General features: G+C 44.2%; 4 protein-coding genes across 9 annotated transcripts; 2 read left to right on the top strand and 2 right to left on the bottom strand.

The window, feature by feature from the left end:
* Nucleotides 1–6,680: 6,680 nt before the first annotated feature.
* Nucleotides 6,681–29,819, bottom strand: PLEKHD1 (pleckstrin homology and coiled-coil domain containing D1). Its single transcript, XM_036281561.1, has 13 exons — nt 29,671–29,819; nt 22,095–22,188; nt 21,688–21,777; nt 21,386–21,462; nt 20,445–20,536; nt 19,191–19,243; nt 11,429–11,523; nt 10,667–10,760; nt 9,006–9,184; nt 8,052–8,184; nt 7,576–7,720; nt 7,157–7,303; nt 6,681–6,850 (listed from the first exon to the last, which is right to left on the bottom strand). The coding sequence occupies exons 1-13, from the start codon at nt 29,817–29,819 to the stop codon at nt 6,681–6,683; spliced, it is 1,518 nt and encodes a 505-aa protein (XP_036137454.1).
* Nucleotides 29,820–38,911: 9,092 nt separating this feature from the next.
* Nucleotides 38,912–96,717, bottom strand: SLC39A9 (solute carrier family 39 member 9). Of its 5 annotated transcripts, none has more exons than XR_004960418.1 (8): nt 95,947–96,717; nt 70,442–70,550; nt 54,086–54,280; nt 49,379–49,447; nt 47,412–47,497; nt 46,524–46,658; nt 42,485–42,847; nt 38,912–41,661 (listed from the first exon to the last, which is right to left on the bottom strand). XR_004960418.1 is itself a non-coding variant. In XM_036269774.1 (7 exons), the coding sequence occupies exons 3-7, from the start codon at nt 54,132–54,134 to the stop codon at nt 42,617–42,619; spliced, it is 570 nt and encodes a 189-aa protein (XP_036125667.1). In that variant the 5' UTR covers nt 54,135–54,280; nt 54,377–54,515; nt 70,442–70,551; the 3' UTR covers nt 38,912–42,616. The 5 variants fall into 5 exon arrangements, 3 of the variants coding, with proteins under 3 accessions (XP_036125667.1, XP_036125676.1, XP_036125650.1); XR_004960419.1 differs by having other exon boundaries at nt 38,912–39,571; XM_036269774.1 differs by lacking the exon at nt 95,947–96,717 and adding an exon at nt 54,377–54,515 and having other exon boundaries at nt 38,912–42,847; nt 70,442–70,551.
* On the top strand, nt 85,669–85,927 carry LOC118634947 (pancreatic progenitor cell differentiation and proliferation factor-like). The gene is made up of 2 exons (XM_036269795.1): nt 85,669–85,798; nt 85,836–85,927. Exons 1-2 carry the CDS (start codon nt 85,669–85,671, stop codon nt 85,925–85,927), a joined length of 222 nt encoding a protein of 73 aa, XP_036125688.1.
* A 115-nt stretch (nt 96,718–96,832) lies between the features above and the next one.
* On the top strand, nt 96,833–113,011 carry ERH (ERH mRNA splicing and mitosis factor). 2 transcript variants are annotated; one of them, XM_036272208.1, is made up of 4 exons: nt 96,833–96,938; nt 99,797–99,884; nt 106,085–106,205; nt 112,515–112,813. In XM_036272208.1, the coding sequence occupies exons 1-4, from the start codon at nt 96,849–96,851 to the stop codon at nt 112,615–112,617; spliced, it is 402 nt and encodes a 133-aa protein (XP_036128101.1). In that variant the 5' UTR covers nt 96,833–96,848; the 3' UTR covers nt 112,618–112,813. The 2 variants fall into 2 exon arrangements, with proteins under 2 accessions (XP_036128101.1, XP_036128110.1); XM_036272217.1 differs by lacking the exon at nt 96,833–96,938 and adding an exon at nt 97,110–97,197 and having other exon boundaries at nt 112,515–113,011.
* Nucleotides 113,012–113,332: the final 321 nt, after the last annotated feature.

Raw genomic sequence — 113,332 nt, 5'->3', positions numbered from 1 at the left:
TTTATTGGGGGGAGTCTGCTTCTATTTTGTTTATTTTGTTCATTATATTCCACATGTAAGTTAAATCATGATGGAAATTTTAACTTGGACATTTCTTCAGTTTGATTTCTTTTTATCCTCTGTAGAACTTTGGATCCCTCTTCTTTCTGGTCCTTATGGAGATACAATGATGTTTCAGAGTTTCACTTTAATTTGCCTGGCAGCTCCCTAATACCCCGTTTCTGGACATTTCTCCCAGGCTCCACGCTGTGTAGCCGCAGGCAAGATAAACCATATGTCTACATCTCTCACAGAACCCTGAAATGTTTCCTGATCAGCCTCTTCAGCCTGTGCCAGTAATGGACAGGGAGTTAAATAAAGGGGGAAAGAGAGAAGGAAGAGGAGGAGAGGAGGAGGAAGAAAACAGAGAGAACACATTGGTCTTGAACTCAAATACCTGAACCTCCACTTAGAAGCTGTGTGATATTGGGTAAATTCCTTAACCTCTGTGGGTTTCATTTATCTATAAGTCAAGGAGAGGAATGTTGTAAGAACAAAAAAATAAGTGTGAAAGTGCTGGTACACAACAGACTCTTAATAAATGACAGCTGAAGTGAAGACTTTTGTTTCATATCTTTAAGGAGAGAACAACTGGGAGATTCAACACCAATAATGCAGACCCTCTGCCATGTCACAAAGCCCTCCCTTTCTCCAGCAGCTTTAGTTCACCTTCCCACTGGAATTTGGGGCCCAGCTCAGAGCATGCTGCCATCTGCTGGAAGAAGGGAGAAATAACACCAAAGCATTCCTTAACACTAGGCCGCGGTGAGGAACAACCTGGAAAAGGGGAAGGAAGCATAGGGACCCAACTGGCCCTTGGCTATGATTCTCTCTCTCTCTCTTTTTTAAGATATTTATTTTAATTTTTTTCCTTTATTTATTTTAGAGAGAGAGGAAGTGAGAGGGGGAGAGAGAGATAGAAATATCAATGAGAGAAAACATCAATTGGCCGCCTCCTGCATGCCCCACACTGGGCATTTAGCCCACAACCTGGGCATGTGTTCTGACCGGGATCGGCGACCTCTTGGTGCATGGGTCGACACTCAACCACTGAGCCACACCAGCCGGACTTGGCTATGATTCTTATCCTTTAAGACAGGTAGTCTCCTTACCACTGGCCAACAGCTTGTCAGAAAAATAAGATTTCAATCACATTTTTTTTTTTAATCCTCACCTGAGGATATTTTTCTATTTATCTTTAGATAGAGTGGGAGGGAGAGAAAGGAAGAGAGAAACATCAACATGAGAGGGATACATCGACTGGTTGCCTCCCGCACAACCCTGACCAGGGCCAGGGATGAACTGCAACCAAGTTAGGTGCCCTTGGTCGGAAGCGAACCCTCGACTTATTGATCCACAGGCCAATGCTCTACCGCTGAGCCCAACAAGTGACAGGATATTATTTAGCCTTAAAAAGAAGGAAATTCCATCCTGGCCGGTGTAGCTCAGTTGGTTAGGTGTCATCCCATGCACCAAAAGATTGCAGGTTCGATTCCCAGTTATGGCTGGATCCCTGGTAGGGTTGTGTAGGAGGCAGCTGATTGATGTTTCTCTCTCTCTCTCAAAACCAATAAAAAAATATTTTTTTAAAAGGGAAGGAAAATCCAACACATGCTACAACATGGATCAACCTTGAGGACATTTTGTTAAGTGAAATATGCCAGTCACCAAAAAGACAAATACTGACAATTCTACTTTTTTTTGTTGTTGTTGTTATCTTCACCCAAGGACATTTTTCCATTTTTTTGTTCAGGTAGAGTGAAAGAGAAAGAGAGGAAGAGAGGGAGAAACATCGACGTGAAAGGGACACATCGAGTGGCTGCCACCCACACGACCCAACCAGGGCCGATGACAAACTGCAACTGAAGTACGTGCCCTTAGCGGGAACCGAACCCAGGTCTCTCTGGACCGCAGGCCAACACTCTAACCACTGAGCCAAACCGGCCAGGGCCTGGCAATTCTACTTTTATGCAGTATCCGAAGTAGTCAAATTCACAGAAACAGAAAGTAGCAAGGAGGCTTCCAGGGGCTGGGAGGAGAGGGAAACCGGGAGTTGTTTATTGGATGTGGAATATCAGTTTTGCAAGATGAGAAGTTCTGGAAATGTCTGCACAGGGATGTGAATATGCCTTACATTATGAAGCTGTACACTTAAAATGGTTAAACTGGTAACTTTTATATTAGGTATACTTTACCACAATAAAAACACATCAATAAGTGATAGAGATAAGTACGTGGTAGGTGCTTGACTTCATGAGAATCATGGTATTTGTTGAACGAAGATGGAAGAAGGTGACGCTGCCAGACAGCCTGACACCAGGGTTAACATGAGAATGAACATCCTCCCTTTCCCAGGAAAGCCTTCCAAGCAACCGCAGTTAGTCACAGTTACCTTGTGGCAATAAACTGGTTCTCTTTCCCATTCTCATCTCTAAACTAAAAGTTTTTCTTTTCATTTCACCTGACGACAGCCCGGCGCCGAGTCCAGCCCGAGCCAGGTGGTTCTCCCAGAGAAGCATGTTGCTGATCGGCATTAGCAGCAGCTGTCCCATTTCTGTGGCTTGCAGGGTTGCAAGTTCCCAGGTCATATAACTTCAGAACTGTGAGGGCTCTGAGCAGCCTGGTGAGACTTAAGAGGTGTATCTCCTACTTAATAAAAAATGTATAAATATATAAGACATTTTAAATAACGACTGCAAAAGCCACGGAGCTGGATCGTGGCAAAGCCAAGGCCTGACCTCCCACCATCGGAGCCCCTCACCCGTCCCATCCCTCCACTCCCACTTTCTGCCCACAGCAGCAGGCACAGTGCAGCAAGCTTCTAGTGGACACCTCAGCTTCTAGTGGACACGGTCACTGCCCTGCAGGAGAAAAGTTTCTTCTTGTAGCCAGTGACCCTGAGGCCCATCAGCCATGGGGTAGGAGGGTAGTTGAGTGTTCACAGCAGGGCTCAGCCTGAGGCAGGTGTCAGATCCTCCAGGGGAAGCGAGGCGGAGTGCAAAGAGGGCATGAGCCCCAAAGCACCGCCAGCTGGCTCTGCAACTGCCTGAGGTCGAGCCTTTGAAAAGCCCCATCTCCCCCCAATTTCCCCGCCTGATAATTTAGTCTCACCCAGAGGTAAAGCCGGAGGGACACAGAATGCCAGACTGTGCTGAAACATTCAGCGACAGTTGCAGGTAGAATTCACAAGGGGATTTAGTTATTGACCCACAACCCCTAGGATTCCTGGGCTTGGAGTGCTTCCTACACCTCCCCTAAACACCTCTAACCCAGCGGGATGGGGAGGGGAGCTCATTTCTGGATCACAGGAGTGGAAACCTAAGTCCAGGGACGGGAAGGGGAGATGGGATGTGCAGAGCCAGGAGCTGAATCTGGAACATTATATCGCACCATCCACACCTGCTAGGAAGTTTGAATAACCAGTTTCTCCCAGTTCCTTTGAATGTCTGGGAGCGGCTCTCTGTTTCCAAGTGTCAAAAACAACACTGTATCTTCTCCCAAAGCCTCACAAAGGACATATTGCTTCACCCTCAATCACCGGGGGTGGGGTGAGGTAAGAGAAGTCAGCAGCTCCCCCTACCCCATCAAAGCTGCAGGGCTTGTCACTGTGGGAGCCCTGAGGGACACCCTGCAGTGGCACAAGGGTCCCAGCAACATCACCTTGTTCATCACAGAAGCATAGAGTTCCCAGGGGCTGCTGGTCTTTACCTGAGGGCTCCAAAGCAGCTCCCTCATCTGGTGGGTTTAAATAACTACCTTCAAATTAGACCAAATCTGACACAGCTGAGACTTGAGCAAGCGTCTGTTCCACCGTCATCTTTTATTAGGCGCTCCAAATGTCACGTGGGTGGAATCTGCGCACCCACAAGCTACCTGGGTCCTGTGGAGCTGGGTGGCATAGGAGGTGGGGGTCAAGAATTACATCCTCCAGAGACGTAGAGATGGTGGATCCTTCCCAGGCACGGAACGCAGTGTTTTACAGATCTCATGCTTCACCCATTAACGCATCATTGGGGAAAGCAGATGACCACAGAGCTATCATCCAAACTGGGACACTTAGGATAGCAAACAGGGGAGCCATGCATCTTTCCTGAAAACAGCACAAACAAGACAGTCCCAGCAGGGCAATACAGCATCTCTTACATCCGGAAAGAAATCAAATAGGAGAAACCAGCCGTTACCATGTCTTGCTCTCCCTTATATGATTACGAAACCGAAGCATAAACCTCTCCTCATCAGAGCAGGTGAAAGTGTCAGTTTTGGGTGGGGATGCTGAAACTAGAAGGCCATAAAATTAGGTTTCCAGCTTTGCCTCCCTGAGGCTGTTCTCACCGGCGAGGAGTGTATCCTGCCCCTTTGGTCTGTGCTCAAATCAGAAGAAAATCCAGCTGTTAGCCCTTGTTACATGGGGACATCTAGGACTTCAGGGTGCGAACAGGCTTTTCAGTTAATTATTAAGAAGGCACTCCCAGGAGGTGCCGCAGTAGGGAGCACTTCCTCATGTGGAGAGAAACTTGTGCATGTTCCAGTACAAGCCAGTATTTCTGTAAATCCATATTTGGCCTGCAGGGGGCAACATCTCTTCAGCAATGACCAACCACAAGCAATATTGCAGGAAACATTTAATTGGCCAAGGAATAAGAGTTTTGTTTAAAAAAGAAAAAAAAAAATTAGATCAATACATTTCCAGTAAGCAATTTCCACCTTTACATATTTTTATATAGGGATTTTGCTTTTTTTTCTATCTACAGTGCTAGGTACATAGTAAGTTTTTTTAAACAAATAAATACTTATGAATTGACCGGTTGGTTGAAGATCACCCAGACTTGCCTGAGGCATGGTAAGTACAGGAGGAAAGAAACTAGGGATTGGTGAATGTGCGTGGAAAAACACTTTCCTTTCTGGTTAATAGCTTGCGGGGGGGGGGGGGGGGGGGGGCAGGGTTCATTTGAAAATTTCCAAAAGATCTTTCTTCAAGAGAAAACCATTATTAATCTAATTCTTTAAAAACAAAGAAACAAAAAGTAAAAGAATAATCTTGGTTCTATAAATCTTCCTCCTCATTCCAAAGTCCATTCTACATACATGTTAGATAAGTTATTTGCAGATTTATGCAGGTTTCTGCATGTTTAAAGGTTTTCCGTTTAGACTCCGATTTATTTAGATGCATTGATTCTAAAGCACCTCTCCCTCTGTCCCCACCTAGACTCTGAAGAGATTGGCTGAAGCCATCAAAGTCCACCCACCACGGAGGAGGGACCCTGAGATAGTTTCACTGGGCAGAGCAGTGAGTGCAGAGCAGTGGACGGGCATGAGTTGAGTCAGCCACACTCCTCTTCCCACAGAATAGGCCCACACAAGTCCCCAGGGACCTGCACCTCTGCGGGGACTTACCCTGCAGCCATCTGCTCATCTCTCACATTGGACTCCTCACTCAGTTTTTCAAGCAGCAGAGAACCAGCACCTTTAATACCACCAGTGCCCTGAGCACCCTGACCCCAGAGAGACCCCCTTTCTGGAGACACCAACAGACTCAGGAAGCTCTGGAGGGTGGGCCCAGAGGGAGAAGAGCTGGGTAGACTGCCCGCCCGTCCATGGGCCACACCCCACAGCCCTCAGCCTCATGGAGGGTGGTGGTTTTCCACAAAAGCTGCAGATAGATGTTTCAGCTTCACCCCTAAAGACACGGGGCCAACCACTGGCTACTGGCCATTTCACAGGCCCAGGTCCCCATGGTCCAGGGTTCATGGTCACACTGCTTCACGGGGTAAAGCCTCTGCAGGGAGAGGAGGGAGCAAAGCCACCAAAGCAGGAGCAGCGGGGAGGGAGACATCTGTGATTCCACAGACCAGCAGGGCCACTGTAGCTGCCTCCCTGTCCCACCAGGAGAAGATAATGCAGGAGCTAGGGCCACCCTGGCTTGCTATGCGTCCTCTGGGAGAGCTCTCAGTGTGGCTGCTGCCCCAGCTCCCAGCCAAGGCCCAGGGCCCGGGGTACATACGCAGGCGGGATTCAGGGTGGGGGAGGGAGGCAACATCACCCTCACAGGTGCTGAGGCTGTAGGTGGGGATGATCCCACAGCCAGGGCCGAGCCTCAGGAAAGGTGACACTATGGCAGTGTGGTGTGCCATGAACCCGGAGATGCTGAGCTAGGTCCCTGTCTTCCCAACCTCACAATGTGGTCGAAGTGAGGGCCCTTGACCAAAGGATGTCTGTGGGTCGCTGAAGCAAAGAGAGGTTAGGAAGTCCCCAGGGGAAGCAAGTGTCAAGGTGGGGAGGGGAGACCTTCACACAGCAGGACGGGCTGGTGGCAGAGTCACAGGAGGTAGAGTGGGCATGACAGAGAGCTGTGGGCCCTGCCCACCACACTCCCCAACCAAGAATAAGAGCCTCCACCTGCAACCATGCCTGCTCCTGGCCTCATCAGGACAGCCAGGCAGCACCCAGCTGGGGCCTGGTATAGACAGACGCACGGGTGGGGCTGGGGAGGGGGTGGTAAGGGAAGTAGCGTCCCTGTCCTTTGAGGGTGAGGATGCCCCTAGGTGCAGCTCTGGCCCAGAGGAGAGCTGGGCGAAGCCAGATAGTCAGCCTCTCCCTAGCCGACACCCAGGAAAGACTTGGGAGGCAGGGAGGAAAGCCCATCACTTTTCACCCCGGGGAAGCGCTGAGGGTGGTCCTGGCTGAGTCACCATGATGTGGTAGATGGATTCCCGGAAGCGCTGGTCTCGGCTCAGCCTCTTGGCCACCTCCTTCAGCTCCTCTATGTTGTTGGCTTCCAGCTGGGAGGTCATGAAGGACTGGGACGGCTTCACTGGGAAGAGGATGGCCCCACCCCGTGAGCAACCCTTCCTCCATCAAGGCCTGGTCCTGTCCCCAACCCCAGCCCACCTCCCTCCCTCACCATCCTATGTGCTGCTGAGCTTCTCCCAGCCCCTTCCCATCCATGGGCTCCCCTAATCCTTGGAGAAACCCAAGGCTGGTGGAGCAGGTTCAAGGCCACACTGTCCGGCCTCAGAGCTGGGCCAGCCCTTCCCACTCTGCACTCTGCCCTCCTGCCTTGTCGCTGGCGGCCTGTGACCACGCCCATCCCACCAGAGACACAGCCGTCTCCACTCACTGTCGTTCCAGGTGCTGGACCGGCGCCGGTGGAAACGGCAGCTCTTGATGCGGCGAGTGGCCGCCTTGTGGATGTACACGGAGTTCTTCATGATGACCGGCATCTTGGCCTCCAGCTCGGCGTTCCGGATGCACTCCTCGAAGAACCCTGCACCACAGTCCACTGCGTCCTCCGCCCCGCCCCGCCCCGCGGGACACCACAGCCACCCGCTGCAGGGGACACAACTGCAGCCTTTCTCCCCACACCCCCTCCCCGGGTCCAGCAGCCAAAAAGAAGCCGCACCAAGAAGATGCAGGAATCTGGAGAAACTCCATCAGTATCTAGAACACCTGGCGCACAGCAGGCCCTGGTGTGGCTCTGTGACCTGGCTGGGGCTGAGCTCCAGGGCTGGGGGACAGGCCCTGGAGGGCAGGGCTTACTTTTCAGGTGGCTCACGTCAGCCCGCATCCTCTCCTCCTTCTCCTTGTTCCGCACCTTGGAGTTGAGCCCTTGCTCCAGGCTCCTCAAAGCCGCCTCGGCCTCCCGCAGACGCCTCTCCAGGTCCATGCGGACCTTCACCTCAGCCTGAGGGAGCGGGAAGAACAGAGATGGGGGGCCTGGGAAGCAGCTGCCATCTCCCCTGGAAGCCTTCCCTGATCACCCCTGGCTCAGGTAGGCTTTCTCACCTTTCGACTTGATGGAAGTTACCCACTCCTGACTCCCGTCTTGCACCCTTGACCAGATGGCCTGGACTGGGCCCCACACCCAGCCATGATGTCCCACAGATGCGGCAGACCCCCTGCTTCCCCTCAGGGTGCTCCACTGCCTACACCTGGCCGGGCAGGCCGGCGGAGATCACTCAGGCAGCTGCCCGTAGAGCTCGGGGACTGAGGGAATCTCCAGGTGAGGGAGGCACCTTGAGCTCCTGCTCGGCTTGCTGCTTCTGCGCCGTCAGCTCCTGCAGCGAGTCCTGCAGCGCCCGGGACTGGCTGGAATAGAACTCGCGCTCCTCCTCCAGGGCCCGCGAGCGCTCCTCGTTCTCCTTCATCCTGCCCGGTGGAGGAGGCACTCAGCCAGGGCCCACTCACCAAAGGGGTTCCCAGTGGGAGGGCAGCCCTCGGAGCCCTCGCTAGAGAAACCCCGAGACCCAGGCTTCAGAAGCCCTGAACGTTCTGGGTCCTGTCACTAGGTGATGCGGGGAGTGGTGTGCTCAGCTGGGGGAGTCCCAGGCTTAGAGTTCTGGGTCAGGTCTTGCTGGTTCTGTGACCTCAGGAAAGTCCTATGCGCCCCCCTCCAAGGCTCAGTTTCTTCATCTGCAAAAAGGGGCCAAGAGGACCTTCCCAGCCTTGGCCGGTTTGGCTCAGCGGTTAGAGTGTCAGCCTGCGGTCCTGAGAGACCCGGGTTCGATTCCCGCTAGGGGCGCGTACCTCGGTTGTAGTTTGTCCCCGGCCCTGGTCGGTTGTGCGGGTGGCAGCCACTCGATGTGTCCCTTCACGTCGATGTCTCTCTCTCTCTCTCTGTTCCTCTCTCTCCCTCCCACTCTACCTGAACAAAAAAAAATGGAAAAATGTCCTCTGGTGAGGATAAAAAAAAAAAAAAAAGAGGACCTTCCCAGTAGGCCGCAAAGCATTGTTATACAGACCTAATGACCGTACAGCTCACACCATTGCAAGCGAGAATGATCCAGTCAGTTCTGAATAGTGAAGGTTCTCTTCCCATTTCCCTGGTGGGAAAACTGAGTCCTAGGCAAAAGGAGGGTGGTGACCTATCTAGGCAATGGCAACTAGACTCCAAAAGTCCAGGTGTCCAGTTTAAGGGAAATCGCCGATCCCAAAGCCAGCCGTGGACTCAGTGGCTCCAGGCTCCTCACCGCTTCTCTGCCAGGAGCTTCTCCTCCAAGAGCTGCTGCATCTTCTCCTCGATCTGCCTTAGGTTGCTATGGAGACTCCCATCGGGAAGGGGCTGCTCACTCTGATTGGCCAGTGTCTGCGGTTGGTTCTCATTCTCCTCCAGCATTTCCAGGGTTTTCTTCTTCTCTATGGAGAGTTCCTGGAACGGAGGGAGGGAGAGAAGGAAGAGAAAGAGCCTAGTTAGGTTCTCCTCCATGGCTGCCCTCACCTGCCTTCCAGTCCCAGGGAGTGAGGCCCTCCAGCCCAGTCCTCTGTGAGGGACACCTGAGATACCCTCATTCTTCCTTCCCGTACGGTCAAAGGCCAACCAGGATCTCCTTCCTCACAACAAGGCAAGGTTACCCCTCCATCGAGGGAATCAGAGAGGATCCCAAGGAGGCTTCCAGGGGAGGGGGCACCTACTACAACCAGGCCCAAGACCCAAGGGCACCATGACCGTCTGGGGTTCTTGTTCCTCCAGGGCAAGTGAGGGACTGTGTTGGGTTCATGTGAAAAACACCCAACAGGACCAGACAAGAGCTGGTTTACATTCTCCCCCTTTAAGAGACCGGGATCTTACACACCCCAGGAATTCTGGAGTTGAAACTACCCATGGGAACTACCTCCCATGGTGTGAAATGGAGAAACATAAACACATAAAGGCACCACTGACAAAGCCGGTCAGTGGAGGGAGAACAGAAAAGCTTGCAGTCTGCAGGCAGTTCAGGAATTCAGTAAACATTCCGAACCCCACACGCCAAGCTCCCTTTAAGTACTGGGCTTGCAAAGACCTAAGACACAGCCTAGTGAAGTTCACGGTGTGGAAAACGCAACGTGGTGCGTTCAGTGCCATCACAGATGTGCAAGGTGCCGCGGGAGCCCAGCGCTCAGAGCAAACCCCTGCTGCGAAGAGGCAGGGGAGCCTGACCAAGGGGATGTCCGAGCTGAGCCTTGGAAGGAGGAGAGCTCTCCGGGCAGAAAAGAGGTGAGAGGACGTTCTGTGAGGAAGGCACAGTATGGGCAAAGGTGTGGAGGGTGAGAGAGCTTGGCTTCCTCAGGGCATGTGAGCTCAGGAGTGTGGAGGAGGGGCCGGGGTGTCTGTTCCAGGTGTGGAGGGGCAGCAGAGGGCCAAAGGGGAGGCGAGGCTGGCGCCAGAGTTTGCACTTGTATGCCATGCTGGAGTGTTGGCACTTTGTCCTTGACACATGCCCCCCCTCCCCCTCCCAGTTTCTGTGGTATCAAATGGAGGTGACCTGGCAGCTGATTTCCCTTCGTGCTCAGTTTCACCCTGGAGCAGCTAAGTGAACGAGCCACAAGAAGGAAGTGGGGGTGGCCCTGCCACCATCCTAATCAATCTTCCATTTGGTATAAAAATATAAGCACTGAAGAAGGTGGATTTCCTGAGGTCACGGTCACAGTAAGGGCAAACTTGAATCTGCCCTCTGGGTCCTGCTTGGGGTCTCATAAGTCGGCTGGAGTTCCCGAAGAACCAGAGAAGAGACCCTTAGATCAGCGCCTCTTTGTGCCCTGTTACCTTTGCAGATGGCTCAGTAACTTGGGAAACACTGTTGGAAAAACTAGTACCGCGTGGCCCAACCAACCAGCCTGCCTCCCGGTCAGCCGCCCACCAGCGGCCCCTCACCTCCAGCGTCTGCTGCAAGGACTCTGTGAGGTGCCTCAGCTCCTTTTTCTCTTGCTCCACACCCTTAAGGCATCTTGCGGTCAGTTCTAGCTCCCTGTGGGGACAGAGGGTATAGGTATGGCAGTGCCCATCGCTCCTAGTCCCCTCTGTAGACAGAATAGCTTGACCAATAGTGATGGCGGTGGTGATGCTGACGATAACCACACCAGCACCACCAGTACCCAGAGCAGGAATCCACATTCCTGGCTAGGCTGCATCAGCACGACCTGGGGAGCTTTTTAACAATATAGATTTCTGGGCTCTACCTTTAGGAGATTCTAATTCTGTTGAATGACTATAATGTACAACTGGTTTACAAACCACACGCAGGACTAAAGATCCCAAGGAACATCACTAGGCAGAATGTGAAGGAATTGTGCAGGGAAGACAGGGAATGTTGGGGTCTTGGCTAATGGCACCTCCAGGTCAGCCTGGCCTTGCCCACCCTGTGTAAGGAAGGTCTGACAGAGGCGGGAGGCTTTGTTGCTGAGGGAGATGCCCATGTCTCCTGCCCCAGTGGGCAGAAGTGGCCCATTTGTGTGGGATGTACAGCTTTTTCTGGGCACACCCCAAGGCTGGGGGCACTGGGAAGATAGAAACCAAGTCCTCAAGTAGTGAGGCTCTCCTGGGCAGAGGCTTCTCCAGGGCTGGGCAGGACTGCGGTTTCGAGGTGCCCTAGCCCCGCTGCATCTTCCTCCCGCTCCCCTCCAGGGCACCCCCCACCTCCGGATCTGCTCCTGCTCCATTCTCAGCTCCTGCACCACCTCCTCGAACTGCTGCTTCTCAGCCTCCAGCACCTGGTTCAGGCGCTCGAGCTCCTGAAGAGAGCAGAGAGAAAGAAGAGTCACAGGCCGCACAGGGAACCCCCACTCTAACCTGGGGATCCTCTGAGATTCAGCAGTCTGGGGCACATGCCGGACCAAACTTGAAATAAGGTCCTGTGGAGCCTTGGCTCCCTCTGACACACAGTCTCAACAAAGCCGAAATCCGCGAAGACCTGGGCTCGCTTACAACACATTGAGCAAGCTGCAGGCAGGGTTTAGAGATGATCCCAACATTCCTTCCTGCAACTGGACACGATGATAATTCTAGATGTCACTCACGCCCTAAGGCACGCTGGCTGGCCCTCAAGCCCTGGAGGATAAAGCGGTGCGTACATATTTCCATTAAAGATCCTTGGAGTGGCATCTATTAGAAGTGGCAAAGAAAAGCCATTCCCAACCCAAAAGTCAGAGAAGAACTCTCTTTTTCACACGGCATCTGTGAAGCAACGAGCACAGGTGGCTGCAGCTTCCCTGTACTCAGTCCCAAGGGAACAGGACAGCCAAGCCCAGGACAGGTGGCCCAGGGCGGACAGTCCCTTCCGGAATGCCGGCAAGCATGTGCCCTCTGGGGCTCCCGTTTTCCTGGGTTTCCATGGCAGGTGGTTTGGGGGTACACTTCAAGTGAAGCTTGGCAATTGCTTTGCTCCACACTGTGGAAGGATATTATTTCTAGATCCACTTTCTTTCTCATCTTCTAGCTCCAAATTATACTCTCATTTTTTTTACCCAGGGCCTTTGTTCTCAAGCATCATGGAAACCCCGCCACGGAGCGAGGCTGCTGGAGGGAGAAGTTGTCACTGGATTTGAGGAGGCAGAGAAAGAATAAAATTGAAAGGAAAGGGAAGGGTCTGATTCCAAACCCCATGTCCTCATTTCCTAAGCTTCCTACCCAAAGAAATGGCTCCTTCTGTCCCTTCTGATCATTATTGGCACTCTTTTTAAAATATATATATATTTTTTTTCTTTATTGATTTTAGAGAGAGAGGAAAGGAGAGGGAGAGAGAGATGGAAACATTGATGAGAAAGAACATCAACTGGCCGCCTTCTGCCTGCCCCCGGCTGGGGATCAGACCACAACCTGGGCATGTGCCCCAACCAGGAATCGAACCAGTGAGCTCTTAGTGCATGGGTTGACGCTCAACCACTAAGCCACACCAGCCAGGCCCATTATTGACACTCTTGGCATGACTCACTTATGGTCATCATGAGGGCTGCTCACTGGCATTCGGATGCCCCTCTGGGCACACTGCACGGTCACAGTGCACCTGCAAAAGCTGGGCAAGCCCATGGGACTGCTAAGACCAATGGAACGTGAGCAGAAGTGTGTCACTTCCAGGCAGATGCCTTTAAGAGACAGGGCACGACACATTATGTTCCCTTTCCACTCTGTGGCAGGCAGTGTTGCTGCAAACGATGAAGGCGTGATTAGCCTGGATCCCCGCGAGGAGATGTGGGGCAGAACCTCCCGCTGACCCACGTAGCTGAGAGAGAAATCTACGTTCACTGCTTAAAGCCACTAGTATTTTGGAGTGAAGTGTTATTGCAGTAGACACAGCCATATAGAGACATAATATAAATATAATTAAAATTTATTCCTGTAGCCCCCCCCCCTTTAATAAAAGAAAAATTCAGAGTTTCAAAAAGTTTGAAAAAGCTCTATGTTGATGCATTCTCAGTAGCTGACACTTGGTATTGCTAGGGATGATAAACCTCTCTATGACCTCAAATTTTAAAAACCTGACTTATTTCCTCTCTCTGATGGCCTCTGCCTGCTGTGGGAGGGCTGTTCAGGGGGATGGGGAAGTTAGGCTACAAGCATCCCTGAGCTTAAACCTGAAATATCCCAAGGGCGGCTGCCTTGTATAGGCACCTGAGTTCTGCTGCTTCAGAACAGATCAGCCAGGCCCCAGCGAGAGGACGCCACACCACAGCCCCGGGTTCTCCTCCCTGGAGAGCCCTTTCTCCAACACTCCAACTTACCAATACTTCCCCGTACTTACCATGACACTGGGATAGCCTTTATAATTGAAAATGGGAGAAAGTAACTGATTAAAATGCCATGGAAATATCCGTACACTGCTAGTAAGAGTGTACATAGGTACAGATTTTCTGAAAAGCAATTTGGCAATAGGTATCAGGAGCCTTCAAGGTTCTTGCCCTTGGCATCAGTAATTCCACCCACAGGAATCTATCCTAAAGAAATCATTTGAGGCCCCGGCCGGGTAGCTCAGTTGGTTAGAGCAATGTCCCGTTACATCAAGGTTGCAGGTTCAATCCCCATTCAGGGCACATACAAGAATCAACCAGTGAATGCATAAATCAATAACTAAAAATAAAAATAATGAAAAAGAAATAACTAGAAAAGTAGGCCAGGATTGATGTACAAGGACATTCACTGTGGTGTAATTTATAATAGTGAAAACAGCCTAGATGTCAAAAAATAGAAGATCAGTTAAATGAAACATCACATATAATGACTCAGTACATGGTCACTAAAACTGGTGTTTTCAAAGAACGTTGAATGACATGAAAAATTGCTTGAGGTAAATGTTGATAAAGGTATAATGAAAAAGCAGGCCATAAAACGGAACATCTGATATGATCCTATTAAACTTAAGATATATATATATATATAAAATGAATAATGCTTTTAAAAAGACTAAAAAACACAGACAAGTTGACAGTAGCTTTCTGTCAACTGTGGAATTAAGGATAAGGATAAGGCTTTTTTCCAGGTTTTCCCCAAAGAGCAGGATGTCTAGGTTATGTATTAAAGAGGAAAAGGAAAGACAATACCCTTCCTGGTTGCTCGCTTCTTTTCACCTTTCCTTTCGCCCGTGTGGCTCGTGCATGAAGCAAATGTTCAGGTGCAGCCTGAGCCTGCTGATTAGAGTGAAACCTCCAGCCTACACACTTGGAGCAGCCAGAAGCTTCTGCATGTTTGTAGCAACCCTGCCACAGCCTGAGGCCAGCCAAGACCTGCTTCAGCTAAAGCCTTTCTCTACATACAGCGTTTGTGCTTCTGACTCCGGGCCCGACTTAAGTTGCAGGAGTAAAAGGTTGGGAAAAAAGTCACTAGAAGGCAAATTCCAGCTCAATGAAAGAAAGAATTTTCAAATAATGGAGCGATAATGCAAAGGTTACCTCTGAAGGTAGTGAGTTGCCCTTTGCAGGATCAGGGTCAACATCCGTCAGGAAGGTCAGCAAAGAGCCTCGCCTTGAAGTGGGAGGTACTTTCCCGCTCTGAGTCTGTGTTCTGACCAGAGCACCCCAGGTGGGAAGAACCCTGGTGGACTGCCCTGGGTACGTCTGATTTCCCACGTGCCCACCCGTGTGCAAGGCTGAGCACTCACAGTTCACCCAGAACAGAAAAAAATAGGCAGGCTGCCCTCCTCCTGGGAGTGAGAGAGACGAGGCCACAGGGAGTAAGGGGCACCAGAGGGACAGGGGACCAAGGAAGAACATGCTCTATGGCCCCAGGCATTTGTGCCCAGGATGGCTGCCATCCTGCATCGTTCCCCTCTCCACCCCAGGTCACCCTCTGCTCATGCCCCAGAGTCCCAGGCCCGTTCTGCCACAGGGCGCCACACAGTGCACATCTGCGTGGGCCTTGCCAGTCCACCAAGCACGCCCCTGCTTTCCATTCCATTGAGCCTCACAGCGACCCAGGAGCTAGGTCGCAAAGCCATTACTCCCATCAGAGCTCACAGAAGGTCAGAGAGGCCAACTTGTCCAAGGCCACACAGTCCGTGGTAGAGCTGAGACTAATCTGGGTCTCCTGATGCCAGACCCTGAGTCTTCCTTTGGGCCAAGCAGCCTCTGAGAGATCAGAGAATCCCCATCTCATCACTGGGCCATTGTCCCCAATGCCTTTCTAAGCGGCATGAGACACACCCAGATAGTCTGTGACCTGGAGTGGAGAGGGGAAAGCTGCAGGGGACAGGCAGGCTCCTCGTGTGGGTGATTACGTTAAGGAAGGAAAAACCTTGACAGAATGACTCGGAGTTCTGTCCCTGATCTGAAGCAAGCAGCTGACAGGGGACTGCGAGCCTGGCATGGTCCTCCCTCCTGCCTGCCCAGAGCCGACTTCTCCGCGGAACCCGCTGGGCCCGAGTGAGTCTCACTCACATTCTGTGCCACATAAACCGGAGTTCACGGCTGACAGGCTTCCCCCCTTCAGCGTGCTACGGCTTTAAGTGAGGCCTGTGTGCCGTGGGTCTCCACTGCCCTCATTTCCCGGCTAAAGACCTAGATAGAGTGTCTAAATTTTCCTCCGCCTGACTGCCCCAGATTTAGCCTCTCCGACGGATAAGTCTGCCTCTCTCCCTGCCCGTGGCTGTGTCTGTCACTCCAGCCCACCCCTGGGCTTCTTGGGTTACCTGTTTTCAAGTCACTAACAATCCACCAGAAGTCTCACTTCTGAAATGTGTAGAACTGTACGGAGTAAAAGCCAACACCCTATGCGGGGCCCAGAAGGAGGGCCCGGAGACGGCGGAGGCCCCAGCACTGCTGTCACCACGCCGGTCCTCAAACCCGAGCAGTCCTGACGCAGAGCCTCCACAGTCTGGGTTTGGGAGTTCTGTTGTTTGAGTCTGGATTTTATTATTGACAAAATGACTCTGAAGCCCAGTTGGAAGAATAAATGGGCAAGAACATCTGATAAAATTTTTGAAGAAGCCCTGGCCAGTTTGGCTCAGCAATTAGAACACTGAGTCCAGACAGAGAGTCCCAGGTTTGGTTCCCGCAAAGGGCATGTACCTCGGTTGCAGTTTGTCCGAGGCCCTGGCTGGGGTTGTGTGGGTGGCAGCCACTCGGTGTGTCTCTCTCACATCGATGTTTCTCTCTCTCTCTTCCCTCCTCTCTCCCTCCTGCTCTATCTGAAGACAAATGCAAAAAATATCCTCGGGTGAGGATTAAAAAAAAAAATTTTGGAAGAAGAAAAATGAGGGTGAATCATCCTACTGGATTACAGTCAAGATGTAAATTACAAGAATCAAAAATGTTAAGAATAAGAAAAAAGATTAAAAATATGAAAAATAAAATGGCAATAAATACATATCTATCAATAATTACTTTAAATGCAAATGGATTACATGCTCCAGTCAAAAGACGTATGGAGGCGAAATGAATAACAAATCAAGACCCTTACATATGCTGTCTATAAGAGACTCACTTCAGCCCTGGCCGGTTTGCTAAGTGGTTAGAGCGTTGGCCTGCGGTCCAAAGAGACCCAGGTTCGGTTCCTGCTAAGGGCATGTACCTCGGTTGCAGTTTGTCCCCGGCCCTGGTTGGGGTGTGTGGGTGGCAGCCACTCGATGTGTCCCTTTCACGTCGATGTTTCTCTTTCTCTCTCTCTCTTCCTCTCTCTCCCTCCTGCTCTGTCTGAACAAAAAATAAAAAAATGTCCTCCGATGAGGATAAAAAGAAAAAAGAGAGAGAGACTCACTTTATACTGAAAGATACACAGACTGAAAATAAAGGGATAAAGAAAGATAATTCATAAAAATGCAAACAAACAAACAAAAAATCTGGGGAACAATACTTCTAGCAGACAACATAGACTTTAAAACAAAGAGATAGAGGAAGACCCAGCAATTCCACTTCTAGGTATTTATCTGAAGAAACCCAAAGGACTAAGTCAAAAATATATATACATTCATATATTTACTGCAGCATTATTTACAACAGCCAAGATATGGAAGCAGCCTGGCAAGTGTGGCTCAGTGGTTAAACATCAACCCAGGCACCAAGAAGTTGCCGGTTCAATTCCCGGTCAGGGCACATGCCCAGGTTGTGGGCCCGATCCCCAGAGGGGGGCATGCAGGAGGCGTCCAATCCATGTTCTCTCTCATTGATGTTTTTATCTCTCTCCTCCTCTCCCTTTGTCTCACTCTAAAATCAATAAAGAAAAACTTTTTTAAATAAAAAATAAAAGATATGGAAGCAGCCTAAGTGTCCATCAATAAATGAATGGATAAAGAAGAAATTGTGTGTGTGTATACAATGGAATATGACTCAGCCATAAAAAAGAATGAAATTTTGCCACCTGCGACATGGATGGACCAAGAGGGCATTGTGCTGAGTGAGATAAGTCAGACAGAGAAAGACAAATGCCATATGATTTCACTTACATGTGAATTCTAAAAAACAAAATAAACAAACACACAGAACGGAAACAAATTCACAGATGCAGGGAACAGTTGCCAGATGGAAGGGGGTTGGGAGGAATGTGAAAAAGGTGAAGGGATTAAAAAGTGCAAATTGGTAGTTACAGAATAGTCACAGGGATATAAAGTGCAGCACAGGGAATATAGTTAATAATATTATAATAAGTATATATGGTGTGAGATGGGTATTAGATTTATTGGGGTGATCACTTACTAAGTCATACAATGTCTAATCATTGGATTGTATACCTGAAAGTAATATAATATTGTATGTCGAATTTAATTGAAAAATAAAAAATATTTAAAGTAAAAAAAGTTCATTCATTCATGAAGTCATTCCACAAACATTTATGAAGGATTCAACCTGGCCGGGTGCTGGGCCAGGCCCTGGGAACGTCTGGGTACTATAAGGACATGACTGCAGGGCCTGTTTCAGAGCCCACTAAGGGGTGGCTGGGAAGGGTGAGGAGTTAGCAAGTGAGGTCGAGAGATAGGCACTGACCCAAGGCTGATGGCCCCAGCCCTACGACTTGCCTGGGAGAGGACAAGGAAAAGCACTGGGCAAAGAGAAGTGGCCTCCCTCTGTGCGCTTCTCTGGGCAAGCCAGTCTGCAGCTTGGGGCCTCAGGCAACTCATGGGCAGGACAGGCCCATGATTAATAACAATATGACCATAATACTAACAAACAGAGATTCACTGAGCACGGATTATATGCCAAGCATTTTATATTTAACATCTCACTTAATCCTCACAACATCCCTACTAAGATCAGTTCAATTATTATCCCCATTGTTCATGTGAAAATATTGATGTTCAGAGAGGTTAGGTAACTTGCCCAAGGTCACACAGCTAGAAGTGGTGAAGGTCCAGTACACAGGCAGCCTGGTTCCAGAGTCCATGCTGCTAACCCCTACCCTACTCTGCCTTCCGGGGGAGGAAATGGAACAAGCAAGGCCCAATGCTGCGTGGAGATTCCAAATGAAGTGCACTTCAGTGGCTCCCCACCCTCTTATGAAGCCAGGGTCTCTTTCACTGCCTCGGGCCAACGCTTGGCCGCCTTGGGGCTTGTATTATCCACATTTAGAGAATGAAGGAACCCCTGAGATCATCCAACCTGATCATCCTTAGGTGCCAGAGCCCCCCTATGAATAACAGAGGCCATCCCAGCCTCCTGTGGGTATCACCAATGGCAAGCAGCTCATTACCTACCAGTGCAGCTAATAAAATTTGGGGATGGCTCCTTCTCTAGAAGGTGGTCACCTACCCCTTTAACTTTCCTCCCCAGGACTGCCAAGAAGCTAGCGCAGGTCCCAAGCACTGTCATCTCACCGGCCTCCAGTCTGATTTTCCAGCCAGTTCTCTGGGGCACAGCTCCCCCACATCATTCCCCAACGCCAGAAACATGAGCCAGGACACCTGGGCTGTTCGGGGGCCCCCAGAGCGGGCAGTGGCGGGGAAGGGCAGCAGTTCTGAGCGGCCTCGCTGGGCGCCTACCTCTCTCTGCTCCCTCTGCAGGCAGAGTTCTTCGGTCTCTTCCATCAGTTTGTCTGCCAAAGTGAGCACACAACACTCTCATGAAAAGCTCACTCCAGATCCGGTCCTGAGGGGCTGGTACCACAGTCACCTCTGCCACCCCCAGCATCTCCGGAGGAAGAGGTCAGCACTGCTGCACCAGGCCAGCCAAAGGGCGGGGCCAGCTCCTGGGGACGGAAGCTGCTGCCCTCCCTGCCTGTCACTGTCCCTGCATTGTGCATTCACAAGTCAAGGACAGCCTTGCCTTGGAAGCTCAAAGTGAGTCTCTGCACCCCCCCCCCCCCCGGGTGCTGTCAACCTCTGCGCCAGTGTCTGGCTAGTGGGGAAGGGCTGGTCCTGGAAGGAGAGGGGTGTCAGGAGGAGGCAGAAGGGAACCAGTGTTGGGGCCCCAAGTGTCTAAGGAGGCAGCAGGGAAAAGGGTCCCAGGTGAAGGACCAAACCCCAGACTCAACTTCTTTCCCAAACAGCAGGTTAACCAGCTAGTCAGGGGCACAAGGGCCTGGAATCTTATGATCAAGTTTTTTTTATCTTATTAATTTTTTTTTAATAACCCAAGGATATTTTTTTATTTATCTTCAGGTAGAGAGGAAAGGAGAGCGAGAGTAACATCGATGTGAGAGAGACACATCGACTCGTCGCCTCCCACACGACCCCGACCAGGGCCAGGTACGAAGGTATGTGCCCTTGGCTGGAATTGAACCCGGGACTCACGGGTCCGTGGGCCGATGCTCTGCTGCTGAGCCAAACCGGCCAGGGCATCTTATGGTCACGTTTAGAGTGGGCTGTGGTGTGACAGCTGGAGGCAAGCCCAGGACCCCGGGCCCAGGGCAAGAGAACATCGGCTCCATTTACAGAGCCTGACCGGGTGCCTGGCCGTGCTTACAGGCATTCTCTCATTTAAGCCAATCCCCATGCCACTTCCAACAGCTAGGGACTATTTCTGTGTTCATTTTCAGGATGAGGAAATTGAGGCTTGGAGAAGCTGTGCTGTCTAAAGACATACACATAGATCAGAGACAAAGCTGGGTCCAGAGCCCAGGCTCCTAACCACCAGGCTTTCCTGCCCCCTGTCATGCTGGCCAACAAGACGTTTATTATAAAGCTCTCCAGGCTCCCAGCTGGTGTCTGCTCCTGTAGCCTGCTAAGCCCCACCCAAGACACGCCCCTCGGTCCTCCATCAGGGAATGCCAGCTTCCAGCCGTCCCTCCAGCCAACCTAAATACTCCTGCTTCTCCTTGGCCAACTGCAGCCCCTGGGCCTCCAGGCTTTTGATCATGGCTTCTCCCAGCTGGGCATTCTTCCAAGTCCTGGGGAGGGAGGGCAGATGGGACAGAGGAGGGAAGAGGAAGAGACACAAAATTGTGAAAACAGAAGGGTACGGGAGAAAGAGAGTGTGCGTGATTTGTCCTCGCCCCTCCCTTCTCTCTAGAATCCCAGCTCACAGCCACTCTGGCACCCCTGGCTCTGGGCACGTCACCAGTATCGATCAGTCCCTGGACGCTGGCCCAGACTGAAGTGGGCCACCGTCAGCTGGGCCGAGAGCACTTTTGGAGCAAAGAAGAGATTGCTTCCTGGCTGCTTTCTATAGCACCAAATGCCCACCATCTGGCGCAAGGCCTGGCATGGGGCACATACTCAGTGCTATTTGTTAAACTAAAAGCATGACCCAGCTTAAATAGGCAGGCACCAGGACCAGGGTTTACGTGCAAATGAACGGTGTTGGGCTGGAGGTTTCTGAGAGATGGACCCTGATTTACAAAGCTCTGGTCTGTGCTAGGATTAATGGTGGGCCTGGGGAGCAGAGATGGGGGCCAGGAGGCAGCCAAGCCCTACTAGTGATGCTGGATTCACTCTGAGAGTTGGAGACAAAGGGAGTCCACCTGCGACTAGACAAGCTGAGCTCATTTTGCTCAGAGCTCACTTAGGAGACTCCTCACAGACGCTCTAAACCTGGTCTCCATCTCCTCTTGTCCACCCTAACCAACCCCCACAGCCCTGTCCTCAAGGAGGCTCAGGCCTTTTCTTCTCACCCTGCCCTCTCCTGGGGCCCTCTGCGCCCACCGGGATCCCAGCAGAGAGAGACAGATCGGGGTCCGTCCAGCCCACACCCCTTCCCCTTCTGGACCTCAGGCTGCCGTCCTGCTGGGGCCACTTACACCTTTCCGGACTCCTGCAGCATCTCCAGCCACTGGGTCTGCTCAAACTCGGACTCCGCCGCCAGCAAGATGTTTCCCTGCCAGGAAGAGGGGCCACGGTGTACCTGAGGGAAGGCCGCTCTGAGGACACAGAGGCCACCCCAGGCCTCTGCAGGCCCAGCTCTGCCCTCCCCGCCCACATCCGGCGGCACTGACACCCTCCCAGGCCAGGTCATGGGAGGGGTTGGCCCTGGGGACCTGCACGATCCCACAGAAGCTGCTCTGCCCTGCTGAGCCGGGGCCAAAATGGGAACTTGACTCACATGAAAGTCCTGGTGGGTGATTTTCATGGCGTAGGGCATGCTGGGCTCCTCTCTGGCCTCCACCAGGCAGCCCCCCAGAGGGACGACGCCCTGAGAAAGAACCAGAACAGGCGGCTTTCACCCACCCAGCCCAGGTCACTCAGGGCCTGTGGGAGCCCTCAGCTAAAGCCAGGTCCTGCTGAGGGCCCCAGGCTGGGAACCAGACCAGAACTCTTCCAGAAGGAGCACAGGCCCAGCAGGCTCCGGGCACAGGAGGGCGGGGGTTCTGTGCCCCAGGAAGAATTTGTTCTCCAGATTCTTGATTAGACCACGGCACGAAAAGAGAGCGTCCTCTGCCCTAACGGAATACCCTCGCCCACTGCCCCACTGGGCCCTCCCCCACTGTGGCCCTGGGAGAGGCCCCTCACCTTAGGATGTATATTGAAGTATTTATTGGTTTCAAAGCTCTTTTTTTCACTTTCAGAGTAGTAAAGAAGGAAGCTCTCTTTGATGATGAAAAACCTATAGCAGGTGAAGAAAGGACAACCAGGAGACAAGGGTGAGGTTTCTCAAGACAACAAGAGTGTCCTTGGGGGCCCAGCACTTACATGGGGAGCCCTTGGGGACACCAAGACTCATCCTCACCAACTCAGTTCCCCATCTGGGCAAAGGCCTGAGCTGACCAGCTGCCCACTGCCCTAGGCAGCCCAACCCGCACACCACTGGGCAGCTGACGTGGGAGCCCCCGCTGGCCCCAGGGCTGGCTCCTCTGTCCCTCTTGAGCCACCACCCTCAGCACAGGAGGGCATCTGTGGTACTTCCTCGTGGGTACCCTCAGCCCCTTGAGCCACTGTCTCCAGTCCCTTAAGTTAGGTTTGTCCCGGGGGGGGCAGATGAGGGGAAACAAGACACAGGATCCCAAGATGGGTCTTCTGACAGGTGAGCACAAAGGCTGGCGACCAGCTGAAAGGTGGGGACCCAGCTCACGCGGCCAGGCCTGCAGCCTGCATGTCACATCCACACATCCTTCGGTCCCAGACTGCTCCACTGCCTCTTTCTGAGACTCTGGTTCAGGGACACCCAGAGCGCCCGGCTCCTTCCTCCCAGGGCCCTTGCTAACGCCGCGGTTGTGGTGATGGGCCTGGAGAGCTGGGAGCAGTGGTGAGTGGGAGCCGGTCAGAGGGTCACACATTCAACAGTGTGCCTTTCCTCTGCTCAAAGTTCAGTGACACCGTGTTGGTAGCTTGATATCAGTCACACTGGGAGTATTTACACCATGAAAATCATCAGATGCTACAAAACACTGTTCCACTCCACGCCACCCCAAGCAGCCTGCTGTTAACCACCGAGCAGCTCACCTCTTGTGAGGGGCTTGAAAAGGTGCTGGTGGGCATGATGAAGTCTGCATCCCTGAAGGTTCCCCCAGCTATGTGATCTTTCCTGAAGCCACAGTGCTGGGGGTGGGGGGTCCTCAGGACTGCTGCCAGCTGTCAGCTCGCCTCCCCCATGAAAGTGAAGCACACTTTGTTCTTTGGTGGGTCTCACACCCACCCATGTTCTGTATTTGCACTGACCCTCTTGGCCCAGACACCAAATGGAGCTGTGGACCTCCGAGGTGACATCCTGCTAGTACCAACTCTTCCCTCAGGCCTTTCTACCCCCACTGGGGGAAAGCACATGACACCACCCTCTGCAGGAGGGTGAGAACGTGCTGGGCCCTCCAGCAGCTGGCCCTTGCCCGCCTTCTCAGCTTTCCCTCCACTTCTGCCCTTCAGCCTCTGCTCAGCTGAACACTGAGCTCGCCACTCCCACCTTACTATGTCCTGCGTGATCCTGCAAAGCCATGCAATTAGCCCTGGTGGGTTGCTCAGTGGTTAGAGCATCGGCCTGCGGACCGATGAGTCACAGGTTTGATTCTGGCCAAGGCACATACCTCGGTTGCGGTTCGTCCTGGCCCTCGTGGGGTGGTGCAGGAGGCAACCGGTCGATGTGTCTCTCTCACATCAATGTTTCTCTCTCTCCCTCCCTCCCACTCTATCTGAAGATGAATAGAAAAATATCCTTGGGTGAGGATAAAAAATAAAACAACCATGCAATTAATTTTCCCTGGAATGCCCTCCCTCTTGCTTTTCATCTGGCTGAACCCCTCACCTTGGTGCCCAGCCCCGCCCCGCCCACACTGCCGTCTGAGCCCCCTCTGCACTTGCTGAGCGGGCTGCACACTGGCACTCAGAGCCACTGCCACATCCCCTGTGCCCATCTTGTCCCGAGCACAGTGTTGGGCTCCTGGAGGGCAGGCCATGCCCCCTCAGCTCTGAGAGCCAAGGGGATAGAGCCCCTGCCTGTTTCAAGGGACTGTCACAGTCACTGAGAACACGGGCTTTGGCATCACACAGACCTGCATTTCCCAGCTGGAGGGCCCTGGGCAAGTGAGCTCATTCCCTGAGCTTCAGTAAATTTACCTGTAGAACAGGGGTGACAGCATCTACCTCATCTGATCATTGTGAGGATCAAATGAGATTGTGCTTATCACTCGGCCAACTTGCAGAGGCTCCAGGACAGGGTGGAGTGATGCTCCCCACAGTCTGAATACAGATCACCCACTGGAAAGTGTGGGCCCCGCAGCACAGGCTGGCCTCCTGGGGGCCTTTCTCCCCTCCTTTCAACAGCTTCTGAAATACTGTTATGGACCGAACTATGTCACCCCCTCCACCAAAACCATGTTGAAGCACTAACACTCAATGTGAGTGCATCTGGCGAGCACGTCTGTAGGAGGTGCAGTCGGTCCTCCCCGTCGTCCATAGGTTCTATGGTATAATCAACTATACCATAGGCTAATTGATATAAGCGAGTTAAGTTCTTATGGCACCTCATCAACATGATAAAGAAAGTGAACTTGAACAAAAAGACATTATTCAAGGACCTACTGTAACAAGATTAAAGAAAGTCGAAAGGGTGAGGCCAAAAACTGACAGAGCTATGGCGTTATAAGAAGAGGAAGGATTCTCTCCTTCTCTGTCACATGAAGACATAGTGAGCCCTCCTGGCCAGTGTGGCTCAGGTGGTCGAACATTGCCCTGTGCATCAAAAGGTCACAGGTTTGATTCCTGGTCAGAGGACATGGAAGATTGCAGGTTCAATCCCCAGTCGGGGCACCTACGGGAGGCAACCGATCGATGCTTCTCACATCACTGCTTCTCTCTCTCTCTCCCTTCCTCTCTCTCTCAAATCAATTTTTAAAAAATAAAATAAGGTAGACACAAGGACATAGTGAGAAGGTAGACATCTGCAAGCCAGGAAGAGGGACCTCACCAGAACCTCGGACTTCCAGCTTCTAGAACACTGAGGAAATGAATTTCTGTTGTTTAACTGAACGATTTAGCAGCTGGTGACCGTTTACGGCATTTAGTTATGGGAGCCTGAGCTGAGAAAGACAGATACTTCTTGCTTTCCTGACACTTCTCCCCACCCAGGGCAAAGCACTTAGCTAGGGACTTGGGGGTGCAGGCAGATGATACCAGACACATGGGCAGGGAGAGAACAGGGGCTCTGGAGTCCGGAGATCTCCCTCCCTCCACCACAGCCTCGGGCAAGCTCCCAGCCTGGCCGAGCCATTCCTCCCAAGCTCCTCTCCCCAATGGGGGTGCAAATATCTGTCTCTTGGGGCTGCTGTGAAGATTTATTCATTGATTTAGTGAATAATTACCACCTCCTTCTGGACCCTGCAGAGTTGGGCTGGCCGTGCCAGGGCTGGAGACAGTCACCGTTAATTTAGATGTTCTCCCGGGCAGGCTGCTGGGCTAAGTGCTCTACAGTATCAGAGAATTTGATCTATGCAACGCTCTTAGAAGGTTGGGTTCTTGGTTCCCATTTTACAGGTGAGAAAACTGAGGCTTAGAGGAGAAGAAAGGTGTGCAAGGTCACACAGCTAGGGCAGAGGTGAAGCTGGGATTGGAACCCATGACAACAGTCCCTGCTCCTACCCCCTCATCTCACTGCCTAGGGAGCTGCTTCTGCCCTCGTGCTGGCACCTGGGCAGGAAACAGACGGGCCAGAGGCAGTAGGTAGCAAAGGTGGGGGAGTCAAGGGTCAGAGCTGTGCCACTTGTCAGAAGTGTGACCAGAGCAGGTCAATTTGTCTCTCTAGGCCTCAGGTCCTTCAGTGTACTTGAGGATAATAATAGTACCTATAGCTCTTAGGACTGTCTAAATAATTAAATGAGCTTGTTCATATAAATACTTAGAACACTGTGTGGCACGTGGTGAATATTCGATACGTGTTTACTGTGCGACTGTTATTTTTGTTAGGTTCTGTCTGCTGCAGCCTCCCTTGCCCTTTCTCATTGTGCTCCCCCGGTTCCTACTGGCGGTTCCAGCTGGCCAGCTCCCTGTCCCCCAGACACATGGCACTTTCCCTGCCCAGCTCCAGTCCTGGGCGAAGCTGTCTTCACCCGAGCCCTTCGGACCCTCCCTGTCTGCCCCACTGGGCTGTGGTAAAGGCTGGAGAGTGTGTGAGGTAAGGGGTCCATCCACCTTGGCTGCCTCCTCTCTCTGGTCTTAAAAAAACAGTATTTTCACCTCTAGATTAAGGCACATTTACAAGGTGCCAACACACACAGTTTGCTAAGTGTTTTATTGACATTATCTTATGTAAATCTCTCAAAAGAACTCTAAAGATGGAGATATTTGTTTTTCTATTTTACTGGTGGAAAAAAACCCGAGAGAGGCACAGAGAGATTAAGCAACTAGTAAGCGGCAAACGGGGAACTCTGCTGACCAGGTCCATGTTCTCCGCTGCCGTGCTCTGTGAGGCCCGGCCCTCCTCGGCCCCTGGCATTGCTGTGACTGCAAGCTTCTGGGCAGCTCAGGTCAGAGCACTAATGCGACACAGGGCCCTGGGGCTTGATGAATCCCTGCCCTCAACGAGCTTACAGTCCAATGAGGGAGAGTAGAAATCTATAATTTAAAAAGTAACTAGTGTTTATTGAGCTCTTCCTTTGTGGTAGGCCCTGTTCTAGTAACATCATTATGTGTGTTAACTCATTCATTCCTCAGACGTGAGCTGGGCGAGGTGATGAGCAGAGGAGTGAAGTAATATGGCCCAGATTACACAGCTAGTAAGTGGGGAGCCGGAGCAATTATACATGTTTACCGCAACATTGTAAAAAACAAAAGCCAGGATACCCAGTGACACTATAAAGTACCAGGATACACTGTGACATTATAAAGCACCATGTTATACTGAGACACTGTAAAGCACCAAGGAACATTGTGACATTATAAAGCACAAAGACAGTGACACTGTAAAGCATCAGGATACCCGGAGACACTGTAAGTTTGTATGAGATACAGAAAGAGTGCAGACAGGAAGGAAGGAATGATTTAGGTGTCTGGCCAAGGGAATTCTCTGACAGGAGGGTTTTGAAGAATGAACAGGAGTATCTTAGGAATCTGGGAAGAAGGGGAAGATACACGCCAGACAGAAGGAACAGGAGTGCCTGGGGGGTGCAGCCACTGGCTCCATGGTTCCCTGGCACTTAGTGGATACTGTGAATCAGCTCCCTGAGGCAGGAACCCACCGATGTTCCGGAGGAGTGAACTGTCGCTAGGCTGGACGCAGGGCCCACTGGCCACCTCACACCTGGGGGAAGGAGGGACAAGAAGGAGTGTAGATGCCCCTGCTGCAGGAAGGACTTGGCTGGGCCCTCCTCATCAGGGACTTCAGCCTTGAAGTTGCTCAGAAGGGCTTTGGGAGAGGGACTAGAATTCTGGGGACAGCATTCTAAACCCTGGGGAAGAGTTCGCCTGTGTGCTGGACCCGCCCACCATGGGCCTGGCCCTGGCCGAGGCTGAGATCCTTTAGTCCTTTCTTCCTTGTCTCTGAGCTGCCCAGACTGTGCCAAGAGCTCCAGTGTCTCCACTACTCACAGGCTAAGGAGAGGACAGCCATCAGCCTTACCCTCTGAACACCTCTCCCTGAGTCTCTTAGCTCTGCGAAATAATGTTTTATATTCCTTTTTCCTTCTGTTGCCCATGGGAGAAAACTTGACCCTTTAGCTCAAGGGCATCTTCCCAACTCAGGAAGAGAAGGGCTGCTCAGGCAGTAGGGGTTGGAGACCCTGAGACAGACCCCAAGCCAAAGAAGTTTTATGAAACTCAGCTGGTCACAGCTGGTTTATCCTGCCCATCCCTTATTTATGCAGCACAGGAGGCTTTCCAGGCCCCCTCCCCTCAGCTGCCCAGCTAGGGCATCGATCGCTCTAATGGCACAGCTCTGCGGTTTGGGCCTGAGCTGCCCCCTCCCCAAGCCTTCCTGTGGCCGCTGCTAATTAGCTGAGGTCCAGAGACTCCATTTCACAAACGGAGAAGTGGGGCCCAGGGGGCTCTGCTGGGAAATGAGAGGGGTCTAAGCTTAGCATCATGCCTCTCCCACCCCTAGACTCTCTGGTTGGCTCTGTCGCTGACCCAAAGCTACTAAACTCTGTGTGTAGGGGCGAGGGGGGCATATTTCCACAACTGTGAACGTGGACAGAGGCCAGAGTGGGCAGATGGGATGTTAATTCTTTTCTGAACCCCAGAGGAAGGGGAGTCTTTGTACAGTGGCAGCTCTAGAATTCTTGGACTGGATGGCTGTTTTGAGTGGCTATAGGGATACTGAGGGACAGTCTTGGGGTGGGGGGTGCTACCGCTTTCCAAGCCCTCCCTGGCTTCACTACTGTGCTTTTAGCTGGGAGCTGTTGGCCCTGACACCTCCCAGCCCTGGAATCAACTCCGGGTGCAGGAGTCAGGTCCCCACAGGTGTTGGTGAAGAGGCGTCAGGAACATACCCTGGAGGGTCATAGACTCCTAGCATTTACTAGGGATGCAATCAGGTGAAAATGCCTGGTGGGAGAAGTCTTAGATGACAAGACCCAGAAGCATCACCAAGGACAACAGCCAGACCCAGTGGAGATGTTGGCTGTCTGGAGCAATGGAGGCAGAGAGAGAAAGGTAGGCGGCATGCTGCTAATGATATTTGAACCTACAAGCAGCTTCTCTGTCCAGAAGATGGTCCATTGCTCCTGAAACCAGCGTTGGGAGCTCGCTGCAAGTTCAGGGCTTTGAGCTCCCCCTTCCTTCAATACCTTTCAGGCCCATTTGTAAGTGGAAAGTGGCTGCTAACGTGTGGGGAGTTGCTTCTGAGTTAGGTGCAGAAAGACTAAGCTCTAGGCTACTCTGACCCTCCCCACCGCACCTCCAAGGGATCCATCCTTCTGAGAGGACCAATCCATCCCCTCCCCTCAGTCTCTGCTCCATCTCCACCTCAGCTTAGTCCCTGGCTTCTGTACCAGCTTCTCTGCCCGAAGCATTGGAATCTCTTTTCCCTTGGCCCAGGTTTAAAAAAACAAAAACAAAAAACATTTAAGAGCTAATCCGAGTGGTTGCCAACATCATCTCCTCCAGGGCTGGGCACGGACACTTCCTGACCCTTCCTCCCTCCCATGGCCTGAGTCTTTCAGAAGCTTCCATCGTGTGCCCCGTTTGGGACACATGGGTGGGACACCCGTGCCGCACCTCCAAGCAGGCTCCGTGGCCTGGGGGAGGGGTGCGGTGAAGGTCACGGAACTGGCAGTGGGGACCCCAGGGGTCTATCCTTGACTGGAGATGGGGCTTCTCCTTCCGCAGCAGAGTCCGGCCCAACCTTACCCAGCTGGGCTCCTAACACAGACACGATCTTGTCAGCCTACACCAGCCTCCCCACCCAGATTTAGATCCATTCCACAGAGAATTCCCCACCACGCCCAGGCCAGTGGTCCCACCCCAGCTCCACCAGCCCTCAGGCAGAGATGAATCCAGCCCAGTCTGGGATCCACAACTTCCAGGGGCAGCTCAGAGTGAGCCAGGGCGAGGCCAAGGTCACAAAGGAAGGCAGAGGCAGGATGGTAATACAGGGGATGGTAGGGGGTCCTTAGGCCCTGGGATCCCTCCCCGGGCGGTCCTCACGGGGCGCGGGAGGCGCACTCACCGCCGGGACCACTTGGCAGAAGGCCGCCCAAAGGGCCGCTTCCACAGCACACCATAGAGCTGCACTTTGGTGCTGATGTCCAGCGCGTCCGAATCAGCCTGTTCCAGGGACGGCGAGGGCGACACCGAGTTGGACTTGGACATGAACATCCTGCCTCAGTGGGGCTGCCCCCGGCCCGGCCCACCCACTCCCCGGGCCGGCAAGGACTCTGGGTTCCGGGCGGCGGGCGGCTGCGGGGAGGCGGTGCGGGCAGACTGCTCGGGGCGCCGTCGGGGCGCGTCCCAGACAGCGGAGACGGGGAGCGGCCGGGGGGAGCTGCTGCATTAACGCGCGCGGGCCCGGAGCGCGGCGCCGATGGGGCCCGGGGCAAGGGGCGCGGGGTGCGCAGCCTGCGGCTCAGGCTCGGGATTGGGGCGGGCCTGGAGGGAACTCGGCGGGGAGGGCGGCTCAGCCAACAGCCCGCAGTATTACCCCCACCTTCCCACGACAGCCCCAATTCTGGCGGCCCCGATTGGCTGGGCGGGGCAGGTGAGCTAGCTGGAGGCCGGCCGCGAGCGCCAATCAGTGCGGGCGCCGGCTGGAAGGCCGGGCTCCGTGCCTCGGAAGGTCCCGGCGGGTCGCTCGGCCTGGGAAGCGGCCACTGAACTGCCCCACCTCCATCTCGCGCGGATCCCTTCCCGGGTTCCTTCTCGCGTGCACCGCCTGCCTGGGAACCGGGAACGCGCTGCTTCGTGATGCGCTTGGAGACACAGATCCCTACTCCCCTCCGCTGGGGGGGAGCACGGCGCGAGGGTGTGGGGTCAGACCACCGGGCTTGGAATCCCAATTCAACCCTTCCGTGGGTCCGTGTGGCCGCGGTGAGCCTTGGTTTTCTCACCTGAAACGCGCAGATGCCTGCGCCTCCCCAGGTGGAGTGGCGGCCAAGTAAGACTAAGGGATTGTCCGCAGCGCCCGCGCGAGGGGAGGCTCCAGAGGTGCTGGCGGCCTTGTCCTGCCTCCCCGCCCCCCCAGGTGGGTTTCACTTTGCACCGCCGCCGCCTCGCCGGGCTCAGATTTCGTTTCCCGGAGCTTGGCTGTCTGCGGCGGCCTGTGGCACTCAGTGCCAAGCCCGAACTGTCAGTGCAGTTGGTGTCTGTGATTTATCTGCGCACCTGGCCGCTGCTCCCTGGGGCCCGGCGCTCCGTGCACTTCCGCGCCTCTCAGTCGCTCTAGGTGACCGTTTCACTTTCCGGCTGGGGCAGAGACGTCTGTCCTGACCGCTGGGTTAGCACCGCTGCCCGCCGACACCGCTCCGAAGGAAAAGCAGCAAGTTTGCGCTGGAAGAGGCCGCCGGCTTGGCCGCGCCGCAGTCACCCTTTCCAGGCTGAGCAGCCGCAGGCGGTCTCGGAGCAGATGCCCTGGGGAGAACCCCTCCCGCCCCAGGCTCTGTGATTCCTCGAATGTTAAAGAAATCCGAACAGAAGTTTGCAAATGAGTAGTCTGAGAGCCAAGTCAGTTGATAGATAGACTTAAACTTGCCCGACTTAAAAAATGAGGTATTAATATATGATAAAACGCACAGATCTTAAGTATTTATTTGATGTTTATCTTATGAATGTATACACCAAGTAACCACAACCCAAAGCAAGATGCAAAACATTTCCATCACCCTAGAAAGTTCCCTTATGCTGCTCCTGTCTAGTCAACTCCACTGTCCCCCACTCCCTCCCAGGCAACCACTTTCTGATTCTTAAGAATTTTTTTTAATGTCTAAAATGGCATTTTCTGCAGAGACACCATCCTTTGCTCTGCCTGCTTCCCTCATTATTGCCTGCCTGGTTCCTTGTAGGGATCCAAGTTTGTATCCTCACTAGATTCTTTCCCAGGTATAACATTGCATGAGTCTAGTTAGGAAGGGGTCTCCCCAAGGACTCCACACCTTGGCATCCTTCTCCTAACCAACTCTGGGGTTCCCAGGCCCAGACAGCATCTTCTAGTTGCTCACTGTCCCAAGGGGCCCTGCATCCTATAGAAAATTACAGGTCAAGCCTTAACACAGGGCCTAGGGTCTGGCTTCAATAGGATATGGGACTCGGAAGATGAGAGCCCATGGATTAAGTGCAAAGTAGACATTTCACACGTTTCTGGCTATTTTTGACATGTTCTGATGTTTGGGAAATATCCCACTCTGGTAGCCCTGCTTTTTCCACATGGAAGATGGAAAACTTGTGTTCGAAGCTTGTGGTGTGGAGTCCACTGATCAGGGGCATCAGGACAAGACTTTGAACTCAAAGTTCAAAGTTGTAGGTGACAAACATGAGAAAAAAACATGCCCAAGCATCAGTTTTCTCAGGGGAAGGCGGTACTAAAGGCATCCCTGCGTTTCTTTCCAACGCAGCAAGCAGCATTTGCACTGGCTCCTGGCTGCATACAAAGGACAGCACTGAGTGGTCTGTGATGGCAGCAGCATGGTTTTGGGTGGCATTCCTGGAAGCTTCACTTCTGGCCAGGCCTGATTCTCTAGTGCTTTTAATAAATTAATTCATTTTCTGCTTAATCAGGTCAGTACCAGCTTTGGCTGCTTGTGATGTAGGACTAGGGACGAGCTTGTGAGCCATACATGGGAGAAAGGCAGGATACATGAAAAAGCCACTTTTAAGGGAGTCCTTCCCAAGCAGAAGCGCTGGGTAAGCCCAGATGGTTCCTGGGAAAGAGTCAGTGTCTTCGATGGAAGAAATAGGGCACAAGTTTCTTCAGTAGCAAAGAAAAACCAACCTTGCTCATTCATCCCCTCCGCATACAGGACATCTGAACAGACCTTAAGTAACCGCAGGTAAGGTGGGCAGAAAGGCTGCTCTGAGGCAAACAGCATGAGTTTTAAGGACCCCTAGATACTTAAATGGCTTCTGCTTTGCTCAGCTAACCAGCCCTGATCATGCTGAGGCAGCCTTGGGAGAAGCTGTTTCTGCTTCCCTTGTGCTGTCTCAGCTGGTGGGAGTGGCGAATGCCTGGCAGATAGATCTGGAAAGACAAAACAAGCTGGTTGCCAATTCAGTGCCCCAAACCAAGTGTGGGCCAGGGCAGTGCAATTTTATCAGAAATTAAATGAGACCAGTTAGGGAGGGCAACTCGGGGTCTTGAGAGCCCTGCACACTCAGACACAGAGCTGATGTTGTAAATATATTATTTACATCTTATGTTTCATTTAATCTTTGAGACACCCCCAGTGAGGTATGTATTACTTGTAGTTTTCCAGATGAGAAAAATGAAGTTTAAAAAGGTTGTCTAGCCCTGGCCGGTTTGGCTCAGCGGTTAGAGCGTCGGCCTGCGGTCCCGAGAGACCCAGGTTCGGTTCCCGCTAAGGGCATGTACCTCGGTTGCAGTTTGTCCCCAGCCCTGGTTGGTCGTGCGGGTGGCAGCCACTCGATGTGTCCCTTTCACATCGATGTTTCTCTCTCTCTTCCTCTCTCCCCCTCCCACTCTACCTGAACAAAAAATAGAAAAATGTCCTCAGGTGAGGATAAAAAAAAAAAAAAAGGTTGTCTACCTAAGGTCACTCAGCTTAGTCATAGGCCCTCAAATATGTGAATGAGGGAAAGTAGCAGGATCAAGATACTGTTATGGAATTTGGTCTGAATCCTAAGCCCATACTATCATGCTAGTGCAGTGCCGTGTGCAGTGCAGTCTGGGAAAATGCCAGACCTTTCAGTCTTTCCCTTTTTCCCTAGTAATTTCTCTCAGTTGGCAACTCACCTAAGACTCAAAGTTCCTGCAGAATGAAGATGCAATTCTATTTGCACTATGAAATTCCAGCCTCTCAGCTGTGTTTATGGACACTCTTAATAATGAACACACATTTTTTTTTAATTCTAGTCTTTATTTTGCCCCCAGCTTTATCAAGGTATGATTAAAAATGAAAATTGTATAAATTTAGGTTGTACGACATGATTTTAAAGGTGTATAATATGATGATTTAATATATGTATACATTGGGAAACACCAGTCAACACATTCATCACCTCATATACTTAGTTGTTGTGTGTGTTGAGAACACTTAAGATCTACTCTTGTAGCAAATTTCAAGCATACACAGCATTAACTGTACATTAGATCTCCAAAACTTATAACTGAAAGTTTGTACCCTTTGACCAACATCTCCCCAGCCTCCCCACTCCCAGCCCCTGGTAACCACCACTCTACTCTCTGGTTCTGAGTTTGACGTTTTTAGATTCCACATGTAAGTGAGATCATGTCATATTTGTCTTTGTGTCTGGTGTATTTCACTTAGCTGTTCATGTCTCTTCCAGGCTGAGCTCCTTGAGCAGAGTCCAGGGCATGGAGTGCGCTCAACAAGTGCTTAACTAAATTGTCTTCACCTGGCTCCTGTTCAGGTGCTGTAGTTTCTTGTTTGTTTGCCAACCAAATGTGTCTGCCCACTCAGGCCCTCAGCTTTCCCTCCTCTGTAAAACAGAGTCTGTGAGGTGGCTGAATTTATGTGTGAACAATCTTTAGATGGCAGACTTGTCACCTACTTTATATGTTAAGGTGGTTTAAGTCTGGGCTCTGCCATTAACTGTGTGAACTGAGGACAATCACTGGACATCTCTGAGCCTTCCAACTTGCTTTCCACTTTTCAAATGACTCTCCCATCTGTCTATAGCAGGATCCCCCAAGGAATCCCCACTCCCCACCATCACTCATTTGTTCAAGGCCCAAAGATGATCCTGTGAGCTTCCTGTTTAAAACCCTTGACGGGGTCTCCATTCCTTGACTCGCTCCCAACCCAACCTTGACTGTAACACCCTCCTCAATCTGGTCCAACCTCTCGCGCGGCTCTCCCGGTTTTCCCCTTCCTGCCCCAGCCACACTGGGTCTAATATTCTGAGAAGCCACCATGCTCAAATGGCTGCATTTCCTAAAGCCAGGGGTAGGCCTTGGGCTCCTTCTCCTGTTGCAGAGCTTAGCTGTCCCAGGGGAACCTGCGAGGGGGGGAGGGGTAGAGGGCATCCCGAGCAGGTTAGAAGCCAGTAGGCCAAAGAACTAAGGGGCTGGGGAGTCAAAGGAGAGCATGTCCCCTTAAACAATGTAGACCAGAGGGTGCAGGAGTGTTGGGGAAGGAGAACCAAAGGACAGAAGGAAGACTGGGCATCCTTCTCAGGCCAGGTCCGGTCCTCTGTATACAACTGCAACACAGATGTTCAGAAGTAGAATGAGGAGAGTCATTAGACCCCAGCCAGGAAGTGGGGGAGACAAGCAGGGATATGGGAGAAAAGTCACCAATCTCCACCTCGAGGTGCCAGAGGAGCCACTTGAGGGCAAGGATCTGGAAACTGAACGTGGTGATAGGAACTCAAGAGGCCAGCCAAAACCACACCTGGGAAGGGGATCCAGTTCAGGTTGAGGCAGGAAGACCCTTACTAGGCCCAAATATCTGTAAAATTTTTTTTTAATCCTCACCGAGGAGATTATATATATATATATATGTATATATATATTTTGTTGTTGTTGTTGTTGTTGTTGTACGAGCCCCTAGCGGGAACCAAACCCGGGACTCTCTCTGGTCTGCAGGCTGACACTCCAACCACTGAGCCAAACCGGCCAGGACCTGAGGATATTTTATTTATCTTCAGATTGGGTGGGAGGAAGAGAGAGAGAGAGAAACATCGATGTGAGAGAGACACTTTGACTGGTTGGCTGGCACAGAACCCCAACCAGGGCCAGGGATGAACCACAACCGAGGCACGTGCCCTTGACCATAATTGAACCCGTGACTCTTTGGTCCACAGGCCGACGTTCCAACCACTGAACCAAGCTGGCCAGGGCTTATCTGTAGAATTTAAATCTGGGAGTTTAGACATCCCGGGAATCAGTGTCTCGCACACCCTCTCGCCTCCCCTCCTCCAGCCGGTGGCACTCCCATGCAGAGTCCACATTCTGTGTCCACCAGGCCTTGGCCACGTCGGTCCTCCAGCTCAGAGAGCCTTTCCCACCTTCTTCGCTAGCTCATTCTGCTCAGCCTTTGAATTCAGCTCTGCTCAGCCTTTGAATTCAGCTCTGGTCTCATCTCCCTCTGGCTGTTCTCACTGAAGACCCCACTCTGTGTTCCTTGCCCTGTTCTCTGAGCACCCTGTGCTTCCTGGCAATTTTCTTGTTTGAATCACTCACTGAACTGCAAGCTCTTTAGGGACCGGCACTGATCCTCACTCCCTGTTGTACACTCAGCACCTAGGAGTGCCTGGTCCATTGAAAGGGCTCAATGAACTGAATGAAGAGGTGAGTAATAATAAGTGGAGGAGAGAGGGGGCTAGCTTACCTCCCATTCTATGGAAGACATAGGATCTATGCTTTCCTATACTTGACAGCCTCTGAGTATCTGGTGATGGCTACGACATTCTGCCCCCTAGAGCCCTCCAGATACAGGTAAGCAGTCAGTTCCTTCCAGGCGGCCTCCAGCATCCTGGCTTCCCACCCCCTCTCCACTGGGTTCCCTCCTCTGGTGTCTCTTGAATTTGTCAGGTTCCTTTATAAATGAGGCAACCAGAGTGGACACATGCTCATATTCTTATCCAATATTTATAAAACTGCAACAGAAATCAGTAGATGAGCCCAAAGTGGGATCCAGATTTTCTGATCCCCAAATCAGTCACACAGCACCTTACTAAAGTTAGTTAGTGCTGGGTTAGTAACCTGAACCCAGTTAATTTTCCACCTGTACACTCAGTCCCATGTCTTTTCTGACTCCCAACCTCCTCACTAATACCCAAGCAGCCTTCACCCCGCATGAGACAAAGGCGGAGTTACCCACAAGGCCAGCAGCTGGTTCAACCAGGGATCAGGGCAGCAGCTGGGGGGTATGGGGAGTGGATGGGAGCATAGAGTAGAAAAAAAATGCTCCTCCTGAGCAGACCAATTCATTTAACAACACATATTTGTTGAGAACTAGCTTCCAAGAGCTCATATTTTATCGAGGAAGAGAGACAAAGTAAAGACATATTATAAGGACATCAGTGTATAGAAAAATAAAACCTGGTGAGGAGCACTGGGGTGGGGGTGGGGTGGATTACCATTTCAATAAGGCAGTCACAGGGGGCCTAGTGGAAGAAGACTTGGGATAGACCTAAAGGAGGGGAGGGAGCTGGGAGAAGGGCATGCTAGACATAGGGACAATAAGACATAAGGTTGCTGCTTATTACTTACAACATGAGGGAGGGAGAGAGAGAAACATCCACGTGAAAGGGACACATCGAGTGGCTGCCTCCAGCACAACCCCAACCAGGGCCAGGGATGAACTGCAACAGAGGTACGGCCCTCGAGGGAATCAAACCCGCGACTCATTGGTCGTGGGCTGACACTCTAACCACTGAGCAAAACCAGCCAGGGCATAAGTACATGTCCTTTTTGCCTATTCATGAGAGGATTTCAGAAAACATGTAACTGTGCACAATCTTTGTAACTTACTGTAGCGCAAGTGATATATAAAGAAAACAAAGTGGACCAGTAATAAATAATCTAATGACTAAACATACAAACTGTATATTTAACTGATACATTGCTGTATATAATGCTTATTTGTATATGAGTTTAAAAATGAGCCCAGCAGGTGTGGCTTAGTGGTTGAGTGTCTACCCATGCACCAAGAGGTCACCGGTTAGATTCCCAGTCGAGGTGTGCACAAGGTGGCTGATCAATGTTTTTCTCTCACTGATGTTTCTATCTCACTCCCTCTCTAAAAATTAATAAAACATATATGTATTTTTTAAATGAGTTCCAGTCCTGGCCAGTGTGGCCCAGTGGTTGGAGCATCGTCCGGTACACCCAAGGGTTGCTAGTTTAATTCCCGGTGAGGGCACATACCCAGGTTGCAGGTTCGCTCTCCAGTTGGGGCGCATAATGGAGTCAACTGATGGATGGTCCTCTCTCACACTGATGTCTCTTTCTCAAATAACGAAAAAACATATCCTCACCCAGACAGTGTTGCTCAGTGGTTGAGCATCGACCCATGCACCAAGAGGTCACCGGTTTGATTCCTGGTCAGGACACATGTCCAGGTTGTGGGCCTGATCCCCAGTGGGGGGCATGCAGAAGCTGGCCAGTCAATGTTCTCTCTCACCAGTGTTTCTATCTCTCTCTCCCTCTCCCTTCCTCTCTTTCTAAAATCAATAAATGAAAAAAATAAAATAAAAAATAAACATATCCTCAGGTGAGGATTGAAAATAATAATAATAAATAAATATAATAAAATAAATAAATAAAAGCAAAAATGAGCCCTGGCTGGTTTGGCTCAGCGGTTAGAGCATCCACCTGAGGTCCAGAGAGACCCAGGTTAGGTTCCCGCTAATGGCAGGTACCTCGGTTGCAGTTTGTCCCCGGCCCCAGTTGGGGTCATGCGGGTGGCAGCCACTTGATGTGTCTCTCTCACTTCAATGTTTCTTTCTCTCTCTTCTTCTCTCTCTCTGTCCCACTCTGAAGATGAATGCAAAAATGTCCTTGAGTGAGGATAAAAAAATAAATAAATAAATAAAAAAGCAAAAATGAGCTCCAATACTAAAGTTCACAGAGAAAGAAAACATCAGCCCTGGCCGGTTTGGCTCAGCGGTTAGAGCGTCGGCCTGCGGTCCGGAGAGACCCGGGTTCGGTTCCTGCTAAGGGCATGTACCTTGGTTGCAGTTTGTCCCCGGCCCTGGTTGGTCGTGCAGGTGGCAGCCACTCGATGTGTCCCTTCACGTCGATGTTTCTCTCTCTCTCTCCCTCCCACTCTATCTGTACAAAAAATGGAAAAATATCCTCGGGTGAGGATAAAAAAAAAAAAGAAAGAAAACATCAAATTTACAAATTGCACTTTTATAAAAATCTCTGTTCCCAGAGTCGATTGTCCACAGCTTCAATATACTCATATGAGTATATAGCAACTCTGCCCTTTGAAATGAATCCCGTGACTGGGATCTGTTGTCTGCTGCTCCTTTCTGGGAGTAGATAGCTAACTTCATAAATAATATTTGCTAACAACAGCAAAGCAAAAGAAAAACCATCAATGAACTGGTATCTTTTGGGGTACATGGTGTACGGAATCCTTAATGTCCCCTCCTTCCTTCCTCCCCTCCTTCTCTAAAGATGTGCACACAGCGGTACATCATTCCTCTGCTCTTCAAAGCTTTTCATTACCTTCTCTGCTGTTCAAATGTGGGTCAAGTCTGGTCATAAAACAGAAAAAATAAACTGCTGAGAGGATAATTAATGAGCTACTCACATAAGGTATGCACTAATAAAAATTTAATATCAGAAAACAGCAAAAAAAATTTTTTAACCATTCACAATTAAAGTGGAAAGAGACAAAATTATAAGGCAGCCATCCATGGAATGATTTCATGTTTACAAAGGACCCAGAAAATGGGACATTTAAAATCATTGTTCAGGCTACTGAACCAGGGGAACTGCAGTGTTATCTCAGGACACTCCCAACTTGCTAGAAGATGCTATTAGAAAAAAAGGTCAAAGCCAATCTCCTTATGTTAGGCTGAGCACATCTGAGCATATTCCTAATGGTTGTCTTGTCCTTTCCTACAAGTCACACACTTCCCTCAGGTTTCCTGAGGTGAATCTAGATGTCTCGGGTACAAAGGGGCCACATCACTGGTTTTAATGTCATAGCATCTCCAACAGTACTCTCTGGGTGATGAGAACCATTCTGTATTGAACAGTAATTCCCCTGTAGAACACCCACAGAGGCTGCTCACCTGGCATTGTGGCAGTTTTGGATGAATCTGGTCATTAATCTCAGTCTCCCAACGGTTCCCAGGGCCCCACAAAAACATTCTTTAGGGGCTTGTGCTGTTGACATACAGTTCCCGTGTTCAGTACCTAGCTACCATGTGTCTACGGGGCTTAGTACACTCAATGCTGGTGTGTTCTCCTAGTTCTGTTCCTTGAAAAAGAGAAACCAGGCAGTGACACTTAGTAGTAGGCCAACAAAAAAACACAATTACACTTTCTCCTTTCTGCAAAGAACTGACCATTCAAAATGGCCATCTCTCTTTTTTCTAAAGATGATTCAAAATATAGGAACAGGGCTAACTCAGCTGATTTGAATAGGGAAACATAAAGGTGATTTGGGGTGGGGTGGAAAGAGAGAACACAGCCTATGTAGATGGTACCATTTCTAAATCTACACTCCAGTGCAGAACCTTTGCCTAAAGAAAAGAAATCTGGCAACAGCATGCACAGGAAAGCCACCAGACCTGGAACATTGCTGCTTTGGAGAAATAGGATCTAATAAGCAATTCACTGGAGAACAAGTGAGGGGAATGGATCAGTAGTATTTTTCAACTTAATTTGCCATTTAAGAGGGTATGTGGAATTTGAAGAAAGTCTATCCCTACTACGGAAAGAGAGTCAAATTGCAATTAAGATTAACTTTGGTTATGAGGAAGGAAGGACTATGCTTTTCATCATCAACTGCATCTTTGGTAGCCAGTAATTCCACCTGTAATCATGGCAGCCATTTAAGTATCGCAATTGTTTTCAAATGTGTGAGAGCATTAAGGCATCCACATCTAAGGAGGCAGTCTTAAACAAGACAGAAACGGAACTGAAATGTGTCAATAAGTGATCATCGATGTGGCCTCTCCTGGGACACTGCCCACCAAGAGCAAGTCCCGTCACCAGGGAAAGGAGGCCTCTGCCACGCTGCTCGGTTCCCTGCTGCCTGAAGATGCATTTGAGCCCTATTAGGTTAGTATGGCTATTTCTGTTTGCTGACCAGGAGGGAAATGAGTAGTTCCTGAGGCAGCAGCTTTAAAATCTGGGGAAGCCCACAGCTTCGGAAAGCTGATAGGCCTTGAAAGGTCTGCCTGTTAATGTGAGGTCCAGAGAGGAAGGCAGATGGTTCAATCCTTGCCAGAGTTCAAGGCTTAACCAGCACGATACACTAGCCAAACTTTTAAGCATGATGGCAAGGCACTGCTGAAAGATGCTTTGGCCAGCAGAACAAATTTCTCATCATTGCACATAATATGATAGAAAGTGCTACTATCTAAACCAGAAACTAAAATATGCTGTTCATGTAACAAAGTAAATATCCAGGGAGAATCAAGGCAACCATGTCATTTTGAAGGACCAGGTGGAACCCCATGACTCTCATAAGTCAGTGTTGTTTTCAGGAAAGTCACTTAAACTTTCCATACTGTATCTTCTGTTGGTTTTAATAAGCAATGGTTGCCAGCCAATACACAAAATCTAATCCTATTTATGCTACTTTGGTCTACAGCCAGCAGAGGGCTCTCGAGTTCTATTTCCACAGCTGCTGACCCAGTGACAAATCTAGGAAGGAAATAAAGAAATCATAGGCATGCTGGCATATGCATCGTATAAAACATTTTACAAACTCCTAAATCCACTGCCCTGAAGAAAATAGTCTGGTTCCCTCTTTATGTAATGTTTTGAAATAGTACAGAAAATCAAAATAAATAATACACTATTATACACTTATTTGATAACATAAGGTTTACAGGGATATTGGCAAATATGAAAAAAAAAACCATCCTAGTTTGTTAAACACTTTTACTATCTCGTTTAAGTTATCAGAATATTTGTGATTGTATCATGTCACCTATGAGGAAGTGATATTTTAAGGGCTTAACAAAGCTGCATTTGACACAAAGGAACTTCATTGAAGGGAATAAGGAACAGAGACAATATTATCTTCATCATCACAGCTCGAGAAGTGGTTGTCCTAGTGCGAACTCAACTCACACAAATATTAACATCGCCACCATCAGTAAGCAGCAAATTGTAGAGGAGGGACTGGAGGGAAGAGTTAGGAGAAAAGCATAGAAAAGATGGAAGAGACAAAAGACATGATTTAAATAAGCTTTAAATGAACAGGCAAACGTTTCCCATTTGTGATGCATCTTGACTTTCTTCACTGCTACAGGTGCTTAGGTGACACTGACCGAGCATCCCACAAGAGACACCAAGTATTTTGCCAGAAGGACTGCTGGTCTGCTAAGATAAATACTTAAAAAGAAAAAAGAAAAAGGACAACATAGGTTTTGGTAATCTTACTTTTAAAAAGGTTATTACAAAGATGTCAGCAACTATCCAAATTCACTTAAAATTTAACACTTAATTTCCAAAGATACTTTGGGATCTGACTGTTCTTGAAGGAAAGCCTAAGCCTGAACCTACTAGAACTTGGCTCCTCATAAGAATGTGTTGGAAGCAGGTGTTCTGCAAAGGAGAACTTGAAAAGAAATGCTACTAAATACTAGCCACCTCTTCAGAAGCCAGTCCACCGCTGCTGCTCCATTTGGTGGAACGGCAGGCTCTCGGCAAAGAGGCCCTTGCAGAAGGAGGTGTTCAAGTCCTCCAGGCACCCTTACCAGGGGACATCGTTCGAGTATAAAATCAACTTTCAGTGTGTCTTGCCATCATCTTCCTGACTCTAGCCCCAAATTAAGTACAGTTATCTTTAGCATCTAAGACAGCAGACATAAGACCTTCTATCATGGCATGTGGCACAGATGCTAAAGCACCAGTTCTACACGGTGAGAACCATGTTAAAAATCAATGGACAAAGTGGCAGAGCCTCTAAACTAAGAGATTTAGCTTAATTACAGAACACTGTACTGTCATAATTACTATTTCATTCTGAGTATGAAGTTCTCCACTTTTACTTAAAATTGAATTCCATCTTCCCTGAGAATAGGGCTAAGAGAAAACATCAACACTCAAAATGCCCAGGGCCCTTTAAAAGACAACACAATGGAATGTCTATATCCAATTGAAATGTGTTGTTTCTACTCTAAAAGCTTTCCATTTCCCCAGGTTTTAATCTCACCTCCCTCCGGACTCTAGGAATACAGGTGGAGATGGGCAAGGTGAGACAAGAGACTGAGAAAGTGAGCAGCTGTCGTGCCGGCTGTTCTCACTGGACGGCAAACGGCCATGGACTGAGCTGGAACCTGAACATTTAATGCTGGTGTCCTACTGACAGGATGAGTGGGATGACGCAACCCAGAACCAGGGCTGCCACCTCCAGGCGGCTGAGGCCTCTCCCTCCAGTGGGGTCTGGTTTGTGACTGTGCCCCATTCCGCCCACCTCAGGGAGGACATGTACTGTGGCAACATAAAGAAATGTCCCGGCAGAGAAAAGCATGGCCACTCCAGTGGCATTGACCTCTGAAAGGGCTTCTTTACTGCTCTGTGAATTCAGAAAGAGAGAGAAGTAAAATTAAGTCAAGTATCATTCAGGGTCAGGAAGAAGTCTCAATAAAAAAACATTCAATATGCACAACAAGTTCTATCCGGACCACTGGGGACATCTTGAGATCACAGCAATTTTTATGTTATTTATGGGAAGCTTCCAAATAAGGATTTAAGACTATTGGTGATGTACACAACTGCTTTTTCAAGTAAACTTGAAGCCTGGTCAAACAGGTTTGGCCTGTATTACTCATAAGACAGAATCGACAGCACTATTCACGCAGATATTGAATTTCATACATTCATTCATTTAGGCTACCAACAGTTAACAAATACTGCCCATGTACCAGGCTGCAGGCCAGGGCCTTGAGATACAGTGGAAATCAGAATGTGTACCTGCCCTCACAGAGCCTAGAAACATCTCATACATTAATTTCAGCTTTTCTATTTAAAAAGTAAACCTACGGCCCTGGCCGGTTAGGCTCAGCAGTTAGAGCGTCGGCCTGCGGTCCAGAGAGACCCGGGTTCGGTTCCCGCTAAGGGCACGTCCCTCGGTTGCAGTTTGTCCCCGGCCCTGGTCGGTCGTGCGGGCGGCAGCCACTCGATGTGTCCCTTCACGTCGATGTTTTTCTCTCTCTCTCTCTGTTCCTCTCTCTCCCTCCCACTCTACCTGAACAAAAAATGGAAAAAAACAAAACAAAACAAAAAGTAAACCTATGGCCCTGGCCGGTTTGGCTCAGTGGTTAGAGCGTCGGCCTGCGGTCCAGAGAGACCCGGGTTCAGTTCCCGCTAAGGGCACGTACTTCGGTTGCAGTTTGTCCCCGACCCTGGTTGGTCGTGCGGTGGCAGCCACTCGATGTGTCCCTTTCACATCGATGTTTCTCTCTCTCTATCTCTTCCTCTCTCTCCCTCCCACTCTATCTGTACAAAAAATGGAAAAATGTCCTCGGGTGAGGATAAAAAAAAAAAAAAAAAAAGTAAACCTATGAACTCACACGATTAATTACAATTTGGAGAAAAGATCATACCATAATGTAAATCCATGACTCCAGAATCATCCTACATTCCTGTCAAAAGTTCTAGAAATTTACCCTGATCAATGAAGTGACAAATAGGTACTACTTTAAGAGGAATTACAGCCTGGGCCGGTTTTGCTCAGTAGTTAGAGCATCGGCCTGTGGACCAGAGTCATGGGTTCGATCCTGGTCAAGGGCATGCACCGCAGTTGCGGTTCGCTCCCCAGCCCTGGTCAGGATCACGTGGGAGGCAACTAATCAATGTGTCTCTCTCACATTGATGTTTCTCTCTCTCCCTCCCTCACACTCTATCTGAAGATAAATGGAAAAATATTCTTGGGTAAGGATTTTTTTTAAAAAGTTCAGAATCTGACACAAACCTTGACATATAATATAGGTGCTCAATAAATTTTTTAAAAAGTAAAAGGAGTTATATATTGTTCATTGACTGGAAAAAGATAAGGCCCTTTAGGTGAACAGAAAAAGATTTTATAGCACCTCATTTGATGGCAATCCAGATCAACAAACTCTTGACTACCAGGAGCTTAACCATGCTTGAACCATCCATTTCTCAAAGCTCCTTTTAATACAAGTTTTCCTATATCAAATATGAATCGAATGACACTGAGAAGAACCAATGACCTTCAGAGAGAATATGGGGGTGTGAACCAGCCCTGAGTCAGTTTGGTCCTAAAATTTTCCTTCTATTGCCTGTCTGTTGACATTTCAGTAAAATGAGGAGGTTGCTGCTAAGAACTACAGCCCTAGTAGACAGACTATAAGGCATGGGAAGGTCCATCTTCAACAGGGTCTGAGCTGACAAATGTGACTCATGCCACTTCAGGTCTGAAGCTACATTCAGTACAGAGATAAAGAACTGGATATTTATTTATTTACTATTTAGGTATTGTTGGTGTACAATATTATATCAGTGTCAGGTATACAATACAGTGGTTCAACATTTATATACCTTACAATGTGATCACCTCACTAAGTATGTCACCATGCAAACTTATCACATTATTATTGACCTTATATTCCCCCTCACCTTTTTTACCCATTCCCCCACCTGCCTCCCCTGTGGAAAACATCAGTTTGGGCTCTGTTTCTGAGTCTATTTTTGTTTTGTTTGTTTTGTTGTTTTAGATCCCAAGGAACTGGATATTTAATATTCAGTGATATGAGAGCTGGGATAGAAGAATCTGAGTCCCAGCTGAATGTAGGCATCTCTGTTCATCCCCTACTCCTCTCAAAGCTGCTACATTCTGGTCACTCACACTTCATGTGCCACTATATATTAATATGCACTGTGACTTATTATGTGTCTATCAAATAAAATTAGCATGTCTGGCCAGGTTTAAGTTATATTATTTATTTATTTTATCCTCACCTGAGGACATTTTTCCACTTTTCAGATAGAGTGGGAGGGAGAGAGAGGAAGAGAGAGAGAGAGAAACATCAACCTGAAAGGGACACATCGAGTGGCTGCCACCTGCACAACCAGCCAGGGCCAGGGACAACCTGCAACCGAGGTAGGTGCCCTTAGCGGGAACCGAACCCGGGACTCTCTGGACCACAGGCTGACACTCTAACCACTGAGCCAAACTGGCCAGGGCTAAGTTATATTATTTTAAAGAGCATATATTTGTGCAAATATTTTTGGAGCTATTGGGGGAAAAGTTTTTGAATTAACTGCATTAAGTAAATACTCTCAATTTATGAAGAGCATTGACTTGGAATTAAGACATTTACCTTGTACAGATTTTTACTCCTGATTTTATCTTTATTTATTTATTTTATTTATTTTAGAGAGAGGAAGGGAGAGAGAGAAAGAGAGAGAGAGAGAGAGAAACATTGATGTGAGAGAGAAACATTGATAGGTTGCCTGTCATATGCACCCCAACTGGGGATCGAACCCACCACCTGAGTATGTGCTCTGGCCAGGAATCAAACCCCCAACCTTTTGGTGTATGGGATAATGCTCCAACCAACTGAGCCACACTGGACAGAGCCTAATTTTATCTTTAGTTTGATGAAATAATTTCATTAAAAATTCAATGTAGCCCTGGCCGGTTTGGCTCAGCGGTTAGAGCATCGGCCTGCGGTCCTGAGAGACCCAGGTTCGGTTCCCGCTAAGGGCGCGTACCTTGGTTGCAGTTTGTCCCCGGCCCTGGTCAGTTGTGCGGGTGGCAGCCACTCGATGTGTTCCTTTCACATCGATGTTTCTCTCTCTCTCTCTGTTCCTCTCTCTCCCTCCCACTCTACCTGAACAAAAAATGGAAAAATGTCCTCGGGTGAGGATAAAAAAAAAAAAACAACTAAAATCAATAAAGAAAAAAAATTTAAAAATTCAATGTAATCCTGGCCCGTGTTGCTCGGTCAGTGATTAAGCGTAGATCCATGCACCAAGAGGTCGCTGGTTCAATTCCTGGTCAGGGCACATGCCCAGGTTGTGGGTCTGAGCCTCAGTGGGGGATATGCATGAGGTGGCCGATCAATGTTCTCTCTCATCGATGTTTCTCTCTCTCTCCCCCTCTCCTTTCCCCTCTCTTTAAAAATCAATAAAGGGGGAAAAAAAGTAAGCGTAAGAGACTATAAGTTCTAGATCACAAATAATCAGACACCTGTCTAGATAAGCTAGGAATGAGTTAGACTTACCTTACTTAGTCCTAAGAATGTCACCATGGACATAACTGGTGCTGCCAGTGCAAAGACCAGTAAGTGCTTCCTGATGCGATTCCTCTCTAGGCCAGCATGCATTAAGAACGAAACCAGCCCAAAAGCAGCTGGTGCCTGGAAAACAAAAACGATCCTTTATTACCCCAGAAGCAGAAGTGTGGACTGATTCTAAATTAAGAAGTATGTCATTTGACTGCATTTGTGTGTGCGCATGCAAGCGCGCGCGCACACACACACACACACACACACACACACACAGTACCAAGACCGACTCTGCCTTTTAAGAATTAATGTTCAGAGCTAAAAAAATATCCCATTAGTGTGTGTGTAGAAAGAGAAATAGTCAAGAAGAAAGTATAAGAAAAAATATTTATAGTCCGGCCGGTATGGCTCAGTGGTTGAGCGATGACCCATGTACCAAGAGGTTGCCGGTTTGATTCTCGGTCAGGGCACATGCCCAGGTTGTGGGCCAAATCCCCAGAGCGGGGCGTGCAGGAGGCAGCCAATCAATGTTCTCTCTCATTGATGTTTCTATCTCTCTCTCCTTCTCTTTTCCTCTCTCTCTAAAAATCAATAAAGGAAAAAAAATAAAAATATTTATAAACCAAAATTACTATAAAATGTAGAAATCTATGGAGAATTTCACAGTTTGTGTATGACCATACAAAATAAAACACTTTCAAGTAAAAGTTTAAGAAAATGATTGCAAAAAAAAAACCCCAGCCTCAACAGACTTATTTAACTCTCTAAAATAAATAGCAACATGAAAATAACTTTAAAAAACTTCCCATTCTGAAAAAACATTATGATAAAAGAGAAATTTTAATTCTGAATATATTCAATATTAAATACCCAAATTTTGCTTACCTTATGTAGCATTATTGCCACAAACACAATTAACTGGACACTAGTCTGTGAAGTAGAAGCTGCTGCACCCAATGCAACACCATCAGCTAAATTTGAAAAAAGCAAAACATAAAATACTATAAATAACAACAACTATCAGTGTAGTAGTTGACTGTGCAGGCTATAGAGTCAAGGAGAGCTGGATTTGACTCTGGGAAGGTTACTTAACCTTTCTGAACCTTAGCCTTCTCATCCCTAAAATGGGTTCAATTAACCATACATTCTTAGGGTTTTCATGAGGGTTAAGTGAGATAATGTATGTAAAGAGCTAATGGCCCAGAATATGTAATATATCATCTATTACTGTTGATATTACTAGAATCAAAAAATACACTGACGAGCCCTGGCCAGTCTGGCTGAGTAGTTGGCGCATAGTCTTGTGGACCAGAGAATCCCGGGTTCGGTTCCCACTAGGGGCACGTGCCTCGGTTGCAGTTTGTCCCAGGCCCTGGTTGGGGTCATGTGGGTGGCAGCCAATCAATGTGTCTCTTTCATGTCAATGTTTCTCTCTCTGTCCCCCCCCCCGCTCACTGATGAGCCCTGGCCAGGTAGCTCATTTGGTTAGAGCATCATCCCAATACACCAAGGTGGTGGGTTCAATCCCTGGTCAGAGCACATACAACAATCAACCAATGGAAGCATAAATGAGTGAAATAAAGCATTGTTTGTCCCTCTTTTCCTTCCTTTCTCTTTCTCTCAATCAGTTTTTAAAAATCCAATGATAATCAAATTGTAATAACAGAAATCACAGTAGATATATACATACTGTGTAAACATTGGCTAAATGGATGAATTTTGTTAGAAAAGCATGTGATACTAGAAAGGTCCAGATAATAGCATGGCCCTGGCCAGTTTGGCTCAGCGGTTGGAGTGTCAGCCCGCGGACCAGAGAGTCCCGGGTTCGGTTCCCACTAAGGGCACATACCTCAGTTGCAGTTTATTCCGGCCCCGGTTGGGGTTATGTGGGTGGCAACCACTCGATGTGTCTCTCTTACGTCGATGTTTCTCTCTCTCTTCCTCCCTCTCTCCCTCCCACTCTGAAGATAAATGAAAAATGTCCTCGGGTAAGGATAAGGAAAAAAATACAAAAAAAACAGATAATAGTGTGCCACCTCTCGTTCTTTGTCACTGATAGACTCCTACTATGGAATCAGTTTTGGGTTATGATTCTAAGGCATGTCCAGTCAGCAATGCTGAGACTTTGACTCTACAGCCCCCCTCTGCCTAAACTGACACTTTGGGTATATAGTAGGCAGCAGCGCAGCATGGCTCTTTTCAAGATGAGATTCTTGGGCAGAGGTCAGTAAACTTTTCGTAAAGGCCAGATAGGATATATTTTAGGCTTTGTGGGCCATTTGGTCTCTTGCCACTGCCCAACTCTGCCATTAGTGTACGAAAGCAGCCACAATAATATGTAAACAAGTGGGCATGGCTTTATTCCAATAAAATTTTATGTATGGCTACTGGAATTCAAATTTTATGTAATTTCCATGTACCATGAAATAATCCTTTTTTTAACCAATAGAAGATGTAAAAACCAGTCCGGGTGGTGTGGCTCAGTAGATGAGCATCTACCCATGCACCAAGAGGTCGCCAGTTCGATTCCTGGTCAGGATACATGCCCAGGTTGTGGGCCCAATCCCCAGTGGAGGGCATGCAGGAGGCGGCCAATCGATGTTCTCTCTCATTGATGTTTCTATCTCTCTCTCCCTCTCCCTCTAAAAATCAGTAAAGAAAAAAAATATATATAAAAATCATTCTTAACTTGTAGACCTGACACTGAGTACACCAGGCTTGTGCTTGTGATGGAGGACTTCATTAAGCAACCCTTTCCCTGAAGGCCAGCCCAAGAGTGGTTCATGTAGATGGTCCCTTTGATGTAAACACTGCGTCTCCCACTGTGCAACAGAAAAGAAAGGGTTCCCTACCTGCAGCATGGACGACCAGACCCAGCGTGGTGGTGATTTTGGAATTGCTAGGCCTTGTTGTTTCTGGATCTGAGGTAAAAATAAGCAAGGCAGCCATTAAGCAATGTGAAACAAAAACTGTTAGACCACTGACCTGGAGGTAGAAGAATCCTTTGAAAGCTCTTAAAGTAGATTATTTTTCTCACTATTGTCTTTTTTCTTCTGCTTCACACACTAGAAGATTCCCCTGTGTTGAAAGGTGGAGAGGAGGAAGCTCTTCACTTGATCCAGCTACTTCCTAGCTGCTGACTGCTAAAAGCAGTAAAATCAGGAGCTCACCCTGGAGGGGTTCAAATGTTGACTCCCCTCCAGAATTCACCTGCTTTAGGTCATTCTCCTGTGTCTTTAGATAGTTGCTTTTTACATTTTGCCCAGAGTTTAGAGTTCTCTGTAGGGAGGGTGGTCTGACAGGAACTTACTTGCCCACACCAAGAGTAGAACACCAATGCCATTAATTTTGATCATATATGTCTAATTTCTTCATTTAGTTACTTCTTTTTCCCTTGCACCTAATAAGAAAATCCAAATTTATCCCCTAGTCCAGACGGTGTGGCTCAGTGGTTGAGTGTCAACCCACGCACCAAGAGGTTCCCAGTTTGATTCCCAGTCAGGACACATGCCCAGGTTGTGGGCACGATCCCCAGTGGGGAGCCTGCAGGACGTGGCCAATCAATGGTCTCTCTCATTGATGTTTCTATTTCTCTCTCCCCCTCTCCCTTCCTCTCTCTAAAACCAATAAAGGAAGAAAAAAAGAAAAGAAAAAATGTATCCCCTAGATTTAACAGTCATTGATGATACTTGCCTGAGCCCATTTTTACTATGAACTTTGAAAATATTATGATTTTCCAACTCCAACATTCTTTCCACATTTACCAGATGGCATTCAGCATTCTACTGTGAGCAAGTACCCACCCTTCTTTTATTTTCTTGCTCCCTCCCTCCCTGCCATCTCCTACTTACCTACCCCTACCCTTAGATGGGCTCATCCATTCCCATGTTTTCAATGCTTTACACTTTATTACTATTCTTTTTTTTTTCCTTTACTGATTTTAGAGAGAAAGGAAGTGAGAAGGAGAGAGAGATAGAAACACTGATGAGAAAGAACATTAATTATCTGCCTCCTGCATGCCCCACACTGGGGATGGGGCCTATAACCTGAGCATGTGTCCTGACCGGGAATCGTACTGGCGACCTTCTGGTGCATGGGTCGACGCTCAACCACTGAGCCACACCAGCCAGACTTTATTACTATTCTTAATTATTTTGGTGTTCTAATTGTCTTATATCTGGCCAGTGGGAGTCCCTTCAAGCTGGTTCATACATCCTGTGATATGTTTCCAACTTCTTCCTGCTTTTTTTGAGCCCTAGATGTTCCAAGGTCATTTTGTATCTACTTGCCCCTGTCCTGAAATTAGCCATTTCCTAATATGCTCATTGCTAGTGGGGGTCTTTCCTTCTAGGCCCTCCAGGCAGACAGAGCTTGGAGATATATACATGTATACATAAACATATATAAAATGTATATAAGCACAAATATATGATTTTATTTTTGAATATGGAGAATATTAACATGTTTTCAAAAGTCAAAACTATATAAAAAAGGCATGTCCGGGAAGTGTTATACCCTCCTAAAACCCTTTGTCCTATGATGCCCCCCTAACTCCTTTCAGGTAACCAGCTATGTTTTCTAGCTGTTCCTTATGTTTCTTTTTTTAATGAACATATATATTCTTATTTTTCCTTCTTTCTTACACAAAATATAGCATATAGTAGAAGCAAATTTACATGTTTTTTATTCACTTAACAATATCTCCTAGAAATCTCTCCCTATCAGTTCACAGAGATGATTCCTTATTCCTTTTCATAGTTACATAGATACACAGAATTCCATTGTATGTACACACTTCAATCAACCACTCTCCATGACTAGACATCACATGCTTTTACAATGACAAATAGTGCTGCAGTGAATAACCTGTGCATAAGTATTTTCATATTGGAGCCATATTATTGGAATAAATTCCTAAAGTGGGATTTGGGGGTAAAGACATATGTAGTTTTGTTAGACGTTGCCAAATTCCCCCTCACAGGGACTATGCCATTTTGCATTCCCATCGCAACCTTTGAGAGCCTCTGTTTCACCATAGCTTTGCTAATAAAGTACTGTCAAGCTTTTGAATTTTTGCCTGACAGGTGAGAAGTAGCATCTCAGCAGAGTTTTGATTTGCATTCTTCTTATTTTAAGTGAAAGTGAATATCTCTTCATATGCTTAAAGGCCATTTTTATATCTTTTTATGAACTATCTGTTTGCCTGATTTTCTATAGTTCTTTTTAGGCCAAGGATTCTTAACCTGGGGTCCACAGAAGAGAATACAGGTAGAAGGCAGGGGTAACTGTACCTTGGGAAGAAATGCATTTTTATTTTTACTAACCTTTAACTAAAAATTAGCATTTCTTTTCACTATGAATGTAAACAAAAAACCATAAATAATATTTGTACTACCTATACTTTATTGCCAGAACCCAGATAACTTCATATTACTTTACAGTTGTTATAGATATCTTGATATTATTGCTTTCACTCATCACTACTTTAAATTAAGGGCTTATAGAACTGCCACCACACTGCTTCATTAGTCTGTTGATGCTCATGTGATAGAGCTGGGAACTATCAGGCATCTCTGCACCTAACAGTCATTCAGCCGCCAAACGGTAAGTCATGGGATCACTGCCCACTGCGAACCAAGATATTTATGCTGCTTTCCACTAGCTCCCATCTGCAAAATTCTGTCAGTGCATTTGAAAAGAGATATTTGTAAACCCCTATGTCTAGTATAACTCTTTCAAATTTATTTCTATTATGATGGCTTAAATGTTATATCACAGATCAAAGATGTTGACCTCACCAAAGATGAATTCAGTGATCTTAAAACAGAAAAGTTATTATAACTGGGGTTAAATTTAAAAAGTCTGTAGGGCTGGGGGTTTGGTGGATGAACAAAATGTAACCCTGAGGTATGCATTCTTGCGGCCTGGCCAGCCAAGGACCAAAGTAAGCATGAGAATAGATAAGGTATGCATTATGGGTTTGGAATGCCACCCTAAAAGTGTCAATCAAAGTATACATGATGGGTTGGAAGGCCACCCTGAAAGTGCCAATGGGTTTATGGCCCAAGCATGAACGTGTTTGTTATGTATCTCCCCTGAAAACAGCAGGGGCAACTGGAACAGGAAGAATGCTGAGCTTGGCTGAAAGGTCACCAGAGACTTGATCTCAAAGACTTAATTACCTAAAACACCATGTAACCTAGGGAACCACTTTGCAAATAAATTGTGCTGCATCCAGAGATCAAAAGCATTTGCTCCCTTGCAATGCTCCCCCTCACTCCAAGCCCCCTCTTCTTGTAGTTCATTGCGTTGCAACGACCCGACCCCGACCCCGGCAGGCTGAGAGTGGGCAAATGTCTTAGAGAATTCTAGTTGTCCTTTAAAGAAGCTTATTGTGCCCTGGCCGGTTTGGCTCAGCGGTTAGAGCATCGGCCTGCGGTCCTGAGAGACCCGGGTTTGGTTCCCGCTAAGGGCACATACCTCGGTTGCAGTTTGTCCCCGACCCTGGTCGGTTGTGCGGGTGGCAGCCACTTGATGTGTCCCTTTCACATCGATGTTTCTCTCTCTCTCTCTGTTCCTCTCTCCCCCCCCCCCCCACTCTACCTGAACAAAAAATGGAAAAATGTCCTCGGGTGAGGATTAAAAAAAAAATAAAAAAAATAAAGAAGCTTATTGTTCCTTGATAAGCAAGCTACAAATGTCAATGGGTTTGGAATGCCACCCTAAAAGTGTCAATCAAAGTATACAAAGTATACATATATCTGAAGGAAAATATTTTTGTGAATCAGGATTTTCTACACTAGTAACCATGAAAACAAACATCCAAATGAACTGGATGTTCAAATTGACACTCATGTTGCCTTGGTAAAGCCCATCTCACAATTTAATGTTCTTAGTCAAGCTAAGAAACAGTAGTAGCTGTCATACAGATATCCTAACATATAAAACTTAACCTTGCTTCTGATTAAATGTATTATCTCATAATTTAATGCATTAATAAAGATATACATTACCAGATCACAAAACTGTTTGAAAGTTTTCAATATAACTGGTTTTCTCTGTAACCTTATGTTGCATATTTAAAAGCATTATTCCAAAAAAGGTCCATAGGCTTTAGATTACCTAAGAGCTCCACGGCACAAAAAGGGGTTAAGAACTTCTGCCCCAGACTCTTAACTAAGCTTGACAGCTTTAAGATAACCAGGGTAGCCTGGCCAGAGTGGCTCTCAGGGCACATGCTTGGGTTGCAGACTTGATCCCCAGTAGGGGGCATGCAGGAGGCAACCGATCAATATTTCTCTCTCTCCCATCCTCTCACTCTAAAAATCAATAAAAACGTTTTAAAAAATAACAATAACCAGAGTAGTACTTAATAAACACTCTCTGGTGTCATGTCACAACTCACTAGCTCCGCAAACTGAGTAAAATGTTCATGGGAACCTGAAGAAGACAAGTTTTAGCACTAAATCAAGCCAGTGACACATTAAATTATTCAATCATTTGTGATTTTCTAAACCGCAAATTTATTGCACTGCCCAGAAAGCCTCGGAATCACTTACCATCAGTAGAATGCACATGGGAGCTGCCAATCTGGTCCACCAGCAACATGAAAACAAAGCCCAGTACGAGGGAAACACCAATGTAGGCATGCAGCCGTGTGTGGTCATGGCTATGCTCGTGTTCATGGGCAACTGGAATTTCTGCTTTATCTGATGCAATCACATTCTGCGTTTCAATCCCTTGGTGGTGTTTTCCTATAGCAGAATGAACCATAAAGAGAAAAAATGGTTTCCTCGTAAAACATTTTCATGTAGAAGCTTCCATTGTTTTGTATTTCAAGCTCTACTTACTTTACTGCAAAACCATCCATTTCCTATAGTGAATCCAGCCAATCATAAACTCCTTCAACTTAAAGTTCATGATGAAAAACTTCCCCAGTGTCTTCTGCTTTTGGCATGCAGACCTTTTAACTGCCTATTATCTCAAAACCTAGGAAATGGAAGCAAATCACCAAGCAAGAAAGCAATCATAATCCCAAGGGATATGATCCCCAAATCCTCCTTTTTGACTGAGAAATTCATGCCAATCACATCAGAAATCACAGTAAGTTTTATTTTGATGAAAACAGGTAAATGAAGAGCAATAACAAAAATAATTACAATAAAATTCATCCAGTTTTATACCTAGGTTGATATAAAAATTGCAAAAAAAAAAAAAAAAAGCAAATCAAATATAAAACTTTTAGCTTTAAAAAATATCAGGGGGCAGTCACTAACTAGAAACAAAAGGGGAGAGCAGTTTAAAATGGGTACATCCTGCCCTGGCCATTGTGGCTCAGAAGGTTGAGCTTCCTCCCATGCACCAAAAGGTCAAGGGTTGGATTGCTGGTCAGGGCACATGCTTAGGTTTCTGGCTCAATCCCCAGTAGGGGGCATGCAGGAGGCAGCCAAATGAAGTTTCTCTCTAACATGGATGTTTTTTCTCTCTCACTTCTTCTCTCTCTAAAATCAATAAAAACATTTAAAAAAAAATAGAGGCATAACCTTTAAATTCAGTTCTAGAATTACCATGATTGTTGGGAGATTCTGAATTATAGAAAATAACACCTGGCCAAGTAATACTACTAGTTTATATTCCCATATTTGACACTCAAAACATAAATGCTTCAAGATCGTATCTCTGCTGTGTTTCATGAATAGAGGCTAACATAATAGACATTTATCATTTATAATTAGATTAAGCATTTTTACCTTTAATTAAATAAATTGAAAAAGCCCACTGTAATATTTTAGACACTGCTTTAATTCTTTTATTTTATCCTCACCCGAGGACATTTTTCCTTTTTGTTGTTGTTGTTCAGATAGAGTGAGAGGCAGAGAGAGAGAGAAAGAAACATCGATGTGAAAGGGACACATCGAGTGGTTGCCATCTGCACGACCCAACCAGAGCCGGGGACAAACTGCAACCGAGGTACATGCCCTTAGTGGAAACCGAACCCGGGTCTCTCTGGACCGCAGGCCGAAGCTCTCACAGCTGAGCCAAACCGGCCAGGGCATTGCCTTAATTCTTTAAAAGTCATTTTTGAAGGTCACAAGGACATGTCATTTGAAGATAATTAAAAAAAAAAAAACTATATATTTTTCTAACTCCTGAAAGATATTTTTGATGTTTTCACAATTCTTTCGTTAAAACCTTCCTTTAATGTGGTAAATACACATGACAAATTTAGCATTTTAACCATTTTTAAGTGTACAGTTCTCCAGCATTATGTACATTCATACTGTGCTGCAACCATTGCCACCATCGACCCCATCAGTGTGGTATGTATGTGGTAAGAGCTCACTAAATGTTCAGGAACAGTTATATATTAAATGAAATTCATTTGGGAGAATCATTTGTACACATTTTATATGAAGTATTTCACCTAAATATCTGGTCCAATACAATCCGGAGCAATAACATAACGTTGGGGGAAAGGAAGACAAGTGGGCAAGGGAACAGAAGACACTAGAATTTTAGCAGACAAAATGAAAGGTTGAGGAGATAGATCTTACTAGCTCACGATCATCCATGTTTCAGAATCCTAAGAGGAGAGCAGCAATTTTCAACCACTGCGCCACAAGAATTTTTAAAATATCAATACCTGACTATTTAGTCAGGGGCACTGACCTCTTTTCCTTTAGATTATCAAGTTAAAAAATGACAACAGCCAACACAACAATAGCCGTCCTTGTGTGAATGAATCAAAATTATTCATATCTTTTTGTCAGATGGGCAATGTAAAATATTTTTTGGTGTGCCACAGAATTTTAATAATTAGTTTATGTGTGCCATGAGATGAAAAAGGTTGAAAATCACTGGATTAGCCCTGGCCAGATGGCTCAGTTGGTTGGAGCATCATTCTGTTCACCAAAAGGTTGCAGGTTTGATTCCCAGTCTGGTTGAGGGTTCAATCCCTGGTCGAGGCATGTACAGGAGGCACTGATCAATGTTTCTCACATCGATGTTTCTTTCTCCCTCCCACCCCAAATCAATGAAAACGTATCCTCCTCGGATTAGGATTGGAAAAAAAAGAAAATCGCTGAAGTAGAGTATAATAAGAGTTTTAAAGACCTTCATTTTCTTTAATGAATGGTAAGAGTTAATTAAATATAATTGCAGATGTAACCCAATCCTTTTAAGTGTAGAGCAAAATGACAGAAAAAAAGCCATAAGATGGTAAAGACTCTGATATGTGGCATTCTTGGAGATGTTAGTGGGAAATCTATACCGAACCATTACTGATGACAATAGTTTTGATGATTATCTATTAATGTATACATAACATTTATATTTAAGTGTCTGACCCAAATTGCCTGCTTTCCCAAACATGTTCCAAAGAATTATGGTGGTTTCAGATTTTAGCTCCACAGTAAATAAGCACTGAAGTACTCAAACTATGTTCATAACACTTGTTTCTAAAAAAAAAAAAAGTTTTCTCGAATGAATGCTCATAATCACCTAATTCCAGTGATTTTAGAGCTATAATTATAGAAGAACATGTGAGAGATTCCTTTTTACATTAATCAGTATTTAACAGTGTTTACTAAAGTGTCAGAGCACTTAGTTAATTAACATGGTATACTGAGCTCTGAAAAAAGATCTGTTAATTATCATAATTGCAAGGTCCACAGAAGAACTAAACTATAGGCTGCTGTAACATGTAAACAAACTCTTTTCTTGAAGCTTAGAGAAAAATTAGTTTTATCTACAAATGAAGAAGAGAGGGAAAAGGTGGGGGGAAAATAAAGATAAAGTAGCAGAAACTAAAATGATTGTGACTAAACTAACTCATCAGTATGAAGAGAGATGTGAAAATTTTTGAGACAGCTTAGTTTAAATAAGCTAATATCATGGTTGAGCTACCTCAAAAATTTTTTAGAGTGGAGTATTACTATTTACTTTTTATAAAGAATGATGGGATTTCTGGTGCTGGCCCAAATGGAGTAAATCCGCTATAGCCTCAATTATGTACTGACTAAGACAAAAACTGTTAAAAAAACATCTAACTACCTGAAGACTACAAAAAGCAAACAATATCAAGAAGAGAGAGGGCAGCAAAGCCTTCAAAAGAAACCCTGTTCTTCTGGCCAAAGGACCAGAAAAGGTGCTGCTGAGAGGTACTGGTGGGAAGAAAAATCCCTTTCCCTTTTTTCCTTTTGCCCGTCTTTTTTCTTTCCCAGCCCTGACCTGAAGGTAACCTCAGTTTCAGAACTGCTGGCAGTAATGCAGGTGGTTAAAACCTCTCTCTGGCCAGAGTAACTGGGAAAATGGCCTCAGAGGTCTGAAAAGTATGGAGGAAAATTCAGTTATTCTGTCCTTTTCTCCTGTCACTTTGTGTTGAGGGCAGCTCGAGTCACATGGGACTATGCAGTGACAGCAAGGGCAGTTAAAAATCCTACACAGACTTCTTTCTGGCCAGAGGACCGAGTGTGGGTCCCTGGGAACCAGAGAATATGGGAAAATACTGGAAAGAGCTGGGGCAGGGGTTCCCCCTAATCCTGTGTACAAATGATCCAAGTCCAAAAGTCACCCCTGAACTCTGCAGAGATGACAGATCCAAAGCAGCATTGCAAAGGCTTTGAAAACTGAACTAAAATTGGAACCATCACCCAAAAAGGGAACACAGAATTGGCAGTCTGAACCCAACCAGGTTAACTGCCTGCTAAAATAAAATAAACATTCTCCAGAGGACCCAGAATCTCAAATTATAATATTCAAAATGTCCAAGATACAACCCAAAATTACTTGATATACAAAGAAAAAGGAAAATATGACCAATGACTAAGGGAAAAATAACCAATCCAACCCCAATAGAATTCAGATACTAGAAAACTCAAAAGACTTTAAAGTAGCTAAAACTATGCTCTCTGAGGTAAACACACTTTGAATGAATGGATGTCCTCAGTAGAGAAATAGAAACTATAAAAAGGAATGTAGAAATTTTAGAATTGAAAACTATAATATCTGAAACAGTGAGTTCACTGGATAGGCTCAACAGCAGAATGGAGATGATAGAGGAAAGAATCAGTGAACTTAGCTCCAAGGGCAGAGTTGAATAGTACCAATAGAGATAAATGACTCACAAAGTCTAAAATATTTACTATATGACTCTTTACCAAAAAAGTTTGCCAACCTCTGGTCTAAACATACCAATTAGGCCCTGGCTGGGTAGCTCAGTTGGTTAGAGCACCATCTCAGTGTGCCTTGGCTGCAGGTTCAACCCTGTCAGGGCACATACAAGAATCAACAAACGAATGCATAACAAAGTGGAACAACAAAGCTTTCTCTCTCTCCCCCTCCTCCATTCCCCCTCTCTAAAGTCAATCAATAAAAAATTTAATAAAAATAAATAAACACACCAATTGGAAGACAGACTGTCAAATTAAAATTTAAAAACATAATCCAACTGTATGCTATTTATAAGAAATCTACTTTTTAAAAAATGTTTTTATTGATTTTTTTAGAGAGAGAAGAAGGGAGAGAGAGACAGAACATCGATATGAGAGAGAAACATGAATCAGCTGCCTCCTGCATGCCCCCTACTGGGGACTGAGCCCGCAACCTGGGCATGTGCCCTGACCAGAAATCAAACAGGGACCTCTTAGTCCATGGGAGGATGCTTAGTCTACTGAGTCACACTGGCTGGGCAAGAAATGCACTTTTTTTTTCCTTATGAATTTTAGAGAGAGGAAGGGAGAGGGAAAGACATAGAAACATCAATAAGCGAGAACATCGATTGGCCACCTCCTATATGCCCCCCACTGGGGATTTGACATGTGCCCTGACCAGGAATCGAACTAGCAACCTCTTGGTGCATGGGTCGATGCTCAACCACTGAGCCACACCGGCCGGGCAAAATCCACTTTAAATATAATGAATGACATAGACAGATTAACAGTGAAAGAATGAAAGGAGATATACCATGTAAACGCTGATCAAAAGAAAGCTGGAGTGGCTATATTAATAGCATATAAAGTAGACTTGAAAACAAGGAATATTACCAGGAATAAAGAGGGACATTACATAATGATGAAAAAGGTTAATTCATCAGTAAGACATAGCAATCCTAAATGTGTTGGTACCTAATCAAAGAACTTCAATATGAGTAAAGCAAAAACTAATAGAACTAAAAGGAAAAATAGACAAATTCACAATTGTACTTGGAGACTTCAATACTTCTATCTCAGTAATCAAAGAACAAGTAGAAAATCAGCAAGGATATAGAAGACCAATATTATCAAACAACTTTACCTAATTAACATTTATAGACCACTCCACAAAAGAAAAACAGAATATGTACTCTTTTCAAATATGCATGAAACATTCAGCAAGATAAACCATATTCTGGTCTGTTAAAAAAACATTTACAAATTTGTAAGTATTCAAATCATACTAATTATGTTCTTCGACCATAATGAAATTTAACTAGAAATCAGCAACAAAAAGAATCTGGGGAAAGAATTGGAAATTAAGAATACACTTCTAAATAACACATAGGTCAAAGAATAATTTGGAAAGGAAATTAGAAAATATTTTCAACTGTATAAAGATAAAAACATAACATATCAATATTCCTGGGATGCAATTAAAACAGTGCACAAAGGGGAATTAGACAACTGATTATACTACAAAAGAAGATCTCAAATTAATAGGCTTCTACCTAAAGAAATTCAAAAAAGAAGAACACATAGGTGGAAGAGGAGGGGGATAAATGGCAATAGAAAAAAACCTAAATTAAATTAAAATTTAAAAAAGAAAAGAACAAAAAAGCAAGTAAAGCCTAAAACAAGCAAAAGGAATAATAAAGATAAGAGTAGAAATCAAAAAAACGAAAAGGAGAAAAATCAACAGAAAAAAAAATCAATGAAATCAAAGGAAGGTTTTTGAAAAAAATAATAAAACTGACAAACCTCTAGCCAAAATGATCAAGTTAAAAGAGAGAAGACAGCCCTGGCCGGTTTGGTTCAGCGGTTAGAGTGCCGGCCTGCGGTCCTGAGAGACCCGGGTTCGGTTCCCGCTGAGGGCATGTACCTCGGTTGCAGTTTGTCCCCGGCCCTGGTCGGTTGTGCGGGTGGCAGCCACTCGATGTGTTCCTTTCACATCGATGTTTCTCTCTCTCTCTGTTCCTCTCTCTCCCTCCCACTCTACCTGAACAAAAAATGGAAAAATGTCCTCGGGTGAGGATAAAAAAAAAGAGAGAGAAGACAAATCATCACTATTAAGAATGAAAGAGATGAGATTACTACAAACATTAAGAGGATAAAAGATTACAGGCGTTCCTGCCATTTCGCGCTTCAACTTCTGTGTCTTCACTCTATCTCAGTTTTCTCAAATACATTCATTAAAAAGTTTATGGAGACAGTGAAAATGATACAGCGCACACCCTGAGTCAATTATACACCCCTGTATTACAATTAAAATTAAAATCACTGTACGTATGGACTGTAGGTCTATATATTTGAGCATCCCTGCATATCCTTCAATGCCAGGTGCAACCCAGGTGCAACCCCTCAACCACTCCTTGTGTGTGGGCAATAACTTTTTTCCAAAAATCAGGTGTGGTGAAATCAAGCCAATCAGAGCGTGCTGTTCACTGATTGGCTATCCTATCCTCTTCCTCTCCTTGCCACTGATAGACTCAGCCTCATGCAAGTTCGTTTCTGTCATACACGCTTCTACATTGCTACGCATCGGAAGCATCTTTGCTCTTGTAAGTGTTTGCAATTTCTTAGAACTTTTACCTATGCCCCACAATGGCTCCTAAACATGCTGCTTCTTCCAAGCCTTCTGATGATAAAACTAAGCGCCGGAGGAAGGTGATTACCATCCAGGAGAAGGTGAAACTCTTGGATATGATCAAAATTGGCAAGAAAACCGTGGAGGTTGCCCACCATTATGACTTGAATGAGTCTACCATTTGCTCCATCCATAAAGATGAAAAGAACATCCGTGCAACGGCTACTGTCTCTTTCAACAAGGAAGCAAACTGCATCGTGACAAGTAATAAGTTCATAGTGAAAAGAGAGTCTGCCCTAGCCATTTGGATCAGCAACAGCCGCAAGACAAACATTCCGTTGGATTCGCTGGTCATCCGGGAGAAGGCGAGGCAGCTCTATCAGCGCTTTACGGCGGACGAACCTCAACCAGGACCCTCTTCTGCAATGTTCATGGATTTCATGGCGAGCAAGGGTTGGTTTGAGAAGTTCCAGAAGAGGTATCATCTGAAGAGTGTCACTCTCCACAGAGAAGCTGCCTCTGCTGACCAGCCTGCAGCAGAGGACTACGTGAACAACATGTTCCAGAAGGATCTGGTGGAGATGACTAAGTCTGCGAGTGAGGAGGACAAAGAGCAGCCAGAGGTTCCTGGGGGTCAGGAGGAGGAAGTTGGCCTTACACTTGAGCATCTCTCGCAAGTCATGAGAACTATTAAGGTAGTACAGGACATGACTGGCGAATGGGACCCACAAATGATGCGTGCATTGCGGTTCCGGAATGCACTTGATGGAGCGATAGATCCCTACAAAAGCCTCTTCACACATATGAAAGACAGCACCAGCAACTGCCTATCATGATGTTCTTCAGTTGCGCACCCAGACACCCACTGCCTACTCCTAGTGCTCCTTCAGCAGGAGAAAACGACGCACCCGCTGAAGATTCTGCACCGCCTGAAGACTCTCCTACTGAGGTGGTGCCTTCAGAGGAGCAGAAACCTTGCTCTTCTTTGCTGTGCAGTACAGCTCTTCATCTTCATCGCTTCATCATCGAACAAGTTGCACTATTTTCATAAGTTAGTGGTTGTGTGTGAGAATTGTGTATGTGTAATTAAATGTACAATAATAATAATATATCTGTAACGTCTAATATGTCTTATTTTCTATTATTTTGTCTAATATATTGGGTAATATGAGTGTAATGGTGAATAAAGGGTGTTATTTCATGTCTAGAGGGCACTAATAATGTTAAAAACTTATTTAGAAGGTCGTAAACAGGTTTTCTATGCTCTAACTGCAAAAATATTCGATTTATAAATAACCCTACTTTGCGAAAATTCATTTATTGCGGTAAAGTCTGGAACTGATTAACCACGATAAATGAGGGCCGACTGTACTATGAACAACTTTATGCCCATAAAGTCTTCACCTTAGAAGAAATGAATCAATTCCTTGAAAGATGCAAACTTCCAAAGCACAGGAATAGAGAACTTGAATATCTCATTATCTATTAAAGAAATGGAATTTATAGCTAAAAACCATCCAATATAGAAAACCCAGGCCCAAATGATAAATTCTAGCAAACATTTAAAGAAGAAATATTTTTGATTCTACACAGTCTCTTCCAAAATATAGAAGAGGAGCGAATACTTCCCAATCCTAACGGGCCAACAATATTCTGATAACAAAAACCATACAAAGACATGGTAAGAAAGGAAAACCACAGGCCAATATTCCTCATGAACAGAGACACAAAAATCCTCAACAAGATATTAGCAAACAGAATCTGTCAATATATAAAAAGAATAATTCATAACAGATGGAGGTGGGGGTGGGGGTAGGGGTGGGAAGGGTGGTATGTTCAAGTCTAGTTCACCCATTAGTAGACTAGAAAAAGCATTTGACAACATCCATTTAAGATAAAAACTCTCAACAAACTGGGAATAGGAAAATATTTCTTTAACCTGAAAAGGGAATGTAGAAAAAACCTACACAGATAATGATGAAAGACTGGATGAGAACAAGGCAAGACTGTCCACTTTCATTCCTAATCAACCTCCTAATGGATGGTATAGTCTGTGCAATAATGAAAGAAATAAAAAGCATGTTGGAAAGAAAAACATTAAATTGTCTTTATTCACAGATGACATGATTCTTTATGTAGCAAATTCCAAAGACTCCACAAAAAATTTCTATAAGTAATAAGTGAGGTTAGCAAATTTCTAAATAGTAGAATATTGGAAATAAAGAAATATTTTAAAGTGTCATTTATAATTGTACCAAAAACATGAAATATTTAGGTATAAATCTAACAAAATATCTACAGATCTGTCTATTAAAAACTATAACACTGACTAAAGAAATCAAAGAAGACCTAAATAAATGGAGAGAGATACTGTGTTCATAGATTGGAAAACACAATATTCTTAAGATGTCAATTCTCCCCAAATTAATCTACAGATTCAATTCAATCTCAGTCAGAACCTCAGCATGATTTTTTGTAGATATTGACAAGTTCACTCCAAAATTTCTATAGAAAGGCAAAGGAGCTAATTTAACCAAAACAATTTTGAAAAATAAGAACAAAGTTTAGAAAACTCCACTGTCTGATTTCAAGATCTGCTATAATGCTACAGTCTTCACGACAATGTAGTATTGGCAAAGCACAGACAATATAAATCAATGGAACAAAGAGAGAGTCTAAAAATAAACCAACACAAATATGGTCAATTGATTTTTGACAAAGGAGCAAAGACAATTTAATAGAGGAAGGACAGTCTTTTCAACAAATGGTTTTGGAACTACTGGGTATCTACCCATATGTAAAAAAATTAACCGTTATTCTGTGTTCAAAATTAACTCAAAATGGATCATATGTAAGACCTAAAATTATAAAACTTCTAGAAAAAACAATATATAATCTTTGTGAACTTAGGTTCAGCAAAGGTTTTTATATGACACCAAAAGCACAATTCATGAAAGAAAGAACTGATAAATTGGATTTTATCAAAATTAAATCTACTCTGTGAAAGAGACTATTAAGAGAATGAAAAGATAAGCCACAGAGTAGGAAAAAATATTGGCAGGGCACATATCTAATAAAGAACTTGTATCCAGAATATATAAAGAACTTTCCATACTCAATAAAAAGAAGAGCAAAAGATTTGATATCACCAAAAAAAGATATAACACTGGCAATCAAGCACAGAAAAAGATGTGTTTAACATCACTGCCAATTAGGAAACTGAAAATTATAACCACATTGAGATACCACTACCCACTTATTAGAATGACCAGAATAAAAAACTAAAACAAAACAGATAATACCAAGTGTTGACAAGAAACTGAACCAAATGGAAGTCTCATACATTACTGATGGGGCTGCAAAATGGTACAGTTACTTTGGAAACAAATTTGGCAATTTCTTGTGATGTTAAACACACATGTATCATATGACCCTGCACTTTCACTTGTAAGTATTTACACAAGAGAAATAAAAACTCACGTTTACACAAAAGCCTGTACACAAATATTTATGGTGATTTTATTCATAATCACCCAAACTGAAAACAACCAGTATGTCTTTTGACTGGTGAAGGAATAAACTAAGGTTCATCCAAACAATGGGATACTACACAGAAATGAAAAGGTACAAACCATCAATACACAGAATAATATGATAACTCTCAAATGCATTATGCCAAGCGAAAGAAGCCAGACCCAAAGGCTACAAGATTCCATTTATATGATATTTGGAAAAGGCAAAATTATAGGGACAAAGAAGAAATCAGGTTTAACTACAAAAGGGTAGCATGAGAGAAGTTTTTGTGTGTGATGGAACTGTTCTGTTTTTTTTTTAACTTTCATCTTTTTTTAAAAAATTCTTTTTTCTTTATTGATTTTAGAGAGAGAGGAAGAGAGGGAGAGAAAGATAGAAACATTGACAAGAGAGAATATCAACTGCCGCCTCCTGCATGTCCCCCATTGGGGATTTGGCCCACAACCTGGGCATTTGCCTTGACCAGGAATTGAACCGGTGATCTCTTGGTGCATGGGTTGATGCTCAACCACGGAGCCACACAGAAATGTTCTGTTTTTTATTGCAGTGGCAATAACATGACTCTATGCCAAAAGTGTACAGCAAAAAGAGTGAATGTAAAAATATATAACTAAAAATAATAAAATGAATTTTAAATGATGGCTTAGGGTGAGAGACCAATCCACGATGAGAGGTTAAAGAGACAGGAATGCTTATTTTTGGAAAAGCAAGTTTATAAAATACACGGTACCTATTTTCAGAATCCATAAAAGTATTCTGAGCCCAAACCAGAAAAACTGAAAATAAAGGAATATAATCCAATGCATATTAAACCTTAAATCTATATCTGAAATATGGTTTGTAAATAATATCTCAATAAAACCATTATAAAAAAACAAACCCTTCTTTCCTTTACCTCAGAGTTTCCCAAACTTGGCAATAAGAATTATTCGGCAATTGGTTAAAAAATGATATTCCCAGACCTTTTCTTTGGAGGCCAGGAAACTATATTTTTTAAATAAACACCCTTCAAGAACTTTTATTATCAGACAAGTTTAGTAAACAGCAGCTACCCATAATTCTTTCTTAGCTATAAAGCCAAGAAAAACAATTTAATTGTCTATTTAGTCATGGTCTGAATGTTCCTAGTACACCAGTGGAATAATCACACCCAGAAAAATTCAAGCTAATTCATTGGGATATGAAAGAAAATACTTTAGGCAAAATGGACAAATTCCTAGAATCATATAGTCTTTCAACCAGGAAGAATCAGAAAACTTGAACAGATTGTTATTGAACCAATAACAATAAAAAAATTGAAGCAGTAATCAATAAACTTCCAACATACAAGAGCCCGGGTCTGGACAGCTTCACAGGGGAGTTTTACTGAACAGTCAAAGAAGAACTAACACCTGTTCTCCTCATACTATTCCAAAAAATCAAGAGGAAGAAAGACTTCCAAACTCTTTTTATGAGGTCAGCATAATCCTAATTCTAAAACAAGATAAAGACACTACAAAGAAAGAAAATTACAGGCCAATATCCATGATGAACATAGACACCAAAATCCTCAGTGAAATATTAGCAAATCAGATCCAGCAATATATTAAAAAAATTATTCACCACAACCAAGTGGGATTTATCCCAGGGATACAAGGCTAGTCCAATATTCGCAAATCAATAAATGTGATACACCACATAAACAAAATAAAAGATAAAAATCATATGAGCGTATCAATAGATTCTGAAAAGGCATTTAATAAAATACAGCACCCATTTCTGATAAAAATACTCAGCAAAGAGGGATCATATCTCAACATAATAAAGGCCATTTATGAAAAACCTACACCCAACATCATACTCAATGGGCAAAAACTAAAAGCATTTCTGTTAAGAACAGGAAGAAAACAGGAATGTCCACTTTTGCCACTCTTATTCAACACAGTACTGGATGTTTTAGCCAGTGATCAGACAAGAAGAAAAAATAAAAGGCATCCAAATTGGAAAGGAGGAAGGGAAACTGGCAATATTCACAGATGACAGGATATCGTACATAGAAAACCCTAAAAACTCCATAAGAAAACTACTAGATTTAATAAATGAATTCGGCAAAGTAGCAGGACACAAAATTAACATCCAGAAATCAATAGCATTCTTATACACCAATAATGAACACTCAGAAAGGGAAACTTTAAACAATCCCATTTACCACTGCAACAAAAAACATTAAGATACCTAGGAATAAACTTAACCAAGGAGGTAAAAGATCTGTTCTCAGAAAACTACAGAACATTGAGAAAAAGAAATAGAGGAAGATACAAAAAAAATGGAAGCATATACCATGTTCATGGATTAGAAGAATCAATATCATTAAAATGTCAATATTACCCAGAGCAATCTATAGATTCAATGCAATCCCTATTAAAGTACCAAGACATATTTTACAGATCTAGAACAAAAACTCCAAAAATTTATATGGAACCAAAAGAGACCCTGAATAGCCACAGCAATCTTGAAAAACAACAAAGCTGGAGGGATCACAGTACCAGATATCAAGTTATACTACAAAGCCATCGTAATCAAACAGCCTGGTACTGGCACAAGAACAGACATATTGATCAATGGAACAGAATAGAAACCCAGAAATCGACTCAAGATATATGTGCAATAAATATTCAACAAAGGAGGCAAGAGCATATAATGGAGAAAGGACAGTCTCTTCAATAAATGGTGCTGGGAAAATTGGACAGCTATATGCAAAAAAATGAAACTAGACCACCAACTTACACCATACACAAGAATAAACTCAAAATGGACAAAAGACTTAAATATAAGGCATGAAACCATAAAAGTCCTAGAAGAAAATGTAGGCAGCAAAACATCACACACAGCAGATTTTTCACTGATACATCGCCAAGGGCAAGAGAAACAAAGGAAAAATTTAATAAATGGGACTACATCAAGCTAAAAAGCTTCTGAATAGCAAAATAAATCAGCATCAGAATGAAAAGGGAACTCATTCTTTGGGAGAACATATTTGCCAATGATACAGCGAATAAGGGATTAATATCCAAAATATACAAACTATTCATATATCTCAACAAAAGGAAGACAAACAATCCAATTAAAAATGGGCAAAGGACCTGAATAGATACTTCTCAAAAGGACATACAAATGACCAAGAGACATGAAAAAATGCTCAACGGCACTAATCATCAGAGAGATACAAATTAAAATGACTATGAGGTATCACCTCACACCTACCAGAATGGCAGCCATCAACAAATCATCAAACAAGTGCTGATGAGGATGTGGAGGAAAGGGGACTCCAGAACAATGCTGGTGGGGAATGCAGACTGGTGCAGCCACTATGGAAAACAATATGATGTTTCCTCAAAAAATTAAAAATGGAACTTCCATTTGACCCAGTGATTCCACTTCTGGGAATATACCCTAAGAAGCCTGAAACACCAATCAGAAAGAATATATGTACCCCCGTGTTCATAGCAGCGCTATTCACAATAGCTAAGATCTGGAAACAGCCCAAGTGCCCATCAGTAGATGAGTGGATAAAAAAGCTGTGTTACATTTACACAATGGAATTCTATGTAACAGTAAGAAAGAAAGATCTCTTACCCTTTAAGAAGACATGAAGGGACCTGGAACGTATTATGCGAAGTAAAATAAGCCAGTCAGAAAAAGACAAGTACCACATGATCTCATTTATTTACGTAATATAATGAACAAAATAAGCTGATGATCAAAACAGATCCAGAGACATGGAAGTAGGGAACAGACTGACAAAGGTCAGAGGGAAGGAGGTAGGGGAGGACAGGTGGGAAGAGATAAATCAAAGAACTTACATGCATATATGCATAATCAATGGACACATACAATAGTGTGGGGAAGGCCCTGGCCAGTTTGGCTCAACGGTTGAGTGTTGGCCTGCGGACCAGAGTCCCGGGTTTGGTTCCCTCTAGGGGCACGTACCACCAAAAATAAAAAAATAAATAAATAAATAGTGTGGGGAAGGCAGGAAGGGAATGGAAGAAGGGGAGAAGGGGTCAGTGGGGGAAGAAAGGGGGTACATCTGTAATACTTTCAACAAAAAATAAAATAAAATACTGATCGATACATATTCACTTTAAATCTTGTAAGTTTAAATTCTTCTAAAATTTTAGCATGTGTTTTATAATGTACACAGTACATCAACAGCATAGTGCATGAATATCTTTTTTCCCAATAAGGATATATGATTTTAAAAAAAGAGTGGACACCACTGCTTTTAGGTTTCTGATTTATTATTTTTCTCTCTCTAAAGCTGACAAATCCTCAGCCTCAGTTTTATTTTGCAACAAGACCCCTTCATCCTTATTCTTTATCATTATGCCCATATTCATTCCCCAGGTATAAGAGCATCATCCATCTGAATAAAGGACACAGGTCTTTTTCTCAACTGAGATCTATCTAGTAAAAAATCTGGAAGGCATATACCTCTTTATACTATTCTTAAAGTCCAGTAGACTCTTGGTATTTAATGATTCAGCTCAACCTGACGGCAGTGGATCAATGGATTGAGCATAGTCCCATGGACGGAGAGAGAGGTCCTGGTTTGAATCCCGGTCAGGGTAGCCAATCAACATTTCTCTCTCACATCAATGTTTCTCTCTCTCTCTCTCTCTCCCTCACTGTCTCTCTAAAAAAAATCCATAAAAACATATTTTAAAGATTCAGCTCACCAAATTAACAGCTGTGGTTTCAATCCTTCACAGGTATCTATAAAGTTTCAGGACAAATAGTAATCTGATTTTGCTGAATCACAAATTTGAATCAGTATGATTCCAAGTAGGTGTGAAGAGCCAAGTTATTTAGCAGGTGAGTAAACCAAACTGAACACCCAGCATTTGCTCTCACACCTATACTGTTCTCCACTTGTTATTAGTGTCAGGAGAGCCCTCTTTAGATTTTTAGTTATCTTTTACTACAGGAGTCCTCACCAATTATCTACAAAGTTTACTATAACGAGTCCTTAAGCCCGGCCGGTGTGGCTCAGTGGTTGAGCGTTGACCCATATACCAAGAGGTTGCTGGTTCGATTTCTGGTCAGGGCACATGCCCAGGTTGTGGGCAAATCCCCGGTGGGGGGCATACAGGACGTGGCCAACTGATGTTCTCTCTCACTGATGTTTCTATTTCTCTCTCCCTCTCCCTTCCTCTCTCTCTCAAATCAATAAAGAAAAAAAAATTTTTTTAAGAGTCCTTAAATCCTAATACATATATATTGACATAGTTTTTCAATTAAAGAACACTAAAAATACCTATCATGTAGGATTTGGGAAGTTTTTGAGTGGGCATTAAAAAAGGTCAGTCATACTTTGAAAGACTGAAATTCATGCATTATTGCAAATACTAAATCTTAAGTGGTACTCATGAATTGGGACATTCAAATCACAAACTGTTTAGGATGTGTTCAATGTCAAAGATGCCAAAAGATATACTTTAAGAACTTGTCTCAGGATAGACTTCTACAGCAAACATCAATTGAGTTCAGAAAAAATATCCTTAAGCTCCTTTCAACATTCCATGTCAATAACATATCTCAAAGAAGACCTTCCTCTCTCTCACCCTCAAGAACATCTTCATAAAGTGCATGTACTCCTTCAGGCACGATGACCGCCAGTGCAGTTCCACAGAGAAGTCCGGCACCCAAAACAGTCACCAGCTTTAGTCTCTCCTGGAAAGAAAATATAAGAAATCGTTGAAAAGATTGATGAATGAATGGAAAATAGTTTCTGAAGTATCTAATCAAAACTGTGAGCGGCTCATTTGATGAAGCAAAACTTGTCTACTATTCATGATAGGGAGAAATGAGTATAATTATCTAATACTAAAGAAATGTGAATTTCTGCAACCTATCTGGACCACAGTTTGGCAATTTAGATTTAGTCTCAAAATGTGAATTCTGCCCTGGCCAGCTGGCCTCAGCGGTAGAGTATCGGCCCATGGACCAAGGAGTCTCGGGTTCGACTTCCGCCAAAGGCATGAACCTCAGTTGTGGTTCATCCCCGGGCCTGGTCTGGGTCGTGCAGGAGGCAACCAGTCGATGTGTCTCTCTCACGTCAATGTTTCTTTCTCTCTCCCTCTCTCTCCTTCCCACTCTGTCTGAAGATAAATAGAAAAATATCCTCAGGTGAGGATTAAAAAAAAAAATTGAATTCTTTGATCCAGCAATTTCACTTCTAGAAATTCACCCTAAGAAAGAAAGAACTATGCAAAGATGACCACTGCATTTATTAAGAGTGCAAACCCTAAAATAACCTCAATGTCCAAGAAAGGAGAGCAGCTAAATAAACTATGATATTTCACAGTACCACAACATTCAGCCATTAAAAATTATGATATAGGTCTATTTATGGCTATAAAAGTCATAATGTGCCCGGCCAATGTGGCTCATTGATTGAGTGTCAACCCATGTACCAAGAGGTTGTTGGTTCAATTCCCTATCAGGGCACATGCCCAGGCTGTGGGCCCAATCCCCGGTGGTGGGGCATGCAGGAGGCAGCCAATTGATGTTCTCTCTCATCGATGTTTCTATCCTCCCTCTCCCTTCCTCTCTCTCTAAAATCAATAAAGAAAAAAAAAGTCATAATGTAGTGCTATGAGGAAAAAGCTGGTGTAGACAACATGATTTTTGTTTTTCGATAATCTCTTCGTCTTAACAAAAAGTACACATATAAGTACATGTGTAAATTAAATGTTAACATTTCCTACTTTATAATTTGTAAACATGTAATGTATAATTTATAAAACATTTATAATTTATCTAAAATGAACATATATTACTCATACAACAAAGAACTGTATTTAGTTCAGTATTAAAATGTTCCATGGATGCCTGACCAGTGTGGCTCAGTGAATTGAGAGGTCCCAGTTCGATTCCTGGTCAGGGCACAAGCCCAGGTTGCAGGCTTCATCCCCAGTAGGGGGCGTGCAGGAGGCAGCCGATCGATGTCTCTATCTCTCTCCCTTCTTCTCTCTCTAAAAAAATCAATAAAAACATACATTTTAAAAAAATGTTCCATGGTTTGTTTTTTGTTTTGTTTTTAATCCTCACCCAAGGATATTTTTCCATTTATCTTCAGATAGAGTGGGAGGGAAAGAAAGGAAGAGAGAGAGAGAAACATCAATGTGAAAAGGACACAATGACTGGTTGCCTCCCTCACGACCCCGACCAGGGCCTGGGATGAACCGCAACCAAGGTACATGCCCTTGGCCAGAATCAAACCCGTAACTCATTGGTCTGTGGGCTGATGCTCTTTGGCTGAACCAAACTGGCCAGAGCCCATGGTTTTCTTAAAAAAATGATTTATTGAAGTATGATTGACAAACAAAAAGCTGTAGATATTTAATGAATACAACTTGATGTGTTTGGAAATAAGTATACATCTGAAAAATCATCATCATAATCAATGCCATAAATGATCTATGGTTTTAATCCAACTTAATCCCAATTTTTTCTTTTTACCCACATTTCTTTGAGAGCTGCCTCCTGACATACAAAAGGATTACATTTCAAAATTTCTTGAAGCAGTGGTGTTCCCTACATGGCTTCCTGGAATCTTAGCAATGTAAAAAATTATATTAAAAACTATACAAGGTATGCCCTGACCAATTTGGTTCAGTGGTTAGAGCATCGGCCCGCATACTTAAGGGTTGCAGGTTTGACTCCTGGTCAAAGGCACATACTTGGGTTGCAGGTTTGATCCCTTGATGGTGGCAACCAATCAACATGTCTCACTCTCTTTAAAAAAAAAAATCAATGGAAAAAATGTCCTCGGATGAGGATTAACCAAAAAAAGAAATTACATGAGGTAATTCTGTATGTTGCTTATAAAAACGTTCCAATAATTTAATAGTACATCATGTACTTCTTCACTTTTCTATTTTGGTTTCCTTTATTGAGGTTAGCAGAAATAATAGTGGCTGTATTACCTCTGATGTACTACTGAACTTGAGTCTGTGAGGCTGGGAAAATATATATGTAGTCTCTGGGAAAATGAGTTCTTAGCTGAAAGGCTGGTTGAAATACACCCCTTCTTTATTTGGGAAGAAGGAAGGGATCTATAGCTCACTGTGTCTCTATTGAAAACAAGGGAACTATTATAGTTGTTTGTCAGCACCAACTAATACTTGCCATATAGCAAGAGGGGAATTCCCACAATTCGAGCACACAGGCCAGGTCAGCCCTTCACACATTTAGTATGGCCATTATTACCTACTTATAAACTGAGAGTACTCTCAATGCATCCAGTGGCTGGGACACTGGCTTGGGAGATACAACCACTCTGTGTCCAACTTGGTTAACAACTCAGTACCTCAACTGTTCTCCTGTAAAATAAGAATATTTCTGCCTGGCCAGTATGGCTCAGTGGATTGAGCATCATCCCATGGACTAAGAGGTCTTGGTTCGATTCTGGGTTAGGGCACATGCCCAGGTAGCGAGCTTGATCCCCAGTACGAGGGTTGCAGGAGGCAGCTGATCGATGTTTCTCTCTCACATTGATATTTCTATCTCTCTCTCCTTCTTTTTCTCTCTAAAAAATTAATAAAACATATATATATTTTTTTATCTTCACCTGAGCACATTTTTCCATTTCTTGTTCAGACAGAGTGGGAGGGAGAGAGAGAGGAAGAGAGAGATAGAGTGAAACATCAACGTGAAAGGGACACATCAAGTGGCTGCCACCCGCACGACCAACCAGGGCCGGGGACAAACCGCAACCGAGGCACGCGCCCCTAGTGGGAACCGAACCCAGGTCTCTCTGGACTGCAGGCCGACATTCTAACCGCTGAGCCAAACCGGCCAGGGCTAAAAACATATTTTTAAAAAATTGTTTAAAAAAGATTATTTCTGTGTGTCCTGTGAAGATATAGTAGAAAACAGAAGAAAATGATTAAAGCATTTCTCAAAGGTAGAGGCATAATTAGATTTGACATTGTACTCTGCTGCCCTGCACATTCCAAGCCAATGTCCATCACATGGCACAACACGTACAATGGATCATATAAAATTTACCTCTGGCTCGGCCAGTGTGGCTCACGCTGAGCATCGACCCATGCACGCCGGTTCAAGTCTCGGTCAAGGCACATACCAAGGTTGTGGGCCCAATCCCCAGTGGGGGCATGCAGGAGGCGGCCAATTGATGTTCTCTCTCATCGATGTTTCTATCTCTCTCCCTCTTCCTCTCTCTAAAAAATCAATAAAGAAAAAAAAATTTACCTCTGGAAGAAAGATAACATTCAATCACACAACCTCTTTAAATAGTGTGAGTCAGCAGAATCCCTTAGCAACACCAAGAAAAAAAACAAAATTATAACTAGTTATAATTGTTCTCTATTGATAGTTTCTAAAGGTCCATGGCAAAATAAGAGAAATAAGGACAATGTAACTAATGTGTTCTTCATAACGTTTTGATTTGTTTATTCTTTATTGATTTCTAGAAAGAGAGGAAGGGAGAGGGAGAGAGAGATAAAAACATTGATGAGAGAGAATATAGATTGGCTGCCTCCTGCATGCCCCCACTGGGGATTGGGCCCACAACCTGGGCATGTGCCCTGATAGGGAATTGAACTGGCAACCTCCTGGTTCATGGGTCACTGCTCAATCACTGAGCCACACCAGCTGGGCACATTTTGGTTTTTCACTGTAGAGGATTACTCTTTATTCTAAAATTATATCCTATATACTTTTTCATATTAAAATGTTTTCTTTTTAAAAATGATGATGATGATGCCTGGCCAGTGTGGTCATGGACTGAGAGGTCCTGGTTCGATTCCTGGTCAGGGCACATGCCCAGATTGCAGGCTCAATCCCCATTGAGGGGAGTGCAGGAGGCAGCAGATTGATGTATCTCTCTTACCTTGATGTTTCTATCTCTCTCTAAAAAAAAAAAAAAAAATTAAAAAATATATGTATTTAAAAAAATTAAAATGATGAGAATAGTTTCTATTTTTAGCATTCTTATCTGGCAAAATTAAAAACCCTGTATCAATTCTTCCTAATTTCTAAGTTATTACTGGCCTGTGAAACACCCAAAAGCCTCTAAAACCCTGATCCACAGTGTAAGCACGAGCTCTGTTATAATACCATAACAAATTTCAGAAACAAAGAATATAAGAATTTGTAGTAAGAGATGTTCAAGGTAAACCGGAGTGAATCATCTAGCTTTGTAACATTTCCTTGGAGAAAAGGCAGTGTGAGCTAAAATTACTGTATTATGTTTTCAGTTCATTCTGAAATCAAGTAAAGCATATTTATTTACCAAATGAAGTTAAACATCCACTGAACACTATGTTTGGTATGTCCCTGCAACCATTTCCCAAAAATTTTAAGTTATGTGAGAGCAGAGATTTTGGTTCTGAATTTACTGCTGAGCCCTCAGTTTATAGGATAGTATTTGGCATACAACAAATTCTCCCTAAGTATTTACTGAAAGAATGAATGAAATGCTGAGCACCATGGAAGGGACCAGGGACTTGGTACCCACCACTTCACTGGCCCTAATATCAACAAATAAATGAATATAGTGGAATCTCTTTAGAATACTTGTGCTGGAAAATAGGCCTAAACATATTTCTTGTAACTGTAACCATGTCAAGAATTTTCAGTGGTTAGTTGAGTTGAAACTTACACTTTGGCTTAGCAGCGGTTCTCAACCTGTGGGTCGCGACCCCTTTGGGGACCCTTTCACAGGGGTCACCTAAGACCATTGGAAACCACATATTTCCGAAGGTGAGTCATAACAGTAGCCAAATTACAGTTATGAAGTAGCAATGAAAATAATTTTATGGTTGGGGGTCACCACAACATAAGGAACTGTATTAAAGGATCGCAGCATTAGGAAGGTTGAGAAGCACTAGCTTACGGGGTATTCAAGTACTTGTAATAAAGAACTATAGGGCCCTGGCCGGTTTGGCTCAGCGGTTAAAGCGTCAGCCTGCGGTCCAGAGAGACCCGGGTTCGGTTCCCGCTAAGGGCACGTACTTCGGTTGCAGTTTGTCCCCGGCCCTGGTTGGTCGGCCCTGGTTGGTAGTGCGGGTGGCAGCCACTCGATGTGTCCCTTCACGTCGATGTTTCTCTCTCTCTCTCCCTTCCTCTCTCTCCCTCCCACTCTATCTGTACAAAAAATGGAAAAATATCCTCGGGTGAGGATAAAAAAAAAAAAAAAAAAAAAGAACTATAGGAATCCATTATAGTAAATGTGAGGCAAGGTTGTCATTTGTCTCATTAATGCAAATATCTTAAATGACATCTACTTTTTGCCAAGGAGCTCAAAATGTGTTCAGCCACTGTTTCAATCTTCAGTAAAGTGATAAAAAAGATTTTTATCCTACATAACTTTTATTAGCTTGGTAAATGTCTACTAACCTGACAGTGACCAATACTATGGGGACAACACTTTTCCTGAGAAGGAGAATCAGTAGTCAAAACAGTAGGCATCATTACCATGGGTTGTTGTTTCAGTTTTAACTTTTAAAAAATTTTTTAACTACCTAAATAATTTCAGTTGCAATCAGACTTATTTTAAGCACTGCAGATGTGTCTCCATGTTATTTGTATAGCTGTTTTCTTTCACAAAACTTCGCAACTTGGGATTCCATCTCAAAACTATATGTCACAGTTAAAATGCTGACAGGGTCTTTCCTTTGCTTATGGTAAATCACTAAAAGGGTGTATTTGAAAGAAAAACTACAAATTCCAAGTACAGTTCAAGATGAAAAGTGAGCTCCCAAAGCGATAGTTTCTGTCAGAGAAATGAAATATTTGCTTGAGAGAGGCATGAACTGTGTAATGCACTGGTTTTACGCATCTCATTTTACAATTTCACAGTGGTAGCCTGACTGAGCAAAGGATTGAGCAGATGTACTGTTTAAAACAGCTTGGCCCTGGCCCTGGCCGGTTTGGCTCAGCGGTTAGAGCATCCGCCTGCGGACCAGAGAGTCCCTGGTTCGGTTCCCGCTAAAGGCATGTACCTCGATTGCAGTTTGTCCCTGGCCCCAGTTGGAGTCGTGTGGGTGGCAGCCACTCAATGTGGCCCTCTCACATCAATGTTTCTCTCTCTCTTCTCCCCTTTCTCCCTCCTGCTCTGATGTTTAAAAAAAAAATAGCTTGGCCCTGGCCAGTTTTGCTCAGCGGTTAGACCTTCAGCCCACGGACTGGAGAGTCCTGGGTTCAGTTTCCATTAGGGGCACGTACCTCGGTAGCAGTTTGTCCCCAGCCCGAGGTGGGGTCATGTGGTTGGCAACCACTCCATGTGTCTCTCTCACATCGATGTTTCTCTCTCTCTTCCTCCCTCTCTCCCTCCCACTCTATCTGAAGATAAATGTAAAAAAAAAAAAAAACAGCTTGCACTCATGGCCATTAATTATCAACACAAAGCTTTGAAGTCAGTTTAATTTCTTGGCAGACACCAAAATAGTTAGGTGGTTTTTCTTTCCTTGCTCATAGAAACAGTCAATAAATTGTTTGGTTACGCTAAATATAAACCAATAATTTTTATAGCTTTTAATATTGAAAATAGTTTATTTCAACCCCCTTTGTACCATGCTCATTTTAGAACTGAACTCATCAATTGTAGTTTTCTAAAAAAATTAAAGATGTATCTCTTGTTATAAAACTGATCCCTTCAAAGCTCTACACACTGAAGAGATGAAATATATAGATTATAGAGTAAGTTTTGTTCAAGCAACAGAGGCTTTCTCCATATTCTTATAAACAAACCTGATTCAAGGAGATACTTCCTAATGTTGATTTAACTACTACATTACCTGCTAATTGTCAGTAACAGGAAACTCAAATATGAACTTCAATCTTCAAGTCCTTACAACTGAGACAAGATGCCAAAAAGCTTCCTGCCTCTGGAACAGCTGTGTGATCCTGGGCAAGTTTAGTATCCTCTATAAGAAGAAGCTGAGCCTGGCCGGTGTGGCTCAGGGGATTAAGTGTCCTCCCATGGACTGAGCGGTCCCAGTTCAATTCCTGGTCAGGGCATATGCCTTTGGTTGCAGGCTCGATCCCCATTAGGGGGTGTGCAGGAGGCAGCCAATCGATGTATCTCTCTTACATTCATGTTTCTCTCTCTCCCTTCCTCTCTCTAAAAAAAAAAAAAAACCCAGCCCTGGCCAGTTTGGCTCAGCGGTTAGAGCGTCGGCCTGCGGTCCAGAGAGACCCGGGTTCGGTTCCCGCTAAGGGCACGTACCTCGGTTGCAGTTTGTCCCCGGCCCTGGTTGGTCGTGCGGGTGGCAGCCACTCGATGTGTCCCTTCACATCGATGTTTCTCTCTTTCTCCCTTCCTTTCTCTCCCTCCCACTCTATCTGTACAAAAAATGGAAAAATATCCTCGGGTGAGGATAAAAAAAAAAAAAAAAAAACAATCAATAAAAATAGCCCTGGCCAGTTTGGCTCAGCAGTTAGAGCATTGGCCTGCAGACCAGAGAGTCCTGGGTTCGGTTTCCGCTAAGGGCACGTACCTCGGTTGCCTTGCTTGGGTTCCTGTGGGTGGCAGCCAGTTGATGTGTTTCTCTCACATCGATGTTTCTCTCTCTCTTTTCCTCCCTCTCACTCTATCTGAAGATAAATGCAAACATGTCCTCAGGTGAGGATTTAAAAAAATCAATAAAAATATATATATAAAAAAAAAAAGGAGCGGAGATGATGACTACTATTACTACTATGATGTAGAAGTAGGGTATTAGCGCGCTTAACACAGAAAAACTGCTTATCTTTATTGCATGTCTTTAAGTTATTGCCTATCTTTTTTGTTGTTGTTGTTAGGTGTGGCCAGTGTTTCTTTTTTTCAATTTTTTTAATTAATTACTTTATTTTGGTTACAGACGTTTCTTTTTCCCCCACTGATTCCCCCCTCCCCCTCCCTCCCTACCCTGTCCCCACCTTTGTTGTCCATGTCCATTGTTAATACACACATGCATATAAGTTCTGTGGTTTATCTCTCCCCCCCTCACCCCCTCTTCAGGGGATTGTCAGTCTGTACCCCACTTCCACATCTCTGGGACTACCCCGTTCCTCAGACTGTTATGTTCATTATATTCCACAAATAAGTGAGATCATGTGATATTTGTCTTTCTCTGCTTGGCTTGTTTTGCTTAGGATAATACTTTCCAGGTCCCTCCATGTTGTCTCAAAGGATAAGAGATCTTTCTTTCTTACAGCTGCATAGTACTCCATTGTGTGTACATACCACAGCTTTTTTATCCATTCGTCTACTGATGGACATTTGGGCTGTTTCCAGATATTATCTATTGTAAACAGTGCTGTTACAAACATGGGGTACATATATTCTTTCTGATTGGTGTTTCAGGTTTCTTAGGGTATATTCCCAGAAGTGGGATCACTGGGTCAAATGGAAGTCCAGTTTTTAATTTTTTGAGGTAACATCATAGTGTTTTCCATAGTGGCTGCACCGGTCTGCATTCCCACTAGCAGTGTACTAGAGTCCCCTTTTCTCCACACCCTCGCCAACACTTGTTGTTTGATGATTTGTTGATGGCGGCCATTCTGACAGGTGTGAGGTGATACCTCGTTGTTTTAGTTATTGCTTATCTTTAACATCACTGGTAGCATGCAGAAGAAAGCTCCTAAGCCCCCTCCTCCACAAGAACAACAAAAAACAAAACTCAAATACTTGGCTAAAAGTTCACACGAATAATGCTATGATGATATTTGCCAGCATCATATAGGCTTCCCCTTTCCTAATTCATCTGACATAGAGGTAATAACAAGCAAACTTTATTAATGCCACGTCCTCCAATCTTGGAAAACAAGATAAATTCCTTTTTTTTTTTGTATAAAAGTCCTTTCTAAATATAAAAGAACGAAACAGAAATGGAAATCCCATAAGACTGATGTGACTACAAAAACAAAAACAAACAAAAGTCCATTAGGAAAGAACCTGGGTAAACACTGACAATAAATATTGTAGTATGTGTTATTAATATATAAGATGTTTAACTGAACTGAGACAATTAAAATAACAAAAATACATTTTTCTCTACCAAATTAGCAAAGTTTTAAAAATTAACAATGACAGTATACTCAATGTTTGTGAGACATCGGTGTCATTTGCATTTCTTGGACAAATGCATTTTAAAAATCTGGTAATAGAGATTGAGAACCTTCTTAAGAACATTTGTGCCCTTTGATCCTGTCATTCTACAGCTGCAGAAATAATCTAAAATATGGTCAGAATATCAGACAAAATATATTCAATACTGAAAACAAACTAAATGCATAGCAAGAATTTCTGTACGTAAAATAACTGAATGTAATGAAGGCATTAAAAATGCCTAGAACACCCGCCAGTGTGGTTCAGTAGTTGGGCATTGACCCATGCACCAAGAGGTTGCCAGTTCGATTCCTGGTCAGGGCACAGGCCCAGGTTGTGGCCCAAATCCCCAGTGGGGAGCATGAAGGAGGCAGCCAATCAATGTTCTTTCTCATCGATGTTTTTTTCTCTCTCTCTCTCCCTCTTCCTTCCTCGCTCTCTAAAAATAAAAATCAATAAAGAAAAAAATTTGTTTTAAAAAATGCCTAGAACACATTTATAATAAATAATAAAGGAAAATGCTTATGTTATACTACTAAATAAAAGAAGGGAGAATGTAAAATTATACATATACCATATAACCATATTAAAAGTGCAAACAAATAGCCCTGGCCAGTTTGGCTCAGTGATAAGAGCGTCGGCCCAAGGACCAGAGAATCCCAGGTTCAGTTCCTGCTAAGGGCACGTACTTTGGTTGCAGTTTGTCCCTGGCCCTGGTTGGGGTCATGTGAGTGGCAACCACTCGATGTTTCTCTCTCTTCCTCCCTCTCTATCTGAAAATAAATGCAAAAATGTCCTCGGGTGAGGATTTAAAAAAAAAGGGCTGTTTGGCCCACACAATAATATATTTGAATTAGTAGCCAAATGTAAAATTCAAAAGATTTCATGTAAAAATCTGTATTTCCAACTTCTGAAAAGTAGAGAAAGTTGGCAACACCAGGGCTAGTGTCATCAAATGGTACATGCTTTTCAGTTGACCAGTGTTCCCACTCCTCCCCAGTGACTCCCAGGCACTGACAATGATGGTCAGCTGCCACCTATCTTGTTCAACTTGAACTGTTTTATCTTACTCCAGGCTTGATTCACTATTCAGCCTCATTAGTTATTTGATTTTATAACCCATTACCTAGTTGTTATTAGGGTTCAACCAAGAAAGAGAAATCATAAAGTAATTTGAACAGGGAAAGTTTAATATGAAGAATAACCCTAACAGGGGAGTGAAGTAATAAGAAATTAGGTAATGAGAGAAAACTCCAAGGAATACAAGAGTAGCAGATAAAAGGACCAGTGACTATCCTAGGGTCCAGATAGAGTGCTCAAAGAAGAGGTCCCACCAGATCTGAGATACAAACCCTGCTGAAGAGGGCATGGCTAGGCTCAACGTGAGGGTTCTGAGACCAATCCTGACGTGTGTGAGGGGTGTGCTTCCCCATACAAAGCAACACTAGTGAGGCAGGCTAGTAAGAATTTAGGAAAATTCCTTGGCAAGTGGTACGGGGAAACTGAGACAGACAGCTGAACAAACTGGGGGAGCAATTTACAGCCAGATACAGAAGGTACCAGGGCAGAAAGACCCAGGTGCCTAGCAAGGGGCAAAACTGGTGCCAGACCTCACCCCTCAGGGTAGCCTTTCCTCCCTTGGCATATCACTGGTCTTGTGGTTTAGACTCCCTGCTCTGGTGCTGAGCAATCAGTGGAGACCTGAAAGGGCACACCTGCAAAAGCTGATGACTATTCTATTGAGATACTCCTCTAAACTCCCAGCCTTTAAAACCCTCAAGACCGAAGGACCCAGCAAAAGCTCTCCCTCCCAGGAGCAGGTCTGCACCTTTCCCTTCCCCTCTTATTCCCCAAGGCATGCATCTCCTAAACTCTAAGGGAACCCACAAGATTTGAAACCAGGGGAGTAATGGGCAGCAGCAGCTCGTCCTGGGCTAACCCCCTAAACCCATCCCCAAGGCCCCTTTTCTCCAACTCTCCAGTGAGCTGACCAGCTCTGCCGTGGCGCATTTCTTTCTCATACTGTTTCTAGAGAGCCAAAGCACCCCACCTAGGCTCTCTCCAGTTGCTTCTTCTATCCTAGGCCCTTCCTTGGTTCACTGTCCCCAGATTTAATAAATGTCCTCTCAAAATCACCTAGACTGGTACTGTGATCTCTTTCCTGCATGAAGTCAAGAACCCACATGCTACTGGCCAGCCTTAGTCAGACCTGTTCCAGGCGGCCAGTCCCCTTTCCAGTAACACTGGGACACCAACTGGTATCCTACAATCCAACTAAATTCTAACACTATCTACCTAGAGACAGTGTCATATCCCACAGGGTAAGAGCTCAGTCTTACAAGACTGCCCAAGTCTCCCCACTTCATATGCCAGTCAAAAGTCCAGGTTGTTGCCCTGGCCGATTTGGCTCAGCACAGCGGTTGGAACATCAGTCCGAGGACTGAAGGGTCTCGGGTTTGATTCCAGTCAAGGCACATGCCTGGGTTGCACGTTCGATCACCAGCCTAGTAGGGGTCATGCGGGAGGCAACCGATCAATGTGTGTCTCTCTTACATCAATGTTCCTCTCTTTCTCTCTCTCTCTCTCTCCCTCCCTCCCTCCCCTCCTCCCACTCTTTCTGAAAGAAATCAATGTAAAAATATCCTCGGGTGAGGATTAAGAAAAAAAAAGTCCAGGTTGTCACCTGTGCTTCTGACCAACTGGCTATATATATTGGAGGTTCCAAAGACCCCCTCTCCTTAGGTTCAATTAATCTGCTAGAATAGCTCACTGAACGCAGAGAAACATTTTACTTACTAGTTACCAGTTCATTATTAAAAGATATCTCAGGGACAGCCAGATGGAAGAAATTCATTGGCCAAGGTATGGGGAAAGAGTGCAGTTTCCTTGCACTCCCATGCACTCCCCAAGCATGAAACTCCCTCAGGACCTCCATGTGTTCACCAACCTAAAGCTCTTTGAACCCCCACCCCCTTTTTTCACAGGCAGAGAGAGTGGAAAGGGAGGAAGGGGGAGGGAGGAGACAGAGAGAGAGAGAGAGGAACAGAGACAGAGAGAGAGACAGAGAGAGAAAGACAGAGAGAGAGAGAAACATTGATGTGTGAGAGATTAATTGCTCCCAACACGTGCCCTGACCAGGGAATCAAACCTGCGACCTGCGACCTGCGACCTGCGACCCTTCAGTGCCCAGGCTGACACTCCAACCACTGAGCCACACTGGCCAGGGCAGAACCCCCTCCCTTTTTTAATGGACACATCGTAGCATAGGTGAAATTAATTTAATCATCAGCCACTAGCAATTGAGTCAACCTCTAGCCCCTCTTCCCTGCCCAATAGGACTAAAGTTTCCAATTCTCTTATCAGCCCCCATCCTTAGGTTATCTAGTGGCCTTAGAGAAGTCACCTCATTCACATAACTAAAGACACCTCCATGGCTCTCGTCACTTAGGAAATTCTAAGGGTTTTAGATGCTCCATGCCAAAATCAGGGATGAAGACGAAATACGTATTTCTTATTATAAATGACAGAATCACAGGCAGAGAAGTTTTTGTGGTCCACAGTGGTGGAACTTGCTACAAATCTGCACTCTAGGCTTTCAGGGAAAGCTGTTCATAGTAAAGTACCTTACTAGAGAGACTCCTATAATACCTCCCAAGGGAGGTACCAGTGGAAACTACTGTCAGCAGGAGTCAGAGGCTTGCAGAGCTGTCTGTGGTGCAGGAGCTGGGCACTGGAGAAGCCTAGCTGGAAGCTGGAGCTAGTGCTGCAGAAGCCTGCACTAGAGAAGCTGGACACGGGGGAGGCTGCCTATACAACAGAAACTGGTGCCAGAGAAGTTGTCTAGGAGCCTACTGAACAAGTGAGCCAGAACCAAGAAGAAAAACCTCTTCCTCTAACAAGTTCTCTCCAGTATCCTTTATTGACAAACCTCAACATTGTGCCAGCTGGCAAAGGAAAAATATTTAAAAGGCCCAGATCCATTTTTGCAGAGTAATCAATAGAGGGTAAATGTGGAGCTGAGAGTTAGTAAATTGATGGCATACTAGCCTATTATAACTACATAAAAAGGTACACAGGAGCCCAGTGAGTGCCAAGGACAATAGAGAGCAAATAAAATGCTTGCTCTTCAGGCTATTTAGCTAATCAGACTTTTCTGGTTATTTAGATTAATGAGGTTTCTGGATGAACAAGTTTTACACAAGAGAGGTGCTATCAATATTCTTCTCCTTCATCTCTATTATAACAACTAATATTTATTCAGTATTACAATGTCAAGCATGTTCTATTATAATCACTTTACATACATTAACTCAATCCTACAAAGTAGGTACTTCTATTATCGCCACTTTACAACAAAGCATACGAAGTTCAAGTAATTTGCCCAGATTCACACAGCCAGCAAATGGCAGAGCCACGGTCTGAGCCTGGGTAGTCTAGCTCTAGAATCTTTAATCTTAAGCACTATGATAAACTGCTTCTCTATAAAACCCATTTCACTGTTTCAGTTTTTGCTTTTACCACCTGCCTTCTTTCCCCAATTTGCTTTTGTCAATTGCATAAAGAATTAATGAAAGGATCATACATCAAGGTGCAGAAGCTACAGTAAATTTTTTTTGCTTAACAGAAACTGACCCCTAGGTAAATACAGGGTTTGCAACAGTTTGATGTAATTATCTAGTAGTGGACCCCAAGACCCTGTCACTTAAAAATCCGTGTAACTGGGGTAGAAGAATTTCAATTGCCAGACCAACTGACACTTATTTCTATTTTATTTCAATAAAGTTAGACATCGAATATTAGTATTCAAGGAGGACTGAGATTTCTTTAATTACATCATAGGTTTAAAAAATACCTATTTATGCCCTGGCCGGTTTGGCTCAGCGGTTAGAGCGTCTGCCTGCGGTCCCGAGAGACCCGGGTTCGGTTCCCGCTAAAGGCACGTACCTCGGTTGCAGTTTGTCCCCGGCCCTGGTTGGTCGTGCGGGTGGCAGCCACTCGATGTGTCCCTTTCACATCGATGTTTCCCTCTCTCTCTCTTCCTCTCTCTCCCTCCCACTCTGTCTGTACAAAAAATGGAAAAATGTCCTCGGATGAGGATTAAAAAAAAACAAAAAACCTATTTATACTTACACTTAGCATTAGAATTACTATTACCTAACATTCCAAAATGACCTATGGAGACCTTAAACCATATTCAAGTCTCACATCTAAATTCTTCAACTAGAGGTTTATAACTGTCACATACAGAAGCATTCTGAATCCATTTCAAGTCTTCTTCTCTCAAAAAAGTGTATCAATTCTTAAATAGCACAATTTAGAAATGACTAAACTATGAAAATAAATGCATGAAATTAATCTTTGATAGTTCAAAACAGAAACTGCTTCAGATTCCAGTTTGGCGGGTGTTAATTTAAAAGGCATCTAAGGTGTAGTCAGTTCTTACAGGTTTCAGCGGTAACTGAAGATTGTGTTACCTCTGTAGTTTCAATCCCGCTACACTGACTAAGTACAAAGCGTGAGAGGTACTGTGAAAGGTCAAATATTAGTGATGTCAAGAACATTCCTAAATTGGGACCCCTGTGCACCTGTCTCTGTCATGGAGCGGCCTTCCACGGTCTCCTCTGCAGATGGGCCCTGTGGCCTAGTGTCCTGGTTCCTGCCGCTTGTGATCTCAAACTGAGGCCCACAAGGAGTTGCTGCTGAGGTTCCCACCAGTCCAGAAGCAACAGTATGGCAGCCATCCCCTCCACTGTCTCACTCGCGGCCACCCACAACTACCTGTGCTGCCTGGGTTCCACTTCCAGTAACAGCTCCTGCGGAAGTGCCGAGTGCCCTGGAAAAGCCGTCTCCCACCGCCCTGGTCTCCCTAAGGTGGACCTGAGTCACCGGTGGGCAAGCTTCTTTTTTGGGAAGTCCACTCTCCCTTTCATGGCCACAGTGTTGGAGTCCCCAGAGCACTCGGAATCTCCCCAGGCCTCCAGCAGCGTGATCACCTGTGACCTGGCTCGGGAAGCCACGAGGAAGCAGCCTGGCGGCCAGCCCGGAAAAGCCAATGCTGCTCATCCTGAATGGCCACCACCAGCCAGCCACCAGTCTTCCACAGGCCCGAGGCTCCTTTGGACCCCTCCCTGAACCTCTCCTTCTCTACCCCTTCCCTCCTCCTCACCCCACCCCACAGACCAGTAGGCTGCAGCAAGCAGAAGCACTGGGTTCTTTTATATCAAAAGAGCAAAACAACAAAAAGGAAGTTGAAAGAGCCCTGCTCTTGACTACTCAAGCCACACACAAGCCTTCCTGACACCCCATAACCATGTATGTGCCTTGCACCAGATGGAAAACAAACTACAAGCAGCCAGCAAAATTTAAAAAATAATAATAAAAATAAAATAAAGTAAATATATATATGTATATAAAAATAAAAATCAGGGAGCTTAAGGGGTATAATATTACTGGCATTAAGAAGTTCCTAGACAGAGATCAGGGATGGGGAATACCAAGGTCGCCTTCCCCCTTTTCGTATTGCTTAAAAGCATGTTTGTGGAATGAAGCCAGACTGAAACAACATTCTACTCTAGTAAAAAACAGCTGGTTGCAGGCTAGAGAAGAGTGGGCCAGAGACCCAGTAAAGATTTGGGACATGGAAAAGTAGAGTAGTAGGGGTCCCAAAAAGTCATGTCTTTAAAAGGGCGTGAGGGCAAGGAAGAAAGAAAATAAATGATGCAGGTTAAAATAGAAAGTAAAAAAGGGTTGCCTATTATTCATATCAGTGGACTTTGATGGAAAGAGATAGGCCCCACCCTGGAATTAATCATTACTAGTGTCAAAGGGTTTGGAGAACATTGATTAAGGAAGCATTTTCCTGCCCTGGCCAGTTCGCTCAGCAGTTAGAGCATTGGCCCTTGGACCAATGAGTTGCAGATTCAATTCTGGTCAAGGGCATGTATCTCTGTTGCAATTCATCCCCGGCCCTGGTTGGGAGGCCCTGGTTGGGGTTGTATGGGAGGCAGCCACTCGATGAGTCCCTTTCACGTCACTGTTTCTCTTTCTCTTTCTCTTTCTCTCTCTCTCTCTCTGTCTCTCTCTCTGTCTCTCTGTCTCTCTCTCTCTCTCTCTCTCTCCCACTCTATCTGAACAAAAATGGAAAAATGTCCTCAAGTGAGGATAAAAAAAAAAGGGAAGCATTTTCCTGATTGATGAAAAATAACTCAGTTATGCTCATCTACCCCTGCTAGAAGGTTATGCAGTGTATTATGTAATGTATAATAAAAATTAAAAACTAAAAAAAAAAAACAACAGTCTGGCCAGTGTGGCTCAGTGGTTGAGCATCGACCCATGCACCAAGGGGTCGCTGGTCAGGACACATGCCCAGATGTGGGCCCAATCCCCAGTGGAGGGCATGCAGGAGGTGGCCAATCGATGTTCTCTCTCATCGATGTTTCTATCTCTCTCTCCCCCTCCCTTCCTCTCTCTCTAAAATCAATAAAGAAAAAAAATTCAAAGAACAAACACAAAACAGTTCCCAGACAGAAGAGCAAATGTTTGATAAAGTTTTCTGGGCCATCTTTAACAACGGGACACAGAGGACTTTGAGCAAATGGGTCTTGCTAGGTTTCTCCCTATGACACACTACTTTATATTAAACTATAATTATCTATGATATCTCCCTTTAGGAGCAGGTTCTCTATCTAAATTCTTTTTAAGTAGTTATGGGGAAGGTCAAAGGTTTTTCCTGAGTATTTCTTAAAAATATCTAGCTTAGCCCTAGCCAGTTTGCCCAATGGTTAGAGCATTGGCCCACAGGTTCAATTCCGGTCAAGGGCATGTACCTCAGTTGCAGTTCATCCCCAGCCCTGGTCGGGGTCGTGTGGGAGGCGACCGGTTAATGTGTCTCTCTCACATCGATGTTTCTCTCTCTCTCCCTCTCTCCCACTCTATCAGAGGGAAGATTAAAAAAATAAAAATAAAAATAAAATAACAAGCTTAGCCCTGGTCAGGTAGCTCAGTTGGTTGGAACACCATCCACGTACTGAAAGGTTGCAGTTTCAATCCCTGGTTAGGCTGTGTACTACCAGAGGCAACCAATCCATGTTTCTTTCTCTCTCTCTCTATTATTTTCTCTCAAAAACATATCCTCAGGTGAGGACTAAAAAATAAAAATAAAAATAACCAGCTTAAAATAATCAATATTTCCAAAGGCATATTTTGGGGTGCCAAACTTTGCTTCCCTCTCACCCACTCACAACAAGGCTACCAGCCTCAGGACTGTTTCTGGAGCCTCTTCTTAAGTTCAGTGAAAAGGCAAGGGCCAAGAAAAGTGGAAACGTGGCCCCCGGGGTCTCAGCTTGGAGACCTGGGTAAGTGGACAGGCAAACCAAAATTTCCTCATCATGACCTGGAAGACGACCAGTTGTTCTGTTTCAACTCCCAAATGTCAATGATTGTTTTCCTATTAGGCTTCAGGTGTATCACACCTGGACATTTCAGACTATTAACCTACATGAAATAAAGTTTTCAAAATTTTTTTTAAAGTTCCTAATGTGGGGAACTAAAGGTGCCAATTTAGATCCATTTCATTCCTTTTTTACACAGTAAAAAAGGAAAAGAAATACTATCTAATGGTCAAGTGATTTGGACTAGTAATCAAACTGACTTTGTTTCAAATCCCACCTCAATCAGTGTTGGTGACCTCTCCAAGCCTGAGTGTGCAAATTTGTAAAGTGAGGTTTAACAGTATCTATCTTGGTCTCATCCCGAGGTTTAAATATGATAATGCATATCATGCCTGGTGCACAGAAGGAGCTCAGTAAGCAATAACTATTAATAATATTAATGTGGACATAAGTTTCAATGATATTTATCCATATAATACCCTAGAGAAAAGAAAGTTTTTCAGGAAAATAATATTGAATCAGATGTACTGAGATATTATTCGATCCAAACTTGATTTTTTTTTTTTTAGAGAGTGAGAGGGAGGGAGAAAAGGTGGGAGAGGAAGAGAGAGCGGGGGAGAGAAACATCACCTAGTTGCCTCCCTCACAGGTGCCCCGACCAGACCATGACCGGGAATCAAACCTGCAACCCCGGTATGTGTCCCTAACCAAGAATCAAACCTGAGACCCTTCAGTTCATGAGGCAACACTCCAACCACTGAACCACACCGGCAAGGGCCCAAACTTAGTTTTACCAAACTAAGAAAATAATCTGAAAAAAGACAAAGTTACTGACTGCTTTCCAGACATGGGTAATTTACAGAGACTGCAAACTTTCAAGTGTTAGAATTTAGAAATGAAATTCCAAACAGATGTAAAATCTATTGCATGATCATGAAAATAAAAGGTTAATATACCAGATAATGCAAAAGTCTTTAAAAGTATAACTTTGTCAAATCTATTTTTAAAAAACCAATTGCCATAAAAAAGGATACTGAGCAAATCTGTTCTTTAGATGAAAACCTTTGATTTGGTGGTAACTCAAAGCCCCTAACAATATTTATTATGAATGAGTCAGTCATTATAATTAGACACAAAACAAAACTTTTACACAGCTTAAAATGAGAATAAGTATAATAAAGAAAAGAAGGTTAAATATTAAGAAAAGTACTGTAAGGCAGGAGAACTAGAGGAAAAGTCCTGGCCTCTGCAAATGGAATATTCATGAATAGGGAGGACAACCCCCAAACAAGGCCTCTCCCATTCCAAACAAATTGCTGAGGAGTTCCCCTGTTTTTTTTTGTTTTTGTTTTTGTTTTGTTAATCCTCACCCCAGGATATTTTTCCATTGGTTTTTTGTTTGTTTGTTTGTTTTTAGAGTGGAAGGGAAGGAGAGAAAGAGAGAAAGAAACATCTATGCAAGAGACACACATTGATTGGTTGCCTCCTGCAACGTCAGATATCAAATCTGCAACCCAGGTACATGCCCTCGACCGAGAATTAAACCTGCAACCTGTTGGTCCACAGGACAACGCTCTAACTGCTGAGCCAAACCGGCCATGTTTTAAAGGGAGGTTTCAGAAGTCTGTTCCAAAGTAAAAAGTTTAAAAATTACAATTTAGAACAAAGTTATAAAATGAAAACCTTAAAAAGTTTTCATAACCAGTACTGAGAATAATCCTCAACATTTTAAAAACTCCTTATTATGTTTTAAATGCAATGGCAAGGCCTGTGCTTATATTATTTCATTATATACTCACAAAAATCCTATAAGGTCATTTAACAGAACAGAGATGGATGTTAAATAGCTTGCTCAAGTAGTGACACTGATTTTGAACTATATTACCTGTCTCAGACAATTCCTTTTGAAATGAGTGCATTATTAATTATCTTAAATTCTTTACTGAAGTCAGAGTAGCACTACTTTCATCTGCATACCTATGGATTGATACTGTTTTAACACATGAAAAATGTGGCATTATAGTCCAAATTAGTCTGCAATAAGAACAAAACTGAGAGAAAGCCTTCAAAAAGTTTATAGTAATATGATCCTTACAATTAAATGAGTAATTGTTATGTCTCTTCAATATATTAACACTACATTTGGGCCTGTATTTTGTATTTTTTTCCACCACTTCATTTTCTTATTATTTCATTTTTACAAATAATATTGGGTCTTTAATGGAATGGAAATTAAACAAAAACTGGCCATTTACCAGATAGTCTGAGAAACACTGCCTCAGAGCTCTGATGAAAACACAGCTTGCTCTCTGTTAACAGCTCTGTGACAAAAAGACATGCTCAGGTAAATAACAATACTCAGATCATTGATCTAAAATCCCATTTAGGTCATTGTTAATATCTTAACTTCATTCATCAATCAGAGCACCTGCTAAACTGGTTTATACTAGGTAATGTTAAGTTGTAGTCTCTCAACCTACACATGTAGTAATTCCATTAAGAGACAAAGAAAACTGCCCATTAACAATTGAACCTTAAGCCCTGGTGGGTTTGGCTCAGTAGTTAGAGCATCTGCCTGCAGACCAGAGTCTCGGATTCAATTCTGGTCAAGGGCATGTACCTCGGTTTTGGTTGGATCCCCAGCCCTAGTCGGGGTAGTACAGGAGGCAACCAACTGATGTGTCTCTCTCACATCTATGTTTCTCTTTCTCCCTCTCTCTCTCTCCCTCCTTCCCACTCTATCTGAAAATCAATGGAAAAATATCTTCAGATGATTAATGTTTTTTAAAATGGAATCTTAAAAACATAAAATAGTGCTAAACTATTGTGTCCAACTCCTTTACCAGACAGGACCTCATCTGTGTAAAGCATGCATTGGCCTCCTCCCCACATACTGAGGAAGAAAGCATCTTGATCATCACAGTTACTTATAAATGCATTTGACAGCCGAGGTTTTTTCCTTTTGTTTTAGAATTATTTAGGCATGAAGGTACAGTCAACAGGTCAAAAGGCAAGATAGAGAAGTTACAAAAGCATCAAGAAAGTTGGTTTGGGGGCAAGCAATGTTAGAGAAAGTGACAGAGAAATCAATATCACATAAACCTCTTGATGGTCAGATATGGCAGGTAGACACCACTACTACAGAAATTTCAGTCTACTTGATTTTAACTCATTTCTAAATACCAATCCTGAACAATTAATGGTTTTATTGATCTTTTATTCCTGTTGAGCCATTCTGAAGAAAAAAGTATTGAATGACAAAGCAGCAGCTAGAATAAGAACATGAATAAAAAGCATAACTTTTGTGAACTGTAAAATAAATTAGGGTTTTTTTGTTCTCTTTTTATTTTTTAAATTTATTTATTTATTTTTGTTAGATGTTTCCCCCACTGATTCCCTCCCCACCCTGTCCCCACCTTTGTTGTCCATGTCCATTGTTCATACATACATGCATATAAGTTCTGTGGTTTATCTCTCCCTCTACCCTCTTTTCTGGGAATTGTCAGTCTGTACCCCACTTTCATGTCTCTGGGACTACTCTGTTCCTCAGATGGTTATGTTCATTATATTCCACAAATAAGTGAGATCATGTGATATTTGTCTTTCTCTGCTTGGCTTGTTTCACTTAGAATAATACTTTCCAGGTCTCTCCATGTTGTCTCAAAGGATAAGAGATCTTTCTTACAGATGCATAGTACTCCATTATGTATACGTACCACAGCTTTTTTATCCATTTGTCTACTGATGGACAATTGGGCTGTTTCCAGATCTTAGCTATTATAAATAGTGCTGCTACAAACATAGGGGTACATATATTCTGAGTGATGTTTCAAGCTTCTTAGGGTATATTCCTAGAAGTCAGATCACTGGGTCAAATGGAAGTTCAGTTTTTAATTTTTTGAGGTAACACCATATTGTTTTCCATAGTGGCTACACCAGTCTGCATTCCCACCAGCAGTACTAGAGTCCCCTTTTCTCCACACCCTCACCAACACTTGTTGTTTGATCATTTGTTGATGGCGGCCATTCTGACAGGTGTGAGGTGATACTTCATTGTTGTTTTAATAAATTAGGTTTACTGGTCTTTCTATTTATAATAACACTAGTCCCTAAGAAAAGCTGGAATCTGGGGAGCTTTTTCTTTTTTAATTTTTTTTTTATTGATTTTAGAGAGAGAGGAAGGGAGAGGGAGAGCTAGAAACACTGATGAGAGAGACCATCGATTGGTCACCTCCTGCATGCCCCCCAATGGGGATTTGGCCCACAACCTGGGTATGTGCCCTGACCGGGAATCGAACCAGTGACCTCTGAGTCACACTGGCCGGGCTGGGGAGCTATTTTCTAAGGGTAGAAATTGTGCTTCCCACACCCCATGAATGAAGTTTATTTTTACAAATTTATCATCTCATTAATTTCATAATACTTTGGTGGATAATAATAGTATAATTTACCTACATGCTTAATTCCTAGGAGATGAAAAACACCAGTTAAATTCTAAAATGTCTCCAACTTACATATAACTTTCATGTTCTATCAGCTCAAAATGCATTGTTCTTGCTGTAATAAAAAGATTATTATAAATGCTGATCTATAACATTTTTTTTTTTTTTTTTTTTTTATCCTCACCTGAGGATATTTTTCCATTTTTTGTACAGATAGAGTGGGAGGGAGAGAGAGAGAGAAACATCGACGTGAAGGGACACATCGAGTGGCTGCCACCCGCACGACCAACCAGGGCCGGGGACAAACTGCAACTGAAGTATGTGCCCTTAGCGGGAACCGAACCCGGGTCTCTCCGGACCGCAGGCTGACGCTTTAACCGCTGAGCCAAACTGGCCAGGGCTGATCTATAACATTTTAAGACCTACAGTTGGAAAAGACCACATGACCATCAATTTAGAATGACATAACATACTTATTATTTTTATTAATGGTCTGGTTAATTACACCACTCATGTACACAAAAATCACCCAAGAAAGTTCGAGAAAATATTGAAATTGGAAGTCCCAAGCATTTTGTAGAAAAAATTTTTTTTTATCAGTTTTGTATTTGAAGTATAATTCTTTTTTTTTGTATGTGCCCCTAGCGGGAACCGAACCCGGGACTCTCTGTTCCACAGGCCGATGCTCCAACCTCTGAGCCAAACCGGCCAGGGCTGAAGTATAATTCTTGATAAATGTCACTTCAATAAGTTTTTAAATATATGAACCAACTTAAGCTCACAAATGCCAGCCCTATTAATGTCAATTCAATTCTAATTGAATTGGTTATAAGAAAATATAGTTTATTTGAGAGGAAAGACAGCAGGCTCACAAAGTACTCGGCAGGCAGGTAGCCAAAATGAGTTCAGTAGGCCTCACTGTCAAGGTGTACTCTGACAATCTACTGATGCTCAGCTGTAGCCAACTGTTGCCTTGAGGGAATACAGACAAAAACCAACAATAATAATAATTAAACACTCTGCTAATCTAACAAAGTAAGTCTGCCAGCTAAATTTAGTATATGGGCTGCAGGTTTGATCTGATCCTCCACCCCCGCAGGGTTTGTGCAGGAGGCAACCAATCCAATCGATGTGTCTCTCTCACATTGATGTTTTTCTCTCTCCCTTCCACTTTGTCTAAAGATCACTGGAAAAATATCCTTGGGTGAGGATTAACAAAAAACAAAAGTAAAAAAAACAGCTCTAGAAGGAAACAGGATGGTGATGTATTATAGAATTGTAAACCTGAAACCTATGTGATTTTATTAACCAATGTCACCCCAATAAAGTCATTAAAAGTTAAAAAACAAAAAACCCAGCTCTGAATCTAACATACTTTATGAATTTATACAAATTACAGAATCTGAGTCTCAGTTTCCTCATCAGTATCTGATTGAGTTTTTGTTTTGTTTTGTTTTTTCAGACAGAGAGAAAGTGAGAGGGAGAGAAGAAAGCTAAAAACATCAATGAGAGAGAACATTGATCAGCCGCCTCCCACATGTCCCCCCACTGGGGATTGGGCCCACAACCTGACCAGGAATCGAACCAGTGACCTCCAGGTGCATGGGTCAATGCTCAACCACTGAGCCACACCAGCCAGGCCCTCATAGTTTTTTACATGAAGTTGGAGATGTGCTCAAAAAATGTTTGCTCAATGTTAGTATTAGATGCTCAGGGATACAGATACAAAAAGGAAACAAAAGAGTAGCAGCAGCAATTCAAGCCTCCCTTCCATCTGACTGTGGGCTTAACTATGTCTCAGACTCATAAGGCCCAGTTTCACCTTCTTTCCAATCCACAGGCTATCTTCAAGGCCTACCTCACAACTCATCTATATCTCTCCTCTCTACTTCAGGCCATTCTCAGTTCCCCTGCCCTGTGAAAGCACTGTCAGGACTTCCAGTAAAACCAGAGCCCATTCCACTGAACTCCAGGTCATACCCATGAAATCCTGTTCCCTCCAACGTAGCAGTTTTTCTAAATCTTTGAGCACTGTGCACGTTGCGCACTCTTTACACTGGCTCTCAACCTTCCTAATGCCGCGACCCTTCAATACAGTTCCTCATATTGTATGTGAGCATGTGGGCGGCCCCTCCTGGAGATGGATAGAGGAGGGGTGTCTCGGTTCCCAAGAGCATCAGAAATATGTGTTTTCCGATGGTATAAGGCAACCCCTGTGAAAGGGTCGTTCGACCCCCAAAGGGGTCGCGACCCACAGGTTGAGAACGGCTGCTTTAGGACAACCTGAAAACCTATCTCCGTCTTCATTGAACAATGCTTCCATCTCTCTCTTTCCCGTTAGTTAACGTTTGTTCAAGTAAAGACAATTAACCAAAATGTCATAACACATTAACAAAAATTTCATTTCTAAGCAAATAGATTTGAAAACAACTTCCAATATCCATTCCAATGCTCTTCTTTTAAAGGAAATGTGGGCCCAGCAAGAGCAGTGTCCCATGGGCTGAGAGGTCCCAGTTCTATTTCTGTCCAGGCGCATGTCTGGGTTGCAGGTTTGATCCCCAGTAGGGGGCGTGCAGGAGGCAGCCAATCCATGCTTTACTCTCACATAAATGTTTCTCTTCCTCTCTCTAAAACAATCAATAAAAACATATTTAAAAGGAAATGTGAACTGAGAACAACCTCATTTAAGTTTTTTTAAGTATTTTTTCTTACTTCATTCTTAAACAGGTATCCAAAAAAACTATTTTCTCCAAAAAACCATGTTTGATTTTTCTGAAAAAGATGTTACATTGATTTTAATTCATATGAACAAACAATATTCACCACGTATAATTCTCTATAGCAATCCAGAACCTTTATTCCTTGAAACTTCTGAGAATCAAAAGAATGTTATGGTGCCTCTCTCCAGGAAAATGCACAGAGCTCCAAATTTTTGTATGCAATTTCAGGGAGTTGGGAGTATTCCAGGGTCTGCAGTGGATCCACCCACCCAGAACTCTAATGCTGAATATGAGGTTTGTTTCCATTATTAAATGCTATGCATCTTTTAAAAAGATGGTTTTCCTTAATAAGTCTTTTAGCTCTGAGATTAACTAGGGAGGCAGCGTCCCTTTACAACTATCACTACTTTCTAGCAGCCATTCTGACAGCTGACCAAAAAATTGCCAATTTCTTACCTCCGAAAAATTAACAGCCAAGGGAATGATTCCAGCCACGTAACATCCCGCCAACATAGCCAGAGACAACAGACTAATGGAGATGAAATCATCCATTCTGCCCTTCTTGATTCACTCACCACCACCGGACTACAAATTTTCAGTGTCTTTAAAGGGTTCTTAAACGCGTGTAATGATTCCAAGAAAACAAGAGAGACTTTCCAGTTCTTTCGTCCTCCCCGCCAGCAGATGTGTTCACGAGGCACCTTTCTCTGGCACGTACCTGGAAACAGCCCCCCTTTTGCTGATATTAGCACCAGAGAGAACTTTCAGCAATCTTAGGTCCCCAGCCCCTGGGTTTTCAGAGTCCAGTCCGTGGATTCCGGTGGGTTAAGAGACGGGAAAAGTCAAAGGGGAAAAGACGTGAATGAGCGATTTCTTCAATGGTCGGAATGAGGGTGGCACAACGGGCCCAATCTTTCCACAGACAACGTTGCAGGTGACTGCAGGAAAAGGAGGTCAACCCAGGCGAACTTGTTTGTTCTCCCGGCACCCCCAGCTCTTTGGGGCACCCTGACGGTGGTACCCCCAGGCTGGGACCAGCCCCCCAGTCCCGGCAAACTCTCCTCCGAGTGTCGAATGAGGAAGGGAGTCCTGTAAGTCTGTAAGGGTTTAGGAGTTCAGCAGCGAATCCGATGCAATGCTGGCTCAGCCCTATGCCCGGCGCTCCCCATATTACTCCACTCCGCTGGGCTTTGACCCGCAGCTGCCGATACTACAGCAGCCATGGCCGCCAAGTGGCACCCCGTCATTACAACCACTTCCGGATTGCCTCACCGCCCCCTCCTTTAAAGGGTAGTTCCGGGTGATAACCGACCTATGGCCCGGGTTTCTTAGACGGCCTCCATGTTTGAGTAGGGCTAATGAAAGATGCCTGTGTCACTGTACACATCGCTGCCCGCATTAGCCGTATGTCTGACCACGAGAGTGCGGAAGGCAAGAGTTTTGAAAAGGTAAAGATTATTTTTCACGTTCCCAAAGATTCCCTGTGTATCTCCTCGCCCTTAACCAAGGTGGCTGAAGCCGAGCCGGAATCCGCTCTAGCTGCCGGAAATGTGTGAGACTCTATGGTCCAGAAGGCTCTTTCGCGGGGCGCTTCTGACGACTTCCGGCGGCTCCTCTCGCGGGGGTTGGCTGTTGGCGGCTTTGAGGCTAAGCTCGTGTTTGGCGGTGGTGTCGGCGGCGGCTGCAGCAAAAGAGTTTGGCGCGATGGTGAGAAATGCCTAAGCGGTTCCCGGAATCCCCAGCCTCCTGGCGACCCCAGCCCCGTACATCCTTTACCCAGCCCATCCTGCGGGAGCGTGCTGGTCCCCGGCCCTCCGGCTTGTGGGTCGATCCTTCCCTTTCCCGCCGCGGAGACGCTGGGCCTGGCACTAGGCCCCAGAGCCCGCGTCCACCCCGTGGTTGCGCGCACGCCTGCCGGCTCTGGCGGGGCGCGCGGTCCTAAGGATACGCTTTCTCCAGATGGCTGCTTGGTGGAGGCACGTGTAGGGAGGCTACTCTTTCCGTTCAGATGCTCTAGTCTGCTGTAGAAACAATGGCCCGGGGAATGTCTGAAAACCTGCTCCCAAAGCTAACCGTTTGAATTTATTGCACCCAGGTTCTGAGCCAGGAAAGGTCGTCTTTGCTTTGTAGTGTGCTTTTGCAACTATTCCCTATTTTTTTTTTCTGTGCTCTTCCTTTTTAAAAAGATAGAACTTTTCTCTTTTCCGAGACCCCTGGATGCCTTGGTTTAGCGTTACTCCCAGCACTCAAGCCTGTTCTTATCCGTATTACATTCTCTTGGAAATGGAGGCTGAAAAGATAGTCCCAGCTTGAGGGTCCAGGTTCGTTAGACTCTGACAAGGGTAGTAGTGGAGTGGGTGGGTGAGCGTTTGTTTGTTTGTTGTTTTAATCCACAAAAAGGGGTTAAGAGGTAACTTCCGTTTTCTGGTTACTGCAGTTACTGTTAAGTTATGCAGTTATTGATAAGGCGCTTTTTCGGGTTGTAATTTTCTGAATTAAGATATTTAAATATTTGACCCAACATAGCCTCCCAAAGAGGACTAGTAATTAGAACATTGGGTTTCCAGTTCCTGTTTTCTCTTAACTAGCTATATGACTTTGGGCAAGTCATTTTCTCTCTGGGTTTCCTTTTTACTCTGCCTTTTATGTCACTGTTTGGTATTGTGTTACAGTGCTTAGATTAAAATCTGAGAAAGTGACAGCAGTTAATATCAACCCATTCTTGTTGGATAAATATCAGTGATAATTCCTCATAGAATTAAAAATTAGAATTCACACTTATAACGAATCATTACTGGTTTAGAAGTCTTAAATACTTTTGCTTTACTGGAGATACAAGCTTTAGAAAAGCTAATGAGCAAATTGTACGTATTGCAATATTTCTTCCTCAGTAGAAAAATGATAATTTAGAGTTCATGTTTGTGAGACATGAAAAAAGGTAACACAGCCAGGTTAACATTCATTGGAGTGAATCGCGGTTGCTTGGTAATCAGATAATAAGGATTTTATTAAGGTAATTCTGTATAACTTCTTTTTTCCTGATTAGATTTCAAACTTATTTTTCTTCTTTATTTTTATTTTTTAATCCTCACCCAAGGACATTTTTTCTTTTTTTTTGTTCAGATAGAGTGGGAGGAAGAGAGAGAGAGAGAACATCAATGTGAAAGGGACACATCTAGTGGCTGCCACCCACACGACCCAACCAGGGCCGGGGACAAACTGCAACTGGGGTACGTGCCCTTAGCGGGAACCGAACCCAGGTCTCTCTGGACCGCAGGTCAGTGCTCTAACCGCTGAGCCAAACCGGCCAGGGCCACACTCTTATTTTTCTATTGTGGTAAGTATATTTATATAAATATGTATATATTTGCCCTGGCTCAGCGGTTAGAGCGTTGGACAAAGGCACGTACCTCGGTTGCAGTTTGTCCGTGGCCCTGGTTGGGCCGTGCGGGTGGCAGCCACTCCATGTGTCCCTTTCACGTTGATGTTCTCTCTCTCTCTCTTCCTCTCTTTCCCTCTCACTCCATCTGAACAAAAAAAAAGAAAAAATGTTCTCGGGTGAGGATTAAAAAATAAACATAAAGAAAAAAGAATGTATTTGCCTAAATGTACTTACATTCTGTGTATGTATTTATATTTTCTAAATATATGTTTTGTATTGTTCATTCTCCTGAGAAAGAGGACCATAAGGAAGCCAAGGACTAAATCTGTCAAGAATGGAAAAACTGTAAAACAGATGTTTGGATTTTTAATGAAACCAAAAGGTTCTGAAAATAGCTCCAGTGAGAGGAAAGTGACCAAAACTGGTTTGGAAAGTATTGTGATCTTAAACTATTAACAGAAAAGTACTCCCATTTAAAAGTAATCATTTCTACTACAGATTATAAATTTGGTTACTTGTTCTTAGTAATTTTTATTTTCATTATCATTATTATTATTATCATTCTTTTTCTGGGAACAGTGCAACAAGGAAGGCCCCGGAATAGAAGAAGCTACAGGAGAGCCCAGGCTGAGCTGCTGCTACCCATTGCTTGCTCCCCTGGTTGCAAGTCTCGTGGGGTCCTTTAGATTTTAGGAGATACATGCCTGTGGGGGAAGAAGTGGAGGAATGAGAGGGGGAAGGGAATGGCTCAGGCATGCTTCCCAGAGGGAGAACATAAGACTGTTCTTAGTAATTTTTACACCTTGTCTTTGAGAAGTAAGTATTTAAAATAGTGAAATTTGCCGTAAAAGATTTTATATCATACTGTGAATTTCTCAAATATGAATAGGAACCTTATATTGAAATCACATTTTTCCCTTGCAGTCTCACACCATTTTACTGGTACAGCCTACCAAGAGGCCAGAAGGCAGAACTTATGCTGACTATGAATCAGTGAATGAATGCATGGAAGGTGAGTTGAAACACTAATCAAGGGGTAGAAATCTTTTCCCCTTACTTTCACTATTAGAATATGTCTCTTTTAGGAACTGAATTTGTTTTGTCCTCCAAATTGCTTGGATTCTTCATTGAGCAGGGAAGTAGATATTTAGGAATGTTATTAGCTCAGAGAATAAAAGCAAATGGAACCAAATCGGTATAATTTGCTGTGCATTTGATAAGCCCTTAATGTTTCTTTACTCTGTGAACCATTTGATGAGAGTACATAGATTGCATTCATCCTTACATTTAATCATTACAACACATAAATTAGTTGTGCATGCCCTGCATCCTTTCTAGCAAATTGTTCATTCTTTTTCTATAAAGATTTTATAATTACTGTTTTTGCTGCTGTTAGGCATGTCCCTGAATTTGTTTCTATCCAGAGCTGACTGGATTCTACTTAAAATCTGTTCATTTAAAGCCAGCAATGGGTAGACCAATGGAAAAAAAACTATTGTAATAATTAGAGACAGCTTCTAGGTAGCTGGCACCATGCCTCCCTGGTTGCCATCACATTCTGCTCTGATTTTCAAGAACAGGGCTCTTGTCTTTTTTTTTTTTCCAGTTTTCTTTCTCTGCTGACATCCTTGTTTACCATTAAGGTAGACTTTCTTTACATGATGTCTCAGCGGATTGTTGCCTTGCCTATATTATGTTTGGTCTTTGATTTATAATGCTCTTTACTAACCTTCACTGATTTTAGTGAGGCCTAATGTTTTGGTTTTTTTTTTATCCTCACCCGAGGACATTTTTCCATTTTTTTGTTCAGATAGACTGGGAGGGAGGGAGAGGAACATCGACGTGAAAGGGGCACATCGAGTGGCTGCCACCCGCATGACCCAACCAGGGCCGGGGACAAACTGCAACCGAGATACATGCCTTTAGCGGGAACCAAACCTGGGTCTCTCTAGACCGCAGGCTGACGCTCCAACCACTGAGCCAAACCGGCCAGGGCAGGCAGGCCTAATGTATTTTTAATTAGTGCACTTTATTTCTAGAGCAGTTTTAGGTTAGCAGGAAAAATGCACAGAAAGTACAGAAAGTTCCCATTACTGCCCCCTCCCGTTTCTTCCCTGCTAATGTAACACCTTGCACTGGCGTGCTACTTTTTTTTATAGTTGAATCAGTGTTGATACATTATTATTATTATTATTACTAACTAAAGTCCATTGTTTACATTAGGATTCAGTCTTTGTATTGTACAGTTCTGTGGATTTTTGACAAATGCATAATGTAGTGTATCCACCATTACAGTATCAACAAAATACATAGTTTCACTGCCCTAAAAATGCCCTGTGCTCCACATATTCATCTTTTCCATCCCACCCCTGCTCCTGGCAGTCATTGGTCTTAGTGCCTCCATAGTTTTGCCTTTTCCAGAATGTCATAGAGTTGGGATTATTTCTATGTGCAGTCCTTTCAGCCTGGTTTCTTTCACTTAGTAATGTGCTTTTAAGGTTCTTCCATACCTTTTTGTGTTTTGATACCTCTTTTTTTCCTTCTTAAATTAGAAATGGTGATGTATTTTCCACTTAGAAACTTAAAATGGAATTACTGAATCAATTTTCACACAGTGGTTGCCAAATGTTTCTGTGTTTGTTTTGTTGTTAGTCCTCACCTGAGGATACTTTTCCATTGATTTTTAGATAGAGTGGGAAGGAGAGAGGGAGAGACAGACACACACATACACATTGGCTGCCTCCCTCACAACTCCAACCAGGGCTGGGGATGGAACCTGCAACCTAAGTAAATGCCCTTGACCAGGAATTGAACCCAAGACCCTTTGGTCCTAGGGCTGACATTCTAACCACTAAGCCAAACCGGCCAGGGCTATTTTTCCCTCCTCGCCCACCCCCTTTTTTAAATTGATAGATTTTATTTTTTTAGAGTAGCTTAGGTTTACAGAAAATTGGTTAGAAAGTACAGAGAATTCTGTCATATCCCGTCTTCCTTCCCTCCCCTTATTATTTGTATCCTGTGTTCATGTGATACATGTGTTACAATTGTAGAACCAATACATGTTATTACTAACTAAAGTCTGTTCACTCTTTGCTTTGAACAGTCTGTGGGTTTTGACATGTGTGTAATGACATATGTACCATTTACTGCCCTAAAATCCCATTATGCTCCACCTTCCTTAACCCCCAAAACCTCTGACAACCACTCATCTTTTTAATGTCTATAGTTTCACCTTTTCCAGAATATGGATTGGGATCATACAATAAGTGGCTTTTTCAGATTGGTTCTTTGACTTAACAATATGCTTTTAAGGTACCTTCGTGTCTTTTCGTGGCCTGGTAGCTCATTTCTTTTTGTCACTGAATAATATTCTACTGTATGGCTGTACCACAGTTTGGTTATCCATTCACCTATTGAGGGACATCTTGGTTGCTTTCAGGTTTTGGCAATTATGAATAAAGCTGCTACAAACAATTAGTGTGCAAGCTTTTGTGTAGATAGAAGTTTTCAACTCCTTTGGGTAAATAGCAAGGAGTATGATTATTGGATCATATGGTAAGGCTATGATTAGCTTTGTAAGAAACTGAAACTGCCCTGGCCGGTTTGGTGCAGCAGTTAGAGCATTGGCCCGCAGACCATTGCTTTGTGGGTTCACTTCCGATCAAGGGCATGTACTCGGTTGCAGTTCATCCCCTGCCCTGGTGGGGTTGTGGGAGAGGCAACCAGTAGATGTGGCTCTGTCACCTCGATGTTTCTCTCTGTCTCTCTCTCTCCCTCCCTCCCACTCTCAGATGAGGAGTTAAAAAAAAAGAAACTGAAACTATTTTCAGACATGGCTGTATCATCTTGCATTCCTACCAGCAATGAATGAGAGTTCCTATTGCTCCAAGTTCTTGGCAGCATTTGGTGTTGTCAGTGTTCTTTGCCATTCTAATAGGTGTGTAGAGATATCCCATTGTTTTAATTTGCAGTTTCCTGATGTTGAGCATCTTTTTCTAATGGTTATTTGCCATCTGTTCAGATCTTTTGACCATTTTTTGAGTTATTTTCTTACTGTTGAGTCTTCAGGGTCCTTTGTATATTTTGGATAACATTTCTTTATCAGATATATGTATTGCAAAGATTTTTCTTTCCGTTTGTAGCTTGTCTTTTTACTTACCGTGTCTTTGAAGCACAAAAGGTTTAAATTTTGATGAACTGCATTTTTTCTTGTTACTTGTGATTTTGGTGTCATATCTAAGAACCCATTGCCTTGTACAGAGTCATGAGGATTCTTCCAGGGGTTTTATAGTTTTGGCTCTTACATTTAGGTCTCTGAGCCATTTTAAGTGAATATATATGCTGTGAGGTATGAGTCCAACTTCATTTGTATATGAATGTACAGTTGTCCTAGCATCTTTTGTTGAAAAGACATTCTTTCTCCATTGAATTATCTTGGTATCCTCGTCAGAAAGCAATTGATCTTAAACATAAGGGTTTATTTCGGAATTCTTGTGTTCTTTCCATTGATCTGTATACCTGTTTTTAATGCATAAGCATTACCACACGGTCTTGATTACTGTAGTTTTGGGATCAGAAAATTTGAGGCTCAACTTTGCTCTTTTTCAAGATTGTTTTGGTTATCCTGAGTCCTTTGTATTTCCTATCAAATTTAGGGTCAGCTTGTCAATTTCTGCAAAAATAGCTTTTTTTTTTTTTTTAAGATATGTTTTTATTGATTTCAGGGAGAGGGAGAGAGAGAAAGAAACATCAATGAATATTAATAAGCTTTCTCCTGCATGCTCACCACCTGGGCATGTGCCCTGACGGGGAATCGAATTGGCGACCTCTTTGTGCATGGGACATCACTTGGCCAATTAAACCACAGCAGCTGGGCATAGCTCGGATATTGATAGAGTTTGCATTGAATCTATAGATCATTTGGGGATTGTTACCATCTTAATATGAAGTGCCCCTGACCCCCCTGGCTGATGTGACTCAGTGGATTGAGCAACCTCCCAAGAACTGGGAGGTCCCAGTTCGATTCCTGGTCAGGGCCCATACCTGGGTTGCAGGCTCCAACCCCAGTAGGGGACATGCAGGATGCAACCTATCCATATTTCTCTTTCCTGTCGATGTTTCTATCTCTCTCCCTTCCTCTCTCTCTAAAAAAATCAATTAAAAAAATATATTTTAGCCCTGGCCCAGTGGTTAGAGTATTGGCCCACGGATCAGAGAGTCCTAGGTTCGGTTCCCCCTAAGGGCATGTACCTCAGTAGCATTTTGTCCCTGGCCCCTGTTGGGGTCGTGTGGGTGGCAACTAGTAGATGTGTGTCTCTCTCTCTCTCCCCCCCTCCTTCTCTCCCTCCCACTCTATCTGAAGATAAATGCAAAAATGTCCTCAGATGAGAATAAAAGTTTTGTTCTTTTTTTGTGTACTATTCATGGAGTTTTGTGTTTTGTTTGTTTGTTTTTCTGTTTTTAGAAAGAGGGGACGTGGGGAGAGAGGAGAAACGTCCATTTGTTCTTCCACTTATTTGTGCTTTCATTGGTTGATTCTTATATGTGCCTGGACCAGGGATGGAACCTTGGCGTAAGGGGATGACACTAACCAACTGAGCTATCCAGCCAGAGCCTGAAGCTATTTCCTTTTCAGATAGTTTATTGTTGGAGTATAGAAATACAATTGAGCCCTGGCCGGTTTGGCTCAGCGGTTGGAGCGTCGGCCTGCGGTACAGAGAGACCCGGGTTCGATTCCCGCTAAGGGCACGTGCCTTGGTTGCAGTTTGTCCCCAGCCCTGGTTGGTTGTGCGGGTGGCAGCCACTCGATGTGTCCCTTCACATCGATGTTTCTCTCTGTCTCTCTTCCTCTCTCTCCCTCCTGCTCTATCTGAACAAAAAATGGAAAAATGTCCTCGGGTGAGGATTAAAAAAAAAAAAAAAGAAAGAAATACAATTGATTTTTGTATATTGGTCTTATATCCTGCAATCTTGCTGCATTAATTTATTAGTTCTATTGGGGAGGGGGTGTGTGTGTGTGTGTTTCCTTAGGATGTTCTGCATACATGATCATGTCATCTGTGAATAGAGATAGTTGCACTTCTTCCTTTTCAATCCGAATGAGTGTTACTTCTTTTTCTTGCCAAGTCACTCTTGCCAGCACCTCCAGTTCAGTGTTGAATACAAGTAACAAGAACAGGTAGATATTCTAGTGTTCTTCCTCCTAATCTGAGTGGGAAAGCATCTAGTCTTTCACCATTACGTACAATGGTAGCTGTGGGTCAGTGCAAGTATTTGAAGTGGGAATGGACTAAAAAGGTTATGCTTGCATTTTGTAGGAACAAGAGGAGTGTGTCACTGAATAAAAAGTTAATAATGTGCTCTTTAAATAATTATGTTAATGTAGGCTTGCTATAAGTGACTTTGTTCATTTTGTCTTTTTATTACTTGTATTTGAGTACTTATGTGTTTATTACACGTGCTAGTACTTTTTATGCATTATTTCATACACTCTTCACAACAGCCTTGTGAAGATACTGTTATCTCCCTTTGGCAGGGTTCAGGAGGTGGAATCAAGTCTCTGAATCCAGAGTCAAGGATGTTAGATAGTCTTTTATGATAATATCTTCCTCATTGCCAATTTCGTTTTGTTTTTTGTTTTGGGGTTTGTTTTTTGTTATTGTATGTGTGGGTTATGGTGGTGGTGCACTGTCAAATTTTGAAAGCAAAATAGAAAAGCATCCATTTGTCATCCATCATTCTCAAGTGTGGTGTTTTTCTTTGATGCTTTGGAATGTTTATTTAGTGAAAAACCTGATAAAAGCCATAATTTAGTCCTTACTTGTTTGAACCATCATATGACAAGTCTTTAAAGTCCCATTAAATCCAGTGGCTGGAAGTAATCATTTTATTACTAAGGCACAAAATAACCAACATTTTGGTGTGTGTATATATATTTTTCAAATGCATATAAGTATAATCAATGGACATATACAATGCTGGGGGGTGGGAACAGGAGGAGGGTATCAATGGGGGGAAAAGGAGAAACATCTATAACAAAAATAAATTAATTAAATATAAATAAATGTGGAATGCTTCACAAATTTAAATTTAAGTGACCAACTTACTTTCTTTTCCCAGCCCAAGTAAGTGTTGTGATGTCATTATATAACACTACTCATACCAAAAGTTTATGCAGTTGTAAGATCTTGATTTTCTCCCCAATTCTCTTAGGCGTTTGTAAAATGTATGAAGAACATCTGAAGAGAATGAATCCCAACAGTCCCTCTATTACATATGATATCAGCCAATTGTTTGATTTTATTGATGATCTGGCAGACCTCAGCTGTCTTGTGTAAGTATTTACTACCGTGTCGCTTACGTTGTATTTTTCTATTGTTTATTCATCTGTTTGTGGCAATTTATGGTATTAGGAGCTCAGTCTGGGCCTGACATCTTTGAATTTTGATTGCTAGGTAGTAATTAATATTTTATCTACAAATGGCTCATAAATTAAGTTGGCAACATAAAGACACAGGAAAATCTAAAGAACTTTGCTAATTGATGCAGTTAGTATGCAGGAGATGCTAACTAAGAAGTTCAAAGTTCTTTGTTCCTTAAACCAAACAATCTTTTTTCTTAGTTTTTCTTCCCTTTGTCTTTGTCCTTAAAACAATTGGCTTTGGATTAAAACTACAGTTATTTTGTCTTCACAACAATATTTTCTAAATGTAACTACATTCAAGACTAATATGGAATTCAATTTTAATCCTACCCAGTGTTAACTATGTATATTTTGTAATGTTAGAGTAAGATTTTTTAAACCCATGTGTTTTCTATTCTCAGAAATTTGTCCAATTAAAATTAATTTTCATGCCAGACACTGTGCTAGAAGTAAATGTTTTTCAGTGATAAAACAATATGTAGATCCTGCCTGGCCAGTGTGGCTCAGTGGTTGAGCGTTGATCTATGTACCAAGAGATCGCTGGTTTGATTCCTGGTCAGAGCACATGGCCAGGTTGTGGGCCTGATCCCTAGTGCGGGGCATGCAAGAGACAGCCAATCTGTACTCTCTCTCATTGATGTTGCTATCTCTCTCTCTCTCCTCTCTCTAAAGTCAATAAAATTTTTTTTTTTTAAATATGTAGGTCCTGATTTTAATATAGAAAGCTATGAGAGGCCAAGAAAGCTGTAATTATGCTAATGAGAAAAGAGGAATTGTAGGCAGCCGATGAGAAGGAGAGCAGAGAAATGATGGTATATGATCTAATGGAGAGAGCGAGATTGATGGCTTTAGTTAGGGTTATGGACAGTTCATTAATAGTAAAGTGGGGAATGCAGGCAGATGTGGAAGCTTGGGGAAATAGTTTTCTGATTGTTTTAGTTACCTCAGGAAAATAGGAAGCATGGACACCATTTAGAGTTAAGGGTGTGGGAGGAGATGTGGAAGGTTTGTGAAAAGAGGTAGCAAATAACCTAGGAAGGTGAAGGGATTAGGAAAACGTGTAATGCATGAAGTATCTAATAATGAATTTAAAATGAAGTAAGTCATTGTGATAATATAGTCACTCTTAACCTGATGGTTACAGGTAGAGAATTAGTAAACATATTATTAAAAGTTGAAGGTAGCCCTGGCTGATTTGGCTCAGTGGTTAGGGCGCCGGCCTGCGGTCCAGAGACACCCCTGGTTTGTTCCCCGCTAAGGGCATGTACCTTGGTTGCAGTTTGTCCCTGGCCCTGCTTGGGTCGTGTGGGTGGCAACCATTCGATGTGTCCCTTTCATCTCTCTCTCTCTCTCTCTCTCTCTCTCTCTCTCTCTCTTCCTCTCTTCCCCTCCCACTCTATCTGAACAAAAAAATGAAAAAATGTCCTCGGGTGAGGATAAAAAAAAAAGTTGAAGGTATATGCAAGGGATTGAATGACCACGAAATAAATGTAAGTGGGGAGTGGGGTAAGTAAAAACAGGGGTAGAATTGATTAATTATAGGTCCCAGTGGGGTCAGAGGGTTGTTCAAATTGGGCAGTTGGGAAGTAGTAGTGATCAAAGAACGAGATGCTTGAAATTGGGATATTGAAGTTGATAGTAATGACGAGGTATAGGGCTCTGGCCAAGGAAGGGAAAGAGACAAGATCATTGGAAAAGAGTTCAAGAGTGAGGCCCAAATGTTGGCAGACTCATATACTGGATATGAAATCACCGATAACATATATTTACTTTCTAGAATTTAATCTGAGAACAGGGAGTGGAATGGGGAGGTACTTAAAGCTAAGGATCATGTTTTAGTCAACTCGAGAGGTTTTGGTTAAGAGCTAGCTGGAGTTTCAGAATTAGCCATAGCTGACTTTGAATGCTGGCTGCCTGGGACAAGTTAGCTTAATATTGCTAATCTTAAATTTGCTCATTTGGAAAATTTAAATAAATTTAACTCACAGTAGGACATGTGAGGATCCAGTGCTTGCTTAGAACAACAGTATTGGGTAGATAACAGGAACTCCATTTTTAAATAGATTAACAAAATCAGGGCAGGGTTTTGAATTATGATTCAGTTGTTTCTTTCAAATTTGCCCACTAGAATCTTCAAATGCCACAAGTGAGTTAGATTGTACTGTTAACTACGCCCTGGCCGGTTTGGCTTAGTGGTTAGAGTGTCAGCCCGCGGACCAATGAGTCACGGGTTCGATTCCGGTCAAGGGTATATGCCTCGATTCGTCCCTGGCCCCAACCCGATGTGTTGCTTTCACCTCAGTGTTCTTTCTCTCTTTCTCTTTCATCCCTCCCTCCCACTCTGAACAAAAATGGGGGGGGTGTCCTTGAGTGATGATTTTTTTAAAAATTGTACAGTTAACTAATAAAGAGGTATTGGCGGGGTTTCGATAGTGGAAATGACACAAAAATGGTTTTAAGTGACACACTGCAAGTATGTCATTAAGAACAGAACATTTCTAACTTTGTGTCATTAAATGTAAATCAGAAACTATATCTAACGTGCTAAAATTATTTCTAGTGTTTGTATTATTAGTCTGTCTGAAAAACCATAAATTGTAGCTTATGTTTCTGTCTCTAATGTTAAAACTTTTTTTGGCCTCTGAAAATTTTCAGAGTCAAATTTAGGATTTGGAACCATTTTGCCCATAGGATTTTATGTTCCTTTTGTTATTTGTATATTCCAGAGAAAACAGGTATTGTTTCCAAAGAATACACCTATTATCATGGCACTTATGGCAGTTAACACATCCTGCCCCTCCCCCTTTTCAGGGATTGTGACTTGGGCTGTTTATTCCTTAGATACTGATTTTTAGAGAGGGGGTGAGGGAGCGGGAGCGGGGAAAGAGAAACACCCATGTGAAAGCAAAACATCTGTCAGCTGCCTCCAGCATGCCTCCTACCAGAGAATCGAGCCTGCAACCCAGGGATGTGCCCTGACCAGGCAACCTTTTGGTGCACTGGAACACACCCAGCCAACTAAGCCGCACTAGCACTGGCCAGGGCGAGACCAATTTTGTTTTGTAAATTATTGTGTACTCATGGCTTCTGAAGTTTATTTGGCAGTGACATTGGACTTTTTATAAGATGAAAATAACAGCCTTTTGAATATATAGGCTGTTTTTGTTTGTTTAAAGACAAAAGAAACTATTTATTCTTAGTTATTGTAATTAGAAGGTACTCCTAATCAGGAAGACAACCTGATAGCAGTGAAGACACTGACTTCACTGCTCAGCCCCACAGTTTCTGTTCTATAAACCTGTGGTCATTGAACATAGCACTAGGCTAAAAGATTAATCTGTGCCAACAGCTTGGGGTTTTATAAATTACTTAACATTTAATTGTCTCATTTTCAAGCACCAGTTAACAGCCTTGATCAACACATAGCTTTCCATAAAGAAAGCATTATTACTTTTTTTTAATTCTCACCTGAGGATTTTTGCATTCATCTTCAGATAGAGCGAGAGGGAGAGAGGAGAAAGAGAGAGAGAGAGAGAAACATAGATGTGAGAGAGACATATCAAGTAGTTGCCAACCATACGACCTCAAATGGGGCCAGGGACAAACTGCAACCGAGGCATGTGCCCTTAGCGGGAACCGAACCCAGGTCTCTCTGGTCCGTGGGCCGACACTCTAACCACTGAGCCAAACCGGCCAGGGTGCATTATTACTTTTTTATTGAGTTGGAAAATAGCCTGTGAGTTGATGGATTCCTAAATATTCACTACTAAAGTGATCTTGTTTGGTGGTGTCTAAATAAGGCTGTATCACCCAGATACATAGTTCTGAAATTTGCTATTCCTTTTTCAGTTCTTTTCTAGTGTTAATATAAATATTGTAGTCTATTCTGCCATAGCTGAGAGTAGGCTAGATTAATACTTATTTAATTAGAACGCATGAAAAAAAGGGTATTCAAAGAAAATTGTTTTATTTTTTTAGAAAGTTCTCATTGTAACCAAAGGACATTAATAAAAAGCCAAATGTTTCTTTTTATTTGATTTAAGTATTTTGTGTAAGTAGAAAGCTTGTTCATTTTTAATAAACTGTTCTGGGAAGAATATGACAATGCCTTTGGAGTTTGTTTCTCTTGCCAAAAATTGGAACTCAGTGGTTAACAGTGACCACTCTGCTTGGGAGTGTTTAAACATGTACTACTCTCCCAAAATCAGTTAGCTAGTAAGTTGCTGTACTTCTTTGAGCCTTGGTTTCCTCCTTTATAAAAGGATAATAATTGGTCTGGCCGGTGTGGCTCAGTGGTTGAGCATCAACCCATGCACCAAGAGGTCCCCAGTTCAATTCCCAGTCGGGGCACCTGCCCAGGTTATGGACCCAATCCCCAGTGAGGGGGCGGGGGGTGGAGCATGCAGGAGGTGGTCAATCAATGTTTCTCTCTCCCTCTTCTTTCCTCTCTAAAAATTAATAAAGAAAAAAATTTTTTAATAAAAGGATAATAATTGTATCTACTCACACAGGGTTGTAAAAAGGATTGAGTTGATTCAGATAAGCACTTAAGCTATTCCCATCATGCCCGGACCATTTGCTCGGTGGTCAGAGCTTCATCTCTTGCACCGAAGTGTCTCCGGTTGGATTCCCAGTCAGGAGCATGTACCTGGTCGCAGATTTGATCCCCACCCCCCCCCAGGGCTCCTGGCAGAGGCAGCCAGTTGATGTTTCTCCCTTTCTCTCCCCTCCCCCTTCTCCCTCCCTTCCCTCTCTCAAAATCAAGAGAAAAATCTCCTGGGGGCAGGATTAACAAAACAAAGCTATACCAGTTGGCAACTCCTTAATAGGTATTTATGTAATTTTTTGCTAAGAAGGTAAAAAATGAAACTTCTGGCTAAAATGAAACAATCATTGATAAGTTAGGTAATTTTGTTTTCCTATGTCAGTGATTTTCAACCTTTCTCATCTCATGGCACACAAAACTAATTACAAAAATTCTACAGCATGCCAAAATATATATATATTTTGCTGATCTGACAAAAAAATAATAAGGGAAAAGAGGTCAGTGCTCCTGACTAAAATAGTCAGGCATTGCATGTTCTAAAAAGTCTTGCAGCACACTGGTTAAAAATCGCTCTCCTAGGGTATCCCTAAGGTTGTTGGTTTTTTTTAGGCAAACTACACTCTCTCCTCTCTTGGATGCCATGCAGTTTTTCTACCAGTTGATACCCATGGTTTTGAAACACTGGGATATGCTTTGTATTTGCGCAATCTTTTTTTCTTTATTTTTTTTACCTCAAAAATGAATTAATTGCTTACCTAGCTAGATTTCAGTTGTAGGTCAGATGAATGTTTCTATTTTTTGAGTCCTTTAAAGATACCTTGAGTGATTGGCTATAACGTGAAACTTTAGCCCTGGCTGGTATCGCTCAGTGGTAAGAGCGTTGCCCATGGACTGCCCAAGGACATAATCATTTTTTGTTCAGATAGAGTGGGGGGAGGGGGGGAGAGAAAAACATCGACGTGAAAGGAACACATCGAGTGGCTGCCACCCGCATGACCAACCAGGGCCAGGGACAAACTGCAACCAAGGTACGTGCCCTTAGCAGAAACTGAACCCGGGTCTCTCTGGACTGCAGGCCGATGCTCTAACCGCTGAGCAAAACTGGCCAGGGCTTATCATATTTTATTTTATTTATTTTTTTTTTTTATCCTCACCCGAGGATATTTTTCCATTTTTTGTACAGATAGAGTGGGAGGGAGAGAGAGGAAGGGAGAGAGAGAGAGAGAAACATCGACGTGAAGGGACACATCGAGTGGCTGCCACCCGCACGACCAACCAAGGCCGGGGACAAACTGCAACCGAAGTACGTGCCCTTAGCGGGAACCGAACCCGGGTCTCTCAGGAACGCAGGCCGACGCTCTAACCGCTGAGCCAAACTGGCCAGGGCGGGCTTATCATATTTTAAGTAGATGGATAAACACATGAGCATTTAAGGTCTCCCAGGTCTTGGTTTCTTTTTCTGCTATAAGATTGTACTAAGTGATCTATAGTTCATGTTGCTTAAAAATTCAACATCTTATGTAATCAGCTCTTTTACATTTTCATTAAGTTCTTGTATGAACATGTGCTTATCTATGTCATCATTGGGCAGCTGTAATTTGCGGGGTCTTTTTTGTTTGTTTTTTACATGACAATAATTTACCATTTTAACTTACTACTTTTCTGTTCCTCAGTTACCGAGCTGATACCCAGACATACCAGCCTTATAACAAAGATTGGATTAAAGAGAAGATCTACGTGCTCCTTCGTCGGCAGGCCCAACAGGCTGGGAAATAGTTGTGTTGGAAGCACTGGGGGTTGGGGGTGGGCTTGGAACACAGGTGTGTACAGCGATCTGTAGTGGAAGTTTTGTATTATAGTAATCCTGTTTCCATTTTGGTACATTCTAGCCAGGATTGAATGTGTTAGATGAAATGTGAGGATCTTGTTCAATCTGAACTTCCATCACCCCCTTTTTTTTCTTTTTTTTTTTACTTAAACATTATGATTTAGAAGGAAGTTTTTCTTTGTCAAGTTAATGTTGGTTCCAATCGTTTAAAAACTGTTCATATCTACTTTATAACATTCACTGTACTAACCCTTCTTCAAGTTTGGGTGGGGGGTGGTAATACAGTTTAATTATGTCCTAAGATAAAGTCTTAGTGAAAAACAAATAAATGATCTTTAGTTATATTTTTCCCCTGTGTGATTTTTTTTATTTTTTTGTCTTTGAACATTAAATTTTCTTGGAAAGCATTATCAGTGTCGAAACCAATGGACTTCTACAGAATTTTAATTTTAATTTTGATGTGATTATATGAAGCTATCAAGCTTTCACCTTATTTTTCTAGTTTTGTGCGTGAATCTGATTTGTAGATCCAAAGTTAGTGCTTACTGTGGACGCAAACATTATGAAAGACTTTCTGGTGACATGGCTTGTCTGTAGCAGCTCAGTTAGTTCCTTCACTTCAGTCGTGGACTCGCCGCAGGAAGTGCTTTGCCCTTCTCGTGG

This window comes from Molossus molossus, unplaced genomic scaffold (genome assembly GCF_014108415.1).
Source record: "Molossus molossus isolate mMolMol1 unplaced genomic scaffold, mMolMol1.p scaffold_m16_p_1, whole genome shotgun sequence".
Taxonomy (NCBI): domain Eukaryota; kingdom Metazoa; phylum Chordata; class Mammalia; order Chiroptera; family Molossidae; genus Molossus; species Molossus molossus.
The sequence above is the reverse complement of the archived record's forward strand: the minus strand, read 5'-3'. Positions and strand labels throughout refer to the sequence as shown.

What these genes read in the sequence shown, in the direction of transcription:
- PLEKHD1 (XM_036281561.1), bottom strand. Translation starts at nt 29,819, where the DNA reads ATGTTCATGTCCAAGTCCAACTCGGTGTCGCCCTCGCCGTCCCTGGAA. An exon ending in TCACCCACCAGGACTTTCAT is followed by an intron (nt 21,463 to 21,687) that starts GTGAGTCAAGTT and finishes TCTTCCTGGCAG; the next exon opens with GGAAACATCTTGCTGGCGGC. An exon ending in CTGCAGGAGTCCGGAAAGGT is followed by an intron (nt 20,537 to 21,385) that starts GTAAGTGGCCCC and finishes CTCCCTCCCCAG; the next exon opens with GACTTGGAAGAATGCCCAGC.
- LOC118634947 (XM_036269795.1), top strand. Translation starts at nt 85,669, where the DNA reads ATGGCAGCCATCCCCTCCACTGTCTCACTCGCGGCCACCCACAACTAC. An exon ending in AGCCGTCTCCCACCGCCCTG is followed by an intron (nt 85,799 to 85,835) that starts GTCTCCCTAAGG and finishes CCGGTGGGCAAG; the next exon opens with CTTCTTTTTTGGGAAGTCCA.
- SLC39A9 (XM_036269757.1), bottom strand. Translation starts at nt 96,042, where the DNA reads ATGGATGATTTCATCTCCATTAGTCTGTTGTCTCTGGCTATGTTGGCG. An exon ending in TGGCTGTTAATTTTTCGGAG is followed by an intron (nt 70,551 to 95,946) that starts GTAAGAAATTGG and finishes TTTTCTTTCCAG; the next exon opens with GAGAGACTAAAGCTGGTGAC. An exon ending in TGGCAATAATGCTACATAAG is followed by an intron (nt 46,659 to 47,411) that starts GTAAGCAAAATT and finishes TTTGTTTTCCAG; the next exon opens with GCACCAGCTGCTTTTGGGCT.
- ERH (XM_036272208.1), top strand. Translation starts at nt 96,849, where the DNA reads ATGAAAGATGCCTGTGTCACTGTACACATCGCTGCCCGCATTAGCCGT. An exon ending in AAGGCAAGAGTTTTGAAAAG is followed by an intron (nt 96,939 to 99,796) that starts GTAAAGATTATT and finishes TTTCCCTTGCAG; the next exon opens with TCTCACACCATTTTACTGGT. An exon ending in GCAGACCTCAGCTGTCTTGT is followed by an intron (nt 106,206 to 112,514) that starts GTAAGTATTTAC and finishes TCTGTTCCTCAG; the next exon opens with TTACCGAGCTGATACCCAGA.